Source organism: Henckelia pumila, chromosome 3 (genome assembly GCF_033568475.1).
Source record: "Henckelia pumila isolate YLH828 chromosome 3, ASM3356847v2, whole genome shotgun sequence".
Classification (NCBI taxonomy): domain Eukaryota; kingdom Viridiplantae; phylum Streptophyta; class Magnoliopsida; order Lamiales; family Gesneriaceae; genus Henckelia; species Henckelia pumila.
The window spans coordinates 194,362,441-194,506,154 of NC_133122.1; the positions used below are offsets into that span (position 1 = coordinate 194,362,441).

A 143,714-nucleotide genomic window follows, 5' to 3' on the forward strand; every position below is an offset into this window, starting at 1 on the left:
GAGTCGGCAGAAGAGTTATGCAGATGCCAGACGACGAGATTTGGAGTTCGCTGTAGGTGATCACGTATTCCTGAAAGTGTCACCTATGAAGGGAGTAGTGCGTTTTGGCCGGAGAGGCAAGCTTAATCCGAGGTATATAGGGCCATTCGAGATCTTGGAGAGAGTTGGCACGTTGGCCTACCGTTTAGCTCTACCACCGGGGCTAGCGGCAGTGCACAACGTTTTCCATGTATCCATGCTTCGGAGATATGTCTCCAACCCGTCGCATGTGTTGGATTTCGAGCCCTTACAGTTGCCACCAGACCTAGTGTATGAGGAGAGGCCAGTGCGGATCTTGGCAAGGGAGGAGCGGAGGCTTAGGACGCGGGTCATACCGATGGTCAGAGTCCAGTGGCTGAATCATTCAGAGGAGGAAGCTACTTGGGAGACCGAGGCAGACATGAGGACTCGCTACCCGGAGTTGTTCGGGTAAGTACTTTAATTTCGAGGACGAAATTCAATTTAAGGGGGGGGAGAATTGTAACACCCGGTATTTTTAAATACGTAAATCCGCATGCATAATTAGGATATTTAATTATTTAAATTTTAGATTTATGGGTTAAATAATTATGTGAATTATTTGTGCATGATTTAATTTATTTTTTTAAGCATTTAACCCATAATTAGTGGTTTTTATGATTTTTAGTATTTTAATTATTTTATCGCATTGACGGGACCGTGGACGGACGAGATGACAACTTTCCACCCAAATTATTTTATGAGTCTTTTTAGAGCCCTAAAATATTATTTTGAGTTTTATTATCTCAAAATTTTAAGTATTTAATTTTATATAATTTTAGGAGTCCATTTTTATCCAAATTGAGCCATTTTAATGACTTTTTATTATCTTTAAAAATTCCCTAAATTAATATTTCGGGAATTTCAATTATTTATCAGGTTTCTTTTTTTTTTAATTAGAGTTCTAAGCAATATATGTTATATATTAAAATCCTTATTAATAATTTTTAATTTACCTAAAACCTATTTTATTAATTAAAACCTAAACCTAATCTACCCAACCCCACACTCACACACGCCTCCATCACTCAGCCGACACCCCACTATTCATCATCCTCTCCATCGGTCGAGACAGTCCCAAGGACTCCATAGCCAATCCCCTCAAGTTTTTTTCTAGGTTTCTCGTCGCCCCGTCGTCCTGGAATCGTCATCTACGCCTACGTATTTCCATTTTACGGTGCAAGGCATGATTCTTTCTTTAATTTTCGCACCATCTCAGTTATTATAGTGTGCGTATGGTGTATCCATCAAAACTTGAAAGAATTTTCAGAAAAAGATGGGTTTGTTCGGTTGCATGCACTTGGCTCTTTGATTTTCATGGACATGCTTACGTTTTTTATGGTTATGGGCGTCTGGGTTGCTGGTCAGAGGTTCCTAGGTTGAGGGAGGGTGGCTTGGACTCGAGTGGCTCGAGTGGTTCGAGCCAAACGAGCCCAAGATTGGAGCTAGTGCAGATCGGGTGCTTGGGGGTGCACAGACTAGGGTTCGGGAAGAGGCTTCGGCTTGGGCTTCGTGGACTGCATGGGGCTGGGGGCTGGGGCAGGTTAGCACCACCCAGACGTGGGCCACGTCTGGGCGGCGGCGCTCCGGCCAGGGGCGGCCGGAGCAGGCCGGCAGCAGCCATGGAGTGGCTGCTGCTCACGGCCGTAGCAGATTAGGGGGGAGGGGCGATCGGGTTTAGGGTTAGGTGATGGGTCCGGGTCGGGTTGGTGGTCCAAGTCAAGTCAATAGGGTCTAGGGTCGGGTCAAGTGAGTCCGGGTCCGGGTTAGGTGGGCCGGGCTCGAGTCTTTTTAATTTTAAAGTATTTTATGAATTAATTGGTTTTTGGGCCAATTAATTAGAAATAAAATTATTTGGACTCCCAAATAATTTTATTTGGGTTTTTAAAATTTTAATTAAGTTAGTCCATGAATTTTATGGGCTTTTGAGCCCATAAAAGTTATTGGGCCAGTCTTTGGGCTTTTGGGCCCATTGTGCCAGTTTAAGTTGTTATTGGGCCTAGAAGGTTTTATGGGCTTTGAATTAATTTAATTGGGCTTAGAATAATTTTATTGGGCTTAAGTATGTTATCGGGCCAGTCTCAGTGTTAATGGGCCAGATTTAAGTAAATGGGCTTGAGTGTTAGGGCCAGCAGTCCAGTACGATCCATGAAAAATTTGCATGTGTCCTGAATATATATTTAATTATTTTTATGCATTTAAGTTATTTTAATATTTATATGTTAGTAAGAAATTAAATTAAATATATATGAAGGACACACATTTTATTCAAGTACATGCATTCATGAAATAATATTTTATGCATGATTTAATGTTTAAGGTTGAGCAAGAAAATATTTTATGTTGGAAGTTGAAGTAGTGTGACAATTTTAGGGGGATTCGTCCTCATATGATTGAAGGGCAGTTTACTGCCAATTTAAGAGGTGATTCGTCACCGGCCACGTACGTTGGTTTCCACGCTGATCAGTATTTAATGTATGATTTAAGGTTACACTACGGATACAACCATGCGATGTTAGAAAATTAATTGCTCAACAATGTTATGTATTATGTTATTTAAGTTTATTTAAGTTAAGTTATGTTATGTAATTTTTAAGCATGCTCATTCATGTATATGCATGTATTAGTATTTAATTGTTTTAAATTATTTTAAACCCCTGTTATGTTAGCATGTTGGGCCTCTAGGCTCACTACACTGGTATGGTGCAGGTGAGTACGTTGAGGAGGATGTTGTACCCACCGGAGGCGAGGATGTATGAGCGGACATGCAGTGACCCCGTGACCGTGATAGATGTCTGAGTCACGTGCATGTTTATTTATGTCAGCATGCTACATTTTATATTATTTTTCAGTGGTTGGGAATTTTGAATATTTTTATGTAATATTGTTAGTGCATGCAAATTTTAATCATTTTGTTTATGCAGTATTTTTAATTAAATATTTGACTCAGATATTTATTTTATTCTAAAGAATGCATTTTTATTTAAGTATTTATTTGTTTATTTATTTATTTATTTATTTTAAATCTTTTTATTCTGTGCATATATGTATGGGCATATATGTACATATTTTATTTAGTAAGTATATAAAAAAAAAATTTCCGCATATTTATTTATTAATTATAGAGTTAGGGTCGTTTCAGTTGGTATCAAAGCGCGGTCCTTGGAGGGGTCATAACTGCTATGCGAGCTCAGAAATCCACGCTACCGGTCTGTAAGTTTTAAGTGTTTATAGCATGATTTAATTTTTAGAATTTAAGTTAGCATTAATTTTTAACAACTTAGTTATGCATGGCGATTTACGTAAAGAAATATGTGGTGGTACAGAATGCCTCCGAGACCAGTTAACAGACGTGGGGGACCTCCACCTCCACCTCCGCAGAACCCTACTGCAGCATTGGAGCAGGCCAATGCAAATATGATGGCAGGGATTACTGCTCTGTTAGAGCAGCAGGCTACTCGTCCCAGGTTGTCCCACGAGGAGGACGTTGCTGAGAGGTTCCAGAAGAAGGGACCCAAGGAGTTTGTAGGTACCACCGATCCTTTGGTGGCGGAGGGATGGATTCGCTCTCTAGAGTCCATCTTTGCTTATATGGGGATCACGGACACCGACCGGGTGAACTGTGCTACGTACATGCTGAGGGGTGATGCAGCGCTCTGGTGGGAGGGTGCAGCCAGAGGAGTCGACCTTCCTACACTGACCTGGGCAGAGTTTAGGCGTATCTTCTACGCCAAGTACTTTACTGAGGATGTGCGCAGTCGCATGATCCGCGAGTTTATGAGTCTCCGTCAGGGGGACAAGGCCGTGGTTGAGTATGTGAGGCTGTTCGAGAGGGGCTGTCACTTTGTGCCCTTGATTGCTGATAGTCCGCAGGAGAAGATGAGACAGTTTGTGGAGGGCCTGAAGGCTGATATCAGGCATGATGTTCGTATGGCAGACGTCCTTACTTATGAGTCTGCAGTCAGTAGAGCCTTGCGTTCCGAGGAGGGTCGGAGAGAGATCCAGAGAGAGCAGCAGGGGAAGAGGCAGTTTCAGGCTGGGTACCAGTGACCATCTTCGCAGCCTCCTGCGAAGAAGCAGTATACAGGGCCGGCTAAGGGCCCGAATCAGCAGCAGTGGCCACAGCAGCAGAGGCCGCAGCAGCAGAGGGGCGGGGCCCCTAATGCCATAGCTTATCCTACCTGCCCGAAGTGCCAGAAGATGCATTCGGGACCTTGTCTTTTGGGAGCGGGAGTGTGCTACCATTGTAGGGAGCCAGGGCATCAGATTGCTAACTGCCCGAGGAAGAAGAACACTACTGGGAGAGTGTTTGTGATGCAGGCTGAGGAGGTAGATCCAGACACCTCCTTGATCACCGGTATATCCTACTCCTAGCATTTTAATAATTTTCCTTTGGTTAAAATTTAGTCTTTAATTTGGAATACTTGTTATTTGGGTTATTTAACTGCATGTTAGAATAGGAAGCATGTTTTACTTGTGATTAGAATTAAGAATTTGTAGTGACTCGTTGGGGAAAATTTAGTGGTGGTATGAAACTGTTGGGAATTTTCTGCGTGCAGGGAGAATTCTAGTTGGAGGCAACTCCACGTTTGCATTGCTAGATTCAGGGGCTACGCATTCGTTTATCTCCCTGGAGTTTATCAGGCGGGTAGGCATCACACCTGAGAGTAGTGACAGTGGGTATGATGTTACTATGCCGTCAGGGCAGATTATTTCTACCTCGAAGGTTATTCGAGGACTGGAGTTAGAGCTGCAGGGACACTCCATTCGAGCAGATGTAGTAGTTTTGCCTTTGAGTGGTTTTGATCTTATTTTGGGTATGGACTGGTTGACAGTCAATGGAGCTTCGATTGATTTTCGTCGGAGATCAGTGTCAGTGAGACCTACAGTGGGCGACCCGTTCACTTTTCATGCATCTCAGAGCAGTGATATTCCTCAGGTGATATCTTTTATTCAGGCGAGGAAGTTGTTGAGACGGGGTTGCCAGGGGTTTCTAGCGAGTATTGTCACGACTTCAGAGCCATCTAGCAGATCATTATCAGAGATAGAGGTGGTTCGTGACTTTCCGGATGTCTTTCCGGAGGACGTTGCAGGAATTCCACCAGTGAGAGATGTGGAGTTCGGCATCGACTTAGTGCCAGACACCGTGCCTATCTCTAAGGCACCGTACAGACTTGCTCCTACCGAGATGAAAGAGTTGAAGGAGCAGATTCAGGAGTTGTTAGAGAAAGGCTTTGTTCGTCCTAGCTTTTCTCCGTGGGGAGCTCCGGTGTTATTTGTGAAGAAGAAGGATGGCAGTATGAGACTGTGCATCGATTATCGAGAGCTTAACAGGGTCACAGTGAAGAACAAGTATCCACTGCCGAGGATAGAGGATTTATTTGACCAGTTGCAGGGAGCTTCAGTGTTCTCCAAGATCGATCTGTGATCTGGTTATCATCAGTTGCGTGTTAGAGATACAGATGTGTCCAAGACTGCTTTCAGGACACGATATAGGCATTACGAGTTCTTGGTGATGCCATTTGGGATGACCAATGCTCCAGCGGTTTTCATGGATCTCATGAACCGAGTCTTTCAGCCGTATTTAGATCAGTTCATCATAGTCTTTATTGATGATATCTTGATCTATTCTAGGAGCATCGAGGAGCATAGACAGCATCTTCAGACAGCCTTGCAGACTTTGAGTGAGCATCGGTTGTATGCCAAGTTCAGCAAGTGCGAGTTTTGGCTTGAGCAGGTGGCATTTCTTGGCCACATTATTTCGAGAGATGGGATTGCAGTTGATCAGTCTAAGGTTGAGGCAGTGTAGAATTGGGGTATTCCGAAGAATGCTTCAGAGATTCGCAGTTTCTTGGGTTTGGCGGGTATTATAGGAAGTTCATCAAGGGTTTTTCCTCTATTGCAGTACCCTTGACTTCCTTGACCAAGAAGAATGCGAAGTTTATCTGGAGTTCAAACTGTCAGAGGAGCTTCGATCAGCTGAAGGAAGCACTCACTACTGCACCAGTGTTAGCAATGACAGTACCACACGAGGAGTTAGTGGTGTACACCAACGCGTCTAAACTAGGTTTAGGCGCAGTGCTTATGCAGTGTGGTAAGGTTATTGCGTATGCGTCGAGGCAGCTGAAGATTCATGAGCAGAACTACCCGACGCATGACTTGGAGTTAGCAGCAGTGGTTTTCGCTTTGAAAATCTGGAGGCACTATCTGTATGGCGAGAAGTGCAAGATTTTCACAGACCACAAGAATCTCAAGTACTTCTTCACATAGAAGGAGTTGAACATGAGACAGCGCAGATGGTTGGAGTTGGTGAAGGACTATGACTGTGACATTAGCTACCATCCGGGTAAAGCTAATGTAGTGGCCGATGCTTTGAGTCGGAAGTCGTCAGTGGTATCATGTTTGACCGTACAGTTACCACTACAGAGCGAGATTCAGAGATTTGGCTTGGAGTGTTATCCGAGCGGTAGTGCACCGAGCTTGTCAGTGTTGATGGTGCAGCCAGTTCTGCGAGATCGGATTAGGGAGGGACAGTCCACTGATGAGGAGTTGCAGCGATGGAGACAGAGAGATGAGGCTAGAGGTAATCTCTTGTATACAGTGGAGGATGGTATCGTTCAGTACCGTGGGAGGATGTGGGTACCGAACGTCGATCAGTTGAGAGCTGAGATTTTGGCAGAGGCTCACACATCTCCGTACTCCATTCACCCCGGAAGTACGAAGATGTACAAAGATTTGCAGCTATTGTATTGGTGGCCCGGGATGAAGAGTGACATCGGGAGAGTGGTGTCAGAGTGCTTGACTTGTCAGCAAGTCAAGGTAGAGCATCAGCGTCCAGCAGGACTTCTTAGACCTCTTCCTATTCCGGAATGGAAATGGGAGAATATTACGATGGACTTTGTGGTTGGCTTACCAAGGAGTGCCAGAGGTTGCACAGCGATTTGGGTGATTGTGGATAGACTCACCAAGTCAGCTCATTTCTTGCCGGTGAAGACTACTTATACTTTGACACAGTATGCAGAGCTTTACATCAGAGAGATTGTTAGACTGCATGGCATACCAGTGTCTATTGTGTCAGACAGAGATCCGAGATTCACATCTGCATTTTGGAAGAGTCTGCACACAGCTTTGGGGACGAGGCTTTTGTTCAGTACAGCATTTCATCCCCAGACAGATGGTCAGTCTGAGAGGGTGATCCAGGTTCTCGAGGATCTTCTGAGAGCTTGTGTCATTGATTTTCGGGGCTCTTGGGAGACTAGACTGCCATTAGTGGAGTTTACCTATAACAACAGCTTTCAGTCGTCTATAGGTATGGCTCCGTATGCAGCATTGTATGGGAGGAGATGCAGATCTCCTGTGCATTGGGATGAGGTTGGTGAGCGGATTTTGCTGGGTCCTGAGATTGTGCAGCAGACAGCTGACATAGTGACTCAGATTCGAGATAGGATGAGGACAGCTCAGAGTCGGCAGAAGAGTTATGCAGATGCCAGACGACGAGATTTGGAGTTCGCTGTAGGTGATCACGTATTCCTGAAAGTGTCACCTATGAAGGGAGTAGTGCGTTTTGGCCGGAGAGGCAAGCTTAATCCGAGGTATATAGGGCCATTCGAGATCTTGGAGAGAGTTGGCACGTTGGCCTACCGTTTAGCTCTACCACCGGGGCTAGCGGCAGTGCACAACGTTTTCCATGTATCCATGCTTCGGAGATATGTCTCCAACCCGTCGCATGTGTTGGATTTCGAGCCCTTACAGTTGCCACCAGACCTAGTGTATGAGGAGAGGCCAGTGCGGATCTTGGCAAGGGAGGAGCGGAGGCTTAGGACGCGGGTCATACCGATGGTCAGAGTCCAGTGGCTGAATCATTCAGAGGAGGAAGCTACTTGGGAGACCGAGGCAGACATGAGGACTCGCTACCCGGAGTTGTTCGGGTAAGTACTTTAATTTCGAGGACGAAATTCAATTTAAGGGGGGGAGAATTGTAACACCCGGTATTTTTAAATACGTAAATCCGCATGCATAATTAGGATATTTAATTATTTAAATTTTAGATTTATGGGTTAAATAATTATGTGAATTATTTGTGCATGATTTAATTTATTTTTTTAAGCATTTAACCCATAATTAGTGGTTTTTATGATTTTTAGTATTTTAATTATTTTATCGCGTTGACGGGACCGTGGACGGACGAGATGACAACTTTCCACCCAAATTATTTTATGAGTCTTTTTAGAGCCCTAAAATATTATTTTGAGTTTTATTATCTCAAAATTTTAAGTATTTAATTTTATATAATTTTAGGAGTCCATTTTTATCCAAATTGAGCCATTTTAATGACTTTTTATTATCTTTAAAAATTCCCTAAATTAATATTTCGGGAATTTCAATTATTTATCAGGTTTCTTTTTTTTTTTAATTAGAGTTCTAAGCAATATATGTTATATATTAAAATCCTTATTAATAATTTTTAATTTACCTAAAACCTATTTTATTAATTAAAACCTAAACCTAATCTACCCAACCCCACACTCACACACGCCTCCATCACTCAGCCGACACCCCACTATTCATCATCCTCTCCATCGGTCGAGACAGTCCCAAGGACTCCATAGCCAATCCCCTCAAGTTTTTTTCTAGGTTTCTCGTCGCCCCGTCGTCCTGGAATCGTCATCTACGCCTACGTATTTCCATTTTACGGTGCAAGGCATGATTCTTTCTTTAATTTTCGCACCATCTCAGTTATTATAGTGTGCGTATGGTGTATCCATCAAAACTTGAAAGAATTTTCAGAAAAAGATGGGTTTGTTCGGTTGCATGCACTTGGCTCTTTGATTTTCATGGACATGCTTACGTTTTTTATGGTTATGGGCATCTGGGTTGCTGGTCAGAGGTTCCTAGGTTGAGGGAGGGTGGCTTGGACTCGAGTGGCTCGAGTGGTTCGAGCCAAACGAGCCCAAGATTGGAGCTAGTGCTGATCGGGTGCTTGGGGGTGCACAGACTAGGGTTCGGGAAGAGGCTTCGGCTTGGGCTTCGTGGACTGCATGGGGCTGGGGGCTGGGGCAGGTTAGCACCGCCCAGACGTGGGCCACGTCTGGGCGGCGGCGCTCCGGCCAGGGGCGGCCGGAGCAGGCCGGCAGCAGCCATGGAGTGGCTGCTGCTCACGGCCGTAGCAGATTAGGGGGGAGGGGCGATCGGGTTTAGGGTTAGGTGATGGGTCCGGGTCGGGTTGGTGGTCCGAGTCAAGTCAATAGGGTCTAGGGTCGGGTCAAGTGAGTCCGGGTCCGGGTTAGGTGGGCCGGGCTCGAGTCTTTTTAATTTTAAAGTATTTTATGAATTAATTGGTTTTTGGGCCAATTAATTAGAAATAAAATTATTTGGACTCCCAAATAATTTTATTTGGGTTTTTAAAATTTTAATTAAGTTAGTCCATGAATTTTATGGGCTTTTGAGCCCATAAAAGTTATTGGGCCAGTCTTTGGGCTTTTGGGCCCATTGTGCCAGTTTAAGTTGTTATTGGGCCTAGAAGGTTTTATGGGCTTTGAATTAATTTAATTGGGCTTAGAATAATTTTATTGGGCTTAAGTATGTTATCGGGCCAGTCTCAGTGTTAATGGGCCAGATTTAAGTAAATGGGCTTGAGTGTTAGGGCCAGCAGTCCAGTACGATCCATGAAAAATTTGCATGTGTCCTGAATATATATTTAATTATTTTTATGCATTTAAGTTATTTTAATATTTATATGTTAGTAAGAAATTAAATTAAATATATATGAAGGACACACATTTTATTCAAGTACATGCATTCATGAAATAATATTTTATGCATGATTTAATGTTTAAGGTTGAGCAAGAAAATATTTTATGTTGGAAGTTGAAGTAGTGTGACAATTTTAGGGGGATTCGTCCCCATATGATTGAAGGGCAGTTTACTGCCAATTTAAGAGGTGATTCGTCACCGGCCACGTACGTTGGTTTCCACGCTGATCAGTATTTAATGTATGATTTAAGGTTACACTACGGATACAACCATGCGATGTTAGAAAATTAATTGCTCAACAATGTTATGTATTATGTTATTTAAGTTTATTTAAGTTAAGTTATGTTATGTAATTTTTAAGCATGCTCATTCATGTATATGTATGTATTAGTATTTAATTGTTTTAAATTATTTTAAACCCCTGTTATGTTAGCATGTTGGGCCTCTAGGCTCACTACACTGGTATGGTGCAGGTGAGTACGTTGAGGAGGATGTTGTACCCACCGGAGGCGAGGATGTATGAGCGGACATGCAGTGACCCCGTGACCGTGATAGATGTCTGAGTCACGTGCATGTTTATTTATGTCAGCATGCTACATTTTATATTATTTTTCAGTGGTTGGGAATTTTGAATATTTTTATGGAATATTGTTAGTGCATGCAAATTTTAATCATTTTGTTTATGCAGTATTTTTAATTAAATATTTGACTCAGATATTTATTTTATTTTAAAGAATGCATTTTTATTTAAGTATTTATTTGTTTATTTATTTATTTATTTATTTTAAATCTTTTTATTCTGTGCATATATGTATGGGCATATATGTACATATTTTATTTAGTAAGTATATAAAAAAAAAATTTCCGCATATTTATTTATTAATTATAGAGTTAGGGTCGTTTCAGACAGAGCTGCCAGAGCGACCAGTTATTTCTGATGTGGCTGTCGTCAAGGAGTTTGAGGATGTGTTCCCTAGCGATGTTGTGGGAATTCCGTCCGATAGAGAAGTGGAGTTCTCTATAGATTTGATTCCCGGTACTGTGCCTATCTCTAAGGCACCGTACAGATTGGCTCCTACCGAAATGAAGGAGTTAAAATAGCAGATTCAAGAGTTTCTTGACAAGGGATTCATACGCCCTAGTTTCTCCCCATGGGGCGCACCAGTTCTCTTCGTTAAGAAGAAGGACGGTAGTCTAAGATTGTGCATAGACTACCGAGATTTGAACGGAGTGACTGTGAAGAACAAGTACCCATTACCTAGGATCGAGGACCTCTTCGATCAATTGCAAGGTGAATCCGTCTTTTTGAAGATTGATCTTCGTTCAGGTTATCACCAGTTGAAGGTGAAGGAGTCAGATGTGTCGAAAACAGCTTTTAGGACTCGTTACGGTCATTACGAGTTCCTTGTGATGCCATTTGGGATGACGAACGCGCCCACGGTTTTCATGGATCTTATGAACCGCGTGTTCCAGCCTTACTTGGACCGCTTTGTCATTGTTTTCATCGATGACATCCTCATTTATTCGAAGGATAGAGTGGAGCATGAACAGCATTTGAGGACCGTTCTTGAGGTGCTTCGAGAGCACAAGTTGTTGGCCAAGTTTGATAAGTGTGAATTCTGGTTGGAGAAAGTTGCTTTCTTGGGTCATATTATTTCTAAGAGCGGTGTGGAAGTAGACCCTTCAAAGGTTCAAGCAGTGAAGGAATGGTCTATACCGAGGAGCGCGTCTGAGATTCGCAGTTTTCTTGGATTAGCCGGATATTACCGAAAATTTATCAAGGGTTTTTCCTCCATTGTTGTGCCTATAACAGCGTTGACTAAGAAGAACGCCAAGTTTGTTTGGAGTGCCGAGTGTCAAAAGAGCTTTGATACTTTGAAGGAAGCTCTTACGACAGCGCCAGTGTTGACCATGCCATCCGGGCAAGGTGATTTTGTGGTGTATACTGATGCTTCCAAGTTGGGATTGGGAGCAGTTCTGATGCAGCGAGACAGAGTTATTGCCTATGCTTCTAGGCAATTGAAGGAGCACGAGAAGAACTACCCTACTCATGACTTAGAGTTGGCAGCGGTAGTGTTTGCTCTTAAGATTTGGAGACACTATCTTTACGAAGAGAAGAGTCAGATCTTCACAGACCACAAAAGCCTCAAGTACTTCTTCACCTAGAAGGAGTTGAATATGAGGCAGCGTAGGTGGTTAGAGTTGGTGAAGGACTATGACTGCAATATTAGCTACCACCCTGGTAAAGCTAACGTGGTTGCAGATGCTTTGAGCAGGAAGACTGTGGTGATTACCTCCTTGTCAGTGTCTAGACCGTTGCAGGTTGAGATTCAGAGGTATGGTCTAGAGTTTTATGCAAGTGGTAGAGCTCCCAAATTGTCTTCACTAAGTGTGTAGACTACACTTTTTGATCGTATCTGTGCAGCGCAGTCAGTTGATGAGCAGATCAGGAAGTGGAGACAGAGAGATGAGGAGAAAGGCAGCGGTTTGTATGCTGTGGTAGATGGGATTGTGAGGTACAGAGGTAGATTTTGGGTTCCCGCAGGTGATTCTCTGCGAGTTACTATCATGGCAGAGGCACATACATCGCCGTACTCAATCCACCCTGGTAGTACGAAGATGTATCGGGATCTTCAGCAGCTTTATTGGTGGCCAGACATGAAAAGTGATATTGTCCGATTCGTGTCAGAATGCCTGACATGCCAGCACGTCAAGGCGGAGCATCAGAGACCGGCCGGATTGCTTAAGCCTCTCCCTATTCCTGAGTGGAAATGGGAGAATATCACCATGGACTTTGTTGTGGGATTGTCGAAGACAGTGAGAGGTTCAAATGCTATTTGGGTTATTGTAGATCGTCTCACTAAGTCGGCTCACTTTTTACCGGTGAAGATGACTTTCACGATGACTCAGTTCGCGGAGTTGTATATCCGGGAAATAGTCAGACTACATGGTATTCCAGTCTCCATAGTGTCTGATAGAGATCCACGGTTTACTTCGTCTTTTTGGAAGAGTCTTCATTCCGCTATGGGTACGAAGCTACTTTTTAGCACCGCCTTCCACCCGCAGACTGATGGCCAGTCAGAGAGGGTGATTCAGATTTTGGAGGATCTTTTGAGGGCATGTGCTATTGATTTTCAAGGTAGTTGGGAGTCGAGACTACCACTAGTGGAATTCGCGTATAATAACAGTTTTCAGTCCACTATTGGCATGGCTCCCTACGAGGCACTTTATGGGAGGAAGTGTAGATCTCCAGTGTTGTGGGATGAGATAGGTGAGAGATCAAACTTTGGTTCGGAGATTGTTCAGTTGACCACCGAGGTAGTGGCTAAGATCCTTTATAGGATGAGGACTGCCCAGAGTAGGCAGAAGAGTTATGCTGATCATCGGAGGAGAGACTTGGAGTTCTCGGTGGGTGATCATGTATTCATCCGTGTAGCGCCGCTGAAGGGAGTTTTGAGGTTTGGGAAGAAAGGAAAGTTGGCACCGAGGTTTATAGGACCCTTCGAGATTTTGGATAGGGTAGGGGCACTGGCTTATAGAGTGGCCCTGCCGCCTAACCTTGATAAGATCCATAGTGTCTTCCATGTGTCGATGTTGAGGAAGTACATCTCGAACCCATCCCATGTGCTCAGTTCAGAACCGCTTCAACTATCTCCTCACCTGTCCTATGAGGAGACGCCCATCTGGATTTTGGATAGACAGGAGAGAAGACTCCGTAACAAGTCAATTCCAATGATCAAGGTGAGATGGCAGAACCATTCGGATGAAGAGGCCACTTGGAAAGCAGAAGCAGATTTCAGAGATCGCTATCCGGAGCTTTTTGGTGAGTTTTAATTTCGAGGACGAAATTCCTTATTAGGGAGGGAGGAATTGTAACACCAAGAACTTTTAAAATTTGAATATCATGCCTAAAATTATTTTCAGTATTTATATTTTTAATTTCTTGAAGTTAATTGTTTAAAGTTTCAGTTAAAGATAGCATTGATTGACTTATTTGAATTAAATGCCTTGAATTGTTTAGTTAGTGAGTTTCTATTCCGGCAGGCGACGATGGTGGGCTTCGATGGTATATTTTCAAGACTTTCGTTTTTAAGATTTTAAGTTAGAGGAAAAAGGGGATTTTGGCCAAAAATATGAATTTTGAACTTTTAAGGGGCCAAAAAGCAATTTTATCATTTTCTTGGATTATTTCCTAAACTTTTCATATAATAGGATTTTATTAAATCCGGGCTAGTGTAATTTCAATTAAAATATTGAGAGTTGAAATTTTAAACTTAGAAGTTTTAAAGGTGCAAAAGTTTTGAGGTAAAGAGTTGTAATAGTGCTAGTAGCACTTTTACAAGTACAATAGTAACTTTAAAACACTACACACAATACACTCTCATTTATTTCCCTCTAAAATACACATTTACAACCTAAATCAAAACCCTAGCCCCTTTTTGACTCAAGAGCCGCCACCCCCCCTTCCCCTTGAGGTTTCACTTCGGCCGACTCCTCTCCCTCGCCTCCTAGCTGCCGCCGCCGCCAACCACCGCCGTCCCCACCGCCGGAGGAACTCCACAAGAAGCATAGCTTGGTGTTTGGCTAGTGTCCAGCCCTTTCATCCCCCTTGTTTTCGATTTTCTTGTTGGTAAAGGTTGGAAGGCAAGTATAAATTGTTCTTGGGCTTTCATTCAAGCAATATCTATCCCCACTCTTAAGTTTTTTTTGCAAAATTTCGAAATGCATGATGTATATGTATGTAGGGTTCGGTTTTTTGCATGATTTAGTGGAGGTAGGGCTGTTTTTTTTTTTAAGTATTGCATTTGAGTTGTGTTTATGTGATTAAATGATGAATTTAGAAGCTATGGCATGGATTTTTATGATTGGGTTTGCATAATTTCGAAAATTCAGAAGTGAGGTGCCCTAAATTTTGAAGTTTTGCATGTGTAAGGGCTGGAATTGAAATGATGTTGAGGCATTTAATTGATTTGCATGAGTCTTGATTGATTACCCAATATTTTGAGGCTTTTGATGCTAAAAATTTGAAGTTTTCGAAATGTGAGGTGAAAGTGTGGTTGGGTGTTGTCCAAGTGCTTGGGAAAAGTCCTAAGTGATGTTATTTGAGGTGTATTGATGTTTGGTATGGAGAAAAGTTGAGGAAAGAGGGTTATGGGGTTGAATTTTTGAGTTAGAGGTAAGTTGGGTGTTGTTGAGTGTGCAGGGCAGTATTGTTCACGGGGCAGGGCAGGTCTTGGCTGAGGTCTCGGCAGTGTTAGGGCTGCACCATAGTAAAGTTCATGATGTTGTGGTCGTGTCGGTATAAAATGGGCTTATTTCGGATAAGTTTGTACCAAGTTAAGAGTCTTTTAAGTTGGAGGTGTAGGTGCAGATTTTTCTTTGTAAAAAGGGGCTGTCCAATTTTCTTGTCTTGTCAATTAGCTCGTTTGATCATTTGATGTTACCACCTATTCCTAGGGGTAATTTGAAGTGTTTGTTAAGTGTCGGTTCAAGCGGGACGGGTTTTGGTTAAGTCATGACAAAGTTTAGGGTCTTACGGTTCTCTTGCTCGGGCTAAGTCAAGTTTGAGGGAAATTGTTGAGTGAAGTGTTTCTTTTGTCTTAGGGGCAGCCACTCATCCACCTTACACCCACATTTTTGAGTTGAGTCTCATGTCTTAAAGGTTGCCTATTCGTGTGCATATGACATGTTCTTGAGTTTCATAAAGTGAAAGGAAGTTTTCTTGATTTGCATGCTATAAAGAGGTGTGAGTCAAGTCTTAATGAATGAAAAGGAAAAAAAAGTAAATGTTTTTGAATGAAGTGATTTGTTTGTGACAAAGAGGGGTGTTGCTAGGCCAGGGGATGCCTCGGTCTACTCACCAAGAGGTTATAGAGGTTTAGGTAGGGAGCAAGAGACATCTTGTTTATCCTTGCCACCGAGGGCAATGTGGGATCGGGAGTAATCTCGGTCTCCTTGCCACAGAGGGGCAATGTGGGATTGGGAGTTATCTCGGTCTCCTTGCCACAGAGGGGTTAAGTTCGTCGGGAGAAATCTCGTCGTCTTGCCGGCATAGTGCACTGCAGCCATGATCATGATCGAAACAGAGGGTCACAAATCAAGGAACTGATTTCTATGAGGAAAAAGAAAAGGAAAAGAAAAGTTTAAAAGTTAAAGTTTCATTATTTCAGTTGACTCGTCTTACGTTGATGTCAGTCAGTCATGCATGAGGTTAAGTAAAGTATGAGGTTGATGTTAAGAAAGTTGAAAGTCTTTTATAGCGTGAGTTCATCAGTGCATGTTTTCTATACCTTCTAGTTTCATGCATATTACAGTTAAAGTTGAGCTATTGCATCACGTATTTTAAACCCTTTTTATTACACTGTTTATACTTGTTGAGTCTTTAGACTCACTATGCTTGAATGTTTACAGGTGAGGAGACTGTTGTTGAGATGGAGGGGCATGATCTACTGGGATGAGGTCATCGGCGGTGCAAGGCCCAGTGACCGTTGCTTCTTTATGTTTACGTTTTTCCGCACATTACTCTGTTATGTAATAATGAAGAGTTATTTGAGTACTTTCAGTATTTATAGCCAGGATGTGCATTCCCTGTGCTACAGTTGATGAATTTGTAGTATGTCTACACCTATACATGTTTATGATTATTGCGAACTTTTAAATGCCTTAGTTTACTTTATGCTATAACCGGGAGGTGGTTACTAGGATTGCATGTTTATGATTAGCGCACTTGAGTTTTTAAGTCAGTTTTTCTTTCCTTATTTGAATTGTTGACTGGGTTAAGATGGCTTGTTTGCTTTGCAAACAAGTCATGGCAAAATTTTTTTAAAAATCCGCAAATTTTCATTTAAATTATTTTTAGTCTAGTAGTTAGGGTCGTTTCAAGTTGAACCAATTAAATGGTCACTATTTTCAATAAAATTGGTGTCTTTTCTTTTTTCCTTTGTCGATTCTTTATAGAGCTTACATAGATGCTCAGGGGTTCGACAAATATGTGACCAATATCCTGGAGTGCCATATCTATAACAAACACTCTCAGATCTTTATGAGTGATTTTCATTTTCACTCGTATTTTCATGCGGCCTTTTTGGTGGGTGGTTCGTGACGTTCTTTTGAGATGAGTTATTGAAATAACTATCTCGATTATTTTCATATCCACGGCCACGACCATGACCGCGATAATTTTTACGTCCACGTCCACTCCCACGTCCTCGACCTCGTCCACGACCAAAATATTGTCTATGCCTTTGATTTTGGTTTTCATTTTTAATTACGACATTTGCTTCTGAAAATGTCATTGAACCAGTGGGTCGGGATTGATGATTTATTACTAACAATTCGTTGTTCTTTTTCGCCACAAGAAGACATGCGATGAGTTCAGAATATCTCGAAAATCCATGCACTCTATACTGTTGTTGTAGAGTTATATTTGATGCGTGGAATGTGGAAAATATTTTTTCAAGCATTTCCATCTCAGTAACAACATGCCCACAAAATTTCAATTGCGAGACTATTCGATACATCGCAGAATTGTAATCACTGACTTTTTTAAAGTCTTGGAATCTCAACGTATTCCATTCATCACGGGCGGTCGGGAGTATAACTTCCCTTATATGCTCAAATCTTTCTTTCAGCCTTTTCCATAAAATCATTGGGTCTTTTTCTGTGAGATACTCACATTTCAATCCTTCATCAAGATGTCTACGTAAGAAAATCATAGACTTTGCGTTTTTTTGTGAGGATGATATATTATTTTCTTTGATGGTATCACTTAGACCCAATGACTCAAGATGCATCTCTACATCGAGAGTCCATGGCATATAATTCTTTCCAGTGATATCGAGCGCAACAAATTCAATCTTTGTCAAATTTGACATGGTGGTACTAGAAAAATAACAATGCATTTTATTAGTTAATTTATATTAGTACGACAATACAAAATAATGGAATAACGAAGATTACAAGTGCGTGTACAAATAGAGAAAAAGTATGTGGTAAAAAATCGCTGGTGAGTACAAGACTCTTGAGCATGATGATCATAGTCATTATGAAAAATAGCTTTATAAATGCAATCATCTTCATCTTCGAAAAATCGAGGAGAAATTATTTTGAGAGAAAGAGTGAATTTGGTGTGATTGAAAATGAGTTTGAGTGAACATATTTATAGGACAAAAACTAGTCGTTTGTTACCGTTGAGGGTAAGAAAAAATCGAGTATGTGTTGAATAAAAATTTGTGATAATCATGTGATGCATATAATGATAATCATAATTAAATATACTCAATAAAATATATATCATATCACGTTATTATAAGGTCAGTGTCATAGACAACCTCTTATATAATAACATGAAATTATACAAATATAAAATGTATAATCATATCACGTTATTATAAGATCGATGTCATAGACAGCCTCTTATATAATAACATAAAATTATACAAATATAATTACACAATAAAATTATATAAGCAGTAATGTATAATCATATCACGTTATTATTTAAAAACCTTAGAAGCTTTTATACTTGTCGTATCCCTTACTGGGAGTGTGGAATGTCGTCTTAACATCCTCCCAGGATTTATAACAAGTTTTTTTAAAAAAACTTATTTTTTTTATCATGTCTGATAATAACATGATATTATATATTAAATATATACACAACAAATAAATAAACAATAAAATAAATATACTTACTTGTTAAATATTTTTGTCTTCTCTTTGTGTTTTGGAGCGTCGAAAATTATAGAGAACCTTCGAGCAATCGTGCTGATAACGTGTTGCGAAAAGTAAAAATTTATGATAAAAACTAAAAACTCTAAAACTCAAAATATATATCAAACCAAACACTTATAAAATCTTCTCTCTAAACTTGTGTTATTTATTCACAAATGTCGAGGTCTATTTATAAATCCTCAATTGAGAAATGTCCAAAAATAAATATGTCATCCATTACATAATCAAAAATTAAAATATCATCACATCACCATCACAATAATTTTCAATCTAATTTTAATATATAATTTCCAATAATATATATTTATTGTACATGAATTATTAATAAATTGATAAATTAATATATGAACTATTGTAAATAGTTTAATGATACACGATCTAACTAAAAGTTCAATTGCACCCTTAACCGTAAATTGCTTTCAAGTTCAACTATTATTATAAAATTCAATAATTAGATACATATTTTTATTTTCAAGAATATTCTATTGATTAATTTTTCTTTAAAAAAGTAAGTTTATTTAAAAATTATTATAATAAATAAATGTCATTCTCTTTGTATTAAAATATTAGAATGATTACTTCAAAAAAAATAATATTAGAATGATTAATTAACAAATATATCTCAATAGATAAACTATACACCAAAATATAATATATTTGTAAACATAATTTTAAAATATATAATAAAATATAAATACTAAATATTTGTCGCTTGAACACATGTGTTATTGTTACGTATCTTACTCTTATTATTGTAGAGACCCCTTAATTAACCAATTTTCAGTTAAAGGTGAAGTTTGAGATGAAATTATGATTATATTCTAGCTTAATCCTAATTATTTTATATAGTCTCTTTTTTTAGCAATTAGAAACGATCTTATCTACCAAAATGACACTCAATATCTTTGTTTGTATTTTTTTTATTTTTAGATTAGATTTTTTTTAAAAAAAAAGATTTAGATTAGATAGTTATCATTCTTAAACTTTTGATTATCTAATTCATCATGCGAGTTCTAAAAAAAACATGAAAATTAATTAACATAAAAAAATATGCATATGCACGCATCGCGTGCAAGGGAGCTAGTAATTATTAAATGAGAACACCAATTAATAATAGAATTAAAATTAATTTGATGAAATCGAAAGCGAAATATCTAAAATACCCTTAAAAAAGCAACACATAAAAATAATAAAATCTCTATCTTTATTTTAAACTTCATTTATCCATGATTTTCCATTTTTGTGCCTTCATTTTATTTTCAAATTTAAAGTGATTTGAAACAAAAATATAATATATGTATACAATAAATAATATTCATATTTTAATCACATGCAATGCGTGTGCCGACGCGATCAATATTAATAATCTTACAATTTCATTCATTATTTTAAAGAACACGTTATTATAAAATACTAGATCCTTAGAGTAGGTGTCTTGTTATACACCTTTCAAAATCTTTTAAATTTTTAAAATTTTTTCAATTATATTTCTATACTTCTAAATTTTAAATGATTATATTACTCCTAATAAAAAATATTTTTAAGATTTATTAATTTAAAAATAACAAAATTATCATGTTTAAATAAATATTTCAACTGTAAAAATACGTAATGCATGCTGAAGGACACTGGTATATTAATAAACTTACAACTTCATTCATTATTTTAAAGAACGTACGTTCTTAATATTTTAGATATTACCTGCCGGCTGCCAGTATATATGTTGAATATCATAATGATAATAAAGTAGTGACTCCTGTCATTTTATACAAGTATGTTGTGAGCATGAATCATGATCTGTTGATATGCTATAATTTGATTAATATATATGTTTTAAAAGTATCGTTTGCGTGTATATTAATTAATTCTAATATTTTATATAACTTGATTACTTAAAATTTATTCGATCTCTTGAAATTTAATTTGAGTGCGACAGGTACGTACTTAAATTAAAAATTAAACAACCCTTTTACATCTTGATATTTCACCAATCGTTCTTAGTCAGTTTAATTGGGTTGATGAGATTTAATATAATAATTAAATAATATTGTGACATTTAATTTTACGAGTACGATGTGAAATTGTACTGTACAAACAATAAAGTTTAGTTTAATTGTGTAAATTTGATATTAGTCGGCCATCAATTACACTTTTACCTTTTCAATAATTAAATCATATTGATAAAGTAAAAATTTTAGTAATCCGATGCGGATCACCTATTAAACATTCTTAGCCATGTAATAAGTCTTAAAAACACAATCATCAATAAACATCGGAAGTAAAGTCTTACAACAAAAACTTGACGGCTCTAAAATCCACGGTGAAAGATAGTTTATACAACCTCATCGAAAACAGTACTGAAAATACCCTCAACGGAAACCTGATACTGGAAACAAACACGACCCACAGAACCGCTGCAACCTCAGCTACCGTTACCTCCGAGTCCGTCCAACCTAAGTCCTGTCCCGTGGAATGAGGTGTTCAAGAAAAAACCGAGGACGTGAGCGATAACAACGCCCATTACGAAAGTATGAATATACAAATGTTATGAATGCTAATGCAAATTTACGGGTACCGAAAACTTATCACAGTAAAGCTCTTGCTAAATCAAGTGGCGCCATAGTATGTAGCACATCGCATCAAGAGATGGCTCACACACCAGAAATAAATTCGTGGATATCGATGAACTGACCTCGCACCAACGGGTCTAACCATCCACTCAAGAACTCGGGATTGAGATATCCTACTACGGGTTATATCAAGATACAAGCTCAACATGACAATGTATGCAACATAATGATTGTGACATATATAATATATGCACATAAAACATGTTATATAAACATGCAAACATAGAACATGCATACTCAACTAGGATATCTCAGATAGTACGTCTGTACCTCCAATCAAGCAACCTAACAACTCGGGTACTCAAGTCAAAGCATATAAGCAAGTAATCACTATATCACTCTTTGTGTACTAAAGTCTTAACTAGACTAATAGCGACTCCCGAAAGCTAATCAGAGTTTAGAATTATACATGCGTCCTTCGTTAGCCCTTTGATGGCGATGACCTCAAACTTGGGGAAATACTTTTTTTGGTCCATTAACTAGTCCATGTTTTGGTTTTGGTCCATTAACTTTTCCGATATGGGTTTTGGCACGCTAACTTTTCATTTTCTGTGATTTTTGGTCCAACTGCATACATGTCAGCTTCTGATTGGTCCACATCATCATTTTGGACCAATCAGAAGATGACACATATGTAGTTGGACCAAAAATCACAAAAAATGAAAAGTTAGTGTACCAAAACCCAAATCGGAAAATTTAATGGACCAAAACCAAAACATGAACAAGTTAATGGACCAAAAAAATTATTTTCACACTCAAACTTTAGGCACAACTTCGCTACGATTCCGGTAGCACCTCGCTATCGCCCGACCCTCGAACCGACGCCTAGAAACCCTCAAAAGTAAGCTAGAACCTAGAGAGAAGAGTGGGAAATTAGCAATTGTAAATGAGACTCTCGGCCCCTATTTATAGGCAAAGTTCGGACCTTACGATCCCTGGTTCGGAGTTTCCGATCGGAGTTCGGAACGTCTGATCGTGACTTCGGAGCTTCCAAACTCTCTCCACCAAACACTTGTCCTGTGATTGGACAGCCCAATGTGCTTGCAAAGTTCGGACCTTCCAAACTTGGGTTCGGAGCTTCCGAACTCACTCGAGTCAAATCACCAATCAGAAAGCTCATACTTTCTTATCCAAAAGCGATTGGATCTTTCGATCTGCGGTTCGAAACTTCCAAACTGTTTGTTGCCTCCGATCTTGTACATTGTCATTCGATCATGTTCGGAGCTTCCGATCTGCTCTTCGGAGCTTTCGTACTGCCCAGATTCTTGAAGCCCTCTGGACTATTTAATGAAATATACTATTTTTTTATTTTATTATTTATTGTTCAGTTTCAAGATGTCAAAATTGAACCCGACCCGAGTCGATCAGAAAAATATAGAATTAGGTTTGAGGTTTTTGGGTTTGGTTCAGATCGGATTAGACCCGAAAAAATTAATCGGATTGGGTCAGATTTGGATCAACCCAAGATGACTAGTTTTTTTTTTTTTTTTACTAATTTATAGAATTAAGAAATATTGACTATATTTTTATTTATTGTATGTTTGAAAAATATATTGTATCATATATTTTCATTATGTAATAACTATTTTGTAAAATTTTGATTTTTAAAAATAATTGTTTATTTCGTGTAGTAAGTATATTTTAAAATTTGTACAATTAGACTTTCAAATTTAAATTATATATAAGCGATATTTTTTTATTATGTATTTAAATCAAAATATATTGATGATTATGATGTGTATTTAATTAATTCTTAAAAAAAACAATAAATAAATAAATAATCAATAAATAATCAAATCGAGTTGATTTGGGTTGATCGAGTTAATCGGCCTTGGGTTTGAGTTGGTTATTTTCGGATTTATTCGAATTTGGGCTGAGAAATTTTTTAGCAATACTTTGTCGTCAACCCAACCCGAACACATCCGACCCACTCGAATTGACACACCTATTCAGTTTCACAAGATTTATGTTGAGATAATTATATAATAGAAATTTTTATTTTTAAATAATATTTATAATTTTATTTTAATATTTTTCAATCTAAATTTGTTTCCATACTTGACCAATCAAGTTGAGTTATTAGAAAACATTAGAATTCAATTTTTTAAAAAAATTAGATACACTATTGTATGCGATCACTAAGAAATTACAATGTTTCTCATCGAATATTTTGAAATAGTTAAAATTTACTTTTTTCAAATAACTAAAATTGATTGGTCAGGTACGAGAAAAAAATTTTGAGGTAAAAATATTAAACTTAAATCAAAAATATTATTGAAAAATTGAAAATTTATAGCATATAATTAAGACTCTCAACGTAAATCTTGTAAAACTGTAAAATAAATAATAAAAAAGATTTTAAAAATTATTTTTTCATTAAGTATTTTTTAATAAGACAAATAATTGTAGTTTGAGAAGAAACAAATTTTAGAAGTGTTTTGGGATAATTTCCTAATTTAATAGAGTGTAAAACCCTTTATATAACACTCCATGTACACATAGCATTATCCGATTGAATTTTTGCATGATATCCCCTATCAATGCATACCTATAAGGCTACCCTCACAATCTATTGGAATTTGGAGTCACCATTTCAAAACTAAAAAGTAAATGGATCATAATTGATGGTGGCAAGATAATTTCAAACAAATGGTTAAATAGACAAGCAAGAAACGTGCCATCTCAATAATATACTTCCAAATCAAAGCTTTTCAAACCAATGCATAAATAATCTATTGTTACTTCTAGTACTTGTGAGTATGTCTTTACTTGGATCCATTTATGATCAATGATGTAATTTGGATCGAGATTAATGAATATTCTCTTCCATTTCTTTCTAGCTCTCTCTAATCTTATCCAGTTGAACAACATACAATTGGAAATGGAATCAACAGTTGATGTTTATTAACTTATGAAGCGTCAATCATATTTAAGTAATTTCATATGTATTGCATTTCGCCAATAACATATTCATCATATGTTATTTCCGTAATTTAGAGAAAAGCAAGGCCATCGAGGAAGGAGACGAGCGTAATGATGATCAATTGACCTTATTGTTGAAATAGAATTCTCAAGAAACCGAAAAACACGGCGGCAAGTGTTGGAAAAATGAGTTATATATGCACTCATTTAGAGTCGATCAATAATTCAAACAAGTTGTGTAAGGAACGAATTATTTATGCATTGGTTTGGAAAGCTTTGATTTGGAAGTATATTATAGAGATGGCACATTCTTGGCTGTCTAGTCAACCATTTGTTTGAAACTTATCTTGCTACCATCAATTATGTTCCATTTACTTTTTAGTTTTTGAAATGGTGCCTCCAAATTCCAATAGATTGCGAGGCAGCGAGGGTAAAGCCTTATAGGTATGCATTGATAGGGGATATTCATTGATACTCACCCCATTCATCATCATGCAAAAACTCAATTGGAAAAAAGGGTACTTTCAAATCTCTTTCCTTGGGACTTAGATGGATTGATATAATTTCTTCCTCTGATATATATTTCTTTGACATTGTATATTTGTTCTTTCATTATGCAAAGAATCTTACGCAGATCAAAACGGTGAAGGGGAGGAAAATGTGGGAGAAGTAATGGACAGAAGTTTTCCCCCTTCCCCAAATCCATCTCTTCCTCTAACCCGTACGTTTTGCATGAAGATTATTGTTATAAATAGCTTCCTTTCTTAATTCCCTCGCTTCCACTCCCTCCTTTCGCCAAACTTTAATCTTTAAAACCCAACTACAATGGGGGAGAAGCTGTTTCTTCTTGCTTGTTTCATGCTTCTGGCATGTTCTAGCTTTGCTACTATAGACCTATCTCCAAATAATCAAAATGATTCAAGTTATAAAAGCATGTTCATCTTAGCCGGACAAAGCAATATGGGTGGTAGAGGATATGATAATGACAATAGTACTTACCCCCGGGAATACTTTTTCTCCCACCAAGAAATTCACATGCTCGACGCCAACCAGACGTGGAAACCGGCGGCCGACCCCGGCCTCCACGTTGGTATCGACAAGAGTTATGTGGGAGTGGGGCCCGGGATGCCGTTTGCCAATAGGATCTTGATCAAGGATCCCGGGTTTGGGACCATCGGTCTGATCCCTTGCGCTCGTGGACAGTCGAGTATCATGGACTGGATGAATGGCACCTATCTTTACGACCGGTTGGTGCATAGGTCTCAAGTTGCATTGCAAGGTGGAGGCGAGATTAAAGCTCTTCTTTGGTACCAAGGTGAGAGTGACGCACTTCACTATGAAGATGCTCAGCTCTATGGAAGTAGATTGGCCAAGTTTCTTACCGACGTGCGGGCTGATTTGGGGCTTCCGGACTTGCCAGTGCTTGTGGTACGCTAATACATACCAACGTTAGCATAACGAATATTGTTCACATTAGCTTGTGTAACTTTTCATCGTGGTCTATTGATTTAGGTGGCGATGATGACCGGAGACGGAGAATACAAGATGATGGTGAGACAAGCTCAGAAGGACATAAAGCTTCCACACGTGGTCACGGTTGATGCTAAAGGGGCGAGCATAAAATATAACGATAAGTTGCACCTGAACAAGGCTGGATCAGTCGAAGTAGGGAAGAGACTTGCTGATACCTTCCTCCAAATCAATGAAGAACACTAGCTACTTCTCTGAATATATATTTATGAGAATACTAACATATGATGAATATGTAACATGGAGAAATGTAATATTTATGAAACTTAAATATGATTGACGTTTTCATAAATAAACATTAACTCTTGGTTCCTTTTCCAACTTTATCAACTTCACAATAAGATTAGAGACAGCTAGAAAGAAATGAAATGGAACCAAGTAAAGACATCGAATCCTTGAGCATGATAGAGCAGAATTCATTACTAGAACGGAGAACCATTCGTCCATCCCCTAGCTAGCTATATCTTGTGCAGAATCAAGTGAGCACCATGTCGAGGTATCAGAGATATAAGATTATGAAGAGGTGCATGCGTGTAAGACGGCGAAAGCTCAAGAGAGAAGCGTTGTAGAATCATGGCCAGTGCGACTTTAGCTTCCAACGTTGCGAATGTTTGTCCAACACATATCCGAGGCCCCCAACCAAACGGGAAATACATACCTTTCCCCTTGTGTGCCTTGGACACTCCTTCGTCGAATCTCAGAGGATTGAAATCCATTGCGTCGTCCCCCCAGATTTCCCTGTCGTGATGCAATACGATTATTGGCATCAAAACATCCACACCTGCTGGCATTGTGAAGTTCCCGAGCTTGGCTTCTTGATCAAGCCTTCGGGTAAGATATGCTACCGGTGGATACAGCCTCATGACTTCTAGTAATATCATGGTAACCTGTCTTGAAACAAGCAATGCCATGGGAATATGTGTTTCATTATATGTTTGATCAAAGTGTTAATTATTTTGCTTACAAGTTTCAAACCATTGGAACCATCATAATCAGGGGTTTTGTCACCAAACACCTTCCAAACCTCGTCGCGAGCTCGCGCCTGCCAGTCCTTATACTTGCTCAGCAAAATCAATGTCCAGACTATCAACACAGACGTCGTCTTCTGGCCGGCTAAATAAAACAGCTTGCACTCCTCTGTTACCTCGTTTATGCTCATCCCGCTACTCTTGTCACCGTGTCTTTCGATTTCTTGTGAATTCGATTGCAACAATAAGGTCAATAGATCATCTTTACACTCGCCTCCTGCCTCGATGACCTTCATTCTTTTCTGGATCATACCCAATATCAAGGATTTGACTTGTGTCTCTATGGCCTTCATTCTCTTGTTCACTTTGGTTGGCATGAACCTGCATGCGCTCATCAGTCATAAATAACATGATAATTAATGTTCGACTAATTTCGATGCAATACGCAAGCACACGGGGTATTGATCTCTCTAGCTTGTTTACCTCCATCCAGGGATATATATGGTCTGTATAATCTTCATGACATACCCTGTTTGCTCCTCCTGAAGTTGGAATATTTTTCGACCTTGTTCGAAATTACTACCAAATGCTGTTCTTGATATCACGTCTCCTGTGAAATTCTCTATATAGGGCCACACATCGATCTCACATGATCCTTGAGGCGAAATTTGAGTCTCCCATTTGTTCAAAAGTTCTTCACAACTCGTGTAAAAGGCAGGTACCATAAGCTGCTCAAAAACAAATGCTTAAAAAAAAATGATCATGAGCGTTTCTTATAACAAGAATTTTATTTGTACGTTTTTCTGTCGATCGAACCTTCAATTTGTCGAGATAGAAAGCAGGGTTGATGATCTTTCTGTGTTTAGCCCATTTTTCGGACTCGAGGAGCGCAAGTCCTTGTACAAGCTTGTTCGTAATGGGATTCGGGCTAGATTGCTTCAGATACGTATAATTGTTGGACATCACTTCTTTTATGAGATCAGTGTCTGTGATTATAACATTAGCTTTTGGTCCCATCCATACAAAACATCCATTTCCTGCAAATTATATGTTATATGATGAAGTTCACAACATCACGTACGAAAAAATAGCATGTACATGTATATGAGACCATCTTACCAGAGAGCTACACGATAGTCGGTTAATGCCATGAAAAAATTGACTCGTGAACCAAAAATTTTCCAAGTGAAAGTACCATATTTGCGGAGGGTATTGAAGATAAAAGGCATGATTCTGGGCTTGATATCATCATCAAAAGCAATGGGGTTAGATTTAGCTTCTCTGTGCATGGCGGCCATCTCCTTCAAATCTCCAAACATAAACCTGTACGAGTTCCCTCTGAAGCCTTGCTGCCTCAGCAGATTCTCCGTCCGTCTCGGCCGAAACCACCACGAATCCGCCACCTTCCATGCGTACACAGCCACCGCCGTAGCGCAGCAAACAACTGATATCAATATTGTTACATACGTTGACTCCATTTTTCACACCTTTGCTCTTCTTTTGTTTTTTTGGCAGATGCGGCTCATGTATATATTATTAGCTCATTGTATTTGTGACAAAGGCGACATTTATATATAAACACAGAATGAAATATTTATTATTTTTTTTCGATTTTTTAAGTTGGAATGATAAATTTAATTTTTGAAATTGGAATATAGAATAATGGATATGATCGAAAGATATTTGCTACGATAAGGAGAATTTTAGGGAAACCAAAAATTATAACATGTCAATATTTCAAATTGAAATTTAGTTATTCGAAAGTATGATAATAAATTAATTAGTTTAAAAAAAAATTATACGCAACGCGTCGGCGATGTATTAATATATATAAAGAATCCACATTATACAAAAGATGACACCATCATCATAATGATAATAATATATAGAGTTGACTCATGTTATTAAAATATATAAGTATGTTGTAAGCATGATATGTTGATATGTTAATTTGATTATATATTTTTCTTAAAGTATCGTTAGCGTGTATATTAATTTATTCTAATATTTTGAAAAACTTGATTTTTTAAAATTTATTCGATCTCTTGAAATTTGAGTGCGACAGGTAAGTACTAAAAATTAGAATTAAAATTAAACAAGCCTTTTACATCTTGATATTCCACCAATCGCACGGCAACTATATATTATTAGTCCGTGTTTGATTGGGTTGATGAGATTGAATATAATAATAAATAATATTGTGGCATTAAATATTATGAGTAAGAAATAATTATTTTTTAGTGGCTATATGCCGAAAACTATAAGGACAGAAATTTTTTACTAAAAAAACAGAAATACTAATTAAAAATTTATCATGATTAATACGGTTGAGTAGATGCTACTCGCAGGGTAGTACCCTGTGAGTGACGTGGCGGCTCATGATTGGTTAAAATCAGTGGGCTCCACGTGGAACCCATTAATTTTGACCAATCATGGGGTTACACATTATTCGCAAGGTAGTGTCCTGCGAGCGGCATGTACTAAACCGATGTATACATGTGTGTGTAGAGTTGACTTTTGTTATTAAATATGTAAGATGACGCCAACTTTGTTAAAACTGTTGTTTGCTTACATATTAATTAGTTTTAACTTTTAATATGGATGTATTTAAAGTAGTAGAAATCATGATTTTTAATGAATTTTGTGGAATTTAAATTCAATGGATATTCAATTTAAATTTTTATAAACTCTATGTAAATCTAGTGATATTCAAATAAAAGTCTATAAAATTTAATTCAATTATGACTTTTATACAATCTCTATAAAAGTTCATAAATATTCAAATTTTCAAGAGACTTTTAATTACTCAATGAAAATCATTAAAGTACAAACTTTAAAGTTCAAGGTAAAATAATAAAATGTCTATAATTATCTATTTATTTTTGCTTGAACCCAAATATTTGAATAGATTTATAATTTCATTTCCCTCTTTTATTTCCTTCTTCACCCTCGGATTTTTTTTTATGAATCTGTTTACAACACGAAATCAAAATGTAAAATATTATTTGAAAATCTATATTTTTAAAAAAAATTGGTCGTTCAAATTTTGGAGAAGATTTTGTTATTTTTAATACATAATTTACACAATTAATTGTAATAAATTATACAAAGTCATTTAATTTTTTTTAGTCTTGCATGTTTGTCACTTAGCGATTTTGATCCACTATATTTTTTATTTCAGTTTTTGTTCGCTATCTTTATTTTTATTTTTTTTGGCAATTTTAGTCTTTTTATGTGGCGTTGATGTGACATTAATGCAATGTTTATGTGAAAATATAGAGGACCAAAATTTAGTTAAGGAAAAATTGAAATCGAAATATGCAGGACTAAAACTAAAATGAAAACATAGAAGATTGAAATCGCAAAAGGACAAATATAAAAAACCAAAATTACAGTTTTTCCTTTAGTTCATTAAAGACTCTCTATTTTAATATAGTGTACATATAAAATATAAGTAATGATAAACAAACTTTGCAAGGGGAGGAATTGAATGAAGAATATAAGGTTAATTTCCCCTTAGTTGATGAAAATCGAGCGAATTGTTATAGACTTTTCAGCTAAAAATGATCTAATTAAATAGAGATAATGGTATTATGATGTCATCACTAAGTTGAAGATTTTATATCGAATATGCAGATTAAAAAAAAAAACTGTTGAATTCTAAAAAAAAAAACTTGAATAAAGTATCACATCGTCAAACAAATATATTGGTACTCGATCGATATTCAACAATGGGTAATATATAATAAAAATTCAATCCCATACTATACTATTTTTTTTCAGAAAACCCATATATATAATTCGTTTATAGAGTACCGTTATAAAAGAATTGGTCTCGGACTCGGACTGTCAAATCCAGTTTATTAATTAATATTAATATTGAACATTCCAAGCGGATAAAGTTTTGATCTGAGATTAATTAAACCTCTTGAAATTGATGAACACATACCCCCCATTCCATGCAGAATTTATGTTATCCGACCTTCTCGGAACCCAATCACTATTAATATTAAACAGACAATTAATTAATTCCTCTACATGCATGCATGCATGAACAAGATTAATTAGTATTTAATTAAGAAATAACACTGGCCTATTCCAAGAATTAATATTTGGATATCCGATCCGACTCTTCAAATTAATTACCATACAATATATCTCTTATGTAGTATAAATAAATCCAATATCTGATTATATATTGTTCAAAACAGTCGCTTCATATATATATCTTCAAGCTAGGTGCATATATATATATATACATAAAAGTTAAAACCCACAAGATCACACAAATCTAGCTGATTATATATGGATACGGAGTACACACTACTACATATGCTATCTGGTGACAAAGGAGAAGCCGAGAAATGGATCAAACATTACAGCAATCGTCATGAGATATTGCTCGTCGGAGAGGGAGACTTCTCCTTCGCCGCCTGCCTCGCCCGAGCATTCGGCAGTGCTTCCAACATCGTCGCCACGTCCCTAGACACTAAAGGTACGTAAAAGAATTTACGCACGCACATGCATTAATTTTCATTCATATATATATGCATGGACTATATAAAGACGTTGATTAACGACATGATTATATTCACGTATCATATCGTATCATATTATATGAATGTACGTACTTGGGTGACTGATGATAACAGAAGAATTGGCGGTGAAGCACCCGACCGCAGCCGCGAATCTGGCGGCGCTAGAAAGCATGGGATGCACGGTGATACACGGAGTCAATGCCAGCACCATGCGCGAACACCCACGGCTGAAATATCGATTGTTCGACAGGATCGTGTTCAATTTCCCACATGCAGGTTTCGACTCTAAAGAAACAGACACCGTGCAAATCCAGTACGTACCAAAACACATAAACACTCGATCGTCACTTCTCCAGCTTGTTTTTTTAGACATTTGATTTTTTGATTGCAGGCGTCACCAGGAAGTGGTGCGGGGATTTCTGAGAAATGCCGCGGCGATGGTGAAGATTCGAGAGAGTGGTGAAGTGCATGTGACCCACAAAACTGCGTATCCATTTAGTGCATGGAAGATAGAAAAACTGGGGAAACAAGCCGGGTTGGAGTTCATCAAAGCAGCTCCATTTTACTTATGGGAATACCCTGGATATCTCAACAAGAGAGGAGGGAATGGGCATAGTATATTTCGTAGCAACGACACTTTCCCAGTTGGGGAAAGCAGCACTTACAAATTTGGGGTTGGGAATTAATTTTTTTTTATATATATACATATAGCTAGTACTGCCATTAATGAATGAAGTCTTTGTACGTACCACCAGAAAAGAAGATGTCCCGGCCCAGATAAGATTTAATTTCTTCTCTTGATGTGAAAATATGGGGGTGCAAAATAAAAATAAAAGTAAGATTTAAAAATTAACATCCTTTTAATTAATTAAGTTCTTTCTTGAATGGAATATGCATGGTGGGTTGAAAACAAAGAACTTGCATGCATTAATTAGTAAATTACAATGTAAGGACATGAGTCTTTTTATCGTTAATTTTGCTTATGGTTAATATTGTATATCTTGGAGAAGAATTATATATATAGCCATTATTTACAGCAAATAATGAAGAGGAAATTATATTGATGAAGTTTCTGAATTAATTGTAAATTGAGCTTCAGCGTTAGAGATATTTTATTTTCGTGGATGCAATTCGCTGGTTATGTATTCTATTATATCAAATGATTTGATCCATAGTTAATTAAATCAGTTCTCTTTTTTTAAAAAAAAATTTGAAAAATAAAATGAGACTTATGGTAATAATAGCCTCTTTCAATTTCGATAATCTGATTTCAAGTTGATTTTGTGTTTCTTTCGTTCGTTATCAACAATTCAACATAGAGCAATGCTACATGTACAACAAATCTTACAACACAATGTAAAAATTATATATATCAAAATCTCACGATAAATTGAATACGAAATCTCACGATAAAATAGCAAATTTTACGATATAATTGTTGTAAATATCCTTCTCGACTATCCATATATCCCCCAATCATGTAAAAATCCAATTTCCATGTTTATTATTTTTCTTAGCATTTTACCGATCTATCTTTATTAAATTAAGTTCTTTTTCTAGAGCAAAATATAATTAGGGTGACCCTACGTGTACACGGAGGGTTACACATTGCACTTAAAATTACTTAAATATCTTTAATGTATTTTGAAAAGATTTTTTTCAAATCAAGTGGAGGGATAATTTTGTAATTTCATGTGTAGTATGTAACACAATGTGTAAATCAATGTGTATATGTAGCATTTTCCATATAATTAAGACCTTTTTCCTACTTATCTTTTTTTTAAAATCTTCATGAAATAAAGACAAAATAAGAAATTGTTTATAAAATAAGTTCTTTGATAACGTACTTGTTTCACTAATTAAGCTCCTAGGGACCTTCGTTCGACCGATCTTCGAAAACAAAAACAAAAAACTCCGAATAATTTGAACATGTATACTTGTAAATCAAATTAAAAATTTAGTTCATCAGAGTCCACCACCCTCTCACCCAGAGTGTGAGATTGCTTTTGCCCTTGATGATGTCCAAGACTCCAAATGAATGAATAATTCTAGTGTACATAAGTTACAACAATCACGACCATATCATCAAAAGTTAAAATTAACCAAAATATTCAGCCGCCAAAAAGAAATCCAGCCGCTTGTTCTTCATTGCCATCGAAAAACTTGAGAGCTTGAATCACTTGTTCCCTCCCAAAACCTAGCTCGACCAGCTTCGCCACCTTAGCTTCAAAGTCAGGTCCCTGCTAACACACGTGATTATTTTACTTGAATGCCAATGCTCGCATAATTTATCAACTTGCCAACTGAAGAAAACTAGGGCATGTGCAACTTTCCGATGCAATTATGAAGAAAAAGTGGAGATGCGTGCAAAATAAAAAGTACCTGGGATCTGTTCCTGTCACTACTTCCTGTAGATCATATAAAAGAGGAACATCAGCTCTACAGCACATAAGTTTCACCATACACATATAACAGTTGACGGAAAACTAGACCAGAAGAGAGTTTTAGCAAAACAACTGAGTCATGCAATGTAAATAAATGGTAAAATGAAACACTTATCCCCCTGGTAGCATGATTTATTGTGTTCTACGAAGATGCAGCACGCCACTTATCGCAGAAAACATTTCACATAAACTTTTTATTTATATCTCTTGGCATTTATTTTAACCGGCTCATTACAATTTACAAGTTACCATGCAAAATCTTGTTTTATAGTCAGTTTTATACCCCTCATGATTGCATACCCATAGCAAGGACTTCAAGGTGGACATGCTCAAAAGAAGTAATGATAGATGTTTAAGCAAATAAATTAGAACAAACCAGGAGATGCTCCTGCTGGCTTACTATCTTTGGCGGCAGATGTTGCCTGGAAATCAGCAGACAATGATTATAAGTTATTCAGTGGAAATTATAATTTGAATAAAAACATTTACGTTTTAACAAAATACAATGGAAGGCAAAGCTCTTGACGAAATTCAAAATCACTCAACCATGCTACAAATGATTTAATATTGAAGAATGCGTCTACTACACCACCTTAATCCTTTGGGAAATTGAGAGGTAACCTGGTCTATAACAGGATAAAGTTCATTATCCAGTCTATTGGTGGGAAACAGTGTCGGCTTATTTTATTGTTTAGAAGCCTCGCATCCCACTATTCTTGCGTAATGAACCAGTCTAACTCAGTTTTCCAGGTAAAATTTATTTCATGATTCAAGATATTCAAATTTGTGGTACTTTTTTTAAAATTTATTCAAGTAATAATTTTGAAGGTTGGATTAGTGATCAAAGGAAAATTGTGAAATAAAGCAATTGTTTGAAAAATATAAATTTAAAAATAAAAATATGTGAGCATGTAATATATATATTTTGAATAGTTGATCTGGAGCATGAGAAAAATATTTGATCAAAAACTTTGAGAATTTTTCTTTTTTCTTTTTTTTTTTAAGAACTACAGCAATAATTTTCAGCCAAACTCCACATCTGTGGCAGCTGATTCCTCATCCTTTAATTCTTTTCTGGAAGTTAGGAACAAGTAAAATAAATTCAGCTAATTTTTCGGGATGCTTCAGCTGGAGAAAATTAGCTAACAGGTCAATCACCAACCAATCAAAGAATGAGAAAAGATACAAATACAACTGAACTACAAGATTTTGTGAACCCTTACTTGTGCTCCTGAGCTAGAAGCTTCCTTTGCATGCCGCTCTTCATCCAACAAGCGGGATGGAATATCCTTTTCTGTATTTCAACACATATTTGGCAAAAGATAATTCAGACCACAATTTCCTTCAGATTTTAAAAAAAAACAAGAAAAAAGAAAGAAAGAAAAAACTGAAGCACAAAATGAAACCCATCAATGTAAAAGTAAGCTAGGGATGCAATTTATAGACAAAAAATAATAAATATCAACCTGCCAAAAAAGGTACCGCAACCTCTCCTCCACCAACTCTGAGTACATTCTCCTTTAGGTCAATAATGCACTGCACATGATTGTTTGTAAAGTAAATCTATATAAATATTAATTATACAAATTATTGAAAAATGAGAGTGAAGATTATTACTTGGTGCTTGCGGAGCATATCCAGACCAAAAAGAAATTCCATGTTTGGTGAATCCAGCACCGTGAATGAGCAAGGATAAAATATGCTTCCTATCTGCAAGTTACAAAGAAAAATGTTAGCATTCAGAGGAATGTTGCTCCATCTAATACAAGAACAAAGGCATCAGCATCAGAAAGGGAAAAAAATGCCAAAGAGAGTAAAAAAAATAACGAATAATACATATTGTGTCATACCTTGATTGGGGCAACATGTATCCGGCCAACAATCTCAGACTGGCCAACTCCATGAGCAATACCCCTATACCTCGTATCCAAAAGCCTCAATAATCTGGGAGAATGAGAAAATGGTAAATAGAATTACTATCTGTTCCATACAATAGTTGGAGAACCACCTAATTTCTTTAAGAGGGTAGAAACATAGTGTCTTACCCACAACGCTCCGCACAACTTCTAGATATGATTGTCGATTGCGCTCCGCTATCAACAAAAGCCTGAAATAAACCCGACTAAGATTGCTTACTTGGTTGCTTTCTTTAAATAAGAGAATGCTTTGTATCCAACAATAAATGAGCACAAGTTGTCTCAAATAACCGTGATGCTAATAGAGCTTATAATTTAAGTTAATAAGAGTTTCGGTTAAAGGTACAGGTTTAAGTGACAGAACTGTATACGGTTCAGTGGCTACATATTAACATATAGTCACCCTCATATAAGACCTAGCATTTGTGTGCCACAATGCACATTGATGACTTCCTTTTGGCATGCGGATTGTAAAATCACACTACTTTACCAAGTCTGTACCTTCAACGGAACACCGTCAACTTCCATGTCAACGTACAACATTACCTGAAAAGAAACAAGATTTTACTCATCATCAAGAATAAAATGTATGGCAAAATAGACAAGCGTACCACTCTAGCAAAAGCTTCAGGGTTGTATTCCAATGCAGCAGCCCAGTTCTCATCGATGCCTTTCTGTCAACCACAAGTGCAATTAATAGGAACGCATCGATAACCAGTTTTTTTTAACAAAAGCCATACAAAGACTAGTTCGAAAATATGTATACCAAAAAAAGAAAAAAATCTTCTACGTACTAATTTACAGTGTTTTCCATGTCTGAAACGCCCATAAGAGTCGCAATGAATAATAAAGCACAGAAAATCAAATATTCAAACAAAATTACCATTACTATAAAAACAAAATGCCGAAAGATTTTCATACACAAACACACAAAAATTGTTGTATTACAGATAACAACAGAAACAAAGTTCACAATCACATAGCCAACACAAAATGCGACAAATATTATGAAAAACAATTCAAAGTAAAGCTTTAAGTAGCTACAGCAATCCTAAAAGTAAATCATAAAAAACATAACTGAAATATGGTACCCAAAGAAATAGTGAGATAACGTCAAAGGCTTTGGCTATCCTTGGAAGCCTAGTGAAGATACATTATTTGACGTGAGGAAACTTGCATGAAAAATAAGGTTTAAAATCAGATAAACAATTTTTCAACAAGTCTAACAAAACTAAAATTTCAGGGAAAATCTTACAGAATATAAAAAGAAAAAGAACATTGAACTCGTACGTACAACACAAGACAGTAAAAATCAAATAAAGACACCTAATAATGGCGAGGACAGAAACAATTTACCTGGCGAATGGCAGCTTCAATTTTCCTTTGTGCGTCCACATCAAATGGATCAGCATATAGTAAAGCCTATGTCAAGAAAAAAACTTCAAGAAAATTAGCTTGCCACATAGAAGTGCAAGAAAACTATATCAGATAAAATAAAAATGATCCAACAGATCTGGGCCAGCTATTCTTTCCCTTAGATGACCAAGAGGAAGCTAAGAAATTATCTCAGGAAAAAAATTTATACAAATACTGAAACGCTTAAGTTCCAACTTTGAACCTCCAATTATTATCAAAGATACTCGTAACAAAATTATTGAAACAAATTTCCCTACAAAACAATGCATAAATAATTGTAGGGGTGAACCTCCAATTATTATCAAAGATACTCGTAACAAAATTATTGAAACAAATTTCCCTACAAAACAATGCATAAATAATTGTAGGGGTGGATCTTTAGATGTAAAAAAAAATCAGCTTTTATAACACCCTAAGTGATGGGAAGCAACAACCTCGAGGAAAATTACATGATAATGCAGATACATGCAAATGGTAAATCAAAACATACAACTTTTTCAGGGATATCCACTTCGCTTTTTTTTTTTGGATCCGGAAACAATTATGCAATCAAGAAACGAAACCGTTCCACAACCTAATCAATGTATTGTACAAAAGGAATATTGCTCAGCCTCAAAACAGATCAAATAAAACTCAAATTCTAGCATGTGCATCGGACAACACCGGCTAAAAGTAGACAAGTGCCTTGTCAAAATCAAGGCTTAGTGCCTTGTGATGGATAAAAATTAAACCAAGCATTCACAACTAATTTGAATCCATGAGAAGAAATACAAGGGTATGTATGTCAGATGGGATTTGGTTACCATCTCCTCTTCTTGTTGGCGTCGTAATTCAGATCTCTGGAGATTGCGCGCACGTAAAAGGTCTTGCAACTTGTTGAGATCATTTCCAAGGATAGCTTGTGCTAACTCAGGGTCGCTCTGAAAGTTGGGATATCAAATAATTATAAACAAATCATTTCATGTTAGTTATGAACAAAAGAAAAAACACCAAAAAAAAACAGTAAAATTATATTTATGTTACACTTAAATTTCAAAGCCATGAGCAATGATTTAGCATTTTCAAACACTATCAGCAGGACAAAGAAAATACTTGTGAGTGAAACTACAGAGTCATCATTAAGAATTATCTGCATTGCCCTTCATATCATCTACTCCTAACCCATTACAAAGGGATTTTCTTTCAGCAGGAAACATAACCATACAACCATAAAGAAGTTATCCAACATTTCATTTTCATGATAATTATCCAATTTTGAACCCATATGTTTTTCAACTATCGCCAGCACTTTATTGTCAGATAAACAGTTACGCGTACCGTGAGGATACGAAAAGCACCAAAAATCCTCCTAAAAAGTGGGTTCAATAACTCGATCCATAGATGAAGGCAGACACTATTGAGATTTGAGCCAATCATTTGAACTAGCACATTAAGTTACATCTTTGCTAATTCTGTTAGTATTCCTATTCCTTCTCACTTTTGTTAACAGGGATTGAGCAATCGACATTGGTCCAGAGTTCAACTTTTGCAAATCATCTTTTAAACATACCGAAAGTAAGCAGACAGTAAAGAAGATATTTTTTCATACTTGAAACAACTGGGTCATTATATTAGAATCCCCTCGTAACTGCTGCTGGAAAGCGGATGGGTTTACAGCTGAACCATCAGGATTGAAGGCCGCCTCATTTGCAGATGCTCTACAACAGGTCAAAACAAAAGAGTTTAGATACTTTCCAAGTGAAGGCAAGGAAGAACTGCCAGAATATATTCAAAAATACTTTTGAACTTGAATATGATTATACATCATTACCAAAAAAAAGAAATGCATTAGAAATCATAACTGAAACTTATTAAAGGGAACCTGGAACGAGAAGGTGGAGCTTTAGAAACCATCATGACCAAATCTCCATCACCAACACCAAGAGCACTCAATTTCTCCGCATTCCTCATCTCTCTACCATTATGCAGCAGCTGTTGCTGTTGGATTGGAATCTGCGTCTGTGAAATCAAAGTTTCAATAACATGCCATTTAAAATTCAGCCAACAAATCACAAACCAGAAGCAAGGGCAGGGCAGATTGAGTCGAACCTCAACTTCCAGAAGAGCTTTCAGATTCTCAACCTGTGATTAAGAGAGTGAAAAAAATGAAGTGAAGGGTGGGAGTTCCTTTCTTCATCAAATCATGTCAAAAACAAAGAAATAGGGTTTAAGAGTAACCAAAAAAAAAATTACAGATTCGTCACGATCCACGTCTAACGTAAGAATTTGCTCGTCGGCAGTCATTACAGTAATCTTCATCCTCTTCGGTCGGATTCAACTCGATTTCTTCGACCAGAAGCGAGACTGTGCTATGCCCGATAGGAGGAAATGGAGGAGTCGATCCAATTACCTTTTTTTCATTATTTTTATTTTATTTATTTATTTATTATTATTTATTTTGTGTATTTCTTACCCCTTACGATACCCTTTCTTGTTTTTTTCTATTAAGTAAGTAATTATTAATTAAAATTAAAAACAAAAAAAAAAGTAATTATACTCCGAAATTCCTTTTTTTAAGGGGAAAAAAAAAGAACAATCGTAATATTATTTTTCACTCCTATTTTATCAAAACTAGCAACTATGACACGTGATTTTCATGTGTTTGACAAATAAATTATTTGAGAAAAAAACATAAAAAAATTATAATAGAAAAAAAAAACATGTAATTTTTAAAAAGTAAAGAGAATTTATAAAAATATATTTGGATAATTTAATAAAAACGGATAATGAATTTTAAAAATAAGATAAAGAAAAAAAATAAGATAACGATATTAGAGAAAAATGAGGATACATATGTCATTTGAGATATAAATTAATGAAGATATGTGTTAAATATAGGGATATAGCATAGATATATATCACACTCGCTATTTTTGTTTGTATTTTTTAAATTTTTAGATTAGTTTTTTTTTTGAAAGATTTAGATTAGATAATAATTATTATTATTAAACTTTTGAATATCGAATTCATTATGTAAGTTTTAAAAATAATATTAAAATTAATTAATATAAACAAAAAAAATTATATTTTATTTCTTGATTATCATTATAATGTATACCTCCATCCAATTATATAGAACTTTTCCACAGATAAAGCAAGCAAAAAATAATTGAAAAACAAATTGTATTCTAATTTTTATTTTAACTATATTTAGTGTGATAAAAAAATTGTTATATTTTTCTAAGACAAGATTAATAGGAGTAATTTATGAAAAATATTAATAAATATAGTATCAATCTTATATTGAACAAAGAAAAAAAAAACACGACCTATATGATTGAGCATGAAAAACGTTTTGAATTTTTATTGTCCAGTGTTGTTTATCTATCTAGTGATTATTTATAAGTTATTGAGTTAATTCGAAAGTTTAACCAATGTGCATCGAAAAATAATGACTGCGAATTTTCATTTCATAAAAAAATATTAAATAACATATAAGTGGTCCCAAAATATACGGAGCTTTAGGAACATTTTTTTTTTTTTACAATGCTTTAGGAACTTTTTGTTTGATAATTTTAGATATTATGAAATGTTTATATTTAATATTTAAAAGAAAATATAAAAACAAACTTGAAATTTTATCTAAAAACTCGTGGTTTTCGTGCTAATAAATATGCTCCAGTTTTTTTTCATTAATTTTGGCAGAATCTAAAAACTCTTGTTCAATTTTCATTCACAAAATGGAAGAGCCCAATGCAAGTCCATCAAAGCCCAACAATAATAATATATTTATATGTGATATTATGTCAAATAATATCGCATAATTGGTTGTGTACTTGTGTTGGCCATTGCAGGACCAAATGCCAATCCCTTAATCCAATCCAACCTTTGGGTGGTTTACATGAGAAGGTTGTCATTTCTCCTCATTGCTTGGTTTAAATTAGAGGATCAGATACGCTATGATTACTCTTCGAAACGCTCTCAAATGGTTCAAGAAATCATTCCAAAGTACTTCAAGAATTGGCAACAGATCATTACATTTGGACTGCTAGGAATGCTATGATATTTGGGGGCACTAAACGTCAGACATTGCTAGGATCTTCTTCAAGAATCAAGATCCAACTGCATGCTCACCGATGTTTTCAATCTCTTTTTGCTAACATCAATCTCTTTTTGCTTACGATACATTAGAATTATAAAGTTGATTACAATGTATGTCCATTTTCCAATCATTGATTGTTCGGATTCTTAGTTAGTTAGCAGCATATTCTGTATTGACTTCCATATAATGATAGTATTTGGGAGAGCTTTTAACAATCTCTTTCTCGGCTTTTAGTTAACAAAAAAGAAAAGCTGAGAAGCTTTCACTACTTCTTCGCATTATTACACAGGAATACCATTAAAACTGCTTTATTGCAATGCTCTCAGGAAGGTAAGATCTGTTAAGGGAAATCATCTAAATTTCAAACACACTTGAGCATAGAATAGAGGAGGGATCCATTGGCTTCTTTTCTAGTTAATTTCAGGTCGATTTACCTGCAATTTCGACGGTGACTCCAAGGCGTGCTCTTGTCTCTGCTACAGCAGTTGGCTTGTGATATCAGAGGGCCTAACCACTATAAACTCAACTGAACCAGTGATATTGTGGTACATGTTGCGGCCCATTTTCGAGCAAGTATGAACTTTCCAACATTCGCTTGATCATGCAAAAATCCTCAGCTCCATTTCAAAAGTTGACTAGGGGAAGAAAGATTTGAACAATAATTCTGGTGTATTCCCAGTCTTTTGTTCCACTTCAATGATTATGGAGGGACACAGATATGGATTGTCATTACAGAGCAATTTTGTGATGATGTTTTTTGAAAGAAAAAAAAAACAAATCTTTTTTCTCGGGAATCAGTAGCAATATCAATAGTAGAATTACGTTGATATGCAATAACTATAGGTGATTCAACAATACAAAGGACAAAGCTCTCTTCATTAAAATTCTTGTATACAAAGGGGTTATGTTAAATAACACTACAACTTCAATCTTTTTATTAAATTAAAGAAAGAAGAGGCGAGAAAGAAAAGAAGAAGAGAAAAATGATCTATATTTCCCAGAAGTGATTAAAAAAAAGAGGGGAAATGAAAAAAAGGAGAGAATTTACATCGGAAAGTAGCAGAATCACCAGCACTGATCCGTCTCCCACCTGCGGCTACGATAAAATCTCTCAGTAGAAAATCTTCGTTTCAAACCGACGTTCAGATTAAAGTCGTATACAGCTCTGGCGTCAGGATCCGACAACGTGGCGTAGGCGTTGTGGATCTCTATAAAATCTCCGCCGTCGGCGGACGTGGCGATCGAGGAGTCCATAAATCGGGAGGTGGCGTCGGGATGGTACAGCTTGGCGAGCGTGCGATAGGCCGTCTTGATCTCCCTCTGCGATGCGTTGTGCTTGACTCGTAGAACCTCGTAAAGGCTCTTCCTGTCCACCGCCGCAGCCGCGGTGGCCACCGGCGGTGTGTCCGCCATGGCGGAGCACGCGAAGGTCCTGGCGCGGTGGCGGGATTGGAGGGCGAGAGACGGCGGAGAAGAAGAAAGCGACGGCGTTAGCAGCATCGTATCGAATCGTGGAATGAATCGTGGAAAGGAATTGGGAATTGGGAATTGAGAATTGAGTGAAATGATATCTGAAAGATTAGGGTTTTATAAATAAATTAAATTATTGAATCAAAGTCTGACAATTGGGGATCTTTGAGAAAATGCGGGAGGTTTCGGCCAGGGGTTTTTTTTTTTTTTTTTTACTCCATTTTACTTTTTTGTTCCCATGTGGAAAGCTGTGTGCTGACGTAGCACATGGGATTTGTTTTGTTTTTAAAAATAAAATAAAATTATTTTCTATTATTTTATTTATTTACTTATATTTTTGGTTCTAGAGAATGCTTTGGATTGGCTTTACTTCCCTTTTCTCCAACCATTTTGCTTCTAGAATGTTAGCATAGTAAATAAAGAATAAAGATCACGACTTTTATTTTTTTATTTTTAGTTCATTTTCTCGGATTTGTCGATGTTGCCTTGCTCGAATGAGGATCCAACGGCTTTTTTTTTTTGCACGCGAGATGTTCATCTCACATAAAAAAAAAAAAGTTGGATCTAGCATATGGGCACTTATGAGCAGTGCGCATGTATAAACATCGAATTAACCCCTTTTCTCATCAATTCTGCATTCATCTCCGTAACATTTCATTTAACGATTACCAAAGTCAATTGTTCGATTATATATAAGTTTTTGTTATTGTCGAAAAAATATTTAGATACGGTGAATAAACATAATCTTACGAAATTTTAGAGATTTTTTAAATATAGTGACTTCAGACGAGTCAAATAATCAAAGTCTAATTCGCAAATTAACTAGGTAAAGCAGACAACCATCAAAAATATTCTTTAATAAAGACATAAAGGTAGTGTTTGAAAAGCTTCTAGGAAACATTTTTCAGTTTTTCATTCACAAAATTTTGAACTTTTGTGAAAAAAAGTTAAGAAGTGCTTCCTAAAACTTCTACCAAACACAACCAAAGAACCTCTACACTTGATGAATAAATAAGTACTTGATGAATAAATAAGTACAATCATGGATACTATTTATGACTTTATTTGATTTTTTTACGCTTACGTATCTTCAAACGGTAAAATGCTTTCAAAATCTTTCAGTTGACATAATACTATTGTACCCTCAAGATCAGCATATAGATTAGCTAAAAGATCTTTCTTCCACCAAAAAAAAAAAAAAAATGAATGAAAATAGAGCCAAAATTGTATATGTATCATAAAATTTTCACGGAAGCAAAACATCTAGAAACAGTAAAAATGGCAATGCACGTTAAGAGATATAAATTTCCACAACTATTTATGAGGTCTCAATTTAGGCCCACCATATGCTAAGCTTCTAGAAACACTCTTCTCTAGTGTGTGTATATATTAATTTTTATTTTTATTATATATAAGTTTAAGTTGACCTGAATGATAAACATTAATTAATTTTGATTTTTGTTTTAATTAATGTTTGTCATATTTATATGCTAAACGATTCGCTGTTATAATAAGGTGGTTTAGAGGTTATAATTATTATGATATTTAATAATATAAATATTGTATATAATTGAGCAACACACTAGTAATCATAGTAACTAATAATTGTCCAATTTCTTGAAATATACATATATTCTTTATATATTATTATAAAGCAAGAAATTATTTTGTGATGGGTCAATTGAATAATAATAATAATAATAATAATAATAATAATAATAATAATTGAAATAGGTGAAATCAAAATTTCCAATTCCGCAAAAAGCCAAGAATTGCAAAATGAAATTTGCATCTTGCTAGGTCTCTTATCATGGAAAATGTCAAGACTTGCAGAAGCAATATCTCTTTCACTCTACAAAGGCCATAGATTTAAAGCTAAGTCATCAATTGCAACCTTTCTCGATAGCTATAGCCTATATATTCTTGTGGACCATTTTATTTTCGGTGCTTGAGGTTTATTTTTTTCCTTGAAAAAAAGAAAAAGAAAAAAGCTATGAAATATATAAAGTGCGAAGATTTTATTTGTGAGTGTAATTGTTCAGACATCTTTATTTGTTCATTAATTGAAGCTTAATTTTAATGATAATTGATAAAGCAAATCCTATTTTCCACCCACGCCTGCAAGCACTTGCCCGAAAAAATGAATTTGGTATAATTTTATATAAGTATATAAATTATATAAATTAAGTATATATAATTAAGTATATATAAGTATATAAATTAAGTAATTTTGTGTCAAGATATTCGCACAAACATTTTATACAAAATACATCGAAAGTAAAACTTTCAATATAACGTATAATCTTACATGTAAATGCATGCTATATATGTAATGATATGTCCAATAAGATGATTTGAAATTGATTTTACACATATTGATATCACTGGCTCTTACGAAAATTAATTATAAAAATTAGGCTTTTCATCATTGAAAAGAACAATTGAAATAATCTAGTAGCTGAGCACTTGGTACGTCGACATTTATAAAATCTACTTTTTTGAGTAAAATGGCGTGTCTTTTTCATTGATGATTGTGATGTACGTACAACATGATCACAAGTTCCTTATAATGTAAATAACCATTGTTTTTTAAAAAATAATAATAATGTAAATAACCACCGTAAATTGATTGTAAATAAAATATAAAAAATTTTAAGGCTCCGCTTGTTACGCGTGATGGGATAAACAAAGGATTGATAATAAGAAGGATTAAAAAATAAAAAATATGGATAAATAATTTGACGGGATAAAATACATGATGTTTGATATGATGATAACATTAAGGATTAATTTTGTGTATTACCATGAAAGGACTAAAATATCTCCATGAATTGTAAATAATTACCTAGGTCTTAGTCTAAATATAATAAACAAAACAATAAATAATATGAAATAAAATAATAGTAGTAATAAGAAATAAATAACTGGATATTTTTTTTAAAATATATTAATATTATCGATAGTAAGTACAATAGAAAATGAAGAAATAAGTCTAATATAATTAAATTAAATATTTTGATAATATTAATAAATGCTAAAAATAATTTCGAAAATAAATTGATAATAATAAAGAATAGGAATATATAGAAATAAATATATCTATGAAATAATAAAGAATAGGAATAAAAATAAATATATCTATGAATAATATAATAATAATAAATAATAATAATTTATTATTATTATTATCATTATTATCATATTAATATTAAAAATTATTTGTATTAATTTTTAAAGTGTATTTTTATTATACATTTATTATTCTCATGTAAAGTGTTATTTCTTTCTGTTTTATAATTAGTATAATTTATATATTATTATTAATTGAATTCTTACTATCAATTATTTTTATTACTATTTTTACATTTAATATCACTATTTTTATTATTATTTATTTAAATATTACTTCCATTAATTTTCTTACTATTTTCCAGTTAATGTTATTATTGACTGAAATATTATTATTATTTGTTACTAATTCATTTCTTTTTGCTACTTCTTCTTACTCGTCATTGTTATTATTTATTAGAAAACTATATTAATTTATTTTTTTATTTATTAAATTCTTATATCTCACAATACATATTATTAATTCATTTCTTACTATCACTTATTAATATTGTCACTATTCTTGTCGTTTCTAGACCATTATTTATAATACATTTATTTCTCATTATATAACTATTATTATTAAAATAATATTATTAAATTATTTCATTTTAATTTATTTAATATATCTTATTACTTCATTTTTACATTGTTTATTACTATTTTACTATTTAGGATAATTGAATAATAATATAATATCATATTTTTTGACGAAGTAAAATTATTTGAAAAATTAAAAAATTTAAAAATATTAAGCAGTGAATCGTCAATCAGGGTTGACGATTTTAATAAAAATATTATATTTTTAAAATATGTAAATTCACATTTTATTAGATTAAAAAATTGAATTTTTAAGTAACGTATTTTTCATTTTTCTCTCTATGAGCAGTAATAAAGTAAAATACTCTTTAAAAAAAATAATAAAGTAAAATACTCTTTAAAACCACCAATTCAAAAGTTTGACGTATTCAAAATTCACAAGGGTATAAAAGTAAAAATAATAGTTATCATTAGATTTACGAAAACAATCACACGGCCCACCAAATGATTAATAGTCTTCCTTTTTGTGTGAACAGTGCGGGCTTTATGCGGGCTTCCTTGATAATTTGAAAGAGTAAAAATCGTACCAAACTAAGGATTATGAGAGATTAATAGTTAATTTACCTCTTATCCCATGTACCAAACATGGCCTAACAAAAGTTGAGATGAAATCGAGATCATTGAGTTCAAGTCATCCTAAGATATATTAACCATTCATCTGTGTCTTCACATTAACGTTATCAATATCAATACTACATATGTGTTGAGATATGAACCATTTGATATCGGTTGATATATCATTTTAAGTTCAGTCGTTGAAACAAGCGAGCGGAAAAGGCTCGTCTGCACTTCGTTATTTGAACGGGTTTGAAAATTTTCAATCTGCATATTTGATGGGCGGGTTGACCTCATGGTCCTTGCAATTTTTTAGTTATCAGCCAAGCAAGGACGAGTCAAAAAATTTCTAACCCGACGAGTCAAGCTTATTTGATGACTCTAATTCTAACGATAACATCCCATCAACCGAATATTGGTGCTATTAAGGGCATTTACAATGGGCGAGGAAATGGGCTTCCTTGCCCATTTGATTTCCTCGCCCCTTAAATCGCACGAGGATGACTTCTCGTGCGATAGAGCAAGCGGGGCCACGCGGAATCTTCTCACGGTGAAGTCTCACTACTCCTCTTTTATTTTTTTTAGTTTTTTAATGGCTAGATTAAATTTGGTCGTTCAAGAAGAATGATCAGATTTAATCTTATTGTTTTAATATTTTAAAAATAATATAAATTTTAAAAAAAACAATGGTGCTAAATATTAAAGACGAATAATTAATTTGTGTGTTTTTTATTTGATAAATTGCTGAAAAATCTCCAATGCAAATATGTTTTGCTCTACACTTCCTGGGCACTTTTTTGTACCATAATTTTTGTTAATTTTTATCACATCTTATATGGTTTTGTACCACGTGATGTATGATGTTGTACCACATTTTATGACTAGGGAGCCCAAAGCAAAACATGTTTGTATTTGGGAATTTTTGGGCAAATTGCCCTTTTTTATTTATGTGTTATTTTGAATAATATTTTTATAATTTTAATTATGTGTAATTTTAATTTTTTCAATTATATGTAATTTTATTTTTAAATATTCATTTATTTTATGAAATAAAAAATTAATATTTAACATCATCTCTTCAACCATGAGATGAAGTTATCATCGGTGACATCAGCATGCAATGAAGTTACCAACCCCATCATACCAACGGTTGGGTCGATGTTGGCTTCAGGGCACTGCCCTAAATCCAGGATTAATGGCCCGAATCAATTCTACAAGTCAAATCAATTGACCTGCAAAGAGATCTGGGCCGATGAATCCCCATCCGGAGCTCGCGTTCAAATGAGTCCATTTGAAATTAAATGTGAGTTATCATACATACTTAGGGAGTGTTTGCAAAATATTATACTTTTGTATAAATGATTAAATTTATAGATTATAAAAAAGTTAAGAAAAATCAAAAGTTGGTAGAGTTTGAAAACAAATGTGAAAATATAAAAATCAAAGTTGGGTAGTATTTGATAAATAAGTGATTAGATTGATTTCAACATTGAACTTTTTATTAGTAGCTTTTGGATTTCAATTAAGTTAAAAATAAGCTAACACGTAATTTGGATTTAAGAAACACACACAAATGATTTTTTAAGGCAAAATCTAACAATCACGTTTTTAGTGATTGCAAGCACTTTCTTAATTATGTATTTAATTAATTAATATTTGCCAAATTTTTAATTATCTATACTATCTATATAAAGGTTGAGGGCCTTTGAATAACTACTTTTTGGTGTGTCATCACACACCAAAATATCTTTCAATTTTATCCTTTATCCACATTTTTCTTCATTCTTTCTCTTCTACCTTTTTTAATATAGTAGTATATTAAATTTATATTATTTTCTCAATAACTAATTTTTAACTACTAAATAATACATTATTTCATAAACTATATAAAGGTTGAGAGCCTTTGAATAACTACTTTTTGGTGTGTCATCACACACCAAAATATCTTCCAATTTTACCTTTTATCCACATTTTTCTTCATTCTTTCTCTTCTACCTTTTTTAATATAGTAGTATATTAAATTTATATTATTTTCTCAATAACTAATTTTTAACTACTAAATAATACATTATTTTATAAATAAAAATCATAAAATATCATATATTATATCACACACGCAACTGCGTGTTGACGGTTGAACATGACTAATATTCCTATTTTAAATTCAAGTCAATCTTCTTTAACCACTCAATGATTTAAATTTCACAACTCCACTATGGCTAATATTTAAATATGTCGTTCGTTTTTCACGATGTGAGTGACATGAATCATAAGCTGTCTCAAATAAACTAAAATATATCTTTATCTCGTTAGGCCAAAGCTACAAGTTTTTTTTTTTTTTTTTTTTTAAGTCCAGGATATGATTGTTATAATTATACATTCGATTCTTTTATTTGAAATCTCATATTATAGTTGAAATTTTATGTCAAATGAATTACACATCATCGATTATGTAATTTCCTTTCTTTTGATTACAAAGCATTAATAAATTTCGATGATTATATGCTATTAAATCAAAATAATGGACTGAATGAACTAAATTATTATCATTATATATATATATATATATGTATATATATATATATATGTGTGTGTATATTTTATTTTTTCTTTAAAAAAAAAACTAAAGCAAAGCCTTCATACCGTCTTTACCGTACCAAAAAAAAAACCAAATATATCGAAAATTTCGGTATACTTATACCGTACCGAAATTTTCGGTATCGGTATCGATATAAGATTTTTGCATTTTCGGTATGATACCGTGTATACCGATATTTTTTTTAAAAAATAATATAAAAAACGGTATACACGATATCGATATAAATTTCTTTCATACCGAAATTTTCGGTAAGATATCGGTATCGAAATTTTCGGTATCGAAATTTCCGGTACGATATGTGATATTCGATACGGCATGCGATATACCGTACCGAACCACCCCTACTCATGACCACTGAGAAGTCGGGAGTTGACAACAAAGTTTACATTGTAAGACTCGATAAAGATAGATGGTAAATGTCGACCATCACAATTATTCAAGGCCATATTATATTTCTCCGTCTTCAATAGTTTCATTCGAACAATTTTTAAAAGCAAATTAATTTTCAAAGCTTTTCAGTAAAATGTTAAATTTCAAAAGTTAATGACACTATTCTTGGGTAAATTTCACGTAATCTATCTGGGTGCTTGTGGGGCCGCTGGTTTGGATACAATGGACTCGAACCATCTTGAACAAATTTTCGAGGAGTTTTTATTTACGTCAACTATAAAAATATTAAAATTGTACATTATTATAAATTTTATTAATTACTATAACAAATGACAATTGAATACATGGATAATGTAATTTAATAGGAAAAACTCATAATTGTTAAGTTTCTTGTGAAACGGCCTCACGAATATTTATCAAAAAATGGGTAGACTCGATCTCTATATAAAGTGAAAGAATATTTTTGATATAAAGTTTTCAATATAAAAAAATATATACATCTCACAAAATTAATTTGTGAAATTGTTTCACGAGAATTTTTGTATTATATTTTTAGATAAAAATTGCTATCAAAGCTTTAGCAACATAGTGGCACAATATCATGGACATTGGACAGAGATCAACTCTTGCTTATTTATTAGCCATTTTTCACGGTCCCCAAAATACTATGATACGTGCATTATACCGCAAAAAAAAATCACGTTTAAAAATTAAAATAGGAAATTCGATGTTATACTGAAGTAGTTATCACCAAAATACAATGATATATGCATTATATTGCATATGAAATCATTCGTAAATAGAAAATTCGAATTCGACTCTACAGTTGGGTTACTTAGTAACCCCACTCCAGGGATGCGAGCCCAACATAAAGTAAAAAAATTGATGTGCATCTTAGTTTTCTTCAATAGTACCCACTGCATGGTGGAAGTACCAGTTTAAAATCGTGATACCATTGTCCAAACGAACAAGAGAAACATTTTTAAAATATGTAACTAAAAAAGTTTCATATATATTTTTAACGTAGCGATAAAAGCTGAAATTATAGGCATTAGGAGTTGGAAAATACTTAGGTTTGCCCTTCTACTTTCACCTATTTTTTTTAGAAAATAGAAAATAATTTTCAAAAGTCAAATCTCAACGGAAAACCGTTCTAATTTATATTCCAAGTGGAATTTCCAAAGGCTATTTAACAAAATATATAATAATTTTTTTTATTAAATGCTTCGATAATTTATACTAGTTTCCAAGGTGGATGAAAAACTAAGTTACAACACTGCAATTCTCAACATGATCAGTTGTAAAAGCTCCTCGTGATTAATTCAATGATAACTATAAGGTAGTAAAACGGAAGGTTAACGAGATGCTACACTGGATGTGTGAATAAAATTTGTAGCACTGTACAAACCATAAAACCAATAGTTTGTTTTTCAAAGTGAAACAAGAACACGAGAATCATGAAAGAAAATGCATTAAACGTACTTGTCCAGAGAAACTCCAAAAATAAACACAAGCATTACTAAACTTGTGTCCTTTTTACCTTTTGGGAACTATCTTGAACTGCATTTGTTTACTTGTTCGTAGAAAGATGAATTGTTAGTTGATGATACTAACCCATGTGAGCTAAATCTAAAATTCGATTAATTAGTTGAGTTCGCATCTCAAAACTTGTCTTCTGGCATAATTTTCTAATAATATTTTCCAAAATATTAGTAATTTTACTTGAGATCAAGAACTGGTCAATCAAATTAGATCCCAACTCCTTTAGATATAGGATCTCCTACTTAATTTTATCTAATTGGTTCGATTGTGAATTCAAATTCATCATGTCAGAAATAAATCTAAGACATGCTTAGCATGAATATAATTTCGGGTTGAAAAGAAATCATTTGCAATTCACAAGCCCCAAAAAAAACACACAGTCTACAGAGGGGAAAACCCGACCAGACACTCTTGCAGGAAACCTTTGCAATGCTTTGGGAAACAAGATTATTTTAACTAGAGACAAAACCATGTTATTTTTTCGCAAGAAACATGAAGCAACAGCAACCTTAGTTTTCGAAAAATCTGTGAAAATCCCTGTCGTTTTGTATGATCTAATCTGTAAACCACCCAACCCACCTTTCCTCGCCTCATGTTATTGTTGCCTCAGTCAAACCCAAAACACACACACACACACACACAAACAAAACATTGAGAGAGAGAGAGTTGACCAGGCGTCTTGCAGGTGAGCTACCAGCTTCTGCTTCACACGAGCAATGGGGCGTTGAATTCTTTAATAAAATCATGCAGTTTATATGCATTTGCAACTCCAATACCACCACCGTGCATACGATCCTTTCTATTTAACTACACGTCCAGTCCACCATGTGATACAACACCCAGGGTCACCAACTGACGGCATGTTCAGTATTTTCTCCCTTTAGAATATACATCCGACTATATAAAACGTTAGATTCGTATACCCTGTCTAAAAATCATATAAATTAGTTGAACTCATACCTGGAAATGGGTAGAATTCCATGCTGTGAAAAGGAGAATGTCAAAAGAGGGCAATGGACTCCAGAGGAAGACCAGAAACTGTCGTCCTACATTGCTCAAAATGGAACGAGGAATTGGCGCCTCATTCCCAAGCATGCAGGTTTTTTCCTCGGATCTAATATTTTCTTGGATCGTGATGTGATTAGAATAACATTACTATTCTTCAAGGAAATCCATCAAGCTGGCTGACTCGTTGATTAATATGAATTTCCAGGTCTTCAGAGATGTGGGAAGAGCTGTAGATTGCGATGGACTAATTACCTCCGTCCCGACCTCAAACACGGGCAATTCTCAGAGGCAGAAGAGCAGACTATAGTAACCCTTCACTCGGTCCTCGGAAACAGGTAATATCCCATAACGAGCTCAGAAAATATAGTTATTCAATGATTCATACAATTAAAATTTATTTTCTATTTGTCGGTTTAATATGGCACGAAAACCGTAGAGTACTGAAAAGTTTTCTAACAGTAGGATTGCTTACCTTGTATTAAACAGATGGTCTGTAATTGCTGCCCAGCTGCAGGGACGTACAGACAATGACGTTAAAAATCATTGGAACACCAAACTTAAGAAGAAGCTTTCCGGTATGGGAATTGATCCTGTTACACACAAGCCATTTTCTCACCTCATAACAGAGATAGCCACACTTCCACCACCACAGGCTCCGAATTTGGCTGAAGCAGCCCTTGGGTGCTTCAAAGACGAAATGCTTCATCTCCTCACAAAGAGACGTATTGACCTCCAGATGCAGCAATGTGGAACAGTTCCATCTAACCACAACATTTGCATTAAACCCGAGGATAATAAAGATGATACAATTGAAAAGATCAAATTTGGTTTGTCGAAGGCCATAAAAGAGCCTGACTTGCTTCCGCTAAATAAGCCTTGGGACCCTGTTGGAGCAACTTCCATGAATCTCGATAGAACTTTTAATACTTATCCGGGATCAGATTCTGGATTTCAGTATGAACTTGCTTCTCTTGGTAATCATGGGGATGTATCTCCATGGAGCCAGAGTTTGTGCACTGGGAGCACATGCACTGCAGGGGACCAGCATGGTCATTTTCATGAAAACCTTGAGGATGAACAAGGGGAGAACTCCGGAAGTAGAAAAGAAACAAGAATTGGATCTAGTATTTTCAACTCAGACTGCTCCTTGTGGGATTTACCATCCGATGATTTGATCAATCCTATGCTTTAAGAAAAATCGGGCAAGAAAATATTCCAGATAAAATTATAGCAAACTTATAGATAAGAAAAAAATGTAAATAAAACCTTTCAAATAATAATCTGATTACATCATTACAAATATATCAAATAACGTATATCTGTTCTATTCCTTGTTTGTCTATTGGCCTCGGGTGAGGGGAGGGGTGTTTTAAAATACAATGTACATCAAGCAAAGTATGACGATGAAGACGACGTATCAGCCAGAACCTGCAAGTGTGGACGATAAACTCATTAATTAAGAGGTCATGTTTGACTCCCACAGTCCTACTCATACCAGACAACTGCATAGCAGCAAAGAAAATCACTTGTATGGCTATACCTCGAGTTGCTCTTCAGTGAACGAATCTTTTTGAATATTCCACGTGTCAGCATGGGTGCGGCGGAATTCTGCAATTGCTTTTGTGACAGTAGACTTCAGGGGTGATGGCTCCGACACAAAATGAGCCAGTAACGTGACATGGTCAGGTAACCAACTGGGACAGAATTTTAGAACATTAACTATTGCAGATAGAGAATATCACTTAAGCAAAAAAATCAAAGCACAACTTAAGGTCATGTCCACAGCCAGTCAGCCATCGTACTTTCAACTTGTAAATACAGTGGCTAGAACATAGATTAGGCTAAAATATTTTAAAAAAAACAATCTAAACATCTTTCAACTTTCATGTTAAGAACTGAACAAAGTTCTAAAACATTATTACTCCAACATTCAAAATTAAAACCACGAACAAAGATGTGAAATACAAGCTAAGATTACAATTTAGTGATCTTAGATTTTTCAAACATGAATAAAGCAAATTGTGGTGTGCAAGAGAATGGTGGCCATTATTAATTTTCTATGCTCTTCCCTGACTATCTTAGAGCGAGATAAATATGTCCAGAACAGAATATACCTGGGCATATCATAAGGAACCGATAACACGCAAGCTGCCAAAGCAAGAATGGAACCATGTATAGATGCAATGGGCACTGCAGAAACCTTGCTTCTGTAGAGCAAAAGGGTGATCAAAGATTAGGACAGAGACATTGATTCATGGAGTGCATATAGAACTGTAATATTTCAGGATCCAAAACCCACAAAATATTTAAGCTGCTTCATTTTCTCACAGACAATGTGCATACTAGCTATATATGTGTAAGAGATTCAACAAACAGAACTACACAGGAAACGATGAAATAAATTATTCCACATTAGAGTAATAATAAGCTTGCATCACCATTACTATTGTTCAATAATAATCACGATATTATGGACATGGAAATGCCCTGAAGGATAAATTTGATAACCACTCTTCAATTTGAGCACAACTAAAACAATTGAGCAAAGGAAGATTCGTTCCTGAATTCCTAATGGATTTGAATTGGCATGTGATTTTTTTACTGTGTTAAATAATCAGGTAAAATTGCGAGCTAAAATTTTAATGTGTTTGAACATTTCTGAAAAAAGGACCACATACTCAGCAGGGCTCCAACAACAATACACATTAATGACTTGCAAAGGCAGCATACAAATAGGTTTAGATCTAGCAAATTGTTCAAATTTCTTTAGCTTCTAGAGATCAATGTTAAATAAAATCTTATCCATAAAGAACCACGTAGCAATGCTCTACAAATTAAACATAGCTTAGAGAACAATAAATATAAAAAAGCTACAATACTGCATACTCATTTTACTAGAAGGACAAGCACGTAAAAATTTCAAAGAGATCAAAGACTGACAAATTTTGGAATGGAGTTAAAATCATCTTCGGAAGTAATGGTAGGCAATGCCAGGGGTGGGAAGGAGGTCAAAAAAGAGCATAATGTATGTAAAGTCCAAGCAAGAAAACAACCTCTGCTTCCTCTTGTCAAGTAAAAGATTGGCTTGCCTATAAGCCCTACGGCGAAAATCATCAACTAGATATTCATCCCCACCCTTCATTAACCCTGCTAAAACTGCCGCAGCGTGCTCCCGAACCTGAAAAAGTTGTGATGATCATACATGCCAGATCATATTGTGAAAGGCGACTGACTGATCGTTGTTTTGCCATATGATTTGTAAACTGATACCACTAGCTGAATTTGTAAAATGCTTATGTATCAGAAGAGAAACTTGCCTCAACTTGATTGTCTGTCAGTAGCTTCTCTATGGTCTGCCATATCTGTTGTTTGTCCGTGTTGGAGAGAACAAAATTGTGCCTGTAGCAGGATGGCAACGTAATATTAAACGCGGTAGAAAATCACAAAGAAATAGCATACTAAAACTGTTAAAGATTTGAACTTGAACCTAACCCCCACCCCAAAAACTAGCTCAAGGGGAGAGGATTGTCTTTGTATATATACGTAACTCCCGGGGATTTTACCCAACCGATGTGGGACAACTAAAACACCAATACACCCCTCTCACGTTGAGGAATGGACATCTGGAGCTCCCAGGAATTTTACCCAACCGATGTGGGACAACTAACACACCGACACACCCATTTCATGCCCAGGAATGAACATCTGGATCGTGAAGATATTAACGGGTGACCTAACTATGGGCATTCCAACACATAACGGTGGATCTGAGCTCTGATACAATGTTAAATATTTGGACTTGGACCTATCTCCACCCCAAAAGCTAGCTCAAGGGGGAAGGATTGTCTTTGTCTATATATGTAACTCTCAGGAATTGTACCAACCGATGTGGGATAACTAACACCCAACAAAAACTAACAGCTATATTAGTTTCCCATGGAGAAACAGAGGTAGGGCTGCTTTGAAACTGACTGTTCACGTATCATTCATGAATAGAAATAATTTAGATCGTTGGACATGCAAGAAAATCAGGTCCTCTCATTAGATACTCAAAAAATGCACATCTAATTTCTTCAAAAAAGAAAAAGCACATCCAATAGCCAGTGACGTTGGAAAATCAATCAAACGTGCAAGGAATTTAACATATAGTTGTGCATTAAGAAAAACATGAGAACATTCTCCAGAATCTTGAATGTGCCTTACATAATATATACCAATCCAAATCAGGCAGGATACCTGTACATGAAACTTCGCAGAAATGTCAAAGTTGCAGATCGAGTTCTCCAATTGGGGTCTCTGGCTAAAGAAAGAATAATGGGCACAACTTTGCTTAAATGGGGTTCCCCAAACACCCTCCATTTTAATAGTTCAAATGCTGCCTTCGCCAAAGTCGATAGATCTTTATTTGATGTTTCCTATCAGGAACAATAATCAAGCTTAATTGTAGACTTAGGACACAACAAAATCACAGCACTGTAAACAGAGATATAAAGAAAAAATTTCAGGCCAACATAGCCTTTTCTTTTTGTGATGTTTCCATTACGAGTTCTAACCAAGTTCATTAAATTACATTGCAGTATTTGCTTACTTGATTGATAGCTCAAAACTACAATTAATAAACTAATTATAGAAATTAGAGATAACAGTGTGTAAACATTTCGAATAATAGATGGACAACTGAGAGATTGTCATATCTAAACACCTGTTAGTTGAACCACGCAATTTGCTTACTTGATTGATAGCTCAAAACTACAATTAATAAACTAATTATAGAAATTAGAGATAACAGTGTGTAAACATTTCGAATAATAGATGGACAACTGAGAGATTGTCATATCTAAACACCTGTTAGTTGAACCACGCAACATGTAAACAATGCGTGAATAAATTGGTCCAATTTTCAAAATATTAAAGCGAACTTATTTTGAATTGTTTGTACTTCATCTACTCTTCTGTGAAGAGAAAAATATTTATTCACAAGCAACAAACATTAATTCAGACTTTCAGGTGCTGATCAAGTAGTTCTAACATTATTCTATTTTAAATGCTATTACATAATTTTAAACATAATTCTAGAAAACAACAAAATACAAAAATAATAATATAAATAGAAAATTATTAAACTTCTGCTGCATCATATGCATTTTATTTTAGGAAATAAAAATGGGAAAAAGATTACTGCAGAAGCTCAAAAGGTGCTTGACTAAATTTACCTGTAAAGATACAACAGGGAACAGAAGTTGCACAATAACATCCAGCAAAACCGAGGACCTCCCGGACTTCAAAGATGAGATCATAAAATGAAACAACTACACGTAGCAAAAAAATCGTTTTAGTTGGTTTACTAAAGTGACAACCAATTACCAACCAATCAATCAACTAAATATGAAAAATTAATAGCACAAGTACCGTTTCCATCCATTTTATATCATCTTTAGAATGGTCATCTAAGATCCCATTCTCAGATATTTTTTTGGTTGGAATCACCAAAGTTTCCAATGCATTAAGGTTTTGTATACTAGCAACCAGTTCAGAAGCATGCTTTACTAAAAATTGATCCCAAGATTCTGCAACCCCGATATCCGCACATGTGGCACCCACATTATGCAAATGATCATTGCCAAAAGTAGCGTGAAGCCGAAGGTTTGAGCATAAGATAGCAAGGGTAACACCAACAGATTCTCTGACCTGCACAGACGAGACTAATAAACTTGACAGAAGATAGCAGTAAATTTTGTGAGTAAAAGAGTGTTATGAGGTTAAATTTTCCACAATGGGAATGAGAAAATGGTTTCTGCTAAGAACACTCAAAGTGTAGATTTAAACAGAACAACAGATAGTTCCACTAGGACAAAGTTATAGTCTACCAGTGCTGAAATTGCAAGTATTGCAAACAACTGCATCATTTCAAAACTATCAATAACATATTTCAGATCATTGATGATCCAGTTGCTTGCCAAAGACAACATGGCGAAACATCCCATTAAAAACATTACATACATAGATTTATAAGACAAAGCCAAGAATTGATGCAGAATTTTATGATATTGCGGTCCACGAGCAAGAGAAAATGGATGGCAAGAAACATGAAGACCATCAATAACTGAAAAATAGAAGGAAAATAAAAACTTGAATTATGTAAGGAAAACAATTAGAGAAAAGAAAATGTAAAAATATGGGAACAAATAGTAAACAGGTTAAAATTGAAAAGTGAGACTAATGTGGATTCTCAATTCCCAATTGTTAATATACAATCAAGATAATTCGCTAAAAGTATTAATAAAATTGCTAAAATAATATCATCGAATGGATGGCCGAATGCATGAACAGAAAGTTCGACAAAGACAAGAGAAATGTAAAAAATTGCTTCAGCCCAGGGTTTGCCTAAAATTCCTTTCTAGGTTGCTGGATATAACAGCTACCATCCCAAAGTAGATACTTTTTCCCCACAAGCCCAGATTTAAAGCACAGATAAATCACAACAATCTTTGGCCATCAATTTGCAAGCTTAGACGGAAAGATAAAGTTATACTACCAAACCCTAATTTAACTCTCACCCATATCTAGGTCATCTCGAAGGAGAAGATAATTGCTCTTGGAAATTACTTAAAATAATAATCCATTTTCAGGATACTAGTCTCAAAAAAATCAATAACCATAGGCCAGGATGAAAATAAAGCACTTAGTTTGACAACTAGAACTCTCAAGCACGTGTAAAAAATAATTTTGCTTACTTGCGCAGACGAGTGACTCATATTACTCAGCAATTCATTTACAAGTTCATAATGCATCTGAACTTCAAGTTCAGGCATTCGAGGTGGAGATACTTCAATGAAAGCTGCTGAAAGAAATGCAAAGCGTTTGGAGACTACAGAAGTAGCAACTGTCTGAGGTAAAGGTTTCATCAGACAGCCAATTACTCGATGCCTCAAATGAGGAACCCTGGTTCCAGATTTTCCCTTCCCAGTGACTGCATAGCGAATACTAGCCGCCCATTCTGGAATAGATTCCACAGAGGGTGCATGGATAATGTTCTGCAATTTCACCTCCATCCAGCTATCCCATGCTTCTGAGATGCCAGAAACATCAGCATGTAAAACTCCAGCAAAAGCCTCAGCAGCAACACATTGTTTTGACCTCTCCTTAGCATCCGCAAAATCCACTAACGAACTTTTTAGTGCAAGTAAAACAGGTATGCCACATTCTTGAATAAGCCGTTTAAAAATCCGTGCAAAGCTCGAGTAAAAAGTATCACTTCCGAATAAAGAAATCCAACTAGGGGTACGAGGCCAGGCAGCAGAAAAATCAAAATAGAAACGAGTTATTGACTTGTCAGCAAAACTTTGCAAGGAAGTGTTTCCATAATTCCCTCTAGAACTGGCACCATCTGCGTCTGTGAAAATATGAACATGAGAAAGGCTATTCAAAGTCTCGATAAAAAACCCTTCTTCCTGAAAAATATCCGTCAAAGCTCCTTCAAGGGATGACTTCACATCTCTCTGCAATTCATCGGTACCATTTAAATTCTGTTCAAGTTCAGGAAGTTTGTATGGTGACTCTTTCAAAAGAGTGTTTAGAGCAGAAATTGCCAGTATCCGGGTTTGTGGTAGATGACTTTTCAAATTCTTCAGAAAGTGACCTGAAATGGGTTGGATTTGAAAATTATAGAATCAGAGAAAATTGTGAATCATGCTATAATTTTACTAATTTAACAGCAGATAGAAAACGTAATGGATAATAAAGCAGTTAAATAATAAGAAACAAATTTTCAGCTTAGCACAACCAGATATAGTAAGCATCACAAGATACTAATTACAGACCAGCAATTTCACTCAAAACTTCTATAGATGAATTTGGATCATTTCTAGATCCCATGGCCAGCAACAACAGAACTCTGTTCGCCATTAAATTATACCTGAAATTACATAAAATAAAGTTAATACAATTTGTGGATATGCGCACCAAAAAAAGTAACCACAGCCACAAGTCACAGTAGCGGATATGCATAATGTCTGACACTGTACATTCTATAAAGTATAACCTAAGGCTGTTGATATTGCAGCGACAGTAGCAATAAAACGCATTCAAGGAAAAATAGTAACAGTAATTCCAATAAACATTAACAAGAACAAAATGTACCGCCAATGCAAGTTGGAGCTTTCAAAACTCATAGAACCAATCTCAGTAATCAGATCTGTAAAATCAGTCCCATCTGCATGACCGCCAGTTGCCCGGGAATTGCTTCTTGATACTCCAGGAAAATAAATATTATACTTGACAAAAAGCTGTTATAATCACATCTAATGTTATTCACATATACAATATGTTCTCAAAGAACTCCTTGAGGAGTAAACTTGAAATTTTAAACTGGCATAAACTCAGGAAAAAGTTGGAATGAATCAAACAATCTCACCTCGGTGATTGCTTTCTGAGCCTTCAGTGATTCATGGTGGGAACTTCAAGCAACAAGATGTCAAATCAAACATTCATAATTTACTGAAAACCGATATTTGTGGCGAAAACTACATAAGCATCATACCTGAACAAAATTCCGCGAAGAAATGAAGAAAGAGCCTTTATGTCCTGGATTTAAGGGAGAAGAATAATCAGGGTAGTTACTTTACAGTGTTTGACTCAAACTGCTTCAAAAAAGTGGTACCGTTAAACGCTTGAGAACCGTTTGGGATGAAAGTATTGCACAAGAACCTAAGACTGCATTTTCAGGCGAGCTAGGATTTTTCAAGTTTTCAGAAAGAGTGAGCACACAATTTGAAATTGTTGATGGCCACCTTTTCATCATTTTGAGGACACACTTTGTTGCCATTCTGAGGACATTACAAACAATTTAGAAATAAACAAAAATCAATGAAAAAGGAAGTGAAGAAGTTTTGGTTGGAATTACATTACATTGACATGATGAGAGAGGAGAAGGTTTGATTACCACTTAAAAATGCTGAACTTAGAATTCCACATATAATAGTACATAATGAGATTAGAGGAACCCACTTAATGTCTCAATGCCCATATCATTCAAGCAGAGAAACAAAAGGGGGAGAAAGAAAAAGTAATATACTTACCCTCTAACTGTTTCGTAATTGTGCAAAGCAAGCTTAAGTAAATCGCCCATTAGCAGAGTCAAATGGTCTGATGGAAAAATGTTCCCAGAAGTACGGTATAAATGATATGATGACTGCGATGATCTCCACGTGTTATGCATATAAGCTTTGTCTGTAAGTGCCCACCGAGGCCTATATAACAAACTCAGCATCAAAATACACATGCTTTGACATATCAACAGGATATAAAGCGGATTCATTACCTTCTTTTTCCTTTAGAGTGAGATGACACAATAAAATTGATTGGAGGTTCTACAATGGCAGTTGACTCTAGTTTCCAGGTTTGCTTGTGGTTCGACCACTCCTCGTATTCACCACTTCCTGGAGGATTTACAAACAAATAATTCATATGATATCAAACACCAACAAGAAACAAGTACGAAAATGTCTAAGAGGTTTCCCCACCATAATTTCCTAATGTGTCAATTATACGAATAACGAGAAGTAATAAAATGCTATCATCAGACTTCTCCTTCAACAAATATCTGCAAGTTTGCAACAATTATGAGTTTCAGATAAGCTAGCATCTAATATGATTGAAAGGAGACAACACTAGCAGAGAAGGAAAGAAACTAAACCTACTCGCAAGTTTTGTGGATGACGTCAGCAGCTTTTTGTCGTAATTCTGAACTGCCAATACATGAACCTGTTGCTCCAGCAATCAAAAAATGAACAGAGCCTGCATCGTTGCCCATTCCATTCCGATATGACGGTGTAAAATCAGGCAAACATGATAAAACACCTTGCAGTGAAGAGTCAACACGCAGAAGAGTCACTTTCAAGTGATCTTTCTCTTCTCCTGGTAGTTAAAGTATATATCAAACAGTCAATAAGTCGACAAAGAAACTATAGAATTTTTTACTGATGACTCTAGGAAAAGAAAAAAGAAAGAAAACATTAAATAAATGCAAACTAGATATCAAGGTTGCCATGAAATCATTTATGTAATACATTCCACAATGACAACTTACAACCCTCACTAGAACCTTGAATCACAGACACATAAACACAATTATGCATGCATGTGTATCTCACCAAATTATTTTATATATAACTTCAGGGAGTAAAGCTCCACAATAGCGTACTTGACAGTCTGGTAAATAGGACATTTAAGGAAGCAACATGCTCAGGTAAACTTATTTAAGATGAGCAACCAGGTACTACCTGCATCGGAGTGGATTTTAGACTGACATATTGTTAACAGGTCATCCATGGCATTTTCAAAGTGCATTTTCAGTAGCTCATTTGCAAATTGAATTTCTTCCTCAGTAGGTACATGCCACTTTGGTGACTTCAGTGGCTTATCAAGGGAAAAATCTTTTGTATCAATCCATTCTTCCAATGAAGTAGCAAAAGAGCAAGACGAAACACACCTAAAAGGACATGATATTACACCACGTGTCAGAAATGAGTTCGTGGACTGACATATGGCTTGCCCACATGCGTAATAAAGTATCTGAACCAATTGTGACAAGAGTTGACATACTTGTACTGATCCATGGGATAATAGTGAACAAGGCTCCCAAGAAGAGAACGGAGGACGTGATCACCAGCCCCATTGACCTGCAATTTATTCAAAACATTATGGATATTAAATTTGGAACTCCAATAACAGGTATTGTCAACAATTAATTTCCCAGAAGGATAGATAACATGACCACAACTCCACCAAGGCATAATAATCCAATTACCTCCCAAGTACATGAAGGAATTCTGCTTGTGTTAAGTTCCAGATCATACACTCACCATGGAAGTGCAAAAAAATAATAATAACATTTCCATGACTCCATTAAGGCATACAAATATGATTAGCATGGGTATCAAATGCATGAAGTCGCAATAAACCAAAATAAGAGTAGGATTCAATGTGTGCTGTCAAATAATTAGATGAAACACTTTCTCCACTCAGTAGATTCCGGCTGAGTTACTCCATATTGTACAATTAGCAAGAAACTAACTGTTGTGACATGTAGCTAGAATAGATTAAATCAGTCTTGTTTAAATATGGTTGACAAGATATTTTATCTTTGGTGGGATTGTAAATTATTTAGATTGATTCTATTACCCATAATCTTGGGATTATGATTTGTACTCTGCACACAATTTAAAGGGGAATACCCAATAATGAAATTTACGACAATAAAGTTCTTTCTTGTTTACACTAACCATGATTTGACCACAAAAAAAAACTACAATAAAAAAATGCTATTCAAATCAGCTTGTGATCATGATGGGGGAAAATAAGTCTAGCATCTTCAAACACATAACTGTGTAAAACCAAAACGCCAACAAGAATACTCAGGTCATCTAATATTTGTGCCTTGGATCAAGAGGAACATAATTTCATATCTTTCCTACCACACCTTCAGGAATAGTTGAAACTCTTTTCAAAATCAAAACAGCAACTCATGATAAACTCCCACCTTTTGTGTTCTCGATCTCGATTTTTTTTTACTTATCTGTTCCCTACTTGAATACACCTATATCCAATAATCAGCAGAGAGATTAAACATGTAGAACTTGGGGGCATAGCATTAGAGATTCCTTATACCAGAGAAATATGCAATTAATGAATCTCACTAGCTTAGTAGCCTCTAAAATTCATGCTAGATATTGTCTCTCAACTACCTTTCAAGTGTTAAACAAACTACTTAGACAATACGTGATCTGCAGAACTATGATTCAGGTCAATAAGATAGAGGAAAACCTTCCAAGAAGTTGAATCAAATGCAGAAACAATAACTTCTTTGAATTGTTCCCCATAATGTAGCAGTGCCGGACCGCCATAACATATTGCAACTGAAAGAACCTTCAACTGATAAACAATTGCTGTCTCAAGAGCTGGTGATAGAGTGCCTTTTACCTAAAGAAACAGAATCATAAGCTGATAAACTATCCTGCTGGGACTTGAACTTATCAGAGTCATTTAGAGAAGAAAAACCTTGCTAGAGGGCAAGGCAGTTGAAGTTGTGCCACTTCCAAAACCAGTGGCTGGCGTTGCCTTCAATGAGGACATAACTGACTCTAAAATTGGTTTAATGAGCTGAACAACAGCTTCTTGTGGATTTGCATGAACACAAGCACAACAAAGCAGTCCAACCTCTGCAATTGCTCCAGGAAGAATATTTGTAGCAACAAACTTGGCAATTTTTTTAAGTGCCTGTTGGATATTATGTACAGTTCAATAACAATATTTTCAAATAGAATTTGAAATGCAAACAAAGTCATTTCCCTGTTGATATCCTAATCACCTGCTTGTAGAGGGAATCTGAGAGCCTCCCAAGCATAATTTCAAGCATGCAGAAGTAGTAGGGACCATCCTCAACCAGGAAAGTCCCTGAACTTGCTGGTGAATAAATGCCTTCATTCCTGCCGCGAGTATGGCTAATTAGACCGATGCATAAGCAACAAGATAAAAAAGCGAGATATCATATTATTGCTTACAGGACACCACTAGGTTCCAAGTGTTGAAGTAAGGAAAATAGTCGACATAAGAACTCATCAAGCCACTCCGAGAAGCGAATTGAAGGAATCGGTGAAGCTCCATTCATATTATCTTCCAAGGTAGACATCTGCAAACAAAAAGATGATTGAGCTAAGTCCAAAAAGCTGATGCCTTAAGGATATGTGTAGTGAAAAGAGCCCTCACACTGGAAAATAAGGAACCGATCAGCTGCATGGTTGCCAAGGTTTTAGGAGGATCATTGGCATCCATACCAAGTAATGTGTTGGACAAAGCAACCATCAGCAGATCAGCATATAAATCAGGTCCACTAACACTAGTTGAATTCACATCCAAGGGTGATAAAGAATTTAAAAACAGTGCTCGCCCGGCAAAAGCTATAGATGTCACAGCACTCTTCAACTGATGGGTGGCTGTCATCTGATAATACCATCAAATTGACAATGAATAAAGTTGTCAGCACAACAAAAAAAATAGGTTTTTAACTTTAAGCTGCTGTCACCGACATAAATTGATTTGACAAAAATTTAGAAGTGAAAAGATAAGAGCAAACGGCAGTTATCTCGCCAAAATGTGAACTGTTAAGTGTAAACTCATATATGCAACTTACAGTCTCCAAAGCCATGTGAAACCTAGACACCAAAAACGGCAGAACCAATGATGGCTCTATGTATGACAAAATAGAAGTTGCTGCGGAAACTGTTTCAGAAAGCTGCTCGTTTTTGCTATACTGACCCCGATCAATCAACTTCAGCATGGCGTTTACAAAAGAAACCTTATCAACCTGTGTAATGAATAGTTCAGATTGCTCACCGGCATCTTTTCTCCTGAAACAACGACCGTTGTCAAAAAAGCATATGAGCATATTGCATAATAGTACAATTGTGTTGAAGAAAACTTACAATTGCTCCTGATGCAACCGCTTCTGGAACAAATTCACCAAGTGAAACAAAAACCGTTCTAATGAATAAGTCCAGCGACCACCATTTGAAGGATGGTAATATCTAAAAGTTGAAAAACAAAAGATATAAATTGTGACGTGAACAACCAGGACTTTGTATAAAAAGAAAAAAGGACTGCAAATGGAATTCTAGAAAACAAACTGCTCTAAAAGGTTGACCAAATTGTCCAAGTGCTTTTGTGCCAAGCCACCAGGTTTCAACAGATACACCTACATTAGCAACCGGATAAAGTAATGAAAACAATTACTTCAAGTCTAATGGACCACTGCTAGATTGCTTACTAGGTAGTAAACAAAAGCCTTACAATTGATTTAGCAACTGCCTTTGATGGTGTGCCGGTTCGATTTGCAAATAAAAATCTCGTGTTCCTGGGAGCATCTACAGAAAAAGGACATGAACCACTCCCGTTTGCCACAGGCACCTACACATATATCATGCATGCACTCATTTCAGAACATAAATTCCTCGCACAACTGTTTCATGATCTTGCATTGATTGCAACAATATACTCGACCATAAATGTGTGATACTTTTATATCAAATAAACAATGAATGGTTTATATACGAAAAATACAATCTGCCAAATGAAATACTTTATATTCCTCAAACTCGAAACAGATCTCAGGAAAAGGAGACATAGAAAGCAGAGTATGAGTTGAATCTCAATTAACGACCATAGCATTATATGAATATTAAAAAGTATAAACAAAATCTGAACTCTAGAGCTCATACCAAACTTCCTGCTAAACCATACCGAGGACATATTAACTGGGGCTCGGCTGACTTCTATGGCAGTGCCTAATTCTCAGGGGACTCTTTGATGAATCTTATGTTAATCATTATTCAAGTAGAAAATCCCCCAGTAACATGTACATTAACAGATAGAAAATGGAAATACGACAGCTAAAACTGTTAACTGAACAGATTCTACCTCAAACATGTTCAAATATATATTGAATAAAACTGGCGTGAAATCCTCCCAGTTAATGAACCTGTAGCACTTTATGACACGAGATGTAACAGAGGCCCATTGGCTATTCCAGAATTGGCAGTTTGGTACTGAAGCCCAATGATCTATGCATATTCCCACCCATTCCCTGTAATGAAAGGGTAAAAAATCAAGACGACGATGAAGTTTCTCCTATGTCGTCACAAAATAATTTACAAAAACAATGCAGGTGTTTACCGCTGAAAGAAATCCTGATTTTCAAAGTTCGTAGGGAGGAAAAGCCGAAAGAATCCAGCACCTTCAAAAGAAGCATTATGCCATGGATTTTCCATTAGAGATCTGAAAATGTATTTCATTCAATAAAGAATGTGTTAAACCAACATTTAAGATTTAAAAAAAATAATCGTTGCACACATCAGAAGAATGTAATTGATAGGCCAAAGTTGCTCTTTCTCCCAGAAATAATATAAAATAATGAATAATAATTGCTCAGGAGATCAGAAGAGAAAATAAGTACTGACATAGAGAAAAAATAATTGAACAGTCAAATCAACAGATTAGACAAGAACAAATGGCTATAAATTTGAAGATTAGGTTTCTTGAAGAAATTATGTCACAACCAAAAATTAAAATTTTGCATGCTCTTATGCGAAATAACATAATAAATAGGTAACTAAAATCAAAATGAATCTACAGTAATGATTAAGCTAGAAATCCAAAGATTAACGAACTATTTCTCCAGCAGTCAACCATTCAAAGAACAAAGAAAACAAATCAAAAATAAAAGCAGCTAATAAATCTGAGAAGTAATCTCCACTGGGTATGAAACATTTATAAGCTAACTTGCTCCGATGCTAGATTCCCATTCTTAGTGAGGATATAATTTTTAGTGAGGATATAATAATATAATGCAGCAGGAAGTACCCATAGGTAATTGAATCCTTTCCTGGAAAATATTTCCTGAGTATAAGTCAGACACCAAAAAAACCTATTTGAGTGCAACACTGCATCCAAGCAAAAATTCACTCAGCCCTGTAACCTAAAATCTGCTTTTCATCTAATAGTGACATGAAGTGACACAGCTCATCTTGTTTTTTTTCCAAGTAGTCGGAAGTTGAGTCACTTGAATTGTCTCCATGACGAGCACTAGAATCTATGTTGCACACATCACATGATCTGGTCAATTGAGTAGCACAATTTCAACTACACAAGAAACATATATTTTTTAATGATGCAGATTACTTCAACTCATTTACCCCCCTTATATTGATAAGGCCAGACTCGTGATTTAGTTGCAAACATTAAAAACTAAATTTCAAAGAAAGTAAACAACAGAAATACCTGAATTCAGACCATATCTCTAATGCAGAACCTGTAGGGAAAAATCTCCGACAAGATCGAACAAGAGAAGTTACTGTCTCGAAATGTCGTTGTCTTAATCTCCATCCTTCTGGGCCAGTATTCCTGAATCAGAAATTGAAACTTAATTAGTAGGCATACTATTTGCAAACTAAAGTAGAAGACACCAGGAAATGCCATAAAGCACATGATTATGAAAACCCTTCGATCGTAATTTATAAAAGGCAATTACAGAGAACTATCGAATTTTTAACCACGATAAATTTATTTACTTGAAAATCCTGATGAAGCTCAAGTACCTCTGTCAACAGACTCAACATTAGACTCCCAGATGAAGGATGACAAGTGCAGTGTTACCTTTACCAAACCAAAATTAAATGAAACCCCAGGTTGATAACATAGTTGCGCCCAAAAACCATACCATGATTAGTCCACATAACAAGACAACCAAGGAAAGAAACTGCTGTACTTGAGTGAATGAATAGAACTCATATGTATCTAAAGAACTGCTAAATTTAATGCCAAGTTCTAACGTAACAAATATGTTTATTCAACCCAGTGAAATCACGTCTTCATAGAATCACTAACACTAAATAGCTCAGAGAGTGTTGTAGAATAAAATCACGAGAGTCACAAATATGATCTCACCTTGTAAAATGTGTGTGAACCAAAACTTCATATAGGGGCCTCCACTGAACTTTCAAGGACAGTTTTTTCCTGTATTTGTTCAACAATCTTACTAGAAAGCTTCCCCATCTAACCTAATAAAGAAATCACGTCCAAAAAATCAGAGCACATATTAAAAAGACCTCCAGCAGGAACTCGCATAACAGAAATCCTCACCTGAGCATGAAGCTTGTTCTCTGATATTTGAAACAGTTTCATTCCAATTTCTACAATGGCGGAGACATCTTCAACGGATAGCTCACTCTTGGCCTTTATAAAACTGTTCAATGGATGAAGAGTAAAACTTTATTAATCAAACAGTCATACTTGTCACTGCTCATTAAAAAGAATTCACTTAATATGAACTTGATAGTCTAAATAAATTTTGACAGAGATTAGTAGAGCACGCGAAGTCAATTTACAACGTTAATCACAAATTGCAGGGCAAAATAAAAGCATATAACACAAATCAGAAAACCTCATAGAGATATAAAATAACCATGGAACTGATTAGTAATTATAGAGCACAACAAGATAACGTCTAAATCTGGTAAACAAAACCTTGAGATCTCAATAAAAACTAAAAATAAATGAATTAACATATAGTGCATAAAAGCTAGGAATAAGCAAGGCAAATAGACAAAACCTTCCAGATCCATTTAGTTATTACATGATTTATGCAAAAATAGGAGTATCAAAATCAATTAAGCAAAACCTCGAGATCTGTTCAGAAAAAAGAAAAATGTTCTAGAATCATATGAATTGATCTACAAGATGTGTCAACTGACTAATGTGACCCCTATTTTAAAAGGTACACAATTACCACAGCTGTAAGAATGAAAAATAAAAATGTAAAGTGCATGACCAAGCTGGAATAATTTTAAAAAAAAAACAAGAGTAAACTTTAGGATCATAATAATGAGTCGAGAGCATCCCCTGTAGATAAACAGGGCATCTGCTGTTTCTACAGTCCTAGCACTCAGTTTAATCTGACGCAATTGAACAAGGAATGTGTTGGAATCTCCTGTTATATTGGGATGTAGTATCAATAAAACATTGAATTATTCTGGGGTGTAGTCAAGTACGTGGGTCACAGGCTTTCCATTTTTACATCCGAATAATGAAGGAAAGATGATTAATCATTTTAATTATAACGCTATACTATCTGAGATTCTGAATGGTATATAGCTATAACAGAACTAATGAAGGCATACCACAAGGTCAAAACAATGTCAGCAACAAGAAGGGTAACAGAGAGGACGGAAACTTTTGATAAATACAAGCCTCGGTTAACTACTTAATTGAACTCAACTAGTGAAAACATTCAACCAATTTCGAAGATCCAAATTCACATAATCACCAACACAAAAATATTCTGTAGAGTACATGCACTTGCGAGCAAACAATCGATCTCAAAATCAAATGAAATAGAACTCCATGCATGTGCATAATGAGAGAGGGTGAAGGAGGAAACAATGTTTAAAATATAAAAACGTAACATAGCATACGCCACCAGGCTACCCCCTCCGAATTAAGGCCTCCCAGTGAAAAACCAAAGTTGATCCATCCAGATTCGTTTTCATTTCTTTGTGTAGGCATTGATAAATTGTGAGCGCAGTGAACTAGTCCCCAAGGCTGGCCAATTTACAGTTTTTACTCTTCTTGTCAGATACAAACAATCACATTGTCATTCTCTCCTCAACACCTTAGTTACACTTTGAATTACAAAAGTGGCCTTAAATTATAATATTTTCCCTCCACCTCCCTAGAAACTTTGTGAAAGAAAGAGAACGTCATTAATTATGCATAACAAGTGGTACAGGCAGCAGCAACGGGATCAGAACTTGTTGGTCTTTTATTTGTATTTCACGTCAAATTTTTTGTTGAACCTTTAAAGTTTTTCCCTGTGGTATACCAGTAAATAATCAGTATCTCAGCCAAAACTCTTTTGTCCCCGGGAAAAGATTCCTGTTCTAGTCAAGAACCATTCTCTCACTCCTCCAGCTTTGTTAAACACTGGAGCGGAATGATGACCACACACTAGTCCAATGGAAGATGGATGCCAAAAGTACGAAAAAATGATTAATTCTACTGAAATTCAAGACAGAACACCGAATTGAGCACGACTGCCAAAACCAAAACCCAATGCATCACAAAACTGCCGATTCAAGCAATCACAGAAACAACGATTTGGCAAAGGGCAACACAATGAACTTAAAAAGCGATTAAGCTGAGAAAAATAAGAGAATTAAGCGTGATAACACTTTACAGGTCGAGAACCGAGACCCATTTAAGAGTGGCGTAAACGGATTCAGGATCGTCTGGATTGTACGACTCCTTAACAGACTGAACGATTCGAGCAAAAGCCAGCTTCTCCCGCTTCGATTCCTCAGCCACCGGAGGCGGCAACCATGCATTGTAGAGATGCATCCTCCACAGTAAAATCGTTGCTGCGATTAAATTCCGAATCGGGGATAAAACCTGGGTGGTGATGTAAAGTAGCAGTGTAGAAAGCTTAAGCCCGGGGTTAGTTGTGCTTATATACGGGTGCTTAGTCGGTCTTCATTTTACTTTCTTTTTTCACAAGAAATGATGGGAAAAATCAAAGATAAAGAAAAATAGACGACGGGCAACCGGATATTCCGGTGAATGGCGGTTTGGAGCGGCGTTGACTTTGGCCCTTTTAGTTGGGGATTGGCGCGGGCGGTGGTGGCGCGACGGAGGGTTGGTGACGGGACCCGCGGCTGTGGCGGAAAAAACGTGTTTCGAGAGTTCGCCACGACTCAGCGCTCAAAAAAGCGCATTTTTTACATACGCGACTAGGACAACGAATATCTGTTTGTTATTATTATTATTTTTTTTAAGAGTTAAGGAGAATAGAAAGGTAAATTATAATTTATGAGCAAGCATGATGCTAAAATTACATATAATATGTTGTGTGTATCTTATATCAATTATATCGTGAAACTTGTTATATTATATATTTTGTATTCAGAATATAATTGTATTAGTTATATTACGATATTTTGTATTTAGATTATAATGAGATTTTGACAAATGAATTTTGTGTATCAAATCTTTTTTGATATAAAAATTAATGTGCATGTACAATGACAACCCTACATGGTCCCAACTCCCAAGGACAAACGATACACTTTAATATTGTGTATATAATATTTGTTTTAAATACAAATTTATTTGTGTGATCGTCCTCCTTAAATTTAAAAAAAAAATAGTATATATGTTTACATATATGATATTCCGTTTAAGTATTAATCTAGTTTAATATTAATTAATATGATCTTTGATGAATAAAAAAATGACATGTTATTTTAGTATTATATATACAGTACATTGTAAATGTAATGATTCTTGTAAGATCAAGCAAATATTAGTTGCAAATCATGAGAGATTATATTTGAGGTTCTTTTTTAATGAAGTTTTTTTGTTATGTGTGAAATATGAAGTAGTCACCCACGCATAAAAAAATTCATCGTATGTTTATGATGAGGGAAAATTTGTATAATTTACCTTGGATTTATCTATGATGGAGTTAATGCATCTTAAGTATCAACTCGATAACTTTCAATTTGATATGTAGGGTAGCAATTAGTCCTCTAAAGTTGAAAAAATTGACGAGCTTGCTAAAATTATGGTTCAATCGAATAAACATCGGTTATACCATTTTGTATATTTTCTTTGAAATTAGCATTGTTGTTATTCGCCCATTACACCTGCAACTGTGGAAAGGTGTTTTTAACAATTGAAAACATCAAAACATCGATTCAGAATCAGATGAAAGATTATATGTTAAATGATTGTTTTTTTTTTTTGGAGAATGTTAAACGAATATTTGGTACCATACATTGAGCGATATATCTTCATGCGGTTGATAATTAAGTTATTATTCAGTTTTTTATAGTATGAAAATTGAAATCTTGGAAAGTAATATTGTAAAAATATTTTAAGCTAACATCTCACTTTTAATTTTACATTTTGTGTTGTATTGATTTTCTAAATTTATTGAGTTCGTTCTCTGGTTGAAAATTATGAGTATAAACATGTAGCATCACACGATAATTAATGGTCGGGCATATATTATTGTTGACGAACAAAATTGAAAAGAAATATGATATATTTAAAATGGTGTAGAGAATAAAATCATATATAATCATTTTAAAAAAGTATTGTATAGATTAATCTCTTTTTTTCACTAATATAGATTATGCATTTTAAGTGTAAGAGAAATTAACACCGTGTCATTTTTATTGGCATAATTTACATGTATATTCATAGTTATCAAAGTGAGTTGAGTTTGTTGGGTTGACTGTCTCGCTCCATTATATAGGTGGATTGGTTGACAAATTTTCAATCCGTCTAACCCCGCCCTGCTCTGCCAAGTGGTGGATTGCGGGCCAACCCGCCAAATATAACTAAAAATTGACGTGTCGACCCATCCCACCGCGCCGATTGACGGATTTTAGTGGATTGCGGGTTGACTCACATTTTCGGTCCGTTTTGACAACACTGTGTATATCTATATTTTCTATATTACATTATTAAAGTTGGGGAATTCATAATTAAAAGCTTATAAACTATTTTAAATAAGTTTAATCAAACATTTTATAACTAATTTTTGGTGTTTTGTTGGTATGTTTTCTAATAAATCAAAATACCGATTTTAAAAATTACAAAATATTATATTTTTATTTAATAAAAATATGTTCTTGAACCCATTGTAATAAATTTCAATATTATCTACATCTATCATATCCTTCCTAATAAAATATTTCTTTAGATTTATCTATACTTTTGAATTTTTAAACCCAACAGTCATATATATACTATACTATTAAAGTTAGGGAAGTCATTGGTACGTTTTCTAATATAAACCAAAATATCCATTTTCACAAATGACAAAATATTATATTTTTATTGTTTTAAAAAATTGTTATTAAACTCATTTTAGTAAATTTTCAATCTCATCTAAATCTATCATATCCTAATAAAATGTTTGTTTATCTTTATACATAATTTTGAATTTTCTATCACTCAAATTTGCAATACATCCTTATTTATTTTATTACTTTACTGATTTTCAGTAGTTTCATCATCCTTTTATGCATTTTTTATCTTATTAATAATTTAAATGACACATAATAACACAAAATTTTAAAATAAAAACAATAACTCTATTTAAATTTAGAAAATATTGGTGATAAAAAATGGTTATATAAGTGCATCGAATCGCTAATACTATTTTTATAATCGAGACATGGATAGTAACCAACTTTAATATGACATACCAATTTTTTTGTTCTATAAAATACATTTATCCCAGAATTATCATTATTTTTTTAAATAAAACGAAGAATAATAAATCAGTTATTAAAAGAGCGATATTAAATATAAAATGCTATGATATTATAATATTTCATCTAAAAATCTATTATATATAAATATAAAACAATATTTTAGAAAAAAAATTAATTTACGTGCACGCGGTCTAGTTTCATTTGAAGATGTTCAGTTTACTACAGTTCCATGGTTGTATGTTTATTTTATTCATTGATAGTATAATATAATTTATATTCATTAAATTTTACTCCTTTTAGATGAAAAGTGGAATGCGGATAAAATTACATTTCTTATCTTATAATTTGTTTTTTTATATTTTAAATCTGGTTAATAATTAATCATAAATATATTGTATCTTAAAGCAATCTCCATATTAAGATGGGGTAATATGGTATTTAAAAATTCAAAATATAACTTTTTTATTTTTAGATATTTTAGTTATATAGAATATATATAGAGATAAACTGAAAAATTTATTAAATAAGTTATTACTTTTTAAAAAAATTAAATAAAGATGAATTTTTTTTGGAAAAAATGAATAAAATTGCTACAAAAAATACAAGAATAAAAACTAAAATTTGATAATATAGAGGACTAAATCGATAAATTACAGGACAAAAAATACATTATCTCCAAAATCATATCATCATCCAGGATAATTCGGTCCTACCCCTGGGGTAAAACCCCATAGGGTAGGTGAAAACACATGATTGTTCCAAATTATGTGGGCTTCACATCATGATTGGACCAATGCGAAACTTCCACCTACCCCATGGGGGAGCCCACATGATTTGGATCAATCATGTGTTTTCACCTACCCCATGGGGTAGGATCGAAGTTTCTCATGATCCATTAAAAATTATTGTTTTCTCTCTTTTCAAAATACTAAATTTCTAATAAAAAAATTTTTGGGGATCGGCTGTGTGTGGAGAGGGGTGAATACACAATTTAAAATATTTTGAGCTACAATAGATCGTTCTTGAAATGTTCGAATATGAATTGAGCACCGATAAATTATATCGAGTTTGGTTACAAAATCAAGCGGAAAACACTCGAAATAATTCATCTAAAAACTGATTAAGCGATCTGAAAATCATTTAAAAAGATTGCAAGTTGAGATAGTAAAAATATTTTGGTTGAAGCATTTTATCAAACACTTTATATGCAATATTTTGGTATTTTAAAGAACACATAAAATTCTTCAACAAATCATCCAAAACAACGACAATAAGTAAATGCAATAAAGTAAAGATGCACACATTTGTTTATGGATGTTCGGAGCTCAATCTCATACGTCACCCATTCTTCCTTCTCGGAAGGATCTACTATAAGACTTTGGCTATTACAACGTCTTGTAATACTCCTACTCCAATCTTATGACTTATCCCACTGCCTAAGTAAGAAATCCTATATTCTCAACTCTCTCCAACGCATAACATTGAAGATACAAAGTTTACACATCTTCAACGTCTTTGTGCAAAGACTGTCATTTAACTAATCTATACAAATCACATAACAAATGTGTGTGAGTGAGTTGAGGTATGAAGAACTTGGCTGTGAAAGCTCAAAAAAATCTGTTGTGTTCTTCACACCAAGAGCAAGCTCTTGACTTAGCTAAATAATCTGTTTTGACGCTCTTTTCATGTGGAAAAGCTCTAACTAGCTGAATAATTTTTTGGTTGTCCACTCTCTCCTCTCTGCTCATTTTGCCTTATGATGAATGTGATATAAATAGCCTTCAAAGGGAATGTATCTGTTAGACACAATAATATGGATGTTGAAAAGGCTGCTGTACTTTTTCTGTCAACATAACGATCATATTCTATTTTTGGACTGCTGCTGGCCGGTTGAGAAGAGTTCAAAAAGGTGATAGCACCAGGTGACAGGTAGAGAGACCAGCTAACAGTACCATGACCGGTTGAGAGTAGGGGTGCAAACGAACCTAATCGAGCCGAATAATGGTAAAATTTTAAGGTTCGAATTCATCTCAATAAGAGTATATTCGAGCTCGATTCGAATCTCATTAATTTCAAATATTTTGGCTCGAGCTCGGCTCGAAATGAAGTTCGAGTTCGGCTCTAAACATTCGAACCTATTCGTGAAATATTGATCGGATATTATGGTTCAAAAAACTCGAAATGTTCGAAAATGTTCGAAATGTATATTTATTTATTATATAATTATATTATGTTAATTAAATATCAAGGCTCGCGAACTATTCGCGAACTATCGAACAAAATCCTTGACATATTGTCGATATCTCATCGTTGGTAGATGAGATCCTAGCATATGGTTAATACTCAAATCATGCATCCAACGGTTCGTATTTTTACACATAGGAGTAATTAATTATATATTGTTGACGTGGCAAATCATGAGACATTAAATCTATAATTGGGGTATTACTCATATGTTAGGTTGAAATCTACGTTCATACATTTTGACGAACACTAAAATTCCAACATTAATACGTGATTTTAGATACAAGACTTGATTATTAAAAATGACTGTCCAACTGAAAATAACCAAAAAAAAAGAAAAAAAGAAAAGTCACAACATATTTGATTTTATTTAAAAAACATAATCTCTCTCTAAAACCTTGAATTTAAAATATTAATAAAAATGGAATTAAAAAGTATAACAAGTAACAAGAAAGAGAGTAACACTTTTATGAGATAGTCTCACCCGTGAGACGGCTCAATCATATCTATATTTATAATAATAAGTAATATTTTTGGCATAAAATATAATATTTTTTAATGAATAACCCATATAAAATACTCATCTAAAAAAATGACATTTGAGATCATTTCATATAAGTTTTTGTTCAAAAGTAAATAGTTTAGAATAAATTTATTTATTAGGGTGCTTGCAACGGTGGCTTTTTTCCCAACTTCTAACTTGGAAAAAAAGCTGAACCTGCAGGCTGCTGCGTTGCAGCCTGCAGGTTCATGGGAAGAACCTGTAGCTGGCTTCCGAAAAAGGGAGCCAGCTATTACATTCCTTTAATATTAAAAAATAATAATAATAATTTTTTAATAATATGTATTTGAGTTGGGTTACATTCGCGCATCCACTCAAATAGCGTAATAAAATAATTTTTTATTATATTGGGTCCCACGCGTAAATTTTTTTTTTAAATTTATATTATTTCAAACGTAAATTAAACTAAAATACTGTGACCAATTCAGAATTCAACATTGAAATGTGTATAAGATAAGATTTTTGAAAGGATATACGTTTAAAAAATAATTTATTTTTCTAAAAAAAATTATTAAAAATAAAATAAAATCAAATATAAATAGATGTTTTTGCTTTCAGTATATTCATTCCAACTCCTCTTTTAAGCTTCGTCCAATTTACTTCACAAATCAAATGGCAGATAAATTCTCTGGTTCCTTTAACAATGATTTGGGTTCTCCAAATAGAGAAGAAAATCCAAACTTTTAAAATTCTCAATCTCGTTATCGTCTCAATCCTCGTCCTTCTGAATTTCCTTACTCATCTCATTTTTCACAAAATATTCCCACTGGTTCGAATTTTGTTCCTAATTTTTCACAAAATATTCCCACTGGTTCGAATATTGGTCCAAATTTTGCACAAAATATTTCCTCTGGTTCGAATATTGTTCCTAACCCTCAATTTTATCATCCAATGCACTCAGCCGAATATTATGCTCCAAGGGATGGCCCTCATATGATGTCACATCATTCTCAAGCTTTCCCTCATCCACCAGCATGGAACATATCACCAAGTGAATCTCAAAACTACGGTTTCGGAGGATCTGGATCCGATAGAGAGCCAACAACTCCAATTTCAAGATTCGGTTCTCAAATTCCACCACATTCGACCCAGCCTAGAATAAAAAATATTAACCTCGATGCTGATGATTCGGGTGCAAAACAAAAAAATGTTCATCGTAATAAAGGTAAGGTGATGTGGTCAACTGAGGAAGAGAAATGTCTTGCGAGAGCTTGGGGTACTACTACCAACGATCCAAAAGTTGGTAACGCACAAAAAAACAAGCATTTTTGGCAAAGTACCGCCACATACTATAATGATAATCGACCTGTGGGAACACCAATGAGAGAATGGAGTTCGATAAAGTCGCATTATTATCGTGTTATGCCAGATGTTGATAAGTTTTCGGGATGATACAACAATTTTCTCAACAATCGCGCTAATGGTCAAAGTGATGCTGATGTTTTAGCTGCTGCTCATGATATGTGGAAAACGTCAAACAAGAATAAGACATTCAAATACGAACATGTGTGGAAGATTGTGATGGAGTGCGAGAAATGGGCTCCCCAGTCACTTGGGCATCATTCTAACAAGAAGTCGAGAACATTCGAGTCAGAAGCATATTCATCTTCAACAAATCCCGATACTGATGATGCATTTGAAATTCGAGAACGCCCAATAGGGCAACAGAAGGCCAAAAGAAAGCAAAAGAGCAAGGTCAAAGATGACGAAGACTTCTCATTAAAATGGGAACAAAGGCAAGAATATCAAAGAGAAAAATTGGTTATGAGGGAAGCCGAACTAAGAAATAAGGAAGCTGAGTTAAGAAACAAGAAAGCTGAGATTAAGCAGAAAGAAGGCGAGATGCAACAAAAAGCACTTGAATTAGAACAAAAAAATTATGAAATAGTTACGAATGATACAAGTGGTATGACGGAGACTCAACTTTATTTGCATATGAAAGTAGTTGAAGCAATTACAAAGAGACGTGGGTGGCAGTAGATGTATTAGTTGTGTATGTTTATTTTCATATGTTATTTAAGTTTGTGTCTGTTGTTTGTATACGTTTATGTTTTTAAATTTTATGTCAGTCTTTGTTGGTTGTGTATGAATGCGATTAATTATGTTGTCTTTTATTATCAGCTTGTAATATATCAAGTTGTGTTTTATTTTGTTACATCACTGTATTGATTTAATTCAAAATTTTATAAATAAATTACAAATAAAAATAAAATAACCATAAAAAATTGTTTATAGTAAAAAAATCAATGCAGTGCAAAGGATAGTATAACATTTTATTTGTGTAACGAATATAATATCGTTGAATTGCGTGCAACGGATATTATTGCATTGAATTACGTGCAACGGATAGTATTGCATTGATTTGCGTGAAACTGATTGTTCAAAATTTAAACTTTCACTCTATAAATACACCAATGAAACTTTCATTTCTTTCATTCAATATTTTCATCTTTTCAACACTTATAATAAAAATGTCTGAAGATCCACGTCGTGCTTCAGAACGTTTCATTCGCGAGTTTTGGCGAAATGAGATGTGGAAAGATGCGGAAGATGATGTAGATAGAATGATGATTACGTTGCTTGAAGAAGAAGAACGTAGACTCCAAACCACCCAAAGGAATCCACGGTCTGGAAATTCAAGGAGATATGTGAATCGGGATCGTGAAGACGGACATTCTCGCCTTGTCAGAGATTATTTCTCCGAAAATCCTATATTCCACGCTCAAGTGTGTAACGCCCAGAAATTCGGCACGTAAATCCGCATGCATAACTAGGGGATTTAATAATTTTAAAATAATGTGAAAATGTGTCAAATTGTTTTTATGAGTGATTATTTAAATTATATGATTTATTTGAATGTTTTAAATAATTGTTTTTCGGCATTTAAATCTGTTTGATGTGATTTATGAATTTATTTGAGAAAGTTTATTTTATGATCGCGTAGGCGGGGCCGTGGACGGACGAGATGTTATTTTCACCCAAATTATTTTATGAATTTTTAGGAGCTTTAAAATATTATTTTAAGATATTTTGTCAAGAAAATTTTAGTATTTAATTATATATTTATTTAAGGATTTATTTTTAGCCAAAATAAGTCATTTTAATGACTTTTATTGATCTTTAAAAATCCTTTAATTCTATATTTCGTGATTTACTATTATATATCAGATTAGTAGATATTTTTAAAAGTTAAAAATCTTATATTTATGTTATATTATCTACCTAATCAATTTATATTAGTTATTATCCTATTTTCTACCTAATCTACCCAATATTAAACCCCAAATTTCTCCCTACCCTACGTCTCTCCCCACTCAGCCGACACCCTTCTTCCTCACCACCATTCTCACGAATTTTGACAGAAAACACTAGCTCTTAGCCGATCTCTTCAAGGTTTTGGTGTTCTTCGTCGTCCCGTCGTCCCGGCGAGCCCGATACGCGTCGATATCAACGTTTTGTTCAAATCTTCAACAAGGCACGTCTCGAATCCATTCTTGGCCACCATTTAAATCATATACACTGATTTTTACTATGAATGATTTGTTAATGCATGTGTTTTCAGAATTTAAGGATATTATTCATGATTCATGCATGTAATCACGTTTTTTATGCATAAGGCTCATGTTGACGAGTTTTCTGACCACGGCTTGATCGGGACTGCTGCACCTTTGTTAGGGGTCTGATCTAGGGTCCTTAGGGTCGGTTTGGAGGGCTGGTTCATGGCTGGAAAGGGCTGGAACCGGCCATATCTTCTGATGCGCAGCAGGTCGCGCAGGTTGAGCGAGGTTGGGAGATTTGCTCGTTCTCGGTCCACAGAGCGTATTTTAGGGTGATTCCAGTTAGGTTAGAAACCCAAGACCTTGGGGAAGATTTTTCAGGTGGTTCTACGGCCGGTTCTTGCCGGAGATTGGCGGCCGAATGGCCGGAAGTGGCTGCTCGCGTTCTGCGTGCGAGCAGAAACTAGGTCTAGAGTGTTTTGGTTCGTTCTTCTTCCACAGACCACGGTTTGAGGTAAAATTTGTTGGGTTAGAACCGTCTGGGTGTTGGCTAAGTATGAGAGGTGGTTTCACGGCCAAAGGTGGCCTGAGCAGGCGGCACGATCAGATTTTCTGAAGCCGCTCAGGGCTGCCTCGAGTTGGGCTTAGGGAGAGGTAAGCTAGGGTTGTGTCTTGTGTTTTGGCAGGCCGGGCTCCGCTTTTCGAGTCCGGGTCGGGTCTAAAATATAATGGGTCGAGTTAGTTGGTCCGGGTCTGGGTTATATTAGTTGAACTCGGGTATTTTTATTTTAAATTAAATAAGAGATTTAGTTAATAATTAATGGGTTTGGGTTTGACTTAATTAATTAATTACACTAATTTAATATTAATTTTGGGCTTAAATAATTAATGAAGTGAGCCCACTAATTTTTCATGGGCCGTGTGATTCATGAGAATTATTGGGCCAAGTTGTGTCGGGTTTAGTAATTTTATCAGTCAAATTTATAAGTTAATGGTTAGTTAATAATTTTATTAATTTAACTTTAAGTTAATAAGTTGATGGGCCTAAATTATGTTTTTAGTGAGCCCATTAGTTTTTCATGGGCCTGGGGGCCCATGAACTTAATGGGCCAGGTCAGGTTGGGCTTTTGGGTTTTTGAGTCAGTCTAGAAATTTATGGGTTTAAGTTAAGTGGTCAGCAGCTCGAACAAGTCCTTGGAAAAATAAATGTCCGTAAATATATATTTAATTAATGCATGCATTTTTATTAGATATATAAGTAAGATTTTTTTTAAGAAAATAAATTAAATATATTTACGGACAAATTTTCATGAAATAAAGAAATAATGAGAATTTTTAAGTTCATGCATCATGTAATATTTTTTTTATGATCAGTTTAATTAAATGCATGTTACGAAAAATATATTTTTATGGAAGTTGAAGTGAAGGTGGAAAGTGATGTGGTTGGAGGCCGGGATACCTGGGCCCGGTGACCTTCCTAATGATGTATAAGTATGATGAGCTTATGGATCCAGCTGAGAGGGCTGGTGAAGTGGCAGCACAGAGATGGAAATCCCACCGCCGCGTACGTTGGTTTATAGATTGATCAATCGCTCAGTATGATGCCACCGACATGGATACGACCTGTTGAGAACTAAGAAATTATGATAAGACATTTTATGAGATTTATTAAATATGATGTTTATGTTTAGCATGATGATGAAGCATTATAATTATTTATTCATGTTTATATGCATAATATTTTAAGAGCATGCACGTATAATTATTATTCACGTATTTTATATGATGTGTGCTTGTGTGTGATTTCATTTTGTTATATAAGGATAGAACGTGCTGAGCCTCTAGGCTCACTAGATTTAAATGGTGCAGGTGAGCAGAATGTTAATGAAGTTAATGTGTTTCCGACTGGTGGCGAGGGTATATGAGTATCCAGGCGGCTAGAACCCGTGACCATTGCTCTAAGATGATTTTTATGTTGAGACTAGAACATATATTTCCGCATATGTATTATTATTATAGATTTTTAGTATATGCATGGATTTTACATTTAAGTAATTATTTTCTAAGTTTTCATGAATTTTTGTGAAAGAAATATTATTTAGGAATTTTATTATGACATTCTTATAAATTATTATTTAGTAATTAGTTTTAAGTATTTAATTGCATGCGAGTACTTTTATTATATTTATTGTGTATATGTATTTTAAATTAAGTAAAGTATTTTTTTTAAAGTACGATATATATATGTATGGGCATATATATATTTATATTTATTATTTTATAGTTAGAGAGTTATTTTTTTTAAAAAAAAAATTTCACTAGAAGTCCTAGGATGTTTCATTTGGTATCAGAGCCTTGGTCCTTGGAGGGTGACTAGCCTGCTACTCGGAGCTCAGAAACCGCACTGCCAGTCTGTAAGTTTTAAGTGTTTTAAATTATGATTTATGCATGGGACACATGAGTTATGTTTTTATTTATTTATGAAAATGAGAATTTAAAGTTACGACAGTCTTAAAGTCAAAAATATTAGTTATGCATGGCGATTTACGTAAAGAAATATGTGGTGGTACAGAATGCCTCCGAGACCAGTGAACAGACGTGGGGGACCTCCACCTCCACCTCCGCAGAACCCTCTTTCAGCATTGGAGCAGGCCAATGCAACCATGATGGCTGGGATCACTGCTTTGTTAGAGCAGCAAGCTACTCGGCCTAGGCTTACCCACGATGAGGATGTGGCTGAGCGGTTCCAGAAGAAGGGACCCAAGGAGTTTACAGGCACCACTGATCCGCTCATTGCCGAGGGATGGATCCGATCACTAGAGTCTATCTTTGACTACATGGGGATTACAGATGTGGACAGAGTCAAGTGTGCAGTTTATATGATGAGAGGGGATGCAGCCTCTTGGTGGGAAGGCGCTGTTAGAGGCGTGAACCTACCTACTTTGACTTGGATAGAGTTCAGACGTATGTTCTTTGCCAAGTATTTCACTGAGGATGTGCGCAGCCGCATGATCCGGGAGTTCATGAGTCTCCGTCAGGGGGACAAGTCTGTGGTGGAGTACATTACACAGTTCGAGAGGAGGTGTCGCTTCGTACCCCTTATTGTTGACAGTGCACCGGAGAAATTGAGACAGTTTGTTGATGGGCTTAGGGCGGACATCAAGCATGATGTACGCATGATGGACGTCACCACTTATGAGGCAGCGGTGAGTAGGGCACTACGATCCGAGGAGGGTAGGAAGGATATCTTGAGGGAGCAGCAGAGGAAGAGGCAGCTCCAAACATCGTACCATGAGTCGTATCCACAGCAGGATGCAAAGAAGCAGTCTACTGGGCCGTCGAAAGGCCCAAATCCACTGAGAAAGCAAGGAGCTATCGTTCCTCGTGCAGAAGCACTACCTCTCTGCCAGAAATGCCAGAAGCCCCATCCAGGACCGTGTATGAAGGGATCAGGCATGTGCTACCATTGCAAGGAACCGGGACACATTATGATGCATTGTCCCAAGAAGAATGCTGCAGGACGAGTCTATGTGATGCAGGCAGAGGAAGCAGCACCGGATACTTTGCGCATCACGGGTAATTTTATTTAATGCATTAAATTTGTCGTATTTGGATTGCTCGATTCGGAACTACACGGAGAAACTTGTTCTTGCCTAGAGTTCGTTTCAATTTCGAGGACGAAATTCCGTTTAAGGGGGAGAGAATTGTAACGCCCAGAAATTCGGCACGTAAATCCGCATGCATAACTAGGGGATTTAATAATTTTAAAATAATGTGAAAATGTGTCAAATTGTTTTTATGAGTGATTATTTAAATTATATGATTTATTTGAATGTTTTAAATAATTGTTTTTCGGCATTTAAATCTGTTTGATGTGATTTATGAATTTATTTGAGAAAGTTTATTTTATGATCGCGTAGGCGGGGCCGTGGACGGACGAGATGTTATTTTCACCCAAATTATTTTATGAATTTTTAGGAGCTTTAAAATATTATTTTAAGATATTTTGTCAAGAAAATTTTAGTATTTAATTATATATTTATTTAAGGATTTATTTTTAGCCAAAATAAGTCATTTTAATGACTTTTATTGATCTTTAAAAATCCTTTAATTCTATATTTCGTGATTTACTATTATATCAGATTAGTAGATATTTTTAAAAGTTAAAAATCTTATATTTATGTTATATTATCTACCTAATCAATTTATATTAGTTATTATCCTATTTTCTACCTAATCTACCCAATATTAAACCCCAAATTTCTCCCTACCCTACGTCTCTCCCCACTCAGCCGACACCCTTCTTCCTCACCACCATTCTCACGAATTTTGACAGAAAACACTAGCTCTTAGCCGATCTCTTCAAGGTTTTGGTGTTCTTCGTCGTCCCGTCGTCCCGGCGAGCCCGATACGCGTCGATATCAACGTTTTGTTCAAATCTTCAACAAGGCACGTCTCGAATCCATTCTTGGCCACCATTTAAATCATATACACTGATTTTTACTATGAATGATTTGTTAATGCATGTGTTTTCAGAATTTAAGGATATTATTCATGATTCATGCATGTAATCACGTTTTTTATGCATAAGGCTCATGTTGACGAGTTTTCTGACCACGGCTTGATCGGGACTGCTGCACCTTTGTTAGGGGTCTGATCTAGGGTCCTTAGGGTCGGTTTGGAGGGCTGGTTCATGGCTGGAAAGGGCTGGAACCGGCCATATCTTCTGATGCGCAGCAGGTCGCGCAGGTTGAGCGAGGTTGGGAGATTTGCTCGTTCTCGGTCCACAGAGCGTATTTTAGGGTGATTCCAGTTAGGTTAGAACCCCAAGACCTTGGGGAAGATTTTTCAGGTGGTTCGCCGGCCGGTTCTTGCCGGAGATTGGCGGCCGAACGGCCGGAAGTGGCTGCTCGCGTTCTGCGTGCGAGCAGAAACTAGGTCTAGAGTGTTTTGGTTCGTTCTTCTTCCACAGACCACGGTTTGAGGTAAAATTTGTTGGGTTAGAACCGTCTGGGTGTTGGATAAGTATGAGAGGTGGTTTCACGGCCAAAGGTGGCCTGAGCAGGCGGCACGATCAGATTTTCTGAAGCCGCTCAGGGCTGCCTCGAGTTGGGCTTAGGGAGAGGTAAGCTAGGGTTGTGTCTTGTGTTTTGGCAGGCCGGGCTCCGCTTTTCGAGTCCGGGTCGGGTCTAAAATATAATGGGTCGAGTTAGTTGGTCCGGGTCTGGGTTATATTAGTTGAACTCGGGTATTTTTATTTTAAATTAAATAAGAGATTTAGTTAATAATTAATGGGTTTGGGCTTGACTTAATTAATTAATTACACTAATTTAATATTAATTTTGGGCTTAAATAATTAATGAAGTGAGCCCACTAATTTTTCATGGGCCGTGTGATTCATGAGAATTATTGGGCCAAGTTGTGTCGGGTTTAGTAATTTTATCAGTCAAATTTATAAGTTAATGGTTAGTTAATAATTTTATTAATTTAACTTTAAGTTAATAAGTTGATGGGCCTAAATTATGTTTTTAGTGAGCCCATTAGTTTTTCATGGGCCTGGGGGCCCATGAACTTAATGGGCCAGGTCAGGTTGGGCTTTTGGGTTTTTGAGTCAGTCTAGAAATTTATGGGTTTAAGTTAAGTGGTCAGCAGCTCGAACAAGTCCTTGGAAAAATAAATGTCCGTAAATATATATTTAATTAATGCATGCATTTTTATTAGATATATAAGTAAGATTTTTTTTAAGAAAATAAATTAAATATATATTTACGGACAAATTTTCATGAAATAAAGAAATAATGAGAATTTTTAAGTTCATGCATCATGTAATATTTTTTTTATGATCAGTTTAATTAAATGCATGTTACGAAAAATATATTTTTATGGAAGTTGAAGTGAAGGTGGAAAGTGATGTGGTTGGAGGCCGGGATACCTGGGCCCGGTGACCTTCCTAATGATGTATAAGTATGATGAGCTTATGGATCCAGCTGAGAGGGCTGGTGAAGTGGCAGCACAGAGATGGAAATCCCACCGCCGCGTACGTTGGTTTATAGATTGATCAATCGCTCAGTATGATGCCACCGACATGGATACGACCTGTTGAGAACTAAGAAATTATGATAAGACATTTTATGAGATTTATTAAATATGATGTTTATGTTTAGCATGATGATGAAGCATTATAATTATTTATTCATGTTTATATGCATAATATTTTAAGAGCATGCACGTATAATTATTATTCACGTATTTTATATGATGTGTGCTTGTGTGTGATTTCATTTTGTTATATAAGGATAGAACGTGCTGAGCCTCTAGGCTCACTAGATTTAAATGGTGCAGGTGAGCAGAATGTTAATGAAGTTAATGTGTTTCCGACTGGTGGCGAGGGTATATGAGTATCCAGGCGGCTAGAACCCGTGACCATTGCTCTAAGATGATTTTTATGTTGAGACTAGAACATATATTTCCGCATATGTATTATTATTATAGATTTTTAGTATATGCATGGATTTTACATTTAAGTAATTATTTTCTAAGTTTTCATGAATTTTTGTGAAAGAAATATTATTTAGGAATTTTATTATGACATTCTTATAAATTATTATTTAGTAATTAGTTTTAAGTATTTAATTGCATGCGAGTACTTTTATTATATTTATTGTGTATATGTATTTTAAATTAAGTAAAGTATTTTTTTTAAAGTACGATATATATATGTATGGGCATATATATATTTATATTTATTATTTTATAGTTAGAGAGTTATTTTTTTTAAAAAAAAAAATTTCACTAGAAGTCCTAGGATGTTTCATTTGGTATCAGAGCCTTGGTCCTTGGAGGGTGACTAGCCTGCTACTCGGAGCTCAGAAACCGCACTGCCAGTCTGTAAGTTTTAAGTGTTTTAAATTATGATTTATGCATGGGACACATGAGTTATGTTTTTATTTATTTATGAAAATGAGAATTTAAAGTTACGACAGTCTTAAAGTCAAAAATATTAGTTATGCATGGCGATTTACGTAAAGAAATATGTGGTGGTACAGAATGCCTCCGAGACCAGTGAACAGACGTGGGGGACCTCCACCTCCACCTCCGCAGAACCCTCTTTCAGCATTGGAGCAGGCCAATGCAACCATGATGGCTGGGATCACTGCTTTGTTAGAGCAGCAAGCTACTCGGCCTAGGCTTACCCACGATGAGGATGTGGCTGAGCGGTTCCAGAAGAAGGGACCCAAGGAGTTTACAGGCACCACTGATCCGCTCATTGCCGAGGGATGGATCCGATCACTAGAGTCTATCTTTGACTACATGGGGATTACAGATGTGGACAGAGTCAAGTGTGCAGTTTATATGATGAGAGGGGATGCAGCCTCTTGGTGGGAAGGCGCTGTTAGAGGCGTGAACCTACCTACTTTGACTTGGATAGAGTTCAGACGTATGTTCTTTGCCAAGTATTTCACTGAGGATGTGCGCAGCCGCATGATCCGGGAGTTCATGAGTCTCCGTCAGGAGGACAAGTCTGTGGTGGAGTACATTACACAGTTCGAGAGGAGGTGTCGCTTCGTACCCCTTATTGTTGACAGTGCACCGGAGAAATTGAGACAGTTTGTTGATGGGCTTAGGGCGGACATCAAGCATGATGTACGCATGATGGACGTCACCACTTATGAGGCAGCGGTGAGTAGGGCACTACGATCCGAGGAGGGTAGGAAGGATATCTTGAGGAGCAGCAGAGGAAGAGGCAGCTCCAAACATCGTACCATGAGTCGTATCCACAGCAGGATGCAAAGAAGCAGTCTACTGGGCCGTCGAAAGGCCCAAATCCACTGAGAAAGCAAGGAGCTATCGTTCCTCGTGCAGAAGCACTACCTCTCTGCCAGAAATGCCAGAAGCCCCATCCAGGACCGTGTATGAAGGGATCAGGCATGTGCTACCATTGCAAGGAACCGGGACACATTATGATGCATTGTCCCAAGAAGAATGCTGCAGGACGAGTCTATGTGATGCAGGCAGAGGAAGCAGCACCGGATACTTTGCGCATCACGGGTAATTTTATTTAATGCATTAAATTTGTCGTATTTGGATTGCTCGATTCGGAACTACACGGAGAAACTTGTTCTTTCCTAGAGTTCGTTTCAATTTCGAGGACGAAATTCCGTTTAAGGGGGAGAGAATTGTAACGCCCAGAAATTCGGCACGTAAATCCGCATGCATAACTAGGGGATTTAATAATTTTAAAATAATGTGAAAATGTGTCAAATTGTTTTTATGAGTGATTATTTAAATTATATGATTTATTTGAATGTTTTAAATAATTGTTTTTCGGCATTTAAATCTGTTTGATGTGATTTATGAATTTATTTGAGAAAGTTTATTTTATGATCGCGTAGGCGGGGCCGTGGACGGACGAGATGTTATTTTCACCCAAATTATTTTATGAATTTTTAGGAGCTTTAAAATATTATTTTAAGATATTTTGTCAAGAAAATTTTAGTATTTAATTATATATTTATTTAATGATTTATTTTTAGCCAAAATAAGTCATTTTAATGACTTTTATTGATCTTTAAAAATCCTTTAATTCTATATTTCGTGATTTACTATTATATATCAGATTAGTAGATATTTTTAAAAGTTAAAAATCTTATATTTATGTTATATTATCTACCTAATCAATTTATATTAGTTATTATCCTATTTTCTACCTAATCTACCCAATATTAAACCCCAAATTTCTCCCTACCCTACGTCTCTCCCCACTCAGCCGACACCCTTCTTCCTCACCACCATTCTCACGAATTTTGACAGAAAACACTAGCTCTTAGCCGATCTCTTCAAGGTTTTGGTGTTCTTCGTCGTCCCGTCGTCCCGGCGAGCCCGATACGCGTCGATATCAACGTTTTGTTCAAATCTTCAACAAGGCACGTCTCGAATCCATTCTTGGCCACCATTTAAATCATATACACTGATTTTTACTATGAATGATTTGTTAATGCATGTGTTTTCAGAATTTAAGGATATTATTCATGATTCATGCATGTAATCACGTTTTTTATGCATAAGGCTCATGTTGACGAGTTTTCTGACCACGGCTTGATCGGGACTGCTGCACCTTTGTTAGGGGTCTGATCTAGGGTCCTTAGGGTCGGTTTGGAGGGCTGGTTCATGGCTGGAAAGGGCTGGAACCGGCCATATCTTCTGATGCGCAGCAGGTCGCGCAGGTTGAGCGAGGTTGGGAGATTTGCTCGTTCTCGGTCCACAGAGCGTATTTTAGGGTGATTCCAGTTAGGTTAGAAACCCAAGACCTTGGGGAAGATTTTTCAGGTGGTTCTACGGCCGGTTCTTGCCGGAGATTGGCGGCCGAATGGCCGGAAGTGGCTGCTCGCGTTCTGCGCGCGAGCAGAAACTAGGTCTAGAGTGTTTTGGTTCGTTCTTCTTCCACAGACCACGGTTTGAGGTAAAATTTGTTGGGTTAGAACCGTCTGGGTGTTGGCTAAGTATGAGAGGTGGTTTCACGGCCAAAGGTGGCCTGAGCAGGCGGCACGATCAGATTTTTTGAAGCCGCTCAGGGCTGCCTCGAGTTGGGCTTAGGGAGAGGTAAGCTAGGGTTGTGTCTTGTGTTTTGGCAGGCCGGGCTCCGCTTTTCGAGTCCGGGTCGGGTCTAAAATATAATGGGTCGAGTTAGTTGGTCCGGGTCTGGGTTATATTAGTTGAACTCGGGTATTTTTATTTTAAATTAAATAAGAGATTTAGTTAATAATTAATGGGTTTGGGCTTGACTTAATTAATTAATTACACTAATTTAATATTAATTTTGGGCTTAAATAATTAATGAAGTGAGCCCACTAATTTTTCATGGGCCGTGTGATTCATGAAAATTATTGGACCAAGTTGTGTCGGGTTTAGTAATTTTATCAGTCAAATTTATAAGTTAATGGTTAGTTAATAATTTTATTAATTTAACTTTAAGTTAATAAGTTGATGGGCCTAAATTATGATTTTAGTGAGCCCATTAGTTTTTCATGGGCCTGGGGGCCCATGAACTTAATGGGCCAGGTCAGGTTGGGCTTTTGGATTTTTGAGTCAGTCTAGAAATTTATGGGTTTAAGTTAAGTGGTCAGCAGCTCGAACAAGTCATTGGAAAAATAAATGTCCGTAAATATATATTTAATTAATGCATGCATTTTTATTAGATATATAAGTAAGATTTTTTTTAAGAAAATAAATTAAATATATATTTACGGACAAATTTTCATGAAATAAAGAAATAATGAGAATTTTTAAGTTCATGCATCATGTAATATTTTTTTTATGATCAGTTTAATTAAATGCATGTTACGAAAAATATATTTTTATGGAAGTTGAAGTGAAGGTGGAAAGTGATGTGGTTGGAGGCCGGGATACCTGGGCCCGGTGACCTTCCTAATGATGTATAAGTATGATGAGCTTATGGATCCAGCTGAGAGGGCTGGTGAAGTGGCAGCACAGAGGTGGAAATCCCACCGCCGCGTACGTTGGTTTATAGATTGATCAATCGCTCAGTATGATGCCATCGACATGGATACGACCTGTTGAGAACTAAGAAATTATGATAAGACATTTTATGAGATTTATTAAATATGATGTTTATGTTTAGCATGATGATGAAGCATTATAATTATTTATTCATGTTTATATGCATAATATTTTAAGAGCATGCACGTATAATTATTATTCACGTATTTTATATGATGTGTGCTTGTGTGTGGTTTCATTTTGTTATATAAGGATAGAACGTGCTGAGCCTCTAGGCTCACTAGATTTAAATGGTGCAGGTGAGCAGAATGTTAATGAAGTTAATGTGTTTCCGACTGGTGGCGAGGGTATATGAGTATCCAGGCGGCTAGAACCCGTGACCATTGCTCTAAGATGATTTTTATGTTGAGACTAGAACATATATTTCCGCATATGTATTATTATTATAGATTTTTAGTATATGCATGGATTTTACATTTAAGTAATTATTTTCTAAGTTTTCATGAATTTTTGTGAAAGAAATATTATTTAGGAATTTTATTATGACATTCTTATAAATTATTATTTAGTAATTAGTTTTAAGTATTTAATTGCATGCGAGTACTTTTATTGTATTTATTGTGTATATGTATTTTAAATTAAGTAAAGTATTTTTTTTAAAGTACGATATATATATATGTATGGGCATATATATATTTATATTTATTATTTTATAGTTAGAGAGTTATTTTTTTTAAAAAAAAAAATTTCACTAGAAGTTCTAGGATGTTTCAAAGTGTTTCGGAGGCGGTTTCGCATGCGCAGAGAATTATTCGTTGGCATAGTCGATGCTCTTACAAATAATTCAGACTACTTTCGATGAAGTAGAAACGCTGTAGGAAGACAGAGTTTGTCGCCACTTCAAAAATGCACAGCGGCTATTCGGCAGTTGGCATATGCAGCTCCGGCCGATTCTCTCGATGAGTACGTACGAATGGGTGAAAGAACTGCATTGGACTGCTTGATCAACTTCTGTCGATGCGTGATTGATGTGTTTGGGGCACGATATTTGAGAAGACCCAATGATGCAGACACTCAAAGATTACTTCAAATGCATGAAGATAAGCACGGCTTTCCTGAAATGTTGGGCAGCCTTGATTGCATGCACTGGGAGTGGAGGAATTGTCCTGTAGCTTGGAAGGGACAATATACTAGAGGTGATTACGGTGTCCCAACGATAATTCTTGAAGCAGTCGCATCTACAGACTTGTGGATATGACATGCTTTTTTTGGCGTTGCAGGATCGCGTAATGATATAAATGTTCTTAACGAATCACCATTGTTCAACGCCATCCTACAAGGAAATGCTCCGAATGTTCAATTCTCAGTGAATGGAACAAATTATACAAAATGATATTATCTTACAGATGGAATCTACCCAGAATGGGCTGCTTTCGTCAAGAGCTTTCCATGCCCAGAGGATCCCAAGAGGAAAAAATTGAAGGAGAGACAAGAGTCTGCAAGAAAGGACGTTGAACGGGCGTTTGGAGTGCTCCAAGCTCGTTGGACAATAATTAGAGGTCCTGCACGATCTTATTACAAGAATGATTTAAAGAATATCATGTACACATGTATTATTTTGCACAACATGATTATTGAGGATGAGTGAGATGAATCTATCAACTGATCGGATGAAGACACTCCTCCACCTGCACGAGTTGTCATGGGATCTACCCAAGAATTTCGAGAGTACCTCAATAATTATAGTGAGCTACGTGACAGAGAAGCACATCACCAACTTCGAGCCGACTTGGTTGAATACATGTGGGCACTAGACGGAAACAATTAGTGAGGAACAACTTTATCATTAAATATTTTTATTGTGCACATTTATGCTTTTTTAAAATTTATCTCAGTCTTTGTCAATTGTGCACTTTTATATTTTTTAATTTTAATTTATGTTGATCTTTATTTGTTGCGTATAACCATGATTCATGAATTCACGCTTTATTATTAATTATTAATATTTTCATCATATCATTTTTATTTTATTAAATATTCATTATAACACTTAAAATATTGTATTTAGTCACCATAATGAAACTTTTAAAATTAACTATATTTTGAGTAAAGATTAATTAAATGAATAAAAATATTAAAACATAATTATATTTAAATAAAGAAAAATAATATAAAATAATTAATCTAATTACTTTACATTAATTTACGTAATCACTTAAAAATATTAAAAACATAATTAATCAAATATAATTAAGTGCATAAAAAATTAACATTTAATTTATTTAATAATTTTGCGTATTTAACTTTATTTAACATAAAATTCATTTTATTATATTATAAATTATAAATTTAAATTTTTAGGTAATAATTAATAATAATAATATAATATGTGTAGAAATGATTAGTAGGACCCGTAAAAAAGTTATTTTTTGGGTTTAAGATTATGGAAAAAAGTTATAAAAATTTTGTTTTGAGATGATAAATATATTTAATGATAGGTCCTACGATAAAGTTGGATTTTTAGGTTAAGAACTGCGGGTACCCTTAGCCCATTAAATACGTGCATGTCATGGGATATTCGGCCCGCTTGACCACCGCCAACAAAGATGCCACGCGGTGCATGCGTATTCTATCTCTATATAAACCCCTCCTTAATTCTTTGCCCCCCGGCCCCCAGTCTCATTCTCTCATACGATTCTCGTCGCTTCCGAGGATTCAGTTTCTCGCTCTGAAGGTTCGTAATCGTACGGCATCGGAGCTCTTTCGGTTGATGATCATGATATCTTTTTTTTTGCTTTGTTGATTTTTGTATACGCGCGAGTGCTTGAGTTTTTAGATTGATTGGTGGTTTTCTTGATTGATTATTGGGGTACGGTGTTTTGGGCTTTTAGGGCCTAAATGGTTGGTACGATTTTGGTGGGTTTTTATTTTTTCTCTCCTTTTGGGGAAAAAAGATTTGGATGGAAGTGTTTCTGCTCTGTTTGATCCCTTCGGTGGACGTGTATTTGGGTGCGTGTGTGCGGGTTTTGCGATTGAATGATACGGTGTTTTTATGCAAAGGCGGAAGTGGCCGAAGAATCATTTTTTGGGGTTTTACGCCTGCAAATGTTCTTGTAGATTTTAAAATTCGTATATTTAGTCAGGAACGAACATGTGTCGCCTCGTGATTTTTTTTCATTATTTTTCAAGTCAAAATAATATTTATTCGTCAGTTCAGTTTTGCCCCCAGACTTAATCCTTGGTGCGAATCTGGGTCTTTATGCGTGCAATTTTTTTATATTTTATTTGGTACTCTCTTTGTTGAGCAAGAAATAAATTAAAATTCTCGTTGATGGAAATGATGTGATTTGTTTTGGCCGCGAGGCTCAGCTTTTTATTTGCACTTTCCCAGTTAGGTGTATCGTTAATGTTTGTGGAGTTAATTTGTTTTTGATATCAGGGAAGAAAGAAATAACAAACGCCAATCACGAACAATTTCTTTATTTGTGCTTGTATTGTGTTGTGGAAGAATATGGCTTTAAGCCAGATGCATTTACTGGCTGTAACATCAGCCAGGCTCTAGAATCTGATCGTTTATTCGTTAAAAGGATTTATTTATTCGATGTCTACATCTGCTTTTTTGGGAATTGTCTTCTAAAAATTAGATATCACTTGATACTCTGTTACTGTGATTCCGTTACATCTTTTCTTAATTCCTAAAAATATTGCTCTTCTTTTCATGTTTTGGGGTGCCGTTGCTCTAATTCAGGAGAAAAGATAGCCATGGCTTCCAAAAGGATTCAGAAAGAACTGAAGGACTTGCAGAAGGACCCTCCTACATCCTGCAGTGCTGGTTAGTCAAAAACTTATTTCCCGTGATTTGCCACTCAGTTGTATTTTTCTGAGGGTTATTTCAATGTTTTTGTCTGCTTACTTCCGTGACATTTCTTATGATGTTAAAAATTTGAATCTGGCTATTGTTTCGGTATTTACAGACTATTGTTTCAATCCATATTGGTTCGAACTTTAAATTACAATGTCAATCCTATTTGTTTCTGATCATATTTCTCTTCTTATCTTTTCATGCCCTCTGCTTTTGGCACATACTTGTACTGGCTGCGTGTACTGATTGTAATCCATTGTCAAACTTGACCTCATCACCATTTACATATTAGAGTTGAAGTTCCATGAATTGATTGACCTTATATGGAACTCAACATGACGTCATAACTTCATGCAGGGCCTGTCGGGGAAGATATGTTCCACTGGCAAGCTACCATCATGGGTCCTTCAGACAGCCCATTTGCCGGGGGAGTATTTCTTGTGACCATTCATTTCCCACCCGATTATCCATTCAAGCCACCGAAGGTAGCCTACCTTTTAATCCAATCTTTGTCCCTCTTGGACTTGTGTATGAATTTGATCATCCATAGGCAATAGCACTGCCTCACTGAAAATAACTTTGTTGTTGTTAACTTGTCCATGATTCTTAGGATGGAATTACCTGGCACAGGTACGATGTTTTTAGTTGTGAGTGATAAGAGAGATTGCCGATCATGTGCTAGAATGTGGTGCTTGTGATATTTCTACCTTCTTGAAGTGGGATTGGAAATCACATCTCTTGGGGTGACTTTGGTCCGGGTTTTCGGAAATTAATCACGATGATTTCATATTCATGATTCAAAATCCATTCTATTTGTTTGGATAATTTTGATTTAGGAAAACTTAACATCTACCATAGCTGAATCCAAGGTTTAAACTCATTCCTCAAAACAAAATCATTCCATCCTGGTTAAATCCTACATCCAAGTGTGTAGACTTTTCACAAATCAGTAACCCCAGGACATAAGAGGAGAATAGATGTTGCTCTGTCTTGGTTTCTACTTTCTTGTTTGGTTGATCAAATGCATTTTTTAAGTCCATTAAATGGTGCTACTGCCTTAATCATGTACGTCCATGGTCAAAAGTAACTCGATTAATACAACTCTTGCATATTTTTGTTTATTACACTAGCTAAGTTATTACTTTGGCCTCGCGCATCGAGTAGGTATCATTTAAAACCAAGGTTTACCATCCAAATATCAACAGCAATGGCAGTATTTGTTTGGATATTCTCAAAGAGCAGTGGAGTCCTGCTCTAACGGTTTCGAAGGTATGTGCTTTATTACTCATTATACCCATTTGTTTGGTCTACATCAGTCTCCACCTTTCATCATCCACTAAAGTGCGTGCCTTTAGTACTGTGGCAGGAATTATCATCAAGACATAACTTACCTTTTTAACAGGAAATTAATCTTGATTACTCCAATCTTCAATTTTCTTGTGCAATTAAATTTATGATATGCGTGTGAGCAAACGTAAGAAGAGAACAAATAAACAGAGAATTCGACTACACTATGCAGTCGATTGGTGTTTTTTGTGTTGAGTAAGACTGTTTTATCTGCTACCTTAATTTCTGTAGGTGCTACTCTCTATCTGCTCCTTGTTGACTGATCCAAACCCAGACGATCCTCTTGTGCCCGAGATTGCTCACATGTACAAGACCGATAGAGCCAAGTACGAGACCACTGCTCGATCTTGGACTCAGAAGTATGCTATGGGATAAAAGGTGGTTCCCCTCTCAAGTTGTGGTTGGAGCAAGTGGAAACATGTGCTGCTGCTAGTCCTAATAAAAAACTTGAAAATGGCTGTGTGACACCTTAGAATTTTATAGGGAGCATATTATATGTTGTATACTATGTCTCCTTGGTATTGATGGCCCCTCGATTGTCATTGACCTTCGGGTGTTTCTTACACGATGATAAGTTGTCATTAATAATTTGCGAACGTCTTTTTTTCTAATTGTCTAATTTTTGGCTAAAACATTTGACCACGTGTATAAATACTCGATGTGGCAGCCCTTTCAAGTATTCAAAGGTGAAATCCATTTTCTAAACTTGCCTCCGTTCGAGTTGAAAATTAAAATGGCAAAGATATATGCTAGATTTCTTTACACCGGAGATTTCCTGAACTATTTTTATTTTACAACATCCCTTCCCTTGATCATGATATGTATATACTATATATAGTGCAAAACCCATGGGGTAGGGTCGAATTTTCCAGCAGGGAGTGTTTCGTCGCCATCTTTCGAGTAATGCCTGAATCGAATGTCTCAAGCACAGGGAAAAAAAATTGGACTTTTAGATCTATTATTATCAGGGTAGCATCGAACACATTGCTAGGAGAATTCAAAATAAGTGCAACAAGGAGTTTAAAGGCTGCTACTGGTGGCAAGCATTGAACATGGTTTGCACAATGCACTATTCCCACTGATAGATTCCCACAACTGGAAATAATTTTCACAAATGACATGTAAGACATAATAAGCAACTTTGAAGACCTCTAAAAATAAGTCATTATGAATTTATTCTTAACAAAATATTTATAATCACTTATTCTTAGAGGTTACAAACACTACCTTAATAGTGGAACATTTAGGCAGTGCAATATTTAAAAATAGGTGATTATGAAATTTTACTTAATAAATTTGTGAAGAAAAAATTCATAATTATTTATATTTAGAGGTTATAAACACTACTTTAGCGTTGAGAAATTGTTAGCCACTTGAAAAGGGTAAATAAAAAGTGAATCAGAGAAGATGGACTAGTATGTATGATGGAGGATGATGCATCAAGCTTGTGACAGTATAAAGGATTATTAATAATAGCAAAATTAATAATAATACTAATTAATAAAAAGAAAAAATTTAAGAAAAATGGGGATTCCGCTAAGATCGGGGGATTGAACCCGACGTGAATCGAACACGCAACCTTCTGATCTGGAGTCAGACGCGCTACCATTGCGCCACGGATCCTAGGTGGAAGTTTAGATTCGATAAATTATATTTGAATATTAAATTAGAAGCTAGGCGACTCCAGCGTATAAATAAACTGATGACTTATTTGGTTTGTTTTTGTGGGCTCTACTAAAATACCTTGAGAAAATTAATTCATATTTTCTATAATTTTATTTGGGGGAAAATAAGATGGCATAGTGTGATTTTGTTTTTGGTGAAGTAAAAAATTGCTGGCGTAAATAATTTACATTTTTGAACTTTGGTGATGCATAGTTTGGTTAAAAGTAATGACTACAAATTGGGGAAAAATACAAATTGTATATATGTTTGTTATATTCTTTTTTGGGGGATTCCTTCCAAGAAGACGAAAACAAACAAGTTATGTGCTGAGTTTAAATATAAAAGATGCAGCGTAGAAAATTATTTATCATTAATCTATCTTATATTTAATAAATACAATGTTTGGACAAAATAGAACTAGATGCACCTGTTATGAGGTTCACGTTTATTTGTAGAAATCAATAATAATATGGAAATCAAATAAATTGTTTTTTTTTGGGATATGATAGATATATATTTAAAATTTTAATATTGTTTACGAGTATTTTTTATGAAGTTTTTAGGAACAATTCTAATCTTACTATCCCATTAACGCGGTTAACTCGCAACTTGTGGTCCTCTTATCACTTTTGAAGAAAGAAAAGGAGAGAAAAATGAGCTTCATCAATATAAAATTATACAGATTCGTAAATCTGATGGTTCTCTTCTTTAAATTAATTAACAAGGAAGCATATTAACAAAATGCAAAAGGGAAATAACAGTGAATCTTGATTAATCTTAGTGTAAAATTCTTTTTCTTTTAAATAAAATAAATGAATGCTGAGAAATGAGCTACTTTACAAAGTGAAAATTCTGTTACAGAAAAGAGCCAGGACCCAAGGTTTCATCTATATACATCTACTTCTGAGGAAATGCGGAAAACAACAGAGGAACATGTAATCAAACACCACGATTCTAAGCATCGTTCTAGGGGGAACAGGAAGGTAACAGACATTTCTAAGTGGGAATGTTGTCTACATATTTTGGCGATAACTGAAACATAACGATTCCTAATACAACCGCCAACAATACTAGCTGCATCAAGAAACATGCAGTGTACTTACAGACCCTATTCTGTAGCTTCAGTGCTTCATCAGCACTAGCTATGTCTTCGCAAAACTTTTCCAATTTCTCAGCTTCTTTGTTAAGCATAATGGCCTTCTTTTCTGTGTCTCCAAGCTTATTGAGTATCTGGCCCTGCTTTGAAGCCAGAGTTTTTTGTTCTTCTAAGATAGTTATTTGATCTACAAGTGTCAACCTCAAGTTTTGAACGGCTGTTGATATAGCTAGATATTCCACTTCAGCTTTGATTTTTTGCACGAAGAGGTCCTCAATTTCTGTTTCCACGTCTCCGTTTTCTGTCTCCAACACCTCAGATTGTGAGGCAAAGAAAAACCTATGCACACCTTCAACTGACTGTGATGGCTCAGGACTTGTTTCTCGTGGATTCTGATCATCATTTGCAAAATCCGTGGCTAAGTCCAGCGCTGGATCGTTGACTAAAACATCTTGGCTGATTTCCCGAAACTTTAGCAACTCTATATCAATATGACAACTAGTCGATGAGAAAGATGATAAATGTAAAAGGAAGACAGATTAAGTTCTTAACAAGTGAGACTTAGCTATATCTTTTGGTCTTCTAACAGCTAAAAAGTTTAAACAATTATATGATTCTAAGCACAACTATTCATAGATAAGAAAGCCAAAACAAGGAAAGGGAGAAGAGATGGACCTACCTTTTCTTAGTGCTTCTTTTACTGATTCGAGGTTAAAGATAGGTTCTTCCAGAGGATCCGGATCTGTTGACGAACCATTATTCTGGTTCCCTTCTTTAATCTCCCAAGATGAGTCATCATTGACTTGTTCAGGTGAGTAATCTTTATATCCCGCCTCACCGACTTCAAGCCTGTTGTTAACCTTCTGTTGGCTGTCCCGAGCTTCATTACCATTATCTCCATCGTAATCAATGGAACTTTCGCTTTGTATTCCATTACTTGCCGAGTACGTTCCCTGCATAAACACAAAATTGGAGCTTCGCACATCAGATTCCACGCTGGAATGAGAGTTTTCCTTCTCGATGTTGACCTTCATCCCTCCAGATTTTTTCCAGCCCACAATCCTACTTTTGCCCTGCTGAGCCTGTGGCGTTGATTCTGTAAAGTTCTTCCCACTAAAACTTCTCTCTATGATCTTATGAGGGGGAAATTCCACAACTGCCGATGTCTCGCTCCTTATCTTAGGAGAGCTAGATTCGGTTGATAAAGATTTGCCACTCCATATCTCGCCATTCTCCACATTTGTACCTGAATGACCAAGCAGATCAAAACCATCCAAACTTCTCTCGGTGGCATTCATGGATGAAACAGAATCCTGACTCTTTAGCTTTCTCTCAGAAAAAGGTTGCATCCTCTTACTTGGATTCGGACCTGAATCTGACATATCTCGTGCTACTACATTGTTTATATGAACACTATCATCCCCAACCTTGTTTGAATCCCTCTTGATCCTTCTCCACTTCCTCAATCCTTTCCCTTTCTTAGTCATTGATGAGGATGGAGACAAACTGGGTAAAATCTCCACAGGAATCAAGTTTAAAGTCCCAGACCCTCCCGTTTTCTTTCCCACTACCTCAGAGGTCTCAAAATCATTACTTTCCACCACACAAGACCCATTATTCCGAATGTCACTTGGGCTAGTAACTTCCATATTTTCAGCCGCGGAGAAGTTCATAATCCCTGCGTTATCTTCCACACATTCCACTACACAACACTCATTTACCGAATCCATCTAATGTAAAACTCACATCTAACTGATAGCCCAAATATTATTCAGATCAAGATCGAGAACAAAAAACAATCATTCCAGCGACGGGAATAATCGAATACACAGTAAAATCTCCAGAAGATAGGAATTCAACTCCGATCAGCTCCCTCGGAATTCATTTCAGTTCAAACTCAATCCAAATTTAAAATTTTTTTTTTGTCAAAAAAAATAAAAGAACGAAAAGTTACAGTTTTAATAGGATGGTACCTGAATCAACTAGTATAATGCATGAATTGACATGACGCGTACCTTAGGATTGGGCTCCATAAACCAAACGTTGAATTTATTGGGGGAAGAAGTGGAACCCTAGATGTTTGTTGGCCTGATTTGAAGATTTTAGGGCTGTAAAGTAAAATAATAAAAGCAAAAACGAAATGATTGAGAGAGAGAAACAATATCGCGTGCTGGATAATGGATAGTGGAGCCCATGACCCAACAGCTGTGAGTTGCTAATTCATCTGGGACACACATGACTCTGTCTATCTTTATTTTATTTTATTTATTTTACATGTTATCGAATCATCTTTATTTATAATTTATAATATAATTATATATATATATATATATATATTTTTGGGACAATAATTACATATTTTCATTTCTGTCTCGGACGACAGATGGTGTGTTTCTTTATACCCATTAAGAATATTATTCAAATTGCTGTAAAAAAAAAAAGAAGAATATTATTCAAACAACATACAATTACACTTTTCAATTTTCAGTTCACCAAGGTTATAATTCCACGAGTTTATTTTGTAAGTTGAATGTTTTATTCGATATAATTCATAAAAAAAATATTATTATTTATGTCAAAAATATCAATTTCATTTCACAAATAAATATAATGTAAGATCATTTCGAAAAATGTCCGTTCTTATTTTATGAGTGTTCTCTAGTCTCTAGAGACTCCAATAATAATATTAACTAGAAAAATGAAAACATAAATTCAGGCATAGTAGTATAAAAAATAGAAAAAAAAAATACTGTTGCATAAATATTTGGAAAAAAACGAAAACGAAATATGATATATATATTGAGAACGGAAGAATCCTCAGTCCTCACCACCTTACATGTATCCAATGACCAACAAATTTGCAAATCTCTAACCCGAAAATTAGCGTTGTCTGTGTAATATTAGGAGTGTTACTTCCGTTGTTTTATGCTTACACAAATGACAAAACAAAACATCTGTGTCCATCGATAATTATTTGTTTTCAAATGAAACGTTCGCAGATGAACAAAAGAATCTATTGTAAAATAGCATGTACAATGCCCGTTATCACGATCAACCCACTGACACAGAGTTGAAGATTGTAAAAACATGTGTTCCAGTTCCAGACTGAGCCTCCGGTATAGTTTCCGAAAGGGCTCCATTCCTACTGCTTCCAGTGCCGGCTCTGGAGCAGCGAATGCAGGTAGAATTTCAGACCGTGGCTCTTAGATCAGATGCAAGCATGCCAACCATTAGAGTTTTGAATTAAACTGGGCCCAAATCCGTAATAGCTTTACATCGTGTGCTGCAACACATCCAACACCGAAATCGAGTCAGAAACTCGACCAGATGCTTGAAAATCGACAACTCTTGCTGGTCAAGGAGTCAGCTCTTCAAAGAAGCCAAACTCTAGCATCCGTTTCGCTCAGTTCAGTAAAAGAGCTCAGCCCAATGACACACACAACTATGCAGCAGCAGCAAGTGATGTTAGGTGCTCGATTCGAGCTGACATATGTTTTGATGATCCAAAAACAAATATTCGACCACTGTCATAGGTGAGAAATACCAAGTGTAGCATGAAATAATCCTAAATTTGAAAGACCACTCCCTCAATTTAAGTTTCTCATATGGATTTGATGTGAAGTCCATGATTATACTGAGACATTTGCAAATCATACATACCAATCCTCTCCAATCCCCCTCACATATTTCAGCATTTACACCGAAAAACAACTCAAAACACAAGGTTTTCAAAATAATCTGTAATCAGCATGATTAACATCACCAAATTACAATCACAACAAACAGCCAATATCCTTCAATTCAAATTTCGAACTTCTGAGACACAACAATCTGCAATGTTTTCGTCCCAAAAATCACATCTTGAACCCATTACAATTACAAATATGATCAAATCACACGAAAAATGATAATCCACACTCTCACACAAAATATATATATTGCAAAACAAATACATATAGAAAATAAAATTATGTGAGTTAATTACACTGGTGGAGTGAATTGAGTTCCGCCATTGCGGGGACTGAAAGCAGTGGATTGGGAAGAGACCAATCCGTCAGAAACGGCATCGTTTTCGTCAAGAAAAAGTCCTTCAGGATTCCTCAGGACTCCATGAATGACGAAGATCAACAGCCCGACACCAATGCCAATGGAAAGGCTATTCAACGGGCCGGTGATCCAGAGGGCCGCGATGGAGACCAAAACGAGGCCCAGAATAACGGCCCAATCGTTGACGTGGTAGCCCCAGATCAACAACGGGTCTTCTCGAAAGAAGTGGAGAATCAGCCACAGGAAGAAGACGAAGCCGACGAGTATCAGCGCGATCGGCGTACCGATCAAGGACACGGCCCCGCACGCGGTGACGATGATGGCGTAATTGATGGAGAAATAGCTGGAGTTGCGGCGTAATCGATGGATGGCAGCGGAGAACGAGTGTGGGAGGTCGATGACGGCGGTGGTGGCTAGGAACTCCGGCCAAGGGCGGGCTCTGGAGAGGCAGCCGGAGAGGTTTTGCGTCGATCGGGAAATCACGGCGCCACCGGAGATCGGTATCGTAGTGTAAGAAGCGGGAGGCTCGGCGGAGGCCGGCGTGGCTGGCATCTCGGAAATTAGGGCAAGTTTGACCCAACAGCTACTTTGGTCAAACCTCTGCGAAATGCCCGACGTTCCAGTTTCTAGTCCCCCCTCCACCACTTTCCCCCAAAGTCTAAAGTCAAATTGCAGAGTGGGCTCGGAGCCTCGGAGGACTTATATTGTTCACTAGTGGGCTGTGTTTGGGCCCAAATATCGCCCGCCTCAATGGTGAACAAAACTTTGGGCCGATTGTTCACATGATACGGATGATAATAGTAACAATTGATGAAGCCTGTGTTTAATATATACTAGCCACGATGTGCATATGTTGTGTGTGTATTGTAATATTTGAATATGAGTTTATTTTATAACTTTTTAATAAGTCTTATTAGCATGATTTTTTATAATCATAAATCTTATAATAAATAATTTAAATAATCAACACTGTGTTTGTAAAAAGTAAGGATATGAGGTTATAATTTGGAGAGAGTGGCCTTCAGAAGTTTGAAAAAATGGAGATAGGAGGTTATAATTAGAGTAATCAATTTTACATTACTATTCAAATCGTTAAATTCAACACTCAATAAATTTGAGGGCTAATTTAGGATTTCTACATTTAAGACAAAAGTAGTTTTTATAAGGGGTTCACCTATTATTAAATAGTAAAGATAAATATAATGTTTGAAAGAACTTTTAGGAAGTAATTTTCAGTTTTTCCTTCACAAAATTTTAAATGTTCACATGATACGGATGATAATAGTAACAACTGATGAAGTTGCTTACAAATAAAGAAATGAACCACTAATTGCAGCCAATTTTCCAAGAAGTCTCCAACCCTAACGTTAATTATTTTAAGTTTTAATTCCATGTAAATTTTTTTTTTCCCAAATCTAATTCCTGGCCCACCAATACTAGGGTTAATTTCCTTTGTACCCTTAAACTATAGTTAATGTCCTAAGGACCACATTTTTTTATGAAATAATTATAGGTATGAATTTGCCTCAGACAGAAAGAGTTATTGACATTTAAAGCCTACCCTCCATAAAGAATGCTATGATATATAATTTATTTAAAAAATTGAACTTTACATCAGAAGATTTATTGCGATAATTAAATTTAAAAATATTAAATTTACATATTAAAATGTCAAATTTAAAATAAAATTTTGTTGAATCACATCGTCATCAAAATTTCTATATCGTGGAACTAACGAGTCTATGTTATATCAAGATTTCTCCTTCAGATGTGTTTGCATAAAATGTCCGCACTAACATATCATTTCAAAACAAAAAAATTACGACAAAAACTATAGTTCTACTTCCGATATAACACAAACTCACATATAATCCAATAATTTAATCTTTTGAAAAATCATACATGTAACTAAAAGTCAAAATTCTGCATAGCACGCGCAAGTGCGTATATAATTTGATATAATATCTCTAATTAATGCTTCCAACCATAATAATATTATAATTATGACGAATAAAATTACATGTAATCACGTATGAATTATTTTATTTTTTTTTAATAAAAAAACCATACAAATGAGAGTGCAAGTAGTCAAGTTAAGGACCAATAAGGTTTGATTGAGGTCACAATCAAAACAAGTTGCATCACTTGCACTTACTTTCAAGGTATCCTCTGGACATACCTAATTAACCACTTTTGTTCTAATAATTTATATATTAATTATCAAGTATGAACGTCATACGTTTGGATTCGATAAAATTTGATAAATCGTCAATTTTTTTACGGGCGCGATTCAGTTGGCTAGCTATTTAATTTCTTGAATGGCTTTGACAGAGAAAAAAAAAAAAAGAAAACAAAATCAGGCTATGATATAAGCTCAAAGAAACTTAAGGTGGGCAATTTAGATCAATTTCATTCAATTGTAAGCCAAATGAATTGATTAAACAGAAGATTTGATATATATTCAAAGACTGATCCTTTCATGCAATGTGTGCATATACATTTATATTTTTTATATTAATTAATTTTAATGTTATTTTTAAAACTCATATGATGAATTAAACATTCAAAAATTTTAAAAGTAATAACTATCTAATCTAAAAATTTTAAAATACAAAACAAAGATAGCGAGTGTCATTAATTTGGTAAATAAGATAAAATCTAATGACTAAAAAAAAGAGGTGATCATATAAAATAGCTAATTTGTCTAATAATTTTGGTTTTTTTTTAGAATTAAGTTAGGATATAATCGTAACTTCATCTTAAACTTCATCAATTAATTGAAAGTTGGTTAATTAAAGACTCTCTGATGTAATAATATAGTAATATATATATATATATATGTATATATATATAATAAAAGAATTTGACTCTTAGTGCCTTCATTCCTACGTTGTCACTAAATTGACTTGTGTGGTTGGGTGCAAGATATGGTGGTGGATGTCAAGTTGATCGATTGGCATGCAAAGGAGAATATAATAAATATATTAATTTATTACACGGCTTTGGGTTACGTTACGAAAAAGGTTTTCATTAATTAATAATAAAATAAATATATAGTAACGGAATTAGTACGTGAAATACCAATTTGCACTCTCCCTTCATCAGTCAATTTAACTATTTGTAGACGATAACGTATCATTAGATTAATTTTATTAATATTTTAGTTTTGAAATATGACCTGATCATGAAATTAAGCCTTTCAATTGCATATAATTTTCTTCAAATGAAAAATATATAAAGGTTTGGTAACTATATATATTGGACCTAATAATTATTAGTTCAGATAAGATTAATGCAAAATACCCACCAAACTTTTCTTTGCATTATGTGAGGGTAAAAAGAGAGGAAAATGATTGCTGATTTTATCACGACAAAAACTAGTGGAGACCAAAACGGGCATGTTGCCTGTGTTGTCTTTTTATGAATCCTTCTTTTTCTTTTTCTTTTTCTTCTTTCTTTTTTTTTTTTCCACTCCCATTTCACACACATATGCATGCATCACATCGGTAATTTACAGCAAACAACGGCTATATTTCATGCAGTATCCTTTCCTTTTCATCTCTGAACCAAAACCCTCGAATCTGATCAAATTATACTGGCATACATACTTGAAATACACACATATAAACATATGTATTAATGTATACGCAATGTGTGTATTTATCCTTGCATTAAAAGACAAAGAATCTTGTCTTCAATAATTTGGGAGGGGAATAATAAAGATGTGTTTCATGAATATATACATGATTGTTCACAGTTTCATTCATGCATGAAATAAAGGGTTTCTGTCTTTTAAAGTAATTAAATGTGTGTGACGCTGCTTCTGAATAGATTTAAACCATTTTTACGACCAAGTATTAATGTAAACTCCCTCTGAGCTGATTTTTTTTTTTTGTGGTTCTAGGACTTAAATGAGCTGATGTATGCTTGCTAGCATGAACATGCGATGAGGAAACGCGGAATGAAAAAGATGTAGGAAAGAATTAACAACCAAGTTTTTCTCAGGGTGACTAATTATTCGAAGAGTTGTTTTACATATATATAAGCCTCCAGGAAGCTTTTAGCTTCAAAACTGCTTTAAAACTACCAGACTTTTTCAGATGCTTTCTATGTAGTATAAACATGCAAAGCTATAATAAATACCAAAGTTGAAACTCATCTGCAACCATGCATACGCTGGTTCTCCTTCACTAGACTGTGTTCAGGTCGTTCCAATAAACTATTGCATGCCATTGATGTGTAAGCAGTCAACCAGATAGTAACGTGCATGCTTGAATATTGTATGTTCCAAGACACTTTCACCCCGAAGCCATGCATGTGATATGAGTAAATGGTCCTGTCAAGTAAAGCTAATCGACTATGGAAAGCCAGGAGAAAGATACAGTGAAGACCTTGGATGACCAGTAGCTGGAGACGAAGCCGTTAGAGAATTCGGATGTATTATGGCTGAACCTTCTCGCCTGATATTCCATTGAACTGAATTTGCTTTAAACATTCCCATAGAAGATGGCACTTGAATATTGGTGGGATAAAAAGCTTGAGGGCCACTACAGACAGGATATCCCCGTGTCTGAGTATTATAGAAAGCGGGATTCACATGTCTTGAGTCATGCCCAAATACCACTGGAGCAGGAATCCCAACTGGAGATCTCGCTTCCATCTTCGCCCCGCCATGTGTTGCTTTAACAGCCAGCCCAGGTTCACCTTTCGTTGATTCACTGATGACAAGTGTTTCCTTGTTTTCGGAACCAGAAAAAGATCGTATTAGCTGGTGCCCATGAGTTTGAACTTTCTCAACACCATATGTTGTGGAAGTATCTAGTCCAATACTGGATCCAAATTCAGAAGTCATATTGCTCCCGCTGGCAAACTCGTGGTGTTCCAAAGAGGATGCAAGACTTCCACCGAAACTCTTACTCGAGAGCATAAATGCTGATGGATGTGGGATTGATCCTTGAATCCTTATCTTAGCATTGTTCTCGAAACAATTTGAGGAACTTGCATCTAAATGTTGTGCCAGCATGCTGGGTTGCACACTTTCATACCTGGAAGGAACTTGAGACAAAGTTCGATGAATGGAATAGTACTCATTTGGAAACCTGACAGTTGTGACCCCATTATCAACAATGGACAGCATGCTACGATGGCTGTCTTTCGCCATACTTAAATGGGTTTGCGTCATTTGAGGAGACAATGTTTCGTCCTTGTTGACCACCATCAAGTTCTTTCCCATCAGTCTGAGTACAGGATTAGTAGTAGATGGACTGGGGGACTCGCTATCACCACATGTCGGAAACTTGGTCTCAGAATTCTGAGAGACTAGTATAGGAGCATACCCCATCTGTGAATTTGACGTACAGTTTTCAGCTCCGAGAGTTCTCACTTTCCCTGGAGGTGTTTGTGGCATCACATTAGAATTGTGAGTTGTTTCACTCAGATCGCGGCCAATATGCTTTTCAAGGGAATGAAGAGCAAGAGAAGCAGTAGTCCTTCGCCGTAAAATTTGCGGCCCTTGACAATCAAAAGAATCCTTTAGAAAAGCTCCTTCTTTCCTAGAGCAACAACACCGTTCACTGTTCTTGACTATGTGAGGATTTGTTGCATTTAACATCAGGTTGGCCCTTGGCTCATCAAGATCGGGCTCTCCTTCCAAACGGCTGGCCAGTTCAGAAAGTTTGGAACTTTCAACAACCCTATCTTCGGAGATGCTACATCGACTCTGGTCTCGAATACCATCTGAAAGCTCCGAGAAGTTTTTCGCTGTTACTAAATCAGATCTTCCAGCAGCAGATTCAGATACCATCGAGGCAGAAGAAATAGGAGAATCTGAATCCACGTCCATCAATTCATGTTTGTCTTCAGAAGATTGAATCCTGCATGTGGTTAATGATGAATTTCCTTGAAGTTCTTCTGAGCTCATACGCCCAGGACTCGGCAAAAACGAACCTGGCGGTCCAGGTATGGGTATTGGATCTACATCAACATAGTAACTTCCTCGTCCTTCATTAGCATCCATTTCATTCATCATCCTAGTATCAGAACTAGTCGTAGTTTTGACAACTTTGTCTGCATAACGCATCTCTGGTTCACCACCCAATAATAGTTCAGCTGGACAATGCTGCTTGTATGTTTCTATAAAACCTTGTGAAACACTCTTGACATTCGATGGACCAGCAAGCTCATAGAATGAAGAATCGAAAGATTTGCTGAAGGCTGTAAATGCTTCTCCGTCGGCTCTTTCAGAAATCAACTCACAGACAAATTCATCTTGAATTTCAGCCTCTTTTACAACATCTGAGACATTTGATGTACTTGCAGGAACATTGCCACCCATAAAAGAATCAATATTCTTTCTAACACCATGACTATCCAACTCAGGTGATATCTCAAAGCCCATCGGCGCCATGTCCATCTCGTCACCAGAGTTCAAGAATATCCCCTCCTTTCGAATCTTCAAAACCCTAGCTGGCTCCGTGGATGACTGAACAGAAGGTTTTTCCATTTGAGCTGCATTTACGCTCAGTTTTTCTACCTGATTATCTCGTCTACAAATTGCAGATCGTGGCACTACTGCCTCATCATCTGAGTCCGACGTGTAATGTAGCCTAGGCTTCTTGAAGTTCAAATGCCTGTTCCCTGAATTGTCCTTTGATTTGGGAACAGATGCATAAGTGGCAGACGACTTCTTCCTCAAAGATGACTTCTTGTTATGTCCAGGTGAAATTGCATGGTCCAATGGTGGTTCCCTCGGATACTCTAAATCCTTGCCTCCATACGAGAATGCATGATGGTGGGACATTCTTGAGTTGCTAAAAGAACATTCAGCATTTAAACCAGTACTGGTATTTATCCCATTTCTCTTGTTACTCCGAGAAAAGTCAAGATTTTCTGCATCACTCAGAGGGTCTGTACGGCGGTGTTGAAGTGAGGGGCTATCTTTTCTTGACTGTTTCATAATGCACTTACGCAGCGCCGGACGGTTTCTCTTACCATGATAGTCTCGAGACGTCATCACGGACAATCCAGCCCTCTTTCGAAAATAAGGCTGCTTTACGCGTTCATCGTGAGAAGTATACTGCAAGTTTTCCTTTCTTTTGCTGCTTTCAGATGGTAAAAGAGCATTTTCATCAGAGTAAACCGGAGAATTTGAGTCACTTGTTCCCTTTATGAATGAATCTCCACGTGATGAATGCCAATCTTTGACTGTCAAGTTCTTCACAGTTTTATTTGGATGCTGGTGTTCAGGCTCATGACTGATTTTTCTGAAACCAGTACGCTTTGAGCCTACTACCCACTGCTTTACCATTCCCATCTCACCAGATTTCATCTGCTCATAGGCTTTGACAGGCTGTGTTGTACATTCTTCCTCATAACCATCTTCATGAAACAGCCTCTTTTGTTGAACATTGTAAACCTATAAATAAAGCCATTTCAGGTTTTGAAAGGGTGCAAATTCTGTCATTTAAAGTATTTTATGAGGAGAAAAGATTTTATTACTTCAAGAGAGGCCTAAAGACTAACATAATTTTTCAAAATTTGAACGGAATTAATAAATTCATTAGCAGCATATAAAATTAATTAATAGTTGAACACAGCGTTTGTTTGACAGCAGATAGAAGCATTTTGTCCATCTCAAAATGTAGCAACTCTCAATACCATGTTTCTTTTAAAGAAACACATGCAACATAGACGTATACTTAGGAATTTTATTCATTGCATATGATAAAAGCAAAATTAAAGTGCATGCGGAAAGTATGTGGCGCACCTCAGTACAATGACTAGGCCCCGGAGAGGAACTAGCCTGCCCATAATGAGAATGCTTCAGTGATTTGTGTCTCTTGATAAGAACTTTTCTCTTCTTTCTTAAAGGAAATTTGCTTTCTTTATTCATTACGACGAGCTTCCTTGTTCCACAATCATCTTTAGCATTTGAATTAAACGGAAGATCACTGCACTTTGATAAACTAAGAAACTTTGCGCCTCTTGAGTCAACATATACAGCACCTTCCTCATTGCCTTCCACATCGCTATACGAATCTATCTTCTTCTTCTTCTTCTCTTTAGGACATGCCTCCAAATCCTGGGTCGAAAAAACCATGTTTGATGCCCAATTTGTTCCATTTCTTTTATCAAGATCCTCCAATGTACAGTGCAGTGCTGTTGCATAGATGTCCACCATCAATCTCGTTTTTCTTGGCTTTATTCTATGCTTACTCACTCTAGAATTTGACATCCAGTCCATTGTTGAGACCCCTGAAAGACACTGATCGATGTGGGCATTCAGAGTGGTGTTAGAGGAAGACGAAAAAGTCTTGCACACCGGGCACACTTTTGAAGCCATAGTTTCTGAATGTTCGATCGACAGCGGTTCAGCAGTTTTGCCCAACTTCACAATCAGTTTACAATTCTTCGTGGAGTTTTGAGTACTTTTTTCGACCTTTCTGGATGCCGGAGCCGAAGATTCAGCCTTTTCCACAGATGAACTCACAGCTTCTGGTTTTGAACAAGGAGCTTCTTTAATCAGTGGACCAGAATTTATGTTCGAGTAAGAAGGACGAGTGGTACATTCAAAAATTTTTCCTTCCTCAAATCCACTTGACAAGATCTTATCGCTCAATGCGGGAAGCTTCACATCAACACATTTCATGCGTGATGGGTTTCTCACAATATCAAGAGACTGAAAAGGTGGCAACACATCAGTCACGCCATGCTTAAGGCAAAGTTGCAAATTCTTCTGAGAAAATGGCCAATTATTCTTGATATCATTTCCCCGTGCACTGGAAACATAATCCCTGCAAGAAAGATAAGTGGTTTCCGTAAATAATTTAACATACAACACACATACACAAATTTATTAAATTTGTGCCATTATTTCCAGTACAGTAGAAAAACTTATCTAAAAAAGTGTATCTCCGGATACTTGTGAATGTCTCAAGAAAAATAACTCACATATCTTGGCCAAAAACCCAAAAAAAAAAAAAGGAAAAAAGAAATTTCAACAAATTTGAAGGCCCTTCAAGAAAGATCTCGAGCTCGAGCTGATCGATTTCTTACTATTCCACATACATGGGCGCATAAAATGACCAAAGAAACTTGTTTCCTAAAAATAGATAGTCAAAAATTGACTATCCAATGGAGGTCATCCAAAAGATGAGAAAATTACAACTTCATTTACACATGGAAGATCCGCTACACCAAAACCTGCTAACACACAAGGCCATTAATCCAAGATTAGAAAAAAAATCTCAAACAAAATATAAAATTCAAACAAGGTGAAGAGATAATTCTGGATCTTGAGGAAAAACAAATGATGGGATGAACCAAAATTAGACAAACTTTTTACTTGAATCAAGACAAAACAATCAAAAGTAAAAACTACTACAGATAATTAAGGTAAAGTAATTACCTTATGGAGAACTTGGGAAGTGGGTTGTTGTTATTGTTGTCATCAAGGTCTGACTTGAACAGATCTACCTCAAGCTGTTGCTGATTATTATCAGAATCCCTCTCATCAATACTAAAAATGTTACTGCTACCACTGTTCTGTTGTGAGATAGCACAAGGACATGGGAGATCTGGTGGAGGAGCTTCAGTGGATAACATCTGCTGATAGCCTTTTCTTTCTTCTTGTGCTGTGTAGCCAACAGACACAAGAATTTGATACTTCTCCTCCTCCTCCTCCTCCTAAGCAAATCCTTATCTTCTTCCACTTAGCCTTCAGCATAACAGTAGCCTAAAAGGCCTCTCTCAACAAGGTCCACCACTGCCACCGAAAAACTTAACAACTCCAGCTATTTTGCCTTTTTATTCAACTATCCCTCCTTGCGTCCTGCAAAGAACCGATCTTGCATAAGATCAAGAAGTTTGATGGCGGAAAACAGGTACTTGGGACTGCAAGTATAGTAGATTATGGACCCCTCAACAGTGTTATTTTATGTGGTCAGAGAAATAGATTTTGAAGAGTTTCAACAGATTAAGCCATCAAAGCTCTTTGAGACAGCCTGATTTAGCAAGAAAAGAACAAAATTTTGGCAGATAAAGAAAGCTACAAGCAATGATCAAACCCTCGTTAAACGTTATTTTATGTGGGCAGAACTAAGACAAAGTTCATGAATTTTGCTCAAGCTTTACAATATTGGAAACAACTAAAAGGATCCACGCAATTCAAATACTAAATCCAAGAAAGCAAAATCAAGTTGAAATGATGACCGCGGATGAAAGATGACCCAAGAAAATTTTATGCTTGTTCACATGAAATATAGCATAAAACCAGCTCGAATCAAAGTCATCCGCTGAAGATATTCTGTGATGGGAAAAAAGACTGAGAAAAAGGAAAAACTTAGGTCCCAAATCCAAATCTTTGGTCAGTCTGAGTGAACAGTAGACAAAAGACAGAAAATTTTAGAATGCACAGGGACCAGATTTGTTTTTGCTTCGGTCGCAGAGAAACTAATGGTGGAGCAAATCCCCCTCAAAGACAAACGAACCACACCAAGAATCACCGAGAACCATAGATCGCAACACATCACAACATCACAAACCTCAATCTAGCAGAAAGTTTCAAAAAAGAGCTAGAAACCCAGGTGAAAATTTATGTATCCACCTCCAACAGCCCAGAAGAAGAGAGGAAACAAAAAAAAAAAAAAAAGAAGGCCAAAAAATCTGAAAAAGATCACAAATAAAGAAAAAACCCAGCAAGAAAAAGCAAAGGGATTTCAACAAATCCCCTTCTTAAAACACAAAAAACCCGATTCACAAACGAAAGAAGGCCACCAATCCACAGACCTGTAAGCTGTTCTGGCAAGAAGAGCAAGAAATGGGGTAAAGCTATTCTCAAGAATTATAGAGTAGATAGAAAACACAACACTGAATGTGATAGCAAAGAAAAAAAAAAGAAAGAAAAGAAAGGCAAGAAAGAAGAGAGAGAAAAAGGGGGAGATATAGACTATAGAGACAGTCGCTTGTATGTATACGCCTATGAGTAAGAAGAGAAAACAGCACCACCCACTCACACATCAAAAGGGGCATCAGGTTCTTCTTCTCTCCCCCAAAAAGCAGTGAATATGCGTGAGAGAGAAAACCAAATATTCAAGAATTGTTTAATGGGGGAGTGAAAATTTTATTTGTTCAAGCCAAAAAAAAAAAAAAAAAGGTTTACTCTCCACAAACCTGTCCTATCCTACACCTACCCTACACAGTTAATTTTCTTCCCCTCCCAATTCCCATCTCCATTTCCATTTATTTATTTGCAAAGTGGGCAGTACTTGGTTTAAATTCTTGATATTTTTCATCTGCCATCCCGTATGCATGTATGTATGTATATATGTATGTTTGTATGTATGTATGTGTTGTCGGTTTTGGCCTCGTCCTTTTCGTCAAATTACAGCCACTGTAATCGTAAACGCTCCATTGCTACACGACAATAAACACACAGTCCTTTCTTTCTTTTCTAAACTACGTGATTTCGAAATTATTGGGATACTCATACTACGAGCTATTAGAGGAGTTCGTCGATAAGTTTTCAATATTTATTGCCCTGCTTTAGCTTGGTTGAGGAAAATTTGTTGTAGTTCAAATCTAAGCTTTACGGTCATTTGGCCTAGTCATGACATAGTCTAGATGCGTACCGAGTTGATCAGTCGAACTCTTGGATGTTTAGGTTATTTGATTCAATTTAAATTCATCTAAGTTCGAGTTTTATCTAAATAATATTTTCGTTAGTAACAAGCTTATTCGATGTTTTATCGAATGTTAAATTTATGATTTTAGTCTAATAAGTAAATTTAATGGATTTTTCTATATTTTCACGTGCAAAAGTATAAAATTTATGTTTAGAGCTGATCATGGAGTTACCAACGAACTTGTAGTGAGCCGAATTTTTAAAATATGATTTGTTTATTTTAACGAGCCTTATTAAACGATCTTTTATCGAATTAAAATCTGAATAACTCGTAAGTGGTTTGATTTATTTATATATCGTGTGTCTTGAGTATCGCACTTGAGATCCGTTAGCACCAACCCCCTCACCCATTGTAATGAAATCAATAAATAGAATCATGATCTTTTTACTTCAAGTTATTTTTTATTGACTCGAGCTCGAAATCTAAAAATTTGAATGAATTCTTTTAAATAACCTTTTAGGAATCAATTTGAAACAATACATTCGTAGTTATAATTGGATAATAATATGTTTAGTTGATTGATTAAATTTGAGATAAAATAATAACTTATAATTTTATATTTTATTAATAAATTTAAATATAAATGACAAAAATATATTATTTTCATATCGAAATTCTATGTTAGTTTTAACTTAATTTTAATTGAAATTCAAAAGTTGATGAGATGTTTATTTTACTTGTACAAAAATGATTTCGATAAAAAGTTATTTTTTAAATTATTTATAAATCAAACACTACTAACTCACTTCTGATTTTTTATTGTTGTTCATTTTTTGTTCATTTTTTTTTTCTAACACTATTCATTTCTGATTTGTTCTCACTCTTCATATTCTATAAGTTTAATAACTTATACAAAACAAAATATGTTGTATTTGGATAGACCAGTTTGATTTATATGAAAAGGTCTCGATTTAAAAAAATTTGAATAATAAATTTCAATACACCATTAATAGTTTGATATAAATTAGAATAATCTGATTTAAATTAGATTTGAAATTAACTTTAATTTATTATATACAAACAAATCAATAAAAATTTTGAAATCAGGACAACCTTACAAAATTTGTCCCACCGAGTCATAGTCCGTGGGACTTCGTTTGATTGATATTGGCCATTTCGGTATGTTATTTATGTGTGTGTGTGTGTGTTTTTTTTTTTTTTTTGGTGATAAATGATCATATCATCGTTTTGGAGAAATAAGGCGTTGAGCAATCTCAAACACTATATATATATTTGACCAATCTCAAACACTATATAAATATACGAAACATGATAAATTTCATGATACAATTAAGGTCTGTTTGAAGTTCCGGATTATTAATCTATTAATAATCTTATCTAGTCTCACGTTTTTTTTTGCTATATTATTTATCCATATTTTAATTATTTATATTACATCAATCAAATCGTTAAATTTAAATTATTATATTACTCTTCATAAATAATATTATTTATATTTTATTAATTATTAAAAGGATAAAATGGTAATCTACTATTTTTATATAAAATATAACCAATCAAATCAAACAAACAATAATCTATCAATCAAATCAAATTTTATATTAACTATATTTTTTATTACAATAAATTATTTACCTTTATATTATCTATCTTATCACTCACTCCAAACAGACCTTTACGATAATACCCGAAAGAATATCTAAAATCGGATACTCGTAATCATATGAAATAGATCCGATAAACATTAATAAATATCAACGGTTTAAACATTTTTTTAAAAATAATGTCCTAAAAATAACATTTTAAATCGATAAACATTAATAAATATCAACGGTTTAAATTTTTTTTAAAAAAATAATGTCCTAAAAATAACATTTTAAATCCCGAAATACACACGCACGTCAATTGGACGAATGGATGTGAAAGGATTCAGTCGGTCGTTCATTGAATGTATCATTCAATGAAATGAAATCGTATTAGTTTCTGATTTTTTTTTTCTCACATGGATGTTTCATTAATTCATACAGTTATAATTACTAGGTATCTTCTGTAAAAAAAAAATATTTGCTTAGTATGTTTTTATTTTATTTTATTTTATTGTTGGCCGAGAAATTGGTTAGAATTAGTGTTTATTAAAAGACGATTTATGTTTATACATGTTAAGTTTAAGATAAGCTATAACTTTATGTAAACGTACGATAACTGTTTGCGTAAAATATAACTATGATGTTGTATTTGATATTGTGTTCGAGGTCTTATTTTTATTTTATTTTTTCTAATTTTGTAATATGATAATATAGACAATATATTCGAGTGGAACTTTTCAAATTAATTTCTAGTAAAATTAATTTTTATAATGCAGTAATAATAGTTTTATCAATAAAATAGGAGTTGAAAATTTCTGTACAAAAATACATCAAGGCATTCTTCACGATTTAAAATCTAAGCTACGGGGGAGAATTACTCCAAAATGACTGAGATTTATTTGAAGAATAATATTTTTATTTTTAAATAGACAATTCTAATTCAAAAACATTTATCAATTCAAACGATGTAATATTTTTTTATGGTTTCTACCGTTCGACGATTAATTTAAAACTATATTAACAACCATATTTTCATTCATATTTATTTTGTAAAATCAAATTATTTAATGGAAACTTGCGAAAATTGTTGAAAAATTTAATAAATTGGTACGATCACTTTTTTTTTTTTGAGAAAATTTAAAAATGTATAGGATTGTTTTATTTTTATTTTGAATTACTTGGTAACCATGATTGATGATGGTTTGTAAAACCAAGGCCCGGGCTATCAGGGTAGTGACATGGGCCTGACGTGGTGACCGGGCTAATGGAGGTAATATATGAGCTGTTCTTCCTTAACCAAGATGATCTGCACACCAAGGAAGGGAATAAAAAGCACGTTAGTGGGGCGCCGGAGGAGTTTCCGACGGGACCACTCCGATGCTTAAGTTAGACTTAGAAATAGAGTGGGCTTTTTTTAGAGAAATGAGTATAGTTCTTTGGAAGTTTAGATGAACATACCTCTACAAATATCTGTGAGCAGGTATTTATAGGCCTTGGAGTGAGAGTGTCACTCCGCAATTCCAGGGTAGTGGCCACGATCTGGATCGTGGGTGCGGTAGTTGCCCACGTTTGCCTGTCACATACGATGAACCCGGAAAGCTCGGGTTTATGATAATCGTGGGGATCATGCCCCTAATACACGAGCCTTATCTAAGTCCTGCAGACCTGGTTTCCCGGGCTCCTGAGGCTCCTGGCTTGCCTTAATACGGCCCTGCCACTCCGGGGCATTCGTGGCCCTGCCCCCTGGCTTACCGGGGCATCACTACTCATCCCAAAAATAGTCGGGCTATAGTCTTACTCGCTGTCCTGACTTACAGTCCCGCCACCCTTGCTTTAATACAACCCTGTAATCCCTGACTCTTTATGTCCCTGCCCCCCCGGGGCATCACTACTCATCCCAAAAATAGTCGGGCTAGAGTCTTACTCGCTGTCCTGATTACAGTCCTGCCCCTGGCTATTCAAGGCCTTGCTACCACGGCCTTCTTGGGGTATCGCCCAGTAATGTCCAAAAGTTCTAGGGCTGACGTTAACCCTAGAATTTGAAAAGACGGGCAGGTGTCAGAGGACGTTACCTGTCCTTTCGACTACCCGAGTCATCATTATGCTGCCCGGTTCAACTTCCCAAGGTCACCCTTACCCTTCGATCATCTTTTCATCTACGGCCAGAATTAAAGCTCTTCGCCTATAAATACTAGACATCTTTCTTCACTTTTTTTTTACTTTCCCTGTTCACGTATTCCTTCCCTGCTTCTAAGCTTCTTCGGCTCCGGCGACTCCGCGTAGCAAGCTTGCTTTCTTCTGTATGTTTTCTGTCTATCTTACCTTAAAGTTTCCTTGTCCTTTGAACATGTCAAATTCCACATCTTCAACCTCCGGTGGCCACGTTCGTGGCTCCTATGATATAGAATCCGAGGCCTTACGCCACGATTCTCCCCCTCCTGTTACCTCCCATGTCCAATCCACAGTAGCCCCCTCCTCATCTCATCCGAAAAAGGCTAAAATCGGGCCTTCTAAGGACAAGGGTAAGGCTAAAATCTCCGACTCTAGGCCTCTCCTTCCTTTGCCCAAACCAAACCCCGAAGGTCCCTGGTTCTCCTACTTTACTAGTACCCTCCGCCCGGAATCCATAGAGAAACTTAGGCTTATGGGTAACATTCCTCCTGCGTACTCTATTCTCATTTCGGGGCCCCTAGGCCGGGCTGACCGGCCACCCGAGGGGTTCTATACCTTCTTCAGGGAACAGCTCAGGAATGAGCTTCGTTTCCCTATTCATCACTTTTTTTACAAAATTTCTTCTTTTTACAAGGTTCCCTTGAACCAATTTCATCCCAATGCCTTCCGTATGATGGCTGCCACTTACGTTCTTTTCAAAGCAAACAACTTAGCCATCACCCCTCTCATCTTTCACTACTATTATGCCTGTCGTTTCACTGAGATGGATTTCTCTTTGAATGCCCGGCAGAATGCCCGATTTCTAGATGATACCTCTTCCTCTTGGAAGGGATGGAAAGAAAGATTCTTTTATATTCAACTCCCTGGTGCCCAAATCAGACCTACCCAATTCTTGACAGCTCTTCCTCTTCAGCCTGAGCTCCCTAAAAATTATAAGTTGGAGGAACCCTACCTCCGATCCCAAGAGCTAGTGGAAAACCAGAAGTTTCCTTCAGCCCCTCTCCTGGAGGAAAAAAGTTAGAATGACTATGGGCTGGGTGCCTGGGTAACGGATCCGGTTGACCGGATTATTGATGAATATGATGAGTCGGCCCCAGTCTCTGGTATGCTTTACTGTTATCATGTATTTTCTTCGCTTACATGTTGTTTCTAATGTACCGATTTCTATCATTTTTGCGCAGCATCCCCATCCCCGCCTAAGAAGAAAAAATCTCGACTGATGAAGCAGGCCTTTGCTCAGAAACGGGCAGCCGAGAAGGCAGCTGCCCGGGAAAAAGGAGAATCCAGGGCTGCAGAGGCAGCTAGAAAGACCCGAGTCCTTCAACTAGCGGAGGAACGCAGGGCTCAACAAGCCCTAGGTCAGGAGGCTGCCACTGCCGTTGTCACCCCCGAGGTCTCCGCTCCTTCACCTTCTGCTGTTCCCTTGCCAGTTCCATCTGTGGAGGCAGGGTGGATGAATGATCAGGCTCCTTCTGCTGCCGGTCCCTCCTCTCCTTTGACGCGGAAGAGGAAAGCCATAGAGGAGCCAAAAATGGTCATACTTAGTGACCCAGAAGAGGTGGCTCCTTCCTCTCCCTCTTTCCCCCCGTTGGCCCCCTTTTACCAGGCTGCCCAGGGATCTAGTCCCTTTGGTGCGAGGGAAAATATATTCCAAGCCGAGGCCTCTGGCCGGGGAGTGCGGATGCTGAAGGACCTCTTGACTTCTGCGGAGCAGCTCCACCTCTACAACCAAAACCCGAACGTGAAGTATTTCGAGGGCACCAACCGGGTTATATCCGTAAGTTTACTTCTCCTAGTCTCAAACGTGTTCTGTTTTTTATTTCTAATACCTCTGCTTTCAGGGACTGCATATGCTGGTGGACAGCTATGAAGACGCGACCAAATTTGGTTGGATTGAGACTGGTCGGACACACGTAGAGGCTGAGAAGTCTCGGGCTGCCGCGGAGTTGATCAAAAAACTGGAACAGGACTTGATGATGGCACAACAAAGTCATGATCAAGCGACGTCTAGTCTCCATTCAGCCCTGGAGGCAGCCGAGCAAGGTCTTCACTCTGCTCAGCTAGACCGTGCCCGCTCTGAAGCTGATCTAGGGCAGGCTCGAGATGCTCTAGCCACCACTACAGCTGAGTTGAGGGCGGCTGAGAACCGAGCTACAGAGGCTCAAGCTGAAGCGGCCAGTGCGAGGGATAAAGCGGAAAAAGCAGTGTCAGCTCTGGAAACTCGCCTGAAGGCAGAAGAAGAGCTCAAAGCAACTTTCCTATCTTCTGCTGAGTTTCAAGAGGCAGTGGTGGACAGATCGTACACCTTTTTCAAGGTCGGATTTTACAAATGCCGAGATCAATTCGAGGAAGCTGGCCTATGGTCTTCTGACAAGAGAGATTTTCCCGACTTGGATAAGGCCATCGACTCCCTCCCCGCCACCCAAGGAGCTGAAAATGCGAAGGCTGCCCCGACTCAGACAACTGCAGATGCCGGTCCCTCTGATAACCCCGCACTTTGAAATATTATTTGTAATTGGGCCGTAGGAGCCCCTCCTCTCGTAATCCTTTGTCAATCAATGTAACTCATCTGTTCTTGTTATCCATTATTTAATGCCTTATATATAAATAAAAGAGTAGGTAATGCCAAGGGCTTATATATGCCTTGGGCTTAAGATGGGTGCCGGGGCCTGGAACCTCCCGGGCTTATATAATGCCAAAGGCTTATATATGTCTTGGGCTTATGATGGGTTCCGGGGCCTGGAACCTCCCGGGCTTATATAATGCCAAGGGCTTATATATGTCTTGGGCTTATGATGGGTGCCGGGGCCTGGAACCTCCCGCGCTTATATAATGTCAATGGCTTATATATGCCTTGGGCTTAAGATGGGTGCTGGGGCCTGGAACCTCCCGGGCTTATATAATGCCAAGGGCTTATATATGCCTTGGGCATAAGATGGGTGCCGGGGCCTGAAACCTCCCGGGCTTTTATAATGCCAAGGGCTTATATATGCCTTGGGCTTAAGATGGGTGCCGGGGCCTGGAACCTCCCGGGCTTATATAATGCCAAGGGCTTATATATGCCTTGGGCTTATGATGGGTGCCGGGGCCTGGAACCTCCCGGGCTTATATAATGCCAAGGGCTTATATATGCCTTGGGCTTTAAGATGGGTGCCGGGGCCTGGAACCTCCCGGGCTTATATAATGCCAAGGGCTTATATATGCCTTGGGCTTATGATGGGTGCCGGGGCCTGGAACCTCCCGGGCTTATATAATGCCAATGGCTTATATATGCCTTGGGCTTAAGATGGGTGCCGGGGCCTGGAACCTCCCGGGCTTATATAATGCCAAGGGCTTATATATGCCTTGGGCTTATGATGGGTGCCGGGGCCTGGAACCTCCCGGGCTTATATAATGCCAAAGGCTTATATATGCCTTGGGCTTATAATGGGTGCCGGGGCCTGGAACCTCCCGGGCTTATATAATGCCAAGGGCTTATATATGCCTTGGGCTTAAGATGGGTGTCGGGGCCTGAAACCTTCCGGGCTTATATAATGCCAAGGGCTTATATATGCCTTGGACTTATGATGGGTGCCGGGGCCTGGAACCTCCCGGGCTTATATATGCCTTGGGCTTTAAGATGGGTGCCGGGGCCTAGAACCTCCCGGGCTTATATAATGCCAAGGACTTATATATGCCTTGGGCTTATGATGGGTGCCGGGGCCTGGAACCTCCCGGATTTATATAATGCCAAGGGCTTATATATGCCTTGGGCTTAAGATGGGTGCCGGGGCCTGGAACCTCCCGGGCTTATATAATGTCAAGGGCTTATATATGCCTTGGGCTTATGATGGGTGCCGGGGCCTGGAACCTCCCGGGCTTATATAATGCCAAGGGCTTATATATGCCTTGGGCTTATGATGGGTGCCGGGGCCTGGAACCTCCCGGGCTTATATAATGCCAATGGATTATATGCCTTGGGCTTAAGATGGGTGCCGGGGCCTGGAACCTCCCGGGCTTATATATGCCTTGGGCTTAAGATGGGTGCCGGGGCCTGGAACCTCCCGGGCTTATATAATGCCAAGGGCTTATATATGCCTTGGGCTTAAGATGGGTGCCGGGGCCTGGAACCTCCCGGGCTTATATAATGCCAAGGGCTTATATATGCCTTGGGCTTATGATGGGTGCTGGGGCCTGGAACCTCCCGGGCTTATATAATGCCAAGGACTTATATATGCCTTGGGCTTATGATGGGTGCCGGGGCCTGGAACCTCTCGGGCTTATATAATGCCAAGGGCTTATATATGCCTTGGGCTTAAGATGGGTGCCGGGGCCTGGAACCTTCCGGGCTTATATAATGCCAAGGGCTTATATATGCCTTGGGCTTAAGATGGGTGCCGGGGCCTGGAACCTCCCGGGCTTATATAATGCCAAAGGCTTATATATGCCTTGGGCTTAAGATGGGTGCCGGGGCCTGGAACCTCCCGGACTTATATAATGCCAAGGGCTTATATATGCCTTGGGCTTATGATGGGTGCCGGGGCCTGAAACCTCCCGGGCTTATATAATGCCAAGGGCTTATATATGCCTTGGGCTTATGATGGGTGCCGGGGCCTGGAACCTCCCGGGCTTATATAATGCCAAGGGCTTATATATGCCTTGGGCTTAAGATGGGTGCCGGGGCCTGGAACCTCCCGGGCTTATATAATGGAAATCCTTCTTTCATGATAAAACTCCTTCATTAATAAAACATTGAATACAAAACATTACACAAAATACTTCTTCAAATGTAAAGCATTCCATGGTCGCTTGAGGGGGCGTCCTTGGCCGTCTTGTAGGTACCAAGTATTAGCACCGACTTTTCTGATAAGCTTATATGGTCCCTCCCATCAGGCATCTAGCTTCCCTACTTTCCCTGCTGGATTAACACTTTTCAACACAAATTCTCCTTTCTGGAATTCCCGAGGCCTGACCTTCTGATTATAGGCTCTCATCACCCGAGCTCTGTAGGCCTCCATTCTACGAGCCGCTTTCTCCCTTCGTTCTTCAATGAGATCCAATTCTTGTGCCCGGGCTCCTTCGTCTGTGTTCTCATATGCTTTAATCCGAGCTGAAGGCTGTCCGATCTCTACTGGCAAAATAGCCTCCGAACCATATACCAGGCTAAAAGGTGATTCTTGTGTTGCAGTATGTGGAGTGGTGCGATAGGCCCATAACACACTCGGGATCTCTTTAACCCAATCTTTCCCCATTCCATGCAATCGCGCCTGTAAAGATCGAACAATAGTACGATTGGTTACCTCTGTTTGGCCGTTACTTTTAGGATAGGCGACCGAGGTAAAAACCTGCTTAATGCCCATCTCGGCACACCAGTCTGCCAATTTTTGCCCCTGAAATTGCCTGCCATTATCCGAGACCAGCTTTCTCGGTAGCCCAAATCGACATACTATGCTTTTCCATAAAAACTTCATCACCTCGGCCTCTGTTATTTTTTCCAAAGGCTCTGCCTCCACCCACTTGGAAAAATAATCAGCAGCTACCAACAAGAACTTCTTTTGTGCCCGGGCTAGTGGAAAAGGCCCCACTATGTCCAGACCCCATTGATCAAAGGGGCAGGATGCCTATATCGGATTCAAGTTGCTTGCCGGGCTATGCTGTATATTGCCGAACCTCTGGCATCCTTCACAAGACCGGGCAATCTTGGATGTGTCTGCTTGCAAAGTGGGCCACCAGTATCCTGACAGCAACACCCTTCGGACCAGACTCATAGACCCTCCATGGTTTCCACAACATCCCTAGTGCACTTCCCGCAAGACATATTCGGTTTCTTCTTCCCCCAAACATTTGAGCAAAGGGCCCTGGTAGGAACGCCTATACAGGCTTCCTCCCAAGATAGCAAACCTGGCTGCCTGTCTTCGTATGATCTGGGCTCGTCCTTTGTCCTCCGGGAGATTCCCCTGAGTTAGGTACTTGACAATCGGGGCCTTCCATGTGTTTTCTTGGAGGACCGGCTCCCGGGCTTCTATGGCAGCCACCGTTTCCCTTTGCATAAGGGATTCTCTACTATCACCTTCCCCAGCGGCCGCTCTTTTAGCCAAGGCGTCAGCTTCCATATTTTCTTCCCGGGGTATCTGCTCTATACTCCAAGTGTTGAAACTGGCCCCAAGCTCTTCAATCATCTTACAATATTTTATCAATTTCTCCTCTCGGGTACAGAAGGTTTTGTTTATTTGCTGAACAACCAACTGAGAGTCAGAATAAATTATGATATGACTTACCCCAACTTCCCGAGCTCGTTGCATCCCAGCTATCACAGCCTCGTATTCAGCTTCGTTGTTGGAGGCCTGGAAGTCTAGCTTCATGGCTATCTCAATCTTCTCTTGGGCAGGTGAGATCAGGATGATCCCCACACCACTGCCTCCGACACCACTTGCTCCATCTACAAAAACCTTCCATACTTCCTCTTGGCCAAAAGTGGCCACCATCTGTCAAAAAATCAGATAAAGCCTGGGCTTTGATGGTCTTACGTGGCTGGTACTCAATATCATATTCTCCTAATTCCATCGACCATTTCACGAGTCTCCCTGAGGCATCTGGATGAGTCATAATGCGCCCCAGGAGGCTATTAGTAAGAACAGTTACCGGGTGAGACAAGAAATAAGGTCTCAATTTTCGGGCCGTTATTACTATAGCCAAGACCATCTTCTCAATCTCCGTATATCTAACTTCCGCCCCCTTCAAAGCATGGCTGACGTAGTACACAGGCCTCTGATCTCCCTTTTCCTCTTTTATCAAGACAGTGCTGACCGCATTTTCTGTAGTGGACAGATATATCCACAATCGTTCCCCTGGTTCCGGCTTAACCAAGATAGGCAAGCTAGCCAGATGCTCCTTCAACTCCTGAAAGGCCTGCTCGCATTGCTCAGTCCAGCCAAACCTCTGGGCTTTACGCAACACTTGGAAAAAATGATAGCTGCGATGAGCTGATCGAGCTATAAACCGAGCCAGGGCCGTAATCCGGCCGGTTAATCGCTGTACCTCCTTAATAGATGTTGGTGAAGGCATTTCCCGCAACAGTTTCACTTTTTCAGGGTTGACTTCTATCCCCCGTTCACTTACCATGAACCTCAGAAACTTACCACTTTTCACCCCAAACATACACTTGGCCGGGTTCAATTTGATCCCATACCGCCGAACTGTCGCAAAGGTTTCCTCCAAGTTGGGTAAGAAACTATCCCGGGTCCTGGACTTCACCAATATATCATCCACATATACCTCCACATTTCGACCCACCTGTTCCCGGAACACTCTGTCCATCATCCGCTGATACGTAGCTCCTGCATTTTTCAAACCAAATGGTATCACTACGTAGCAGAAAGTACCTCCCGAGGTGACAAAGCTGACTTTGTCTTGATCTTCTAGGGCTAAAGAAATTTGATGATAGCCCTGGTATGCATCCATGAAGCTCAGCAACTCACACCCGGATGTGGAGTCCACCAACTGGTCAATTCGGGGTAAAGGATATCAATCCTTGGGACAGACTTTATTTAAATCCCGGAAATCCACACACATTCTCCACTTCCCAGTAGCCTTTGGTACTAGCACTACATTGGAAAACCAAGTAGGAAATTGTATTTCCTTGATGTGCCCGGCCCGCAGTAGCTCTTGAACCTGCTCCGCTATCACTTTATCCTTCTCGGCCCCAAAATGCCTCTTTTTTTGTAAGACAGGTCGGGAACCCGGGCTGATGTTTAGTTTGTGTTCTGCCACCTGAGATGAAACTCCCACCAAATCACCCTGAGCCCAGGCGAACACATCCTTATTCTGAATGAGGCAGCCTCTCAATGCTTCAATCAACCATGCGTCTAAATCCCGGGCTATTTTAACAGACTTCCCTGTTTGTCCGAGCTCTACCTCTTCATACTCGCTTTTAGATTCCTCCACAGAACAGACTTCTCTTCCCCCCAAGGCTCCTTCCTTTCCATTCTGTCTTGCCCTCTTGTAGTCTATCTTCACTATCTCGGCATAGCATTTTCGAGAGGAAGGATGATCTCCTCGGACTTCTCCGACCTTATCTCCCACTGAGAATTTGATCTTTTGATGGTAAGCTGAGGCTACGGCTTTGAAAGAGTTCATAGCCGGCCTACCTAAGATGACATTATAGGAATAAGGTGCTTCCACTAATGTGAATCTTGTCATGACCGTCCTCTTCTCATCTCCTGATCCCAAGGTGATAGGCAGCAACATTTCCCCTTGGGATTGGACAGTGTGCCCGGCAAAACCATACAAGGCGGTTTTTACCGGGCTCAACTCATAACCCTGCAAATCCATCTGCTCGAATGCTTCTTGAAAAAGGACATTTATTGAGCTTCCCGAGTCAAGGAACACCCTTCGAACATCATAATTGGCGATCCGAGCTTGTATAAGCAAGGCGTCATTATGTGGTAAGTTTACTCCCTCCAGGTCTTGGGGTCCAAATATGATGATTGGTCCCGCACCCTGCCCTCCTTCCTCCACCCCTAAACTTTCCCTCCGACTCCAGGCCTTCCTAGCCCGGTTGTAATCTCCGTCCGTAGATCCTCCCGATATCATGTTAATGATACCTTTGGCTGGCCCATCTCCAGATGTTTTGTCTTTTTTTGCATGATCCATTTCTTGTTTCCCTTTTTCCCGAGAGCTGGTGGCATCCCGGGGAGGAATCGATGTTTGTGACCCCCGAAGCCAAGGCACGCTTCGGGGCTTTTTTGAGACCGGCCTACCATTTCTAACATAAGGTAGTTGGTGTCTTTGCTGCAGAGTTCGGCACTCACTGGTGTCATGAGTGCACTCTCGATGAAGTGCACAGTACTTCCAGAGCTTCTCCTTAGAAACAGGGGCCTGCGTGTCCACCCTTTCTTCACACATATGAACAGCCTTATCTCGGGTCCCTCGGTACGGAGCATACCGGGACAATCGCCCCATGGGATCATGGTTCTCTCTACTTCTTCCTTGTTCCCGGCCTCCCTCCCGCCGGGCCACCTCCTTTTTTTGCCTCTGAGCTTCCTCCATGTTAATGTATTTTTCAGCCCGAGCCAGCAAATCTTCGAAGGTCCGGGGTGCTTTTTTCACTAGTGATTTGAAAAATTCCCCTTCCCGAAGACCTTGAGTGAAAGCCGTGATCTTGGTCTCCTGGGCACAAGTCGGGACCTCCAAAGCAATTTTGATAAACCTTTTGATATAGGTTCGTAGAGACTCCTCTCCTGACTGCTTTGCTTCAAAGAGGCTATAGGCAGTTTTCCTATACCTCTTGCTACTGCCGAAGTGCTGCAAAAACACTTGCTTGAATTCTGCAAATGATTGAACACTCTGGGGCTCCAACTTCTCAAACCATCATTGGGCAGAATCCACCAAAGTGGTTAGAAAGACTTTGCATTTGATCTTATCTCCATAGCAATGTAACATTGCTACATTTTCAAACCGAGCCAGGTGCTCCTCTGGGTCTGTGCTCCCATCGTACTCCCGGATTTTTGCCGACTTGTAATTCAGTGGCAAGGGTTCCTCTATTACCTCCTGTGAAAAAGGGCAACCCGGAATTTTGATAGGGCAAGCCATTTTGGAACCCCCCTCCTCCAACTTCTGTATCTTTCTCCTGAGTTTATGCAACTCATCTGCCATAGACGGCTGTATTGAGTGCATCCAAGAGCTTTCTTCTTCTTCTCCTTCTCGAACCTGGGCAGTAGGGTTTGGATTACCTTGATTCCCTTCTTCCTCCACTGCTATGTCCTTTGATTGTGGCTACTTTGCAGCTATCAACGACTTCCGTACCACATCTTGGACATATGATTCTAACTGCTCCCAGGGAATGGTAATATTCCGTCCTGGCTGATGGTCTCCAGGTGATATTTGATCATGAGAAGCCATATCTACGTCTATAGAACAAGCTTTCCCACAGACGGCGACAATGATGATGGTTTGTAAAACCAGGGCCCGGGCTATCAGGGTAGTGATGTGGGCCTGACGTGGTGACCGGGCTAATGGAGGTAATATATGAGTTGTCCTTCCTTAACCAAGATGATCTGCACACCAAGGAAGGGAATAAAAAGCACGTTAGTGGGGCGCCGGAGGAGTTTTCGGCGGGACCACTCCGATGCTTAAGTTAGACTTAGAAATAGAGTGGGCTTTTTTTAGAGAAATGAGTATAGTGCTTTGGAAGTTTAGATGAACATACCTCTACAAATATCTGTGAGCAGATATTTATAGGCCTTGGAGTTAGAGTGTCACTCCGCAATTCCAGGGTAGTGGCCACGATCTGGATCGTGGGTGCGGTAGTTGCCCACGTTTGCCTGTCACGTACGATGAACCCGGAAAGCTCGGGTTTATGATAATCGTGGGGATCATGCCCCTAATACACGGACCTTATCTAAGTCCTGCAGACCTGGTTTTCCGGGCTCCTGAGGCTCTTGGCTTGCCTTAATACGGCCCTGCCACTCCGGGGCATTCGTGGCCCTGCCCCCCTGGCTTACCGGGGCATCAATGATGTTGGCTATCATTATTTTTTTTGTGTTGCCTCAAAATAAATTTTTTAAAAAAAAAGGAAACACGAGGAGTCCAGGACACCAAAATGAGTGTGTGCTCAAACTCTAAAATTAGTTATTGAATTTGAATGAAGATCAAACATATTTCTACTCATTTTGGGAGTATAACAGATATCTTTAAAGCTACTAAGTTAGTACCCGAGTTGAGGGGTAGATGAGTGTTTGAAAAATGATTAGGAGTTCAATTTTTTCTATCATAATCTTTTTGGGCGAATATGTTGCACATGTCGTGACTCGTGAGTAAAGTAATTTGTAAGTTATTATGTATGCTCGAGATTTTACCTAATGTGCACCGAAAATTCTCACGCCATAAAAAAAACGCAAAAGCATATGTGAAACAGTACTCTCACGAGTTAATTTTGTGAGACAGCTCTCTTATTTGATTCACTCGTGAAAAATTGTTATTTTTATATCAAAAATTTTATTTTATATTGTGAAGATAAGTTTAGTTGACCTGTATTACGAATAAAAATTCGTGAGATTATCTCACGAGACATACTCAAAAATAAAAAATCTAAACTTAGTCAAAAAGAAAAAAAATATAATCGATGTCCAAACTCAATTAATTGGGAGTAAAACTCTTGTGAGACGGTCTTATCCGTAAGACGGGTTAACCCTACCCATATTTATATTTATAATAATAAGTAATATTTTTGGCATAAAATATAGTACTTTTAAAATGATAACTCATATAAGAAACCCGTCTCAAAAAAATGACCATTGAGACCGTCTCATAAAAGTTTTTGTCATTAATTGGTTCCTGTAGAGTTAGAGTCGGCTTGGATTGTTAAGCTTTTTTTTTCGAATTTCATCATTACTTTCATAACTTTAATTCCAATATTTTCATTTTCCGTAATTTATTTTTTCAACCCCTTTTACTCACAACACAGATTATTTAATACTTAGCATGATTTTAATTATTTATGTATTTATATTATTTTCGCTTCATTCAAGTTAAATTAATTTTATACACTTGAAAATTATAATACGAAAAATATATATTATACTAACGCAACATTGACGGCTAGTATAAATTATATCCAAACATCGAATGCACATCTTTCCGATATTTAATTAAGGGAATTATATTAAAAATTTACTATATATTAATTATAAAAATTAGATTATACAGATGAGACAATCCAAAAATGAAATGCAACCTAGAGATTTACCGAAGAGAATACTTTTAAGTTTTAACATTCAGGCTAGTGTGCTTGAAACCGACATTTAAATCCGGAAAAACCAAACGTTACACTAATAAAATTAATAGTTTACCTCAAAATAAAAGGTAATGCTATATGTACACGGAGTTTTACACGTTGGGTTACACATGACACTTAAAATAAAAATAAAAATAAAATGAATAGTTGATCATAAATATTTGTACGGAATAAGCATTAATTAACAAGTGAGGACAACTTAATCGGGTAAATAATATCTTATCTTTACAGACACCGCCTCAATACAGATTTAAGGGTTGAGATTTATCAATACATGTGGAGTTTACTATTTTTTCAATGAACTCCACATATTAATAAATATTCACTCTTAAATACATCATTGAATAATGTCTCTAGGATCAAATTAACATTTTTTTTAGAGTGATGAAATTAAACCTTAATTAGACTAATATACATAAATTCCTTAAACTACTATACTTCTTTTTTTATTGATTGATAATTAATAATTAATTAATGTTGTCTTAATTTCCCACAAAAATAATTAGTACCTTAATCAACACGCAATATACCTAACATTTGCTGCATCAATCCTAAGCCTAAACCTCAAGTAGCAAAATTGGATCTTTACAAATTAAATTAATTCATCTACTTTTGACTAAAAACACGTTAATTATGTAAATATAGGGGTCGGGATGGGAATCGGGTCTTAAACAATTGTTTAATAAATCATTGTGCAACAAGCAAACAATTCATGAGGACAAAAGGAAGATGACAAAATTCCATACAAAATTCAATAAATTTATTGCTAGATTATATTAAATAATCATCTTTAATTTAATTTATTATCGATTATTTGATAATTGATAATGCTAGATGACTCTTTGTTTGTGAAAAAAGATGATTGATGGTTTCATTCATTTATTTGAAGAAGGTCTGATTTAAATTTAGATGAAGACGTTGTATTTTATGGTTCGTGAATAAATCCATAGTAATCAAAAAAAAAAAGGACAAAGAAGAACAACGTTAATGTTAAGACATTGTTTGGATTGTGAGACGAGATTATAAAAAATATATGATATATATAATAAATAACGTATTAATGAGATTATGATTCAAAACTATAATCTTTTGGAAAAATTGAGCTATTCGTTGTAAGAATGTAACCAACTAATGTCATATCCATTGCACCAGAAGGATAAAAAAAAACAAGTACTTCTTTCATTTCAAATATGCGATTTTGCTTATTTTTTTATGCGGATTAAAGAAAATTATTAAAAAACAAAGTTTTTGAACAAACTTATGTCTTATTTAATCAATACAAAAACTCTTTTATCAAGAAAGAGTCTCAGACACTACCTAAATATTATGTACTCCAACCAAAGCAACTTAATCATGGATTGTAAAATCAGGACCGTTTCACAATATTTTAAAATAGAGGGTTTAATTGCAAATAAAAAAACCCACAAACGCAAGTTTTCGAAGCACAAAAATGAATGAAAGAATGAATGAATTATTATTATTATTATTATTATTATTATTATTATTGTTTAATTATTATTTTTTAGAGAGAGAGAGACACGAATGAATTTGGGCTGAACGAGAACCGGTTGAGCCCTGTAAGGCTGTAAGTCAATGTGCCGTTCCTCCGCCGAAATTGCGATTGAGAAAAAAATAAAAGCTACGACTTTAAATATTATTTATGATATGATTATGATTGCTAATTATAATTTAAGAGCATGATTATTTGGTATTTTGTGCTAATTTATGACTTTTAGTCTTTTAGCTTGCCCAATTAGGCCATACGACTAGGGGCCGGGCTAGGAAAGTCTCTCTCATTTCAAATTAATGATCAATAATAAACTGATTTCATGCTTTTTTTATTTTAAAGAATTTTCATTTATATTTTTCAAAATTATTTCGACTATTTAATTTATTATAAAAAATTATTATTATGAGTTTAATAGTTGAAAACGTAGAGAGAGGGACCCCACTAAATTGTAGGGGTGGAATCGGGTCGGGACCCGTCCCGTAACCCCTTTACCCGATTCCCGTCCCGATAAAAATTGAGATATTTTTTTTTCTCGATCCCGCACCCGAGAAGTGTCGGGACCCGAAAGTTCGGTATCCCGTCGGGTCGGGAGAGGGTAATCCCGAACAATATTTTTTAAAAAAAAATTCTATGAAAATATTTTTTAAAAAAAATTATGAAAAAAATCAAACAATTTTTTTTAATACATTACAAATAAATTAAATTTTTTTTATATATAACCATTAAAAAAACTAAAAAAATTTTTAGTACATTACAAATAAACTAAAACAACTACTTAATTAATAAAAAAAACATATAATTATTCATAATAATAAAAAAACAAAATAAAATTTATAACTCAATGTTAATATTTAAAAAGATAAATATAAAAAAAAATTTATCACACAACAATTCAAAACTATATTTTGAGTTGATGCGTCGTACCCACTTGAAACTCAAAGAACACGGTGTTAATCAAATGAGCAAGTGAAATGAAATTGAGGGATATATATATATATATATATACTAGTATTTCGTTGCACGCGTCGCATGCTCGTACATTTCATTTTTTTAAAAAAGACAATAAATAAAAAATTAAAAAATAATAAAACAATAAATAATAAATTTTAAAATTAAAAATAATAAAAATATAACGTTTTTCTAAACAAATATTTACAAAATATATATATATATCTTATAAATTGAGTGTCATATTTGTAAATAAAATAATATCAAAGGGCACAAAGTGAACTTTTAATGGCTAGAAAAGAGGAACTGTATAAAATGACTATTTTGCCCAATAATTTTGGTTTTATTGAAAATTAAGTTAGGAGATAATGGTAATTTCAAATCAAGATTCACCAATTAATTGAAAGTTTATTAATTAGAAGGTCTCTACTTTTATATATATATATATTTGAAAAAACAATCAATTGAATTAAAAATTAAATCGCTGAGTCGATGACTGATATTTCATATGATACTAATTAAATTTTAAGTTTGAGATAAATTATCGGATTTCAAAGTCAATAATAATAGTCAAATCAAATCGCATGTCTTCTCTTAAACTTTTTTTTTTCTTTTTTCCTGAAAAATTATTACTCGGGGCATGTTACACAAATGTTTCAATGTGTCACGAGATTGCCATGATTCAGAGAATCAAATTTCATGTTATATAGGACACCGTATATTATAGAAATCCATGATAAAAGTTTTAGCTGCCCAACTAATGATGTTCAACTTCTTCCCGAGCACTAAAACTCGTTACCATATTTTAATTATACAAAGACGAGATAGAAAAATATTTTGGCCAGCTGAAAAGTCATATATATATATATATATATATATATATATATATATATATATATAATGGCCTTAGGTGTAACATAATAATAACTAATAAATTTTGCGTATCAATTATGGGTACATGCAGCATGAGAAAAGAATATTTAATGTACATAATTACATAGGCTATAGCATATCAAATCATGTTCGGTGATAGAACATCATAGTACAAATCAATTATTTTAATAAATTAAATATTAGATTTTGATCTAAAATTTGATCTAATGGTTACAAATTATTTTTCTGAAGTAAAAAAAATAGTAAAAAGTAAAAATAAATAAAATTGTTTCGAAAAAATTAAAATTTCGCGATTATTTTAATAAAGTTGTTGTTTCAACATTATGTATACATACATTTGAATCTATTGATGTGCGTTAGCACATGTTCTATCGAATGTCGACCGCTCGATGTGCAATGAAATATGATCCCGCAAAATACGTAGGGTACCCTCAAATTTTTGTAAGGGATCTCATTAATTCAATTATAGATGTAACATATCATATATAAATCGTTCGGTGTAACATAAAATAAAAAACATGAATATTGTTATAAATCATAAAAGAATAAGAAAGATGAATAGAGATAATTCATAAGAGAAGAGAGAATCATATGAGTCAGGAAAAATTCCGGTTCAGTCCTAAATGTTTGGACACATTTCCGGTTCAGTTCTAAATGTTTCAATGTTCCCGGTTTGGTCCCAAATGTTTTCCAAAAATTCCCGGTTCAGTCTTAAATATTTTTATGTTCCCGGTTTGGTCCCAAATGTTTTAAAAAATTTCCAGTTCAGTCCTAAATATTTTACGTTCAAGATTTCGTCCTAAATATTTTTCAAAAGTTCTCGATTTGGTCCTTTCATCTACAAACAAAGCGTAATAAAAAAAAACTTACAAACAAAAGACAAAATTAAATAAAATAAAAGCTAATAATAATAATAATAATAATAATAATAAATTTTAAATGAAAATATAATATAAATTATACAAAATAAAATTATAGAATAAAAAAATAATTGAACCGTGCAATCTTATAATTAAAAACATTATCAATCACAAACAAATAAACAAATATTTTAGCAAATAACTAGTATTACTTATTTCACAAAATATTTGAAAATTTCAAAAAAACATTCAAGAGAAGTATATTTATGCTTAACAATTGAGAAAATATAATGAATTATTTGACCACCGTTGAAGTAGTGATATGAAATTAAGTTTTATTTAATAGTAATTTTTTTTCAAATACTAATTTTTTAAATTATAAAAAGAGTTTTAAAAAGATATATCTTTTTTCAACCTCCAATTTTTTTTTTAAAATGTGCAACCATCATGAAGAGAATATAACAAAATTAATAAAAATGTGAAACTCAATCATAAATTATATAACACTACGTGGTGTTAGTTTTAACACACAAACCGAGAACGTATAAAAATTTAGGACTGAACCGGAAACTTTTGAGAAACATTTGGGACCAAACCGGGAACGTCCAAACATTTAGGATTAAACCGGGAATGTGTCCAAACATTTAGGACTGAATCGGGATTTTGCCCCATATGAGTCAATACTCAATTGCAAATTTCATTGAACTCAATCACCCCTATTTATAGGGAAAGATTACAAGATACAAATTCGTACAAATATTATCTTTACATATTTATCTTGATCACATATCTTTAATAAGATAATCATATACAATAATAATATATTTATAACACTTTCTCTTAGATGATTATTTGCACAAACAACTAATTCTTCAAAATCTCCATTTGGCAAGATGTATGTCTGGGAAACTTCATCGGGACTCAAGTGTTGCCTCGTTAAAACCTTGACAGTAAAATCCAGTGGGAAAAAACTGAACAAAGGAAAAAAAGTACAACAACATACACTTTCTTTGGATATCTTCCCGAAAATGGATGTGCCTCGTTAAAACCTTATTAGAAAAAACCCAGTGGGACAAAATTCTAATGAGGGAAAAAGAGTATGACATCTCTTGATATTTGTTAATTGCTTCATTAAAAACCTTGTTATGAAAAATCACGTGGAAAAAATCATAGACAAGGAAAAAATAATACAACTTTGATTGTTCCCCATCTTTCAAACATCACTTGAAATTTTTAACTCTTAATATTTCAATCTTATGCAAGTATTTGCCAAAAATTGATTCAGATGCTGATTTTGTCATATGTATGATACTTCAAGACCAAATATCTTTTCTTCTTCTTCAAGTTGGCAAAAACGATATTTTGAGCATCGAATCCTTCGAGGATGTTTCTATATGTATCACCATAAAATCAGTGCATCCACGATAAGTGCAAATATTTTCTCATAATCCGCTTGAAATACTTTGAGAAACTTTGCTAATATTTGCTCATATTGCCACATATCATTGTTATTGAAAGTTCAACAAGTTGTAGTTCAAAATAATCATCATTTTGTGTAATAACAAAACACACGAATGATTATATCATTTTGATCCCAAATAATTTGTGAAATCTCATATTTTGATATACTTGTTATTCTTCATGAATAACATAAACCAGATTGGATTCATTGAAATAATTGATCGTTCACGCTTCTAGCGTCATTTTTCATTTACTTGCAAGTAATATAAAATATGGTCCTGCAGGACGTCGATTTATTTTATAACGACTAACCTCCATTGTTCTTTTCACATTGAGATATTCACTCATTTTTTTTAAAGGGGTTCTTCGTCACTAAAGATGATTTAAATTATTCAACTTGAACATAAATGAAACTAAAAAATCTTATACACAAGATCAAATAATATATTTTAAGATTTAAAATTTGAACGTCATGTTCACTTTATATTTCATTGGGATCGATCTCAAAAATATTCTTGTAGCTTCTATTTCCTCCACCTCAATGTTGGAAACATTGTTTTACAAGAATAATAAATGAGAATTTCGCGTCATAAAATCTCATTGATCAAATATTAATTGATCATAAGATCTAATTTAATTCCAACATATTTACAATCTCTTCAAGAGATTTATGTAGTGAACATTAACTTTCAATACATAATAATTTGACATAATATATATTTCAGATATCCCCAACTCTGACGCATTTATTTCCATGTTTTAGTAGTTGATTGGAGGCAAAATAAATAAACTAAACCAACATATTTATAATCATAAAATTGATATGCATATCCTCTTTTGATCATGCTTAACGCTTTGATACCACTTAATGTGAGACCTCGATTCTAAACCACTAATCTCGGATTAAACAACAAGTAAGCGAACAAGAATCCAAGAGTAAAACCAATCAAAAGTTTTTTTTTTTTTTTAAACGCCCGCGCCCGCGCGAGGAACCAAACTCGTGCGCGCGCGGGCAAACGATCCCGAGACCAACCAAAGGCTCGCGCGCGCGCGAGGTACCAAGCTCGCGCGCGCGCGGGCAAACCATTCAGAGGCCCAACGGAGGCCTCGCGCGCGCGCGAGGAATGCCTCGCCCGCGCGCGGAAGGCCTGGGCAGAAATGCTCAGGCTGCAGAAAAAGGAAAGGGATTTCCGCGCTTGGTCCGACATGCCTTCAAATACAATTACAATAACAGGGTGTAGGGAAACATGCATAACAAGTCATGCTTTCAGAAGGCCTAAAAACAACCAGAAGTCTAAATCGATACAACAACAACATACTTCGATTTCAGATTACAATCCGAATACAAACTAATTCGAATAACAAAACATATCAAGTTCGAGTTCTAACATGCTTCAATCTTAAACTAGATAAACATGCTAATTCGACTTCTAAACCGAGTCTCACTTCTACTACTTGCCCTCGAAGCTAACCATGCCTCTTCTGACTTGTTCCTGCCCCACCTGTTGCCAAGTACACATACAAAACAAAGCAACAGCCGGATAACCGGTGAGAATGATAATCCCAGTAAAAGCAACATATCAAGTAATGAATATACAACATGCTATCAAACCACATATTCAAGTCGAAGTTAATGATATGCATGTCTTTAAAACCAGGATATCGATTCTGATAAACACGGGAGTATTGCTCTGCTTTTGGGATCCCGAGGATGAGATCACGTAACGACTCACCGACTCTCCCAATCGAGGTGGTGCCACGTATCCCACTCCTCTAGACTTTGAGCAACCATAATGAGTATGCTAGCACTAGGCGAAATACTACAACCTAGGCCACTCAATCATAGTTCCCAAACGTCTAACAAAAAGGGCGATTCTGCCCGCTGAAATCAAAGTAGGCTCAAGATGAATGCATAACAGAAACATAAACATAAGCCACATAACAAAACTCAATCAATCAACAATTACAAGTTCCACGTGCTAGAACAAGTATCAATGCAATATGTGATTTAAAAAGGGAAACTCGAGAACCAACAGTCCCGAGTATGCTATCCCGCTACGATGACTGCTTTTACCTTTCAATGCAGTAGTTCCAACTCCAGGAAAGCTACAACAAAAGATTGTATCAACAACTATACAATCTAAACAACAACTACGGATCAAGGTAAATCTCATTACCGATCTTCGTCCAACTCTGAAATGATCAATCAGCTGCTAACTCAGGGCTTGACAACTCCAAACGAATCTGTTCAGATACAAGAGATTGATCAACAACAAAGACCAACTTACAAGCCAAGTTCAACAACTCAAAAACGGTTTGAAACCCTCAAAACTCAAACCGACGGCATAACGGCTATAAACTGAACAAACCGGCAACGCAGACAGCAGTTCAATACTGATATCAACTCAATTCAATGCTAAAACCACAACAACAAGACAAACCCAACAAATCTCAAAACCCACATTTTCGAATAATACTTCCAAAAATCATAACAATTCGCTCTAATTCAAAACCGACAGATAATAAACGATCAGAACTCTGTAGAGAACAACATACTCGAATCTAGAACGATTCTAACAACATCCAAAAACTAGAATGTATCCGATCGTAGAAGAACTTACAATATAACAGAGCTCTCACTGCAGTGATCGATAATCTGCCTTCAGAATTAATTTCTAACGGGCGGATCGAGCTCGGACTGGACTTTGAAAGCTCAAAAGCTCCAAGAGGCGTCTTCAATGGAGGCTCACGGTTGGGAGGAGGAAGGAGGTGACTTGTGAAATAAATATCAAGAGTAGATAATATATAAAATCAACTATTTGCGTTTTAGTCCCTGAAATTTCCAAAATTTGCAAAAAGGACCCTGATCAAAATCAAACCGGCTCGAGAACTCTGTAATCTCTGATTAACTCAAATAAACTCATTTAAGATAAAAACGGGGCGTTACAATTCTCCCCCACTAAGAAGAGATTTCGTCCTCGAAATCAACGAGAACCACAACTCAAAGATAGAATAAAGAATCAAAAGACAGTAAGAAGAACTCACGTCATCCGAACAACTCTGGAAAACGTTGTCTCATGTCAGATTCTGTCTCCCAAGTCGCTTCCTCGACTCCGTGACGGCTCCACTGCACTTTCACTAACGAAATCAACTTGGTCCTGAGTTGCTTTTCTTTCCGATCAAGGATCTGAATCGGTCGCTCAAAATAGCTTAGAGTCTCGTCTAACTCGGCTTCGTCAGGCTGAAGGATATGAGAAGGATCTGGATGATACTTTTGCAGCATAGAGACGTGAAAAACGTCGTGAATACCAGATAAAGACGGAGGAAGTGCAAGTCTGTAGGCAAGATCGCCTATCTTCTCGAGAATCTCGTACGGACCGATGAATCTCGGAGATAACTTTCCTCTCTTACCGAATCTGACGGTGCCTCTGAACGGAGAAATCTTAAGGAATACACGGTCTCCCTGCTCAAAACTCAGAGGTCGACGTCTGACATTCGCATACTTCGCCTGTCTATCTTGAGCTGACTTCATTCTGGTCTGAATGATCTTAACCTGCTCTGCCATATCTCTAAGCATCTCCGGTCCCAAATCTGGTGACTCGGACAATTCATCCCAAAACAACGGAGATCGGCACTTTCTACCATACAAAACCTCAAAAGGCGCCATACCGATACTCGCTTGGAAGCTGTTGTTGTAAGAAAACTCGACAAGAGGCAAAGAATCCTGCCAACTAGTGCCAAAGTCTAGCACTACCGCTCGCAGCATATCCTCCAACGTCTGGATAGTCCGCTCTGACTGTACATCTGTCTGAGGATGATAAGCTGTACTCAGATGCAATCGAGTACCAAGTGCCCCCTGAAGACTGTGCCAGAAGTGAGAAGTGAATCTAGGATCTCTGTCTGAAACGATCGACTTCGGCACACCATGCAATCTCACAACATTGCTAACATACAACTCAGCCATCTGATCATGGCGATACGTCATCTTGTACGGAATAAAACACGCGGACTTCGTCAATCGGTCGATCACTACCCAAATAGCATCGCATCCTCGAACGGATCGTGGTAGCTTCGTGACAAAATCCATAGAAACGTGATCCCATTTCCATTCAGGAACAGATAGGCTGTGCAACAGACCACCTGGTCGCTTCCGCTCTGCTTTCACTTGCTGACAGTTCAAACACCGAGATACAAATCTCGCAACATCGTCCTTCATTCTCTTCCACCAGAACTGACTCTTCAGATCGTTGTACATCTTACGACCTCCAGGATGAACGCTAAACCGACTGCAATGAGCCTCTCGGAGAATACGCTGTCTCAACTCCGAAATATCAGGCACAACACTACGGTTATTACAAACAAAACGCCATCTCTAACCTGGAATTCTGACTGATGCCCAGTTCTGACTTTCTCTACCGAAACCTGAATGCTCGGCTCAGACTTCTGTGCTTCTCTGATTGCAACAAACAATTCCGGCTCGGCTTGAATAGCAAACACTCTGATAGTCTCCCTATCTGTTTCAAACTCTAAACCAGCAGTGCAACAATCATCGACCAACTGAGAAACACCGATAGTTGAAAGAGATAAGGAACAAAGCTTTCGGCTCAAGGCATCTGCAACTGCATTCGACTTCCCTGGATAATACTTGATCTCACAGTCAAAATCCTTCAACAGATCTAACCATCTTCTCTGTCTCATATTCAGCTCTGCCTGTGAAAACAAGTACTTAAGACTCTTATGATCAGAAAAGATCTCGAAAGACTCACCATAAAGATATTGACGCCAGATCTTCAAAGCAAATACAATCGCTGCAAGTTCAAGATCATGAACAGGATAACGAGTCTCGTGCGGTTTCAGCTGCCTCGATGCGTACGCTATCACATGCTTATGCTGCATAAGAACACAACCCAAACCTCGGTTAGAAGCATCACAATACACTGCGAAACCTCCAGTACCCTTCGGAATAGAAAGAATTGGAGCACTGGTCAGTCTCCTCTTCAGATCAACAAAGCTAGCCTCACAATCTGAAGTCCAGACAAAAGGCGCATTCTTCTGAGTCAGCTGGGTAATAGGCTTGGCAATAGACGAGAAACCCTCGATGAAACGACGGTAATAACCAGCTAAACCCATGAAGCTTCGGATCTCAGGTACTGATGTCGGTCTAGGCCAATTCATAACCGCTTCGATTTTGCTGGGATCGACTGAAATCCCAGCTTCAGAAATAATATGACCGAGAAAGACAACTCGATCTAACCAGAATTCGCATTTCGATAGCTTGGCAAACAACTGCTCAACTCGTAAAATCTGCAAGACGATTCTCAAGTGCTCTGCATGGTCAGTACGGTTCTTCGAGTAGATAAGAATATCGTCGATGAAAATAATGACGAACTCATCTAAATAACGCTGAAAGATACGGTTCATCAAACACATAAAAACAGCTGGAGCGTTAGTCAAACCGAATGACATGACTATAAACTCAAAGTGACCATACCTCGTTCTGAATGCGGTCTTAGGAACATCTTCCTCTCGCACTCTCAGCTGATGGTAGCCTGACCTCAGATCAATCTTAGAGTAGACAGAAGAACCCTGCAGTTGATTAAACAAGTCATCTATTCGGGGTAAAGGATACCTGTTCTTAACTGTAGCCTGATTCAATTGACGGTAGTCGATACAGAGCCGCATAGAACCATCCTTCTTCCGAACGAATAGAACAGGAGCACCCCAAGGTGATACACTAGGTCTGATGTATCCCTTGGAAATCAAATCCCCAAGCTGCTCCTTCAACTCTCTCAATTCAACAAGTGCCATACGATAAGGAGCTTTTGAAATAGGTTGAGTACCTGGCACTAAGTCAATGCTGAATTCAACCTCTCGAATGGGTGGCAATCCAGGAACATCTTCCGAAAACACATCAGCAAAATCTCTAACCACTGGTAAGTCAACCAAAGCTGGGCTAGATTTCAGTACATCAACCGCATAAACCAAAAATCCTTCTGCACCTCTCTGTAACAAACGAGTCATAGATAACACTGAAATCAAAGGAATTCTAGATCGAGAACCCTTACCAAAGAATTTCCACTCGTCTGCCATTTCAGGTCTGAACCTGACAACCTTCAGAAAACAATCAACTGTCGCCCTGTACTTGGTTAAAGCATCTATCCCGACAATACAATCAAAATCTGACAACCCAAGCACAATACAGTCGAATTCCAACAAATTCCCCTCGAAACAAAATTCACAGTTTCGGACTAGTCGGACAGAAACAATTCCTCCACCCAAAGGTGAAGTAACAGCTACTACTGTAGGCAACAATTCAGTTGGCAAAGCATGCAATAACACATATTTCTCAGAGATAAAGGAATGGGAAGCACCGGTATCTATCAAGACATGAGCAGAATGACCGAAAATCGAACAGTTACCTGCTATGACATCGTCAGGTGCTGCCTGAGCCTGATCCTCTGTCAATGCAAAGACTCGTGCTTGCTGTCTCGGAGGCTGATTTGCACTAGAGCTACCTCCCTGTCTGTTCTGCTGTTGCTGGGGTTGGAAAGAGTGCACTACAGACGACTGCCTCTCCGGCTGAGCTGCAGGTCTAGACGAACTCCCACTCTGAGCTCTATCTCTATTACGTTGAGGGCACACTTTAGAGAAGTGTCCCGGTTGCTGACATGTGTTGCAATTGCCAAAGACTCCCACACACTGATCCGGTGAGTGTCTTCCTCCACACTTGCTGCAGTACAAGGATGATGACCCAGAACTCGGTCCTGAACCGAATTGCTTCGAGCCACTGGAACTGGACGAACTGTTCCCCTGTCTCTTGAACTGTTTACCTCTTGCCTTGTACTGATCCTTTCTGTTTCCCCCACTGTTTCCACCTTCATACCTCTGCTGCTGGTTCTGATGTTGAGGTGGCTGATTCTGGTACTGAGATGGTTGGTTCTGATACTGCCTCTGCTGCTGAGGTGCCCCCTGATTACCTCTTTGCCTCCACAAGCCTGCTTCTGCTCCCTTTGCGTAATTCATGGCATCCGCAAAGTTGCTAGGCCTGTTGGTGTTAACCAACGTGAAGACATCGGGGTTCAACCCGTTGATAAACTGATCTGCCTTAGCTTCTTCATCTCCGGCAATTAGCGGTGCAAAACGCAACAGACTATCGAACTTAGCCACGTACTCTTCAATGTTCAGATTCCCTTGCCTCAGATTTGCAAACTCTGCTCCCTTATCCTTACGATACGATATAGGGAAAAATCGCTTATAAAACTCAGATTTAAAAAGAGTCCAAGTAACCTCTGTACCTCTACTCTCAAATGCTTTCTTTGTCATGATCCACCAGCTCTTATCACCACCACGCAGCTGATGAATTACTAACCTGATTCGGCGGTCATCTGTGTAGTCAATGGAATCAAACAACTGATCCATATCATCCAACCAACTCTCACAGTCAACTGGATTTTGTGAACCCATCAACAATGGAGGATTGAACGACTGAAATCTCTTCAGCAAGGTTTCCATAGGAGTTGCTGAAGCATCCAACTGATCAATCTCAGTGCTAGCTTGTTCAGTCGCAGGGATAACTGGTGGTGTGTTTCTGTTTATCACTCGACGAGGACCCATCTGATAATCAAAGGTTAGCACACGAGATATCTCAATCGCTACCATCAGTGCCCTTACAACCGCTTGGAATACCGAATACCAGTCGAGAACAGAAACAGTTATATCTCAAGTAGATCATGCTTTATTAATTTAAATCACACAACCATGTAATTCAAATAATGCTCAAACAATAAAGCATGCTCGCATGGAATTAAGTACACAATTAAATAATTCAAACACATGCGAGGAGTCATTACACACAGACTCCATCTACCCCGCTCACTCTAGTTCGACCAAGAATCTTAACGCTTTGATACCACTTAATGTGAGACCTCGATTCTAAACCA

At 36.5% G+C, this 143,714-nt stretch overlaps 12 protein-coding genes and 1 non-coding gene across 17 annotated transcripts; 5 read left to right on the forward strand and 8 right to left on the reverse strand.

Moving 5' to 3' along the window:
• The first annotated feature begins 24,896 nt into the window (after positions 1–24,896).
• On the forward strand, positions 24,897–25,811 carry LOC140892051 (probable carbohydrate esterase At4g34215). Its single transcript, XM_073300799.1, has 2 exons — positions 24,897–25,523; positions 25,608–25,811. The coding sequence occupies exons 1-2, from the start codon at positions 24,921–24,923 to the stop codon at positions 25,809–25,811; spliced, it is 807 nt and encodes a 268-aa protein (XP_073156900.1). The 5' UTR covers positions 24,897–24,920.
• Positions 25,812–26,083: 272 nt separating this feature from the next.
• On the reverse strand, positions 26,084–28,080 carry LOC140893238 (cytochrome P450 CYP72A219-like). Its single transcript, XM_073302303.1, has 5 exons — positions 27,789–28,080; positions 27,410–27,630; positions 27,077–27,321; positions 26,590–26,974; positions 26,084–26,512 (listed from the first exon to the last, which is right to left on the reverse strand). The coding sequence occupies exons 1-5, from the start codon at positions 28,069–28,071 to the stop codon at positions 26,084–26,086; spliced, it is 1,563 nt and encodes a 520-aa protein (XP_073158404.1). The 5' UTR covers positions 28,072–28,080.
• A 2,818-nt stretch (positions 28,081–30,898) lies between these two features.
• LOC140890271 (uncharacterized protein At4g26485-like) lies at positions 30,899–31,817 on the forward strand. Its single transcript, XM_073298032.1, has 3 exons — positions 30,899–31,088; positions 31,246–31,444; positions 31,523–31,817. Exons 1-3 carry the CDS (start codon positions 30,899–30,901, stop codon positions 31,815–31,817), a joined length of 684 nt encoding a protein of 227 aa, XP_073154133.1.
• A 1,200-nt stretch (positions 31,818–33,017) lies between these two features.
• LOC140887828 (protein DNA-DAMAGE INDUCIBLE 1) lies at positions 33,018–39,288 on the reverse strand. Its single transcript, XM_073295334.1, has 16 exons — positions 39,140–39,288; positions 38,996–39,028; positions 38,769–38,905; positions 38,496–38,604; positions 37,711–37,827; positions 36,848–36,913; positions 36,103–36,165; positions 35,993–36,037; positions 35,621–35,682; positions 35,426–35,519; positions 35,193–35,285; positions 35,042–35,111; positions 34,799–34,869; positions 33,952–33,997; positions 33,514–33,539; positions 33,018–33,371 (listed from the first exon to the last, which is right to left on the reverse strand). Exons 1-16 carry the CDS (start codon positions 39,203–39,205, stop codon positions 33,243–33,245), a joined length of 1,227 nt encoding a protein of 408 aa, XP_073151435.1. The 5' UTR covers positions 39,206–39,288; the 3' UTR covers positions 33,018–33,242.
• A 2,765-nt stretch (positions 39,289–42,053) lies between these two features.
• On the reverse strand, positions 42,054–42,488 carry LOC140890272 (chaperone protein dnaJ 11, chloroplastic). Its single transcript, XM_073298033.1, has one exon. The coding sequence runs from the start codon at positions 42,486–42,488 to the stop codon at positions 42,054–42,056; it is 435 nt and encodes a 144-aa protein (XP_073154134.1).
• Positions 42,489–51,486: 8,998 nt separating this feature from the next.
• LOC140892164 (transcription factor MYB80) lies at positions 51,487–53,452 on the forward strand. Its single transcript, XM_073300933.1, has 3 exons — positions 51,487–52,351; positions 52,466–52,595; positions 52,747–53,452. The coding sequence occupies exons 1-3, from the start codon at positions 52,219–52,221 to the stop codon at positions 53,450–53,452; spliced, it is 969 nt and encodes a 322-aa protein (XP_073157034.1). The 5' UTR covers positions 51,487–52,218.
• Positions 53,453–53,497: 45 nt separating this feature from the next.
• On the reverse strand, positions 53,498–71,542 carry LOC140892163 (proteasome activator subunit 4). 3 transcript variants are annotated; one of them, XM_073300929.1, is made up of 35 exons: positions 71,045–71,542; positions 68,953–69,055; positions 68,758–68,870; positions 68,092–68,214; positions 66,988–67,089; positions 66,733–66,898; positions 66,106–66,222; positions 65,943–66,010; positions 65,742–65,843; positions 65,450–65,666; positions 65,026–65,259; positions 64,821–64,948; positions 64,628–64,745; positions 64,318–64,536; positions 64,084–64,239; positions 62,863–62,939; positions 62,541–62,749; positions 61,959–62,175; positions 61,782–61,861; positions 61,580–61,697; positions 61,338–61,508; positions 60,920–61,085; positions 60,800–60,843; positions 60,674–60,716; positions 60,400–60,545; positions 60,081–60,175; positions 58,995–59,899; positions 57,670–57,948; positions 57,474–57,569; positions 56,497–56,675; positions 55,578–55,659; positions 55,314–55,438; positions 54,375–54,467; positions 53,801–53,954; positions 53,498–53,688 (listed from the first exon to the last, which is right to left on the reverse strand). In XM_073300929.1, the coding sequence occupies exons 1-35, from the start codon at positions 71,203–71,205 to the stop codon at positions 53,647–53,649; spliced, it is 5,448 nt and encodes a 1,815-aa protein (XP_073157030.1). In that variant the 5' UTR covers positions 71,206–71,542; the 3' UTR covers positions 53,498–53,646. The 3 variants fall into 3 exon arrangements, with proteins under 3 accessions (XP_073157030.1, XP_073157032.1, XP_073157033.1); XM_073300931.1 differs by having other exon boundaries at positions 68,758–68,865; positions 71,045–71,090; XM_073300932.1 differs by lacking the exons at positions 68,092–68,214; positions 68,758–68,870; positions 68,953–69,055; positions 71,045–71,542 and having other exon boundaries at positions 66,794–66,898.
• A 20,342-nt stretch (positions 71,543–91,884) lies between these two features.
• On the forward strand, positions 91,885–92,559 carry LOC140890273 (uncharacterized). The gene is made up of 3 exons (XM_073298034.1): positions 91,885–92,107; positions 92,192–92,197; positions 92,318–92,559. Exons 1-3 carry the CDS (start codon positions 91,885–91,887, stop codon positions 92,557–92,559), a joined length of 471 nt encoding a protein of 156 aa, XP_073154135.1.
• A 1,010-nt stretch (positions 92,560–93,569) lies between these two features.
• Positions 93,570–96,717, forward strand: LOC140886119 (ubiquitin-conjugating enzyme E2 5B-like). Of its 2 annotated transcripts, none has more exons than XM_073292624.1 (5): positions 93,570–93,645; positions 94,660–94,743; positions 95,131–95,258; positions 95,938–96,042; positions 96,352–96,717. In XM_073292624.1, exons 2-5 carry the CDS (start codon positions 94,674–94,676, stop codon positions 96,493–96,495), a joined length of 447 nt encoding a protein of 148 aa, XP_073148725.1. In that variant the 5' UTR covers positions 93,570–93,645; positions 94,660–94,673; the 3' UTR covers positions 96,496–96,717. The 2 variants fall into 2 exon arrangements, with proteins under 2 accessions (XP_073148725.1, XP_073148726.1); XM_073292625.1 differs by having other exon boundaries at positions 93,627–93,655.
• Positions 96,718–97,671: 954 nt separating this feature from the next.
• Positions 97,672–97,743, reverse strand: TRNAW-CCA (transfer RNA tryptophan (anticodon CCA)). The gene has a single exon. It is a non-coding gene; the product is annotated as a tRNA-Trp (tRNA).
• Positions 97,744–98,581: 838 nt separating this feature from the next.
• Positions 98,582–101,053, reverse strand: LOC140890487 (WPP domain-interacting protein 2-like). The gene is made up of 2 exons (XM_073298320.1): positions 99,561–101,053; positions 98,582–99,362 (listed from the first exon to the last, which is right to left on the reverse strand). Exons 1-2 carry the CDS (start codon positions 100,609–100,611, stop codon positions 98,782–98,784), a joined length of 1,632 nt encoding a protein of 543 aa, XP_073154421.1. The 5' UTR covers positions 100,612–101,053; the 3' UTR covers positions 98,582–98,781.
• A 663-nt stretch (positions 101,054–101,716) lies between these two features.
• On the reverse strand, positions 101,717–103,601 carry LOC140891935 (PRA1 family protein G2-like). The gene has a single exon (XM_073300636.1). The coding sequence runs from the start codon at positions 103,478–103,480 to the stop codon at positions 102,863–102,865; it is 618 nt and encodes a 205-aa protein (XP_073156737.1). The 5' UTR covers positions 103,481–103,601; the 3' UTR covers positions 101,717–102,862.
• Positions 103,602–106,908: 3,307 nt separating this feature from the next.
• On the reverse strand, positions 106,909–114,078 carry LOC140887132 (uncharacterized). 2 transcript variants are annotated; one of them, XM_073294191.1, is made up of 4 exons: positions 113,941–114,078; positions 112,335–112,757; positions 110,694–111,720; positions 106,909–110,342 (listed from the first exon to the last, which is right to left on the reverse strand). In XM_073294191.1, exons 2-4 carry the CDS (start codon positions 112,529–112,531, stop codon positions 107,286–107,288), a joined length of 4,281 nt encoding a protein of 1,426 aa, XP_073150292.1. In that variant the 5' UTR covers positions 112,532–112,757; positions 113,941–114,078; the 3' UTR covers positions 106,909–107,285. The 2 variants fall into 2 exon arrangements, with proteins under 2 accessions (XP_073150292.1, XP_073150291.1); XM_073294190.1 differs by lacking the exon at positions 113,941–114,078 and adding an exon at positions 113,714–113,933.
• Between the last annotated feature and the right edge of the window lie 29,636 nt (positions 114,079–143,714).

Excerpts from the sequence above, each read along its gene's own strand:
- LOC140892051 (XM_073300799.1), top strand. The coding sequence starts at position 24,921 with ATGGGGGAGAAGCTGTTTCTTCTTGCTTGTTTCATGCTTCTGGCATGT. Across the intron at positions 25,524-25,607 it reads CGGACTTGCCAGTGCTTGTG|GTGGCGATGATGACCGGAGA; the intron begins GTACGCTAATAC and ends CTATTGATTTAG.
- LOC140893238 (XM_073302303.1), bottom strand. The coding sequence starts at position 28,071 with ATGGAGTCAACGTATGTAACAATATTGATATCAGTTGTTTGCTGCGCT. Across the intron at positions 27,631-27,788 it reads CAATACCCTCCGCAAATATG|GAAATGGATGTTTTGTATGG; the intron begins GTACTTTCACTT and ends TATAATTTGCAG. Across the intron at positions 26,975-27,076 it reads ATATATATCCCTGGATGGAG|GTTCATGCCAACCAAAGTGA; the intron begins GTAAACAAGCTA and ends GAGCGCATGCAG.
- LOC140890271 (XM_073298032.1), top strand. The coding sequence starts at position 30,899 with ATGGATACGGAGTACACACTACTACATATGCTATCTGGTGACAAAGGA. Across the intron at positions 31,089-31,245 it reads CACGTCCCTAGACACTAAAG|AAGAATTGGCGGTGAAGCAC; the intron begins GTACGTAAAAGA and ends TGATGATAACAG. Across the intron at positions 31,445-31,522 it reads ACAGACACCGTGCAAATCCA|GCGTCACCAGGAAGTGGTGC; the intron begins GTACGTACCAAA and ends TTTTGATTGCAG.
- LOC140887828 (XM_073295334.1), bottom strand. The coding sequence starts at position 39,205 with ATGAAGATTACTGTAATGACTGCCGACGAGCAAATTCTTACGTTAGAC. Across the intron at positions 37,828-38,495 it reads TAATGACCCAGTTGTTTCAA|AGCGACCCTGAGTTAGCACA; the intron begins GTATGAAAAAAT and ends CCCAACTTTCAG. Across the intron at positions 33,540-33,951 it reads GCCAGCAGGAGCATCTCCTG|GAAGTAGTGACAGGAACAGA; the intron begins GTTTGTTCTAAT and ends TATGATCTACAG.
- LOC140890272 (XM_073298033.1), bottom strand. The coding sequence starts at position 42,488 with ATGCTGCTAACGCCGTCGCTTTCTTCTTCTCCGCCGTCTCTCGCCCTC.
- LOC140892164 (XM_073300933.1), top strand. The coding sequence starts at position 52,219 with ATGGGTAGAATTCCATGCTGTGAAAAGGAGAATGTCAAAAGAGGGCAA. Across the intron at positions 52,352-52,465 it reads CCTCATTCCCAAGCATGCAG|GTCTTCAGAGATGTGGGAAG; the intron begins GTTTTTTCCTCG and ends ATGAATTTCCAG. Across the intron at positions 52,596-52,746 it reads CACTCGGTCCTCGGAAACAG|ATGGTCTGTAATTGCTGCCC; the intron begins GTAATATCCCAT and ends TGTATTAAACAG.
- LOC140892163 (XM_073300929.1), bottom strand. The coding sequence starts at position 71,205 with ATGCATCTCTACAATGCATGGTTGCCGCCTCCGGTGGCTGAGGAATCG. Across the intron at positions 64,746-64,820 it reads TTGGAACCTAGTGGTGTCCT|GAATGAAGGCATTTATTCAC; the intron begins GTAAGCAATAAT and ends TACTCGCGGCAG. Across the intron at positions 62,750-62,862 it reads TATCCCATGGATCAGTACAA|GTGTGTTTCGTCTTGCTCTT; the intron begins GTATGTCAACTC and ends ATGTCCTTTTAG.
- LOC140890273 (XM_073298034.1), top strand. The coding sequence starts at position 91,885 with ATGGGTGAAAGAACTGCATTGGACTGCTTGATCAACTTCTGTCGATGC.
- LOC140886119 (XM_073292624.1), top strand. The coding sequence starts at position 94,674 with ATGGCTTCCAAAAGGATTCAGAAAGAACTGAAGGACTTGCAGAAGGAC. Across the intron at positions 94,744-95,130 it reads TCCTACATCCTGCAGTGCTG|GGCCTGTCGGGGAAGATATG; the intron begins GTTAGTCAAAAA and ends AACTTCATGCAG. Across the intron at positions 96,043-96,351 it reads CTGCTCTAACGGTTTCGAAG|GTGCTACTCTCTATCTGCTC; the intron begins GTATGTGCTTTA and ends TAATTTCTGTAG.
- LOC140890487 (XM_073298320.1), bottom strand. The coding sequence starts at position 100,611 with ATGGATTCGGTAAATGAGTGTTGTGTAGTGGAATGTGTGGAAGATAAC. Across the intron at positions 99,363-99,560 it reads AAAAGAAGCACTAAGAAAAG|AGTTGCTAAAGTTTCGGGAA; the intron begins GTAGGTCCATCT and ends ATATTGATATAG.
- LOC140891935 (XM_073300636.1), bottom strand. The coding sequence starts at position 103,480 with ATGCCAGCCACGCCGGCCTCCGCCGAGCCTCCCGCTTCTTACACTACG.
- LOC140887132 (XM_073294191.1), bottom strand. The coding sequence starts at position 112,531 with ATGTTATCCACTGAAGCTCCTCCACCAGATCTCCCATGTCCTTGTGCT. Across the intron at positions 111,721-112,334 it reads CTTCCCAAGTTCTCCATAAG|GGATTATGTTTCCAGTGCAC; the intron begins GTAATTACTTTA and ends TCTTTCTTGCAG. Across the intron at positions 110,343-110,693 it reads GGCCTAGTCATTGTACTGAG|GTTTACAATGTTCAACAAAA; the intron begins GTGCGCCACATA and ends CTTTATTTATAG.